Source organism: Marmota flaviventris, chromosome 1 (genome assembly GCF_047511675.1).
Source record: "Marmota flaviventris isolate mMarFla1 chromosome 1, mMarFla1.hap1, whole genome shotgun sequence".
Lineage (NCBI taxonomy): Eukaryota > Metazoa > Chordata > Mammalia > Rodentia > Sciuridae > Marmota > Marmota flaviventris.
The window spans coordinates 7,138,483-7,280,789 of record NC_092498.1 but is presented as its reverse complement, the minus strand read 5'-3'; the positions used below and the strand labels follow the sequence as shown (position 1 = coordinate 7,280,789).

The 142,307-nt window shown below is 46.0% G+C and overlaps 1 protein-coding gene and 18 non-coding genes across 20 annotated transcripts; 1 reads left to right on the top strand and 18 right to left on the bottom strand.

Moving 5' to 3' along the window:
- Positions 1 to 168: 168 nt before the first annotated feature.
- Trnac-gca (transfer RNA cysteine (anticodon GCA)) lies at positions 169 to 240 on the bottom strand. The gene has a single exon. It is a non-coding gene; the product is annotated as a tRNA-Cys (tRNA).
- A 1,567-nt stretch (positions 241 to 1,807) lies between these two features.
- Trnac-gca (transfer RNA cysteine (anticodon GCA)) lies at positions 1,808 to 1,879 on the bottom strand. The gene has a single exon. It is a non-coding gene; the product is annotated as a tRNA-Cys (tRNA).
- Positions 1,880 to 3,242: 1,363 nt separating this feature from the next.
- On the bottom strand, positions 3,243 to 3,314 carry Trnac-gca (transfer RNA cysteine (anticodon GCA)). Its single transcript has one exon. It is a non-coding gene; the product is annotated as a tRNA-Cys (tRNA).
- A 17,248-nt stretch (positions 3,315 to 20,562) lies between these two features.
- Positions 20,563 to 20,634, bottom strand: Trnac-gca (transfer RNA cysteine (anticodon GCA)). The gene has a single exon. It is a non-coding gene; the product is annotated as a tRNA-Cys (tRNA).
- Positions 20,635 to 24,173: 3,539 nt separating this feature from the next.
- On the bottom strand, positions 24,174 to 24,245 carry Trnac-gca (transfer RNA cysteine (anticodon GCA)). The gene has a single exon. It is a non-coding gene; the product is annotated as a tRNA-Cys (tRNA).
- A 9,456-nt stretch (positions 24,246 to 33,701) lies between these two features.
- Trnac-gca (transfer RNA cysteine (anticodon GCA)) lies at positions 33,702 to 33,773 on the bottom strand. The gene has a single exon. It is a non-coding gene; the product is annotated as a tRNA-Cys (tRNA).
- Positions 33,774 to 44,661: 10,888 nt separating this feature from the next.
- Trnac-gca (transfer RNA cysteine (anticodon GCA)) lies at positions 44,662 to 44,745 on the bottom strand. Its single transcript has one exon. It is a non-coding gene; the product is annotated as a tRNA-Cys (tRNA).
- A 1,344-nt stretch (positions 44,746 to 46,089) lies between these two features.
- On the bottom strand, positions 46,090 to 46,161 carry Trnac-gca (transfer RNA cysteine (anticodon GCA)). The gene has a single exon. It is a non-coding gene; the product is annotated as a tRNA-Cys (tRNA).
- A 3,506-nt stretch (positions 46,162 to 49,667) lies between these two features.
- On the bottom strand, positions 49,668 to 49,739 carry Trnac-gca (transfer RNA cysteine (anticodon GCA)). Its single transcript has one exon. It is a non-coding gene; the product is annotated as a tRNA-Cys (tRNA).
- Positions 49,740 to 50,677: 938 nt separating this feature from the next.
- On the bottom strand, positions 50,678 to 50,749 carry Trnac-gca (transfer RNA cysteine (anticodon GCA)). Its single transcript has one exon. It is a non-coding gene; the product is annotated as a tRNA-Cys (tRNA).
- Positions 50,750 to 57,096: 6,347 nt separating this feature from the next.
- Trnac-gca (transfer RNA cysteine (anticodon GCA)) lies at positions 57,097 to 57,168 on the bottom strand. Its single transcript has one exon. It is a non-coding gene; the product is annotated as a tRNA-Cys (tRNA).
- A 4,538-nt stretch (positions 57,169 to 61,706) lies between these two features.
- On the bottom strand, positions 61,707 to 61,778 carry Trnac-gca (transfer RNA cysteine (anticodon GCA)). Its single transcript has one exon. It is a non-coding gene; the product is annotated as a tRNA-Cys (tRNA).
- Positions 61,779 to 63,025: 1,247 nt separating this feature from the next.
- Positions 63,026 to 63,097, bottom strand: Trnac-gca (transfer RNA cysteine (anticodon GCA)). Its single transcript has one exon. It is a non-coding gene; the product is annotated as a tRNA-Cys (tRNA).
- A 4,753-nt stretch (positions 63,098 to 67,850) lies between these two features.
- Trnac-gca (transfer RNA cysteine (anticodon GCA)) lies at positions 67,851 to 67,923 on the bottom strand. Its single transcript has one exon. It is a non-coding gene; the product is annotated as a tRNA-Cys (tRNA).
- Positions 67,924 to 68,839: 916 nt separating this feature from the next.
- Positions 68,840 to 68,911, bottom strand: Trnac-gca (transfer RNA cysteine (anticodon GCA)). The gene has a single exon. It is a non-coding gene; the product is annotated as a tRNA-Cys (tRNA).
- A 5,636-nt stretch (positions 68,912 to 74,547) lies between these two features.
- On the bottom strand, positions 74,548 to 74,619 carry Trnac-gca (transfer RNA cysteine (anticodon GCA)). The gene has a single exon. It is a non-coding gene; the product is annotated as a tRNA-Cys (tRNA).
- Positions 74,620 to 75,546: 927 nt separating this feature from the next.
- Trnac-gca (transfer RNA cysteine (anticodon GCA)) lies at positions 75,547 to 75,618 on the bottom strand. Its single transcript has one exon. It is a non-coding gene; the product is annotated as a tRNA-Cys (tRNA).
- A 910-nt stretch (positions 75,619 to 76,528) lies between these two features.
- Positions 76,529 to 76,600, bottom strand: Trnac-gca (transfer RNA cysteine (anticodon GCA)). Its single transcript has one exon. It is a non-coding gene; the product is annotated as a tRNA-Cys (tRNA).
- Positions 76,601 to 101,306: 24,706 nt separating this feature from the next.
- Positions 101,307 to 122,186, top strand: Krba1 (KRAB-A domain containing 1). 2 transcript variants are annotated; one of them, XM_071611103.1, is made up of 19 exons: positions 101,307 to 101,366; positions 107,778 to 107,904; positions 108,288 to 108,407; positions 109,002 to 109,151; positions 109,772 to 109,927; positions 110,983 to 111,114; positions 111,330 to 111,503; positions 112,498 to 112,653; positions 113,329 to 113,529; positions 114,003 to 114,146; positions 114,520 to 114,693; positions 116,429 to 116,581; positions 117,140 to 117,316; positions 117,906 to 118,115; positions 118,206 to 118,346; positions 118,785 to 118,892; positions 119,377 to 119,487; positions 120,986 to 121,411; positions 121,990 to 122,186. In XM_071611103.1, the coding sequence occupies exons 1-19, from the start codon at positions 101,355 to 101,357 to the stop codon at positions 122,082 to 122,084; spliced, it is 2,967 nt and encodes a 988-aa protein (XP_071467204.1). In that variant the 5' UTR covers positions 101,307 to 101,354; the 3' UTR covers positions 122,085 to 122,186. The 2 variants fall into 2 exon arrangements, with proteins under 2 accessions (XP_071467204.1, XP_071467209.1); XM_071611108.1 differs by lacking the exon at positions 121,990 to 122,186 and having other exon boundaries at positions 120,990 to 121,306.
- The last annotated feature ends 20,121 nt before the right edge of the window (positions 122,187 to 142,307 follow it).

The window sequence follows — 142,307 nt, the reverse complement described above, 5'->3', positions numbered from 1 at the left end:
TTATCCTTATGATATTTGATACTTACACACCTTCTTTCCCTTAATTTGGTCTCACTTCCACATAGGAAAGAAAACATTTCTTGATTTTTCTGAGTCTGGCTTATTTCACTTAACATGATGTTTACTATTTCAGACAATTTGTCACGAATTTTCATTGAGTTCAAAAGGAGGGGGCACCTGGATTTGAACCAGGGACCTCTTGATCTGCAGTCAAATGCTCTACCCCTGAGCTATACCCCCTGTTCTTTATGTATGTCTAATGAGCACTCTAAACCTGGGGTGGCCACACCTTGGATTTTAGCACCATCACATGTATAATTGCTAGTGTTTGACCTTCACATGCATCATATCCCGAAAGTCATTTAAAAATACAAGTGTAAGTTCCAATACCATTTTCCTGCCAATTAGGATTATTGGATGCTAGTAAGAACATTGACAAGGGATTGTTTCCCCAGCCCCATGAAACTTTCATGATTATAAGTTGAACTAATCAGAAAAACATTTGGCTGAGCACAGAGGCCCAGGGATTGGATAGTGCCCTTGCCTGTTCAGAGGCACAGAAATATCCCCAAGCTTCAGGTGAGCACAAGCTATAGCCACAGAGGTGATAAACTGTGGAAAGGGGTGACCATACCTCTTCAATTGCTCAGGAGGCACACTGGAGAATCCAGCACAGTCTCTGGAGAGCGGGGAAGATGACCAAAAACCTTTCTAATAAGGAGACTGCTAAATCAGGGCAGTAGAAGGAGATACTGCAGCTGCACCTGGATTTGAATGAGGTACCTGCAGTCAAATGCTCTCCCCCGAGACATATCCCAAAATCCTTAAAGAAAAGAGCATAATGACATAGTTTATACCCTTGCTCATTATCAGAGGGTGAACATTTAGGTCGCTCTGCCACAGATTTGCATGGCACCATTTTTCTGGCCCCATTCTTCACTTCAGCAAAGACTGGAGACTCCAGAGCAAAGGTGGAAACAGCTGTGGGCATTTGCATCCATGGAACAAGAAAGGAGCTGTGAGGAAGAAAGAGAGGCCACAGGCAAGGACCTCAGAGGAGCTGAAGTCATGACTGAGGGGCAATGTAGGGTCCACAATGGGTACACAAATAGGAGAGCCACAGGGGTTACCTAGGATCATGGCCTAGAGAGAGACGGAGGAGAAGAGGGTCAACATGAGGATAATGAATAGGTTCAGTAAGAGCAAGAAGAAGAGGTAGGAATGAGGAGAGGTGTGAGGAAGGACTTTGCAGGTTCTAAGACCTTGACAGGGAACAGCCATGAGTATGGGTTGGGTTGGGGTTTTGTGTAGGATGAGATTTGACTGTGCATCTGAATACACAAATAGCCAAAAATCAACACAAGACACTAATGGGCAATTAAACCAGATGTTTCCTTTTCTCCCAAGTGAAAGAACAATTAGGTGGTCCAGGTTTGACATGGCATGCCATAAGGTTAAACGCCATAGTCCTTCTCTCCAGTTATTCTAGTGCTCTGCCTTCAAGGTACCACTTGGCATCTCCCACTTTAGAATCACAACACCATCCATGGAACAGAAAAAAAGGGATAAGAGACAAACTTTTCCCTGTAAAATATTGTGCTAAAACGAATGAACAGTGGTGCCTGGGAAACTGCACTCCAATAGACTGTTTAGGTGATTCTAATTCATACATGAGGTTAAGAATAACCATAGTAGAGCCTCAGTGTTAGCTGCTTGTGGTAAAGAGAATGTTTATCTGGTGTGTACAGAAGAAGAGGAGGAAATTCAGGCATCTGTGTAGGAGAGGGCGTCAAAAGGAAGCATGAATAGGGGGCACCTGGATTTGAACCAGTGACCTCTTGATCTGCAGTTAAATGCTCTACCCCTGAGCTACACCCCCTGCCGTCATGTGTGTATAATAAGCCCTTTAAACCTGGATGGCCACACCCAGAAATCCCCACCTAGACATGTGCACTTGCTAGTGCTCTGCTATCATATACTAACTTCCTGCCAGGCCCCACCCCTTCCTGTCTATACACTTGTAGGTGTAATCTGCACCATCTTCCTCCTTAGAACCTAGCTAACTCTGGAGCCTAAAAATGGTGGCTGTCTGCAGAAGGAACCTCCATCACACTGAACTAGAGGAGCCAGAGTACAAGAGCTGGCTGCTCAGCAGACCTTTTGGAGGTGAGGGTGGCACTGGGAAATGGCACTTTGATAGACTGTCCAGGTGATTCTAATTCGTACTTGAGGTTGGGGGTCTGGGATGGCAAGAGCACACCTGGTTTCCCTGTGAGACCTCCATCCTCTGGGAAAGGACCTAGGGATCCCGTGTGCCTCTAGCAGCTCCCTGTAGGATCTGACTCAGAGACAGGTTTGAGCTATTGCTTTAATCTATGCCTGTGTTAGTCAGCTTCTCACTACTGTGACTCTTTTAGTCAGGTGTTTTGGTCACAGTATTTCATCACTGTGACCAAAACACCTGACAGGAAAACATTTTAAGGAGGTAAAGTTTATGTGGTACTCATATTCGCAGAGGTTCATTCCATCCCAGCCAGCTCCATTCTGCAGGTCTTCAGCTGAGGCAGAACGTCATGGCAGATGGTATGGTAGAGGAAAGCAAGTCAGGACATCACTCCAGGAGGCAGAGAGAGATTCCCTCACCACAGACAAAATACATACCCCAAAGGCAAGTCCTCAGTCACCAGCTTCCTCGAGCCACACACCACCTACTACAGTTACCAACTAGTTAAACCCTATCAGGGGATCAAGGCACTGATAATGTTAATGCTCTAATAACCCAATCACTTCTCCTCTATACCTTCTTGCATTTTCTCACACATTATCTTTTTGGGGATACCTCATATGTAAATGATAATGGTGACCAAAATACCTCACAAGAACCCTTTTTAAGGAATAAATGTTGATTTTGGACTCATTAATTCAGAGGGTCAGTTCAAGGCTATCTTATGCCAGTATCTGGGGCCAAAGATGAGGCTGAGTACTATCATGGAGGAAGAGTGTGGCAAAGGAAATCTGCTCAGTTCATGGCAGGCAGGAAGCAGAGACAGTGATTGAGCCACACAGGAACTAAATTTAAACCCCAGTGATATCCCAGTGGCTACTTCCTCCAGGTATACCCCAGCTGCCTCCAATTACCACCCAGTTAGTGCAGGCAAATGGTTCGTTCATCAGACGGATTAATGCACAGTTTCAGTACCAGCTCCTCCCTTTATAAGGGAAGGCCAAAATTAAGCCTGAGTAGGGGGCACCTGGATTTGAACCAGGGACCTCTTGATCTGCAGTCAAATGCTCTACCCCTGAGCTATACCCCCTGCTGCTATGGATGTGAACTAAGCACCTGAAACCTGGATGGCCACACCCTGGATTCTCCACCTGGAGAGGTGCACTTGCTAGGGTTTGCCTTCATATGCTTCCTTCCTGCTGGGCCACGCCCTGACTAAGCAGGTGTAACCAGCATGTTCCTCCTCCTTAAAACCTGGCTGAACATAGGGCATAAAAATGATGGATGTCTGCAGCAGAAACCTCCTTCTCACTGAACTAGAAGAGCCAGACCATAGAGCGGGCTGCTCAGCAGATGCTCTGGAGGTGAGGGTGGGGCCTGGGATGGACAGGAGCAAACATTCTTGATTCCTTCCTGACAACCCCTAACCCAACCCTCTGAGAAGGGGATGGAGGGATCACGCGTGCCTCTAGCAGATCCATGTGGGATTCTGACTCTCTGACAGTTTGGAGGTACTCATTTAATCTGTACCTATGTTAGTTCACTCTTCATCACTGTGACCAAAATACCTGACAAGAACAACTTATGGGAAGATAAAGCTCCCAGTTTCAGAGGTGCAATCTGTGATCATAAGACTGAAGTGTTCTGGGCCTTAGTGGAGGCAGAACATCATGGGAGAAGTTGGTGGTGCAGGAAAGATGCTGGCTTGTGGCAGCCAGAAAGCAGAGACAGCAAGTGAGGCACCAGGGACAAAGTACAAACCCCAGGGCACGTCCCAAATCACCGCATCTTTACTACTCCACAATGCCTAGAGTTACTAGTCTGTTCATTCAAATAATTAATCCATCAAATGGATTAATCCACTGATTGGGTTACACCACTCAGACTCAAATAATTTCATGTCTGGACATTGTCTGATTTAAAACTGGAGATTTAGGGGGACACCTGAAACCAAACCCTGTTAGTGCTCTAGGATACTGTAAAAGTGAAAAACTGACATTAATTAATCATCCCTCCACCAAGAAAACACATCTGATTAGAGACTGAGTCACAGTGGAACCCATATTGATGATGAAGGCTTCTGTTCACCAAACGCTCTGGGCAGGGGATGAACTGCCCCTCTGCTCTCCTCTTCCTCCCCTCTCTCACTCTATTTTCACAATCCTTCAAGGCTCACACAGGGGGCCTAAAGAGAGGATCCATTCCTCTGAGAGGTGAAGAAGTGGGAGTCCAGAGATCCACAGTCCCTGGAGAATGTACAGGAGAGTAGCTGCAAACCTGTGTTCCCTATGAACAGAGGGGTCAGCAGGTGACAGCATCTTGAACCAGCGCTGCCTACTATCAGCATTTACTTTGCCCAGAGTTATCCCCTTGTCCCTATCCAGACCTCCCTGATTAACACTGGGTCACAGGATCTCATATCTCTTTGTTCTAGTGAACTAGAGCGAGGTGACTGACCTCACTCAGACAGACCTCATTCTCACCCTGAGCTGCCCTGTCCTTCCCCAGAGACCTGTCCCAGCACTTCTAGAAGTCTTCCTGCCCAGCACCCTACAGCCTCCTCCTGATCATCAGTACCTGTGGGGGGAGACAGTTTGCAGAATCTCTGTTCAGACCTGGAACCTTGCTGTTTCCTTCTCTCCTGAGTTTTTCTTCACTATTCCCCTCCATTAGGACTCCCCACTTCCTCACACCCCCCTGCATATTGCTGCCCTTAGGGGTTCATCTTGCATCTCCACTCTCTGCTCTCTTCTCCTGCATGTTGCAGTCCTAGGTGGAAAGTGAGACCTTTCCAGAGAGGTCAGGATCCCAGATTGGCCCCACACCACCAGCTCAGCAGCTGAAGAGGCACTACTAGGCATAGCACGTGACTACCCAAGTACCCAAAGTTCAGGGTCCATCTATAATGCAAGATCTGAAAAAAATTCTAAGAATAGGGTCAGATATGAGAATAAGCAAGGACCTGGCCAAGAGACTCATGTGCCACAGTCTGCCTTCTGGATCAGGGTCACATGCAAACCATACTCACCTCTACCCAAGGCCCACGGCCTCATCCAATCTATCTGAGTTTTCCAAATATGCTCAAGATCCATACTGTTTCCCAAAGCCACAGTCTGTCTTTCCTACCATAAATTTGATTTGTGCAATTTAATTGTACATAATGGTAGCATTGGATGTTAAATATTCATACATGCACAAAGTATAACAATATAATTTGACCAATATCATTCTCCAGTATTTCCCCGTTCCATCCTCCTCTTCCTCCCCTGGTAGCTTTCCTGTACTCTACTGATCTCCCTTCAATTTTCTTGACATCCCCCCAACTTTCTTTTCCTTTTCCCTCCATATCTATTACATATGAGAGAAGATACATAATTTTTGATGCAGAGTTTGGTGCATTTTGATTAACAAATGAGACTTGACCATTTGCAAGCTCTGAGGTTTGTTTTTATTTCTTCTCTATGTATTATTTTGTCAAATATTTTCCAAATCCAACTTAGTGGTTATGAATTCTTATAGTTTCTGCTTATCTTGGAATGTTTTAATTTCTTCTTGATTCTAAAGGATAGCTTTGTTGGCTCTAGCAATCTTGGTGGACAGTTATTTTCTTTCAGTATTTTAACACATCATTCCGAGCCCTCCTGGGATTTATAGTTGGTACCAAGAAATCAGAAATAATTCTGATGGGCTTATTTCTAAGTGTAACCTGACATTTTTCTCTTGAGGATTTAAACATTCTGTCATTGTTCTGCATGTTAGTCCTATTTATTATCATTTGTCATGCAGAGATTAATTTCTGATCTTGTTTATTTGAGGTTCTCAATGCCTTCTGTACCTGAACGTCCATATTGGTCTCATGTGTTGGTTATAGCTATTTACTTCCTTTGTTTAATATGGTCTGAATGTTCAAGGCTGTCCACTTTTTCTTCCAGACCTGAGATTATACTCAGACGTCTCTACAGAAACTTCCAAATAAAAACTTTATTAGATTTGTTGTCTTTCATTTCCAAGATCTGTTTGGTTTTTCAAAACCAAAGTGTACTGAATTTCTAATTCATTCAGTGGACTTTTTGTGTTCTCTTGGAATTCATTTATCATTTTTAACATTCTTTTGAATTTTGTATCTCATATTTCAACCACTTCAGTATCCTTGGAGTCAGTTGTTGGTGAATTATGAACACTTGGAGGCAACATATTACCCTCTTATCTTTAAAAAAAATTTACTTGTGACTCTACTTTGTGTAAAACCAGAGAACATCAAAATTGTATTCTATATGTGTACTATGAATGAAATGCATTCTGCTGTCATGTGTAAACTTTTTACTTTTTTAATTTCATATTTCTGAGTTAGGTTTCATGCATATGTTGAGATGGATTTCTCTTCCTCTGTTAAGTGTGGGGCTTTTTTTAATGGCCAACTTTTTTTTGCCCTTGTATTGTTGGATATCAGGCTGATGTGAATTTTTCAATGTATTTCCATGTGGGTTTATAGTATAGTTTCCTTTCTAATTCTTTGGTGATGATTATATACTTTGATAGAATGCATATGTGTCAGAGCGTGAGGATTACACTTTGTCTGCACATCTCCAAAGGATGACATTGTTCTTATAGATATGACAATTTGTGTTTTATAAAGCAGTACCTGGCACCATGTCTTCCTCCTTAAATCAGGCACCTGTTCCAAATGTCCAATCCTGGACTTTTACCATGTTGGAGCCCACCAAACACAAAATTTCTCGCCAATCCTCTGCTTTTTTTTTTAAACCTATCATTAGTTCTACTCAAGCTTCCACCCCAACTCACAGATGGCAATTCTACATCCATAACAACATGACACAAGGATGGCACCACCCACTCTCAGGTGATGGGTCAAGGTGATTGCCCTTCCACTGGCTGTCATCATGCAGTCACCCTTAACATTACTGGATTCAAGCAAGCCACTTCTGATATTTCTTTGATTCCCTGTGACAGGACTAATGGCTAATACCAAGTATCTCCTCCACTCAGGAATGGTTTGATGTCATTGACAACTTATGGCTTCAAGGAACCTTTATGGACATTGCCCCTTCCAAGATAACTGTCTGTAGCCACTGGATGTTAACTGTAGCTACCCTGGTATTCCCAAGCCTGTCCCCCAAACATTCCCTTGCTCTCCCAGGCAGGCCCAACACTGACCCCTTCTCAGCAGGAAGTAGTCAGATGGAATTGCACCATCACCACGCCACTTAGAAAACAAAAAGGAGGAATGTTAGTTGCGGAGCTGGCTGAACAAATGTTAGCTGCAGTGTGGGCTGAATGCTCAACCCTCACCCATTTGGTTCCTTTTTTTTTATTGGTTGTTCAAAACATTACAAAGCTCATGACATATCATCTTTCATACATTTGATTCAAGTGAGTTATGAACTCCCATTATTACCCCAAATACAAATTGCAGAATCACATCAGTTACACATTCACATTTTTACATAATGCCATATTAGTGACTGTTGTATTCTGCTGCCTTTCCTATCCCCTACTATCCCCCCTCCCCTCCCCTCCCATCTTCCCGCTCTACCTCATCTGTTGTTGTTCAGTTCTTTCCCTTGTTTTCCCCCCTTTTCCCCTCACAACCTCTTATATGTGATTTTGTATAACATTGAGGGTTTCCTTCCATTTCCATGCAATTTCCCTTCTCTATCCCTTTCCCTCCCACCACTCGTCTCTGTTTAATGTTAATCTTTTCCTCATGCTCTTCCTCCCTGCTCAGTTCTTAGTTGCTCTCCTTAAATCAAAGAAGACATTTGACATTTGTTTTTTAAGGATTGGCTAGCTTCACTTAGCATAATCTGCTCTAATGCCATCCATTTCCCTGCAAATTCCATGATTTTGTCATTTTTTAGTGCTGCGTAATACTCCGTTGTGTATAAATGCCACATTTTTTTATCCATTCATCTATTGAAGGGCATCTAGGTTGGTTCCACAGTCTAGCTATTGTGAATTGTGCTGCTATGATCATTGATGTGGCAATATCCTTATAGTACACACTTTTAAGGTCTTCAGGGAATAGTCCGAGAAGGGTGATAGCTGGGTCAAATGGTGGTTCCATTCCAAGCTTTCCCAGGAATCTCCATACTGCTTTCCATATTGGCCGCACCAATTTGCAGTCCCACCAGCAATGTACAAGTGTACCCTTTTCCCCACATCCTTGCCAGCACTTATTGTTGTTTGATTTCATAATGGCTGCCAATCTTACTGGAGTGAGATGGTATCTTAGGGTGGTTTTGATTTGCATTTCTCTGACTGCTAGAGATGGTGAGCATTTTTTCATGTACTTGTTGATTGATTGTATGTTCTCCTCTGAGAAGTGTCTGTTCGTGTCCTTGGCCCATTTGTTGATTGGGTTATTTGTTATCCTATTGTTTAATTTTTTGAGTTCTTTGTATATTCTGGATATTAGGGCTCTATCTGAAGTGTGAGGGGTAAAAATTTGTTCCCAGGATGTAGGCTCTCTATTTACCTCTCTTATTGTTTCTCTTGCTGAGAAAAACTTTTTAGTTTAAGTAAGTCCCATTTGTTTATTCTTGTTATTAACTCTTGGGCTATGGGCGTCCTATTAAGGAATTTGGAGCCCGACCCCACAATATGTAGATCGGAGCCAACTTTTTCTTCTATCAGGCACAGAGTCTCTGATTTGATATCAAGCTCTTTGATCCATTTTGAGTTAACTTTTGTGCATGGTGAGAGAAAGGGGTTCAGCTTCATTTTGTTGCATATGGATTTCCAGTTTTCCGAGCACCATTTGTTGAAGATGCTATCATTCCTCCATTGTATGCTTTTAGCCCCTTTATCAAATATAAGAAAGTTGTAATTTTGTGGATTGGTCTCTGTGTCCTCTATTCTGTACCATTGGTCCACCTGCCTGTTTTGGTACCAGTACCATGCTGTTTTTGTTACTATTGCTCTGTAGTACAGTTTGAAATCTGGTATCGCTATACCTCCAGATTCACACTTCCTGCTTAGAATTGCTTTTGCTATTCTGGGTCTTTTGTTTTTCCATATGAATTTCATGATTGCTTTATCTATTTCTACAAGAAATGCCATTGGGATTTTGATTGGCATCGCATTAAACCTGTAGAGAACTTTGGGTAATATTGCCATTTTGATGATGTTAGTTCTGCCTATCCATGAACATGGTACATTTTTCCATCTTCTAAGATCTTCTTCTATCTCTCTCTTTAGGGTTCTGTAGTTTTCATTGTATAAATCTTTCACCTCTTTTGTTAGGTTGATTCCCAAGTATCTTATTTTCTTTGAGGATATTGTGAATGGAGTGGTTTTTCTCATTTCCATTTCAGAAGTTTTGTTGCTGATATACAGGAATGCCTTTGATTTATGCGTGTTGATTTTATATCCTGCCACTTTGCTGAATTCATTTATTAACTCTAGCAGTTTCTTTGTAGACCCTTTTGGGTCTGTTAAATATATTATCATGTCATCCGCAAATAGTGATAATTTAAGTTCTGCTTTTCCTATTTTTATGCCTTTAATTTCTTTTGTCTGTCTAATTGCTCTGGCTAGTATTTCAAGAACTAAATTGAATAAAAGTGGTGATAGAGGGCATCCCTGTCTTGTTCCAGATTTTAGAGGGAATGCCTTCAGTTTTTCTCCATTTAGGATGATGCTAGCCTGAGGTTTAGCATATATAGCTTTTACAATGTTGAGGTAAGTTCCTGTTATCCCTAGTTTTTCTAGTGTTTTGAACATAAAGGGATGCTGTACTTTGTCGAATGCTTTTTCTGCATCTATCGAGATGATCATATGGTTCTTATCTTTAAGTCTATTGATGTGGTGAATAACATTTATTGATTTCCGTATATTGAACCAGCCTTGCATCCCATGGATGAATCCTACTTGATCATGGTGCACAATTTTTTTGATATGCTTTTGTATTTGATTCGCTAGGATTTTATTGAGAATTTTTGCATCTAAGTTCATTAGAGATATTGGTCTGTAGTTTTCTTTCTTTGAAGTGTCTTTGTCTGGTTTCGGGATCAGGGTGATGTTGGCCTCATAGAATGAATTTGGAAGAGCTCCTTCTTTTTCTATTTCTTGAAATAGCTTGAAAAGTATTGGTATTAATTCTTCTTTGAAGGTTTTGTAAAACTCCGCTGTATACCCATCCGGTCCACGGCTTTTCTTGGTTGATAGTCTTTTGGTGGCTTCTTCTATTTCTTCCTTTGTTATTGGTCTGTTTAAATTATGTGTGTCTTCCTGACTCAATCTGGGCAGATCATATGACTTAAGAAATTTATCGATATCTTCACTATCTTCTATTTTATTGGAATATAGGGTTTCAAAATACTTTCTAATTATCTTCTGTATTTCTGTAGTGTCTGCTGTGATATTGCCTTTTTCATCCCATATGTTAGTAATTTGAGTTCTCTCTCTTCTTCTCTTCATTAGCATGGCTAAGGGTCTGTCGATCTTATTTATTTTTTCAAAGAACCAACTTTTAGTTTTATCAATTTTTTCAATGGTTTTTTTTGTTTCAATTTTGTTGATTTCCACTCTGATTTTAATTATTTCTTGTCTTCTACTACATTTGCTGTTGTTTTGCTCTTCCTTTTCTAGGGTTTTAAGATGTAGTGTGAGTTCATTTATTTGTTGGTTTTTTTCTTTTTTTGAGGAATGAACTCCAGGAAATGAATTTCCCTCTTAAAACTGCTTTCATTGTGTCCCATAGATTCCAGTATGTTGTGTCTGTATTGTCGTTTATCTCTAAGAATTTTTTTATTTCCTCCTTTATGTCTTCTGTAACCCATTGATCATTCAGTAACATATTGTTCATTTTCCAGGTGATGCAGGATTTTTCCTTCCTTCTTTTATCATTGATTTCCAGTTTCATTCCATTATGATCAGATATGGTGCATGGTATTATCTCCACACCTTTATATTTACTGAGAGTTGCCCTATGGCATAAATATGGTCTATCTTTGAGAAGGATCCATGTGCTGCTGAGAAGAACGTGTATCCACTTGATGATGGTTGATATATTCTATATATGTCGGTTAAGTCTAGGTTATTGATTGTGCTATTGAGTTCTATAGTTTCTTTATTCAGCTTTTGTCTAGAGGATCTGTCTAATGGCGAGAGCGGTGTGTTGAAGTCACCCATAATTATTGGGTTGTGGTCTATTTGACTCTTGAACTTGAGGAGAATTTGTTTTATGAATGTTGCAGCACCATTGTTTGGTGCATGCAAATTGATAATTGTTATGTCTTGTTGGTGGATGGTTCCTTTTAACAGTATATAGTGTCCTTCTTTATCCCTTTTGATTAACTTAGGTTTGAAGTTGATTTTATTCGATATGAGTATGGTCACTCCTGCTTGCTTCCGAGGACCATGTGAGTGGTATGATTTTTCCCAACCTTTCACCTTCAGCCTGTGTATGTCTTTTCCTAACATATGAGTCTCCTCAAGGCAGCATATTGCTGGATTTTTTTTATTAATCCAGGTTACTAGCCTATGTCTCTTGATTGGTGAATTTAAGCCATTAACATTTAAGGTTACAATTGAAATATGGTTTGTACTTCCAGTCATGTTTATTTATTTATTTATTTTAGTTTGGCTAGTTTTTCCTCTTTGGTTATTTTTCTCCCCCTTTACTGAGATACCTACCACTGTTAGTTTTGGGCGCTATTTTTCAATTCCTCTTCTTGTAGTATTTTGCTCAAAATGATTTGCAGTGCTGGTTTTCTGGCTGCGAATTCTTTTAGCTTTTGTTTATTGTGAAATATTTTAATTTCATTGTCAAATCTGAAGCTTTATTTTGCTGGATACAGTATTCTTGGTTGGAATCCATTATTTTTCAGCGTTTGAAATACGTTGTTCCAGGATCTTCTCGCTTTCAAAGTCTGTGATGAAAAATCAGTCGTTAACCTAATTGGTTTACCCCTGAATGTAATCTACCTCTTTTCTCTCATAGCTTTTAATATTCTCTCCTTGTTCTGTATGTTGGCTATCTTCATAATTATATGTCTTGCAGTTAGTCTATTACGGTTTTGAATGTTTGGGGTCCTGTAGGCTTCCAGGATTTGGCAATCCATTTCATCTTTCATCTCTGGGAAGTTTTCTAGGATTATTTCATTTAATAGGTTGTCCATTCCTTTGGTTTGAACCTCTATACCTTCTTCTATCCCAATGACTCTCAAGTTTGGTTTTTTTAATGACATCCCATATCTCTTGGATAGATTGCTCATGAGATTTAAGCATCCTTTCTGTGTTGACTATATTCTTTCCAAGTTGATAAACTTTGTCTTCATTATCTGATGTTCTGACTTCTACTTGATCTAGTCTATTTGTAATATTCCCGTTAGAGTTTTTAATTTGGTTTATGGTTTCCTGCATTTCTAGGATTACTGTTTGTTTTTTATTTAAATCTCTATCTCCTGGTAAAGCTCATTCTTTGCAGTTTGAATTTGTTTGTTTAATTCATTTTCAAAATATACTTTCATTGCTTGGACTTGCTGTCTCATGTCTTCTCTAATATTCCGTTCCATCTGAGTTAGGTATGCCTTGAGTTCTTTCCCTGTCCATGTTTCTGATGCTTCTAGGTCCTCCTGTAGATTTAAGTTGTCCTGCGTTGTTTGTAATCCTTTTTTCCCTTGTTTTTTCATGTTGTTCACGTTACTTTCCAGCTCTGTTTGACTGCTGTGTAACTGCTTTCTCCTATAAATTTGTTTTGGTTTTGTATATCTCTGTTGTCTCTCCTTTGTGGTGGGAGATTATGCCTAGAAATGTTGGGCTTTATTGTACTTTAAAGCTGATTCATTCAATTCATAAAAGGCTTCCAGGTTCTGTATGCATATAGTGATTTGTTGTTTGTTCTTAGGACTTTATGTTTATGTTAGGTGCTATGATGGTATGAAGGTTAGTATGTCTTGGCTACTTTAGAAGATTGCTCTACTGAAGGGGGATACTAACCGGTGATTGGATCAGGGTGTTGGTAGTAGGTAGGTATTTAGGAGCCCTATAGACAGCCTCGAGACATTCACCTATTTGCATTTAGACAATTACACGTAATGGAAGACGTAATGCTTGGGATGAAAGTTGGGGGGTAGGGGAAGGAAGATGCTCTTAAAAAGAAAGAAGGAGAGAGAGATAGATAGATTAGAGGAGAATGAAAAGAACAATAAACTTGAAACGGGAAAGAAAGAAAGAAGGAAAAGTGGAGAAAGGAACAGAGAAGAAGAAAAAAAATGAAGTCTTAGAGATCCATTTTCTTCTCTTCCAGTAGGCAGAGCTGTGCCCTCCCAGCAGAGCTTCTGCCCTCTACGTGCCGATAGCAATCCCTGTAAGGCAGCTCCTGGGAGCTCTCAATCTTGTCAGTCTAGAGCCGTTTCACTTCTCCAGCCCCTCCCTGCCTTCCTCCTGTCAGCCGGCCAGCCAGGTCCTGTTCAGCAGAAGTGGTTCCCCAAAGATCTAGTTACACTTGCGGCCCCACCGCACATCCCATTTAAGCCCCAGTGCTGTGGTAAACTGGCGGCTAAGACCTTGGGAGTCGCTGCTGGTGATATGGGGGGTTGGGGGTCGGGAATCCCCTCTGCTTCCCTACAGACATGCCCCCAGAGAGATCCCTGAGGTTTCCTGGCTGCTTGTATCTGGATGGGGTGGGAGTCACACACCTGCTAAAGTGGATTCAGCTGGGAAGGAATTCCATCGGCCGAACGCCAGTGACATCACCTCTCTGCTATGGCGGGCCCCAGGCGCCTTGCCAGAGTGTCCAAAGGGAGGGGTGGGACTGGTCCGTCCCCAGTTGGCCTCAGCTCCCGGCTCGCTATTTCATGAAGGCTTGGCTAAAGACCTCTTCCTGCCAAGCTGCATCTCGGAGGCTAGCCACCCAGTCACGGTGGCTGCGGGCGGGCGGCCACGCTGCGGCGTGCAGACAGTAGCTGGCGGGTGTGGACCTCTGCGTCTCGTGGCGGGGATTCACTCGTCTGGGGCAAACTGTCACTTCCAAAAATCCTAGTAACTCCTGGCCGGTCTCTCTTCAGTGGAATTTTGCTAGGAGATTCTCCGCAGGTAGAATCTAAGTGTATCTATGCGTCTCTCTGACCCCATCACTGAGGGGGTACTGAAAGCGCTGCCTCTCCGCCTGCCGCCATGTTGGATCCCCGTCTGGTTCCTTATGGCTTGTTTGCCTCAAATGTGAACACTCAACCCCACTCAAGGCTGAACACTCAACCCCCACCTGTTGGTGCAACAGAAACCCACATCTAGCCCAGGCCCAGTCTGACTGAAGGCAAAAGATGACATCCTTATCAACTACTGTATGATTCAATCATTGTACATCAACACGGCAGGCTACAGACCCAAAGACCTTATTAGATTTTGGCTATAAAAACTCTCCCCCTACCCTCTCTCTTTCTTTCCTCTCTCTCTCTCTCTCTCTCTCTCTCGTTTACTTCTCTTTTTCTCTCTTTCTTCTCTCTTTCCCTGGTCTCTCTCGCTTTCTCTCTTTCTCACTTCTCTCCCTGTTAATCAGACAAGAAAGATCTTGTTTCTGCAAGAAACAAGCAGCTGCAAGAAAGATCTCTTGGTCACTCTGAGAGTCATGATCACTTTCCTTTCAATGTCAAGTTTACAGAGCAACTAAGGAAGATCTTCAGAAAAACACACAGATCACTGACCACAGGAGTCCTCCTTCTGCCAGGTAATGATGGCACCAGAGACAACTGACAGAGCCTTAGGAAGGGTGATGCTGAGGGTGAATGGCAGGGAGAACACTGACCAGAGAAAAGACCAGTGTAGGTTTGCCAATAAAAAATATATATAAATATGTCAGTAGGTGACACCTGGAATTGCACAGGGATCACTTGTGCAGTCAAATGCTCTATCCCTGAGCTGTGACCCCTTGACTGACTGGGTTCCCCTTAGCATGTGTCACCTGTTCCCACGGCCAAGGACTCCGTAGTGCACTGTGAGTGCTATTCCTTCCTCCCTGATGGAAACTGCACATGCACCACAGCCTGACAAGAGACCCCTCTTCAGGCCAGGAGGTCAGCGTCCAGTCCCCAGAGGACTCTTACTTGTCTTTAGGCTCTTTCCTACCCAGTCTGATTGTATGCACATTCTCAATTCCCTCAGTAAATGGAATTATTCCCTCTCTTTTCATTCATAAGTTGAGAAATATGAGAGGGAAGGAGGCTGGGTCCTGGCCACTTCTACAACATATCAGCCACTTCTACAACAAGTACATAAACAAATTTATCCAATGAGACAAATCTAGATTCTTTTTTCTTTCTTTTGTGGTCCTAGGGATTGAACCCTGGCCTTGTGCATGCAAGGCAAGCACTCCACCAACTGAGCTATATTCCCAGCCCTAGACAAATCAAAGTCTTAATGATGTACATTGAATCCAGGTGACCCTCTGTATCAGCTCTCACAGATCTCTGTATCAATCTTTCTTCATAAAAATTCCAGCGTGAAAATTGGAAAAACTGGAAGTACAGCAACAACAAAGACATTCAAATTACTGGAAAAAGGGGGTATATCTTATTTTATAATCTGATGTTACAGCTGGAACACCCTCCTAGATACCTATTTGAATGTTTTCCAGCATATTACTATGATAATACATAAATAACCACTTTAAAACTCAGTGGTGCCACCAATAGCCACCCAGGATTAGGGAAGGTTCCCTGACTGGGCCCTGATTCTGTTACCTGGGACTGACTCCAATTCAGACCTTCTGCATAAGAAATTGCCTGGCTCCACCTTCAGAGAACCAGCACTTTCCATCATTCTCCTTTGTAGTTTATGACAAAGTCAGTGGCAATTATATGAGCAGTCTTCTCAGCTTGCTTCCCATATGTGGAATATTAGAGGCCAAGAGATATTTTTTTTAACACAGTCTCACTGTCTTTTAGTAAAGGTTGCTAATGCTTTGTCTATACATCTCTCAAAAAAAAAAAAACAACACCCTCATGAGTGTATTTTGATATTAGGCATATGTCAAGTATAAATTATTCTAACTAGGAACCCCTTCTTGTGGTTGTACATGATGAGGATTCTTATATGAAAACCTCTGGTAGATTCTTATCAGAACATAGGAAAGTTATGTGAGATTCATTCTACTGTCTTTCCTATTTCTATTGCCTCTCCCTTCCCTCCATTCCCCTTTATCTAACCCACTAAACTTCTATTCTCCCTGCCTTGCTGTGTGTTAGCATCTGCATATCAGAGAGAACATTTGACCTTTGGTTTCTTGGGATTGGCTTATTTCACTTAACATGATATCTCCAGATCCATCCATTTACCAGCAAACGTCATAAAGTCATTCTTTCTTAAGGCTGAGTAATATTCCATTGTGTATATATACCATGTTTTCTTTATCCTTTCATCTGTTGGGGGGGCACCTAGGTTGGTTGCATAGCTTAGTGATTGTTAATTGAGCTACTATAGACATTGATGTGGCTGCGTCACTGTAGTATGCTGATTTTAAGTCCTTTGGGTAGAGACTGAATATTGGGATAGCTGGGTCAAGTGGTGATCTCATTCCACGTTTTCTGAAGAGTCTCCATACTGCTTTCCAGAGGGGTTGCATTAATTTGCAGTCCCACCAGCAATGTATGAGTGTACCTATTTCCCCACATCCTCACCAATGTTTAATGTCACTTGTATTCTTGATAATTGCCCTTCTGACTGGAGTGAGATGAAATCTCAGTGTAGTTTTAATTTGTGTTTCTCTAATCTCTAGAGATGTTGAACATTTTTTCATATGTTTTTCGCCATTTGTATTTCTTTTTCTGTGAAGTGCCTGTTCAGTTCCTTTGCCCATTTATTGATTGGTTTAATGGATTTTTTGGTGTTAAGTTTCTTGAGGTTTTGTTTATCCTGGAGGTTAATACTCTACCTGGGGTGTAGGTGGCAAATTTTTCCCCATTCTGTAGGCTCTCTCTTCATGTTTTGTTTGTTTCCTTTCCTGTGAAGAAGCTTTTTAGTTTGATACCATCCCGTTTTTGATTCTTGATTCTTTGATTCGTTAGGACTCTTGTTTAGGAAGTTGGTTCCTAAGCTGACATGATGGAGAGTTGGGCCTACTTTTTCTTCTAGTAGGTTCAGATCTCTGTTCTAATGCTTAGGTCCTTGATCCACTTTGAGTTAAGTTTTGTGCAGGGTGAGGGTGGGGGGTTCAATTTATTCTGCTACATATGAATTTCCAGTTGTTCCAGCACCATTTATTGAAGAGGCTATCTTTTCTCAAATGTAGGTTTATGGCTCCTTTGTCTAGTAGGAGACAACTGTATTTATGGGGATTTTCCCCTGTGTCTTCTATACTGTACCATTGGTCTTCATGTCTGTTTTGGTGCCAATACCATGCCATTTTTGTTACTACAGCTCTGTAGTATAATTTCAGGTACCTTAAGCAGTATGACATTCTTTGTCCCTTCTGATTCACTTTGGCTTGAAGACCACTTTGTCTGATAGGAGGATAGTTGACAAGATCCAGATAAATAACATGTCTTTTCCCATCCTTTTTTCTTCAGTCTGTGGATGTCTTTGCCTTTGAGGTGAGTCTCTGGTAGACAGCATATTGTTGGTTCTTGTTTTGTAATCCAGTCTGCAAATCTATGTCTTTAGACATAGATTTGATAATGAGTTTAGGCCATTTTCATTTAGTGCTATTATTGAGAAATGATTTCTGGTTTTTGATGTGAATTGGTTTCTCCTGTGATTGACTGTTCTTCTAGGGTAGTTTCTCTCTTTGCTGGTTTTCACTTTTTTTTCTCAATTCTTCTTTATGAAATATTTTATTGAGTATGTTTTGTAGTGCAGGCTTCCTAATTTTGAATATTTTTAACTTTTCTTTGTCATGGAAGATTTTAATTTCATTGCCAGTTCTGAAGCTTAATTTTGCTGGGTACAGTATTCTTGGTTGGAGTCTATTTTCATTCAGAGCTTGATATATATTATTCCAAGACCTCCTAGCTTTGAGGGTCTGGGTTGAGAAATCCACTGAGATCCAGTTTATTTTCCCTCAAAATGTGATCCTGTCAGGTTTTTGGCAATCTTTAAAATTCTCTCCTTATTCTGTATGTTAGGCATCTTCATAATACTGTGGTTTACTATGAGGTGACTCCCCAGGATGCCAGCACCACATCATAGCTGCAAAATGGTTCCTTTGTCATCCTGGAGCAGTAGGAAGAGATGCAGCTTGACATTGTGGAGCACACCTTTTGGTAAGTCTGGCTGTGTGTTTGATCTTGGATCTCTCCGTACCCAGACATGCCACAAACATCCTAAAAATGTGTGTTCCTTTAATTTCCTTATTACTCCAATTTGATTGTGGGGGGACTGGTCTGAGTGGCTCTGTTGGCAGTGGTTGGGGGCAGTGGGGCTGAGGCTCCTTCTTTATGTTGTAATATCCAACCTCCTGAGTCCCTGATCTGCTTTGAGTGTCCAGTATTAATTCCCAGTACAGTCCCTTTTTATTCAACCCACCTTGCTGAGAAGGTTCCTATCTGCTTTCTTGCATTCATACCATGGTGCAGCCAGGAAAGCAACCTCATCTCTTCCACCATCTTGAAACCTCCCTCATTGTGATATAACCATTCATGCATGGAATATATGTGATTATTTCAAAAGGTGATGGGCACTTTTTACACGGATGGTGGGATGTGTCATAATTGCTATGTCTTTTCTGGGAGGTTACTTGCAAGCAGAATACTTTAAAGTGTGCATTTAGTTCATCTTGTAGAGTGTGCAAAGATGTATGTACATGGTTAGCCATTGCAGTGTAGTTTGTAAGAATGAGAAAATGAACCTCTTCTGTGTGGGTGCTCACACTCTGCATGAACAGACTATTTGCATCAACAGTATTTCTGTGGGCTATTAAAATGCCTGGAATGGGATGATTGAGGGCAATTTTTAGCTTCTTCCACTTTAAAAAAAATTTTCATCCTCAAATCTAATTAGGAGACACATTGTAGCTATGGCATCTCTCATGGGTCCATAAAGATATGCAAATAAAATGGTTCTCAAAGATAGTCCTCAAGCAAATGCTGTATTTCTTGAGGTTGTATTGAAAGGGTTGTCATATAACTATTGTGTAGGAGGCAGAGGTATGGACATGTCACACATAGGATACTCCACTTTTCCCATCTAGATTTAGATATTCTGGCATCTTGTTTCCATTGGTTTTTTAAATATTTTGATTTCCAATTTGAACCAACACGTTGAGACAACAATAAAACTAATTTCTGCTTATCCAGGTAGGACTCTGAAGCCAGAATCAAACCAATAAGAAACTCTGTAGAGTTTAACATTGCTTTTTTTCTCTCCTTAGTCCACGGCTGTCATGAATTCATTTCTACATACATTCCCCCGATTTTTGCTGTTAAGAATAAGCATAGTCTGGTGATTACTTTGGCATTGAAGCCTCCACCTGCAAGGTGTGACTCTGAAGTTGGCATGCTGGAATTTTCTCAAGTTATTGATCAAAAGACAGAGGCAATATGGCTGAGATAAGAGGAGAAGCAAAGTAGAACAGGGTCAGCTCAGCGGGAGAGCAGGAGGGCCTCCAGCTGTCAGGGAGGGTTGGCGCTCTTCTGATTAGAAAACCTACAGGTTGTACAAATCCTATGAATTCCCATGACAATTCTTGGGATCTAATTTTCCAGATCAGATCCCTAATTGTCACACCTGGGAAGCTGTGAATTAAATTTACATCATAATTTAGCAGTCTTGCAGAATCAAATACTGCCTGGAGTTCTCTGGAAATTCTTATGGCTGCTAGAAATAGCAATTTGAGTTCTTTATTTTTCCCCACAAATGTCAATTCTACCCCTTTGTGAAAAGTTTTTTTCTATTATTTTTATTAGTGCATTAAAATTATACATAAGTTGGTTTCATTTTGACAAAATCAAACATATGGAATTTGGTTTCAATTCCATTCCCCCTTTTTGCCCTCCCTCCACTCTCCATTATTCTCCTTTCTATATTCTATTGATTTTCTTTTCACTCACTTATTTTTCATTGATGCTTTCTACATATACATAAAGGTGAAATTCTCTGTGTACCAATTATATATACATATAACATGATTTTGTTAAATTCATACCCTATTTCCTCCCATTTCCCATCCATTCTCTCTTCCTCTGTCTCCTTCTTCTACTCCACTGATATTCCCTTTATCCTTATGATATTTGATACTTACACACCTTCTTTCCCTTAATTTCCTCGCACTTCTACATAGGAAAGGAAACATTTCTTGATTTTTCTGAGTCTGGCTTATTTCACTTAACATGATGTTTACTATTTCAGACCATTTGTCACGAATTTTCATTGAGTTCAAAAGGAGGGGGCACCTGGATTTGAACCAGGGACCTCTTGATCTGCAGTCAAATGCTCTACCCCTGAGCTATACCCCCTGCTCTTTATGTGTGTCTAATAAGCACTCTAAAGCTGCCTGGCCACACCCTGGATTTTACCACCATCACATGTGTACTTGCTAGTGTTAGACCTTCAATGCATTGTATCCTAAAAGTCATTTAAAATACAAGAGTAAATTCCAATACCTTTTCCCTGACAATTACAATTATTGGATGATAGGATGAACAGTGGCAAGGGATTGTTTCCCCAGCCCCACTAAACTTTCATGATTCCAAGTTGAACTAATCAGAAAAACATTTGGCTGAGCACAGAAGCTCCGGGACTGGAGAGGGCTTTTGCCTGTTGAGAGGCACAGAAATATCTCCAAGCTTCAGGTGAGCACAAGCTACAGACACAGAGGTGATAAACCATGGAAAAGAGTGACCATACCTCCTCAATATGCTGATGAGGCACACCGGAGAAGCCAGGACAGACTCTGGGCAGAGGGGAAGATGACCAAAGACCTTTCTAATAAGGAGACTGCTAAATAAGGATGGTAGAAGGTGATACTGCAGGGTGCTCCTGGATTTGAACAAGGGACCTGCAGTCAAATACAGACATACTCCTCAATTCTTTAAAAGATTGAAAAGAAAGGAACATAATGACATAATTCATACCCTTGCCCATTAAAAGAGGGTAATAATTGAGATCCCTCTGCCACAGATTTGCATGGAACCATGTGTCTTGCTCCATTCTTTACTCCAACAACAGCTGGAGACTGCAGAACAAAGGTAGAAATAGCACCCGGCATTTGCGTTCATGGAACAAGAAAGGAGCTGTGAGGGAAAAAGAGAGGCCACAGGCAAAGGCATGAGAGGAGCTGGAGTCAGGTGTGAAGGGCAACTCTAGGTCCACATGGGTACACAAACAGGAGAGCCACAGGGTTGCCTAAGATCATGGCCCAGAGAGAGATGGAGGAGAAGAGGGTCAACATGAGGATAATTAATAGGTTGAGTAAGATCAGGAAGATGAGGTAGAAATGAGGAGAGGTGTGAGCAAGAACCTGCAGGTTCTAAGACCTTGAGAGGGAACAGCCATGAGTGAGGTTTGGGTTGGGGTTTTGTGTAGAATAAGACTTGACTGTGCATCTGAACACACAAATGGCCAAAAATCAATACAAGACACTAATGAGCAATTAAACCAGAAGTTTTCTTTTTTCCCACATGAAAGTACAATTAGGTGGTCCAGGTTTGGCATGGCATAGCATAGGGACAAGTGCCATAGTCCTTCACTCCAGGTATTCTAGTGCTCTGCCTTCAAGGTCCCAGTTGGCGTCTCTCACTTTAGGATCACAACACCGTCCACAGAACAGCAAAAGAAGACAAGAGACAAACCTCTCCCTGTAAAATATTGTGCTAAAGTGGATTTAGAGTGGGGCCTGAGAAATGGCACTCTGACAGACTGTTCAGGTGATTCTAATTCATATTGGGGTTAAGAATAACCATAGTAGAGCCTCAGCATTGGCTGCTTGTGGTAGAGAATGTTTATCTGGTGTGTACTGAAGAAGAAGAGGAAATTGAGGCATCTTTGTAGGAGAGGATGTCAAAAGTAAGCATGAGTAGGGGGCACCTGGATTTGAACCAGGGACCTCTTGATCTGCAGTCAAATGCTGAGCTATACCCCCTGTTGCCTTGTGTGTGTAATAAGCACCTTAAACCTGGATGGCCATACCCAGGAGTCCCCACCTGGAGATGTGCACTTGCTAGTGTTCTGCCATCATACACTAACTTCCCCCTAGGCCACGCCCCTTCCTGTCTATATACCTGTAGGTGTAACCAGCACCTTCCTCCTCCTTAGAACCTGGCTGAGGGTGGGGCCTAAAAATGGTGGCTGTCTGCAGCAGGAAACTCCTTCACACTGAACCAGAGGAGCCAGAGTACAAGAGCTGGCTGCTCAGCAGACCCTTTGGAGGTGAGGGTGGCACTGGGAAATGGCACTTTGATAGGCTGTTCAGGTGATTCTAATTCATACTTGGGGTTGGGGTCTGGGATGGGCAAGAGCAAACCTTGGTTTCTCCCTGAGACCTCCACCCTCTGGGAAAGGACCTAGGGATCCCGTGTGCCTCTAGCAGCTCCCTGCAGGATCTGAGTCAGAGACAGGTTTGAGTTATTGCTTTGATCTTTGCCTGTGTTAGTCAGCTTCTCACTACTGTGACTCTTTTAGTCAGTTTCTCATACTGTGACCAAAACACCTGACAAGAAAAATTTTAAGGAGGTAATGTTTGTGTGGCGCTCATGTGTTCAGAGGTTCATCCATCCCAGTCAGCTCCATTCTGCAGGTCTTCAGCTGAGGCAGAACGTCATGGCAGATGGTGTGGTAGAGGAAAGCAAGTCAGGACATCACTCCAGGAAGCATAGAGAGATTCCCTCACCACAGACAAAATATATACCCCAAAGGCAAGTCCCAGGCACCCACCTCCTCTAGCCACACACTACCTACTTCAGTTACCAACTAGTTAAACCCTATCAGGGGATCAAGGCACTGATAATGTTAATGCTCTCATAACCCAATCATTTCACCTTAAACCTTCTTTCATTTTCTCACACATTAACTTTTGGGGGATACCTCATATCTAAATCATAATGGTGACCATAATACCTCACAAGAACCCCATTTAAGGAATAAATGTTGATTTTGGACTCATGAATTCAGAGGGTCAGTTCATGGTTATCTTACTCCAGTATTTTGGGCCAAAAGTGAGGCTGAGTATCATGGAGAAAGAGTGTGCCAAAGGAAATCTACTCAGTTCATGGTAGTGTTAAACAACAATGCAAATAAAAGGCCACTGACTCTATTTTTAAATCAAATAAAAGCAAGCTTGTAATTCTGGCCATACAGGAATGTCTCTCCCAAAACTCATGGGAATAGAAGACAGTACTCTCCAGCTCTCTAGGAGCACAGCTTTATAGCACAGAAAGTTTCAAAAAGGGAGGCGTGTCTTGAGAACTTACAGACAACAGAATTTTGACAAGCATCAAACAAAGGCAGGTAGTAGGTTCATGGTCTAAATGGTTCAGTAATTAGGGAGTGAATTTAGATCCCAACATCAGAATTTATGAGGCACCATTAGGATTTCAGAGAGGGTTGTTATCTGGCCAGGGAAAGCCAGAATTTATGACAGGCCACTAAGGTTTCAGAGAGGGTTGTTATCTGGTCAGGGAAATCCAGGAATAGGTGAGTTCAAGGCATGGGCAGGCATTCCAAGTAAGTTTAAAACATCAAAATATGGCCACGCCAAATAGAAATCCTAATATTTTACAGATAACAGAAATGAATATTTTATAACTTGTGACAAGATGGCTCCTGATCTTAAGAGGGAATTAGGCTGGGTTTATCAGGAGGCAGGAAGCAGAGATAGGAATTGAGCCATCAGGAACTAAATTTAAACCCCAGTGATATCCCAGTGGCTACATCCTCCAGGTATACCCCAGCTGCCTCCAATTACCACCCAGTTAGTCCATGCAAATGGTTCATCCATCAGACGGATTAATGCACAGTTTAGTTCCTTTATAAGGGAAGGCCAAAATTAAGCCTGAGTAGGGGGCACCTGGATTTGAACCAGGGACCTCTTGATCTGCAGTCAAATGCTCTACCCCTGAGCTATACCCCCTGCTACTTTTATGGGGTTCATTATATCTTTGAGTCCTACAGCCACTCGAGACAACCTGTGACGTGTGAGTCACTTCTTCAGGATGGGAGCTCTTGGCAGCTGCCAGGCCTGGGTCAGAGGAAACTCATCACCCTGCTCCCTACAACAGACAGCCTCCCCTCCACAACAGTCCTCAGTCTGTGTCTTCCCAGCTTTGGGGCCCTGTGCAGGTAGCAGCCTGGAGAAGCACTGGCTGCTAGAATGGCCCTCACAGCCAAATACTGCGCCTTCATGGTGGGACCTACCGGAACACACTCCAGTGATACAGGTGTCTGCTCTGACCCACTTCTTCACATTTGGGACTGACCCTCCTCCCAATCCTCAGTAAAGGGCACTTTCTACAAAATAAAAATCTACAACAAATGATAACCCTTCCAACTTCTCCTCCAGTTAATATACACAGAGAATGATGCAGACGTGGAAGTAGATTTAGGAATCTGAATATTGAAGAACCAACACCAAGAGAGCTCAAGAAGCAGGACATGCTCTCAGCAGCTTGGGAGGAGGAGGGTGACACACATGCCCGCAACTTTGACTCTGAAGTCTGACAGCCTGGGTTTTAATTTCAGTAGCTGGACACTTCTCCCTTGTTCCTCATCTGTAATCCTGCAAAATGGTGATAATAACAAAGGAAACTATCAATAACATAAAGAGAGAGCCAACAAAATGGGAGGAAATCTTTACCACATGCACATGAGACAGATATGCACTAATCTCCTGGGAATATAAAGAATTCAAAAATCTTAACACCAAAAACAATGACAACAACAACAAACAAACAAAAACAAATAACCCAATCAATAAATGTATAAGGATTTGAGTAGATATTTCAGAGAAGAATATGTACAATCAGTCAACAAATATATGAAAAAATGTTCAATATCTCTAGTAATTAGAGAAATGCAAATCAAAACTACTCTAAGATTTCATCTCACTCCAGCATAGCAGTTATCCAGAATACAAGCAACAATAAGTGTTGGCGAGGATGTGGGGGAAAAGTTACACTCTTTCAATGCTGGTGAGACTGCAAATTGATGCAACCACTCTGGAAAACAGTATGGAGATTCCTCAGAAAACTTGTAATGCAACCACCATTTGACCCAGCTATCCCACTCCCCAGTCTCTACCTAAAGGTCTTAAAATCAGCATATTACAGTGACAAAGCCACATCAATGTTCTAGCAGCTCAATTCACAATAGCTAAACTGTGGAACCAACCTAGGTCCCTCTCAATAGATGAATGGACAAAGAAACTGTGGTATATACATACATTCAATGGAATATTTCTCAGCCTTAAAGGGTAATAAAATTATGGCATTTGCAGGTAAATGGATAGAGTTTGAGTATATCATGCTATCAAGACCAAATGTTTTCTGTTATAAGTCCAATGCTGATCGGTAATGGGGTGGGGAAAGGGAAAAATGGAGGAACTTTGGGTTGGGCACAGAAGAGTGAGCATAGAGGAGGAGTGGTAGGGAAGGAAAAGATGATGGGATGAGAATTATTACCCTATGTATATGTATGATTGCATGAATTGTTACTCTGCAACATATGCAACAAGAGAAGTGAAAAGTTATGATACATTTGTGTACAAAAAAGAGTGTACACTTTGTTGGGTTGTTTATAGACTACGTGGTTTAATTCATATGAAAGACTGGCACATACTATTTTCCATATTGTTTGCTGAACACATAGGCTCCCAAGGAACCAGCTCCATTCAAGTAAAGAGAAAGAATAAACAATGGAACTCAACCTGCAAGAGACCACATATAAAACTATTTGAATAAATCAGAGTATCTTTCATAAGAGAGAATTAGAAGCTGGATTGAGGAGCAAAGATTACCAAAATGAACAAATAGGTATTTTGAATGAATCAAATGAGATGTTCAAGAAATGAAAATGTAATTGACATGTTTCCTTTTTATTTATTTTAAGGAGGTATAGCATTGTTAGAGTCTGTAAACAAGTCAAAAATAACACCTGGCATTTTGCCAGGGGAATGTTAGAGTTTGTAAACAAGTCTGGATGGTGCCTGGCAAAATGCCAGAGGGAGTGGTTTGAGAAGTAACAAAAGCGAGCCATTAAGTGTGGAGATTCCTTATTGGTTGACTGATGTATCTAGTTTATGCTAATTAGATAAGCTGTGTGGAATGTATAAATACTGCTCCTGTCCTGCAATAAACGGCTCCCACTCCTGCTGTATCAACGTACACAAGTTGTTCGTCACCCCCCGGTTATTTTGCTGCAGCCGTACTCCGACAGATGGTGGCCCGTTACGGGGAGCCCCGGGACACTCGGGGGTAAGTGACGAAAAAAAAGCTGCCTGTCCATAGATAGGACGGGAGCAAATCTGCTTGTCCCTAGGCAGATAGGGCGAGAGGAAAAATGACCATTTCGAGAAAATGGAGAAGATTGATACAGTATGTTTGTGTCTTGTTTTGTCTCAGTGTATTGTATTGTCTTTATGATGAAAATATGGAAGGGGTGAGAAGTAAATTACTAAGGGAAGAAGGCACCCCAGTGGAACCAAAAATAGTTAGGGCGTGTGTTGATAGAAGCCCAGGAACTCTAGTCAGAAAGAAACAGAAAGTTCAGAAGAAGAAAGATTATCAGAGGAGGAAGGATTATCAGGAAAAAAGTTGCAGCAAAAGGCTATTATTAAATACTTTTCGTTACCGGAGGGTGTGTGAAGCGGAGAGGCGGCTGCCGAGTGTGCAAGCCCGTCACAGCGCAGCAAGGATTTTCCAAGAGGCGGCTGCGACTGGCCCTTCCCCGCCTCCCGCCCGGGGAGCGGGACGCCACTGCGCGGACCCCAAATCTAGACCTGACCTGGAGGCACAGTCTCGCAGGCTCTTGCTCCCTGTGCCCAGTAGCAGTTTGAGTCCGGGACACTCCCCAGGGCCATCTGGGGCTGCCCAGGCACTACAGCCAGCAGAAGACGCTACTGGTGTCCCTGATGTTTGGTCATTTTCAATGCCAATAACTAAGTTACAATGGTTCTCCCACACCTGGAAGCTGATGAGTAATGAGCACTATTAATGCTTATTTCAAATGCAAAAAAACCTTGAGATAATGTACTAAATTGTTCAGAAGGTTGTTTTTTTAGTAGAATGCTACAGGATTTTCTTTAGCCATCATTGCCGGAGTTCCTGCCTTCGTCCCAGTGCCGGTGAAAACAGGGGTGGAAGAATTTCCAGTGTTGCTGAAAACCGGATGAAACTTCGGCTGAGAAATGGACGAGACTTCGGAGCTGTTGCTGTTTCTGCTACTACAGCTTAGGCTAGCTGCCTGCAGAACTTACCTGAACTGTGATTTAAGCTAGCTGTCTGCAGAACTTACCTGGACTATGATTTAAGCTAGCTGCCTGCAGGACTTACCTGGACTGTGATTTAAGCTAGCTGCCTGCAGAACTTACCTGGACTGTGATTTACCTGGACTGTGAGTTAATCTATTGAGACACTGCTTTACCTGGACTGAGACAACAAACTGTAATCAATAACAAATTGTAAGTCAGTATCTTTGCTAACAGTGTCATTGCTGGTATAATTTTTCCAAGGGCTTCTTGCATGGAGCCATCAAGTGGCTTGGTATTGTGGCATTTTGTATCCTCCCTTTCTGTTTGTAGCAGGTTATTTATGGTGTTTCTGTAAAAACCACTATGGTCGTTATTTAAATTAAACAAAAGGGGGAAATGTTAGAGTCTGTAAACAAGTCAAAAATAACACCTGGCATTTTGCCAGGGGAATGTTAGAGTTTGTAAACAAGTCTGGATGGTGCCTGGCAAAATGCCAGAGGGAGTGGTTTGAGAAGTAACAAAAGCGAGCCATTAAGTGTGGAGATTCCTTATTGGTTGACTGATGTATCTAGTTTATGCTAATTAGATAAGCTGTGTGGAATGTATAAATACTGCTCCTGTCCTGCAATAAACGGCTCCCACTCCTGCTGTATCAACACACACAAGTTATTCGTCACCTCCTGATTATTCTGCTGCAGCTGGACTGCGGCATAGCATATTCAATAAAGTATGTGAGTTATCATGAAGAGGTTGATGGAGGTTTACATGTTTGCACACGTGTAACCACCTGCGTCAAGGCACAGTTAGTCTCTAGCACTCAGAGGCTCCTGTGGACTCCCTCCTTGTTATTGCCTCCTCCCAAGAACATCAGCGTGGATGAGTTGGCCTGCTGTGCAGCTGCATCTACATGGAATCAGACATGAGATACTCTGAGTCTGGCCCCTTTCACCCATCCTCATGTCAATAAGATCCATCTACATCTGTCCACTGTCGCAATCATTTATTGTTTTCCATTCCTGCTCTGTGTTCCATGGCTGACTGCAGCATGATTTGTCTATCTGTCCCACTGACGACAGACATTCCATGTGTATCCAGTGTGGGCTCCTGAGGGCAATGCTGCTGGATACTCTCTGGGGTCTATATCTAGGAACAGAATTGCTCCATAATAGGGAATTCATGTTTTCAGTATCGACGATGCCAGACGGAGGTCTAAGTGATCACACCAGATTCCACTGCACCAGCAGGGTGAGCGTGGCTGCAGTCACACATCGTCACCAACACGTGGAATCCTCAGTGTCTACCATGGTAACCATCCTGCTGAGATATAGGGTCATCTCAGTGTGGTTTAATTTGTCTCCGTGAATGCAGTGAGGTCCGAACACTGTTTCACACTGTGGTCTGATGCACACTCAGTTTTGGGACATGTCTCTGCTCACTTACCTACTGTGTTTTCTACACTCTTTATTTGCTCTTTGCAAGTTCTTCACATATTTTGTCCATGAACCCTTCTTCAGTAATACATGCAGACTCTCCCACCCCATGAGTTCCCTCTTAGTTCTTTAACTGGTGTCCATTTTGTGACACATGAGAACTGTACATATACACGGGACATGTATGGTGGTGATTTGATGCATTTGAACATTATTTGATGTTAAAATCAGGTTAAACACCCGTCTCCTTAGGCATTTTTCATTTCTTTGTGGTGAAAGCATTCAAAACCTTTCTTCTCATTCTTTTGAAATATCCACCTCACTGTCAGTCTCTGCCTTCACCCCACTTACTTTCCCCAGTGGTGTCTAGTAACGACCTAGAGTTCGTTTTCATTGTGTCACCCTTATCCATCTGTTTCTGTGGCTGCTGTGCTTCTTGTGTCCACCTTCACGGCCTTTCCTTATGTTTTCCTGACTCCCCGGACTTGTTGTTTTGCCTGTCACTCTGAGGTTCGAGACACACTGGGACCTGATTTTCGAGTGTGGAATGAGGCAGAGGCACCTCTCTTTCCTGATGGCCACCCCAGACTTCCACACCATCTGCTGGACAGCTGGCCTTTCCTCCCTGCTCTGCAGGTCATGGTGGCCATCAGCCAAGTCTGTGAGGGGCTCTCCCAAGGATCTGCTCTCACCTGTTGGGCTCTGCCTGTGCTTGCACCAACCACGGGAACCCTTGCTTCCCGGGCTCCGGTCAGTTTGGAAATCTGGCAGGGCATATCCTCCAGCTCCTTCTTCTTGTCTGGCAATATGGGCTACTGCAATTCCGTCCCATCTTCACACCCTGCATGTTGAATTTCTCTCTTGATATTTTGATTAGATTGCTTTGACCTTCTAGATAAAATGTGGGGAAATTGACATGTTTGTCATGTTGAGGTATCCAATCCCTAAACCGTCCATCTTTTCACTGTTTTTGTTCTTCCGATTCTCCACACGATGCTCCATAGTTGTACAGATCATTTTCACATCTTTGATTTGATTCATTCCTAGGAATTTGATATTTTTATGTTTGTCAAATAGAACGTTTCATTTTCGAAAATTTGTGTCCATTACATTGAAATGCAATTACTTTCAACTTTGAATCCAGCCACATTGCTAGACCAGCTAATAAATCTAAAATGTGCTTAGAGATCCTTTTGTGCTCCCATGATCAATTGCATCATTTGCAAATTAAGGAGGTTTCATTCTCCTTTAAAACTGCACATTTTACTTTATGGTTTTTGAGCCCTAACTGATTAAGAAGCTCATTAAGCTCATTAAGAAGAGCAGTGGTGATAATAAACATTTTTGTCTGGTTCCCAGTTTTCAGTAAAAGCTTTCAACATCCCACCAATGGATAGTATTCCATTTCATGTTTTTGGTAGATTCCTTGTCACATGTTATACAGTCGGGGTGCTTTCCCTAGTTGGCTAAAAACTTTCTAAAACTCATAAATGTGTACTGAATCTGATGAATGTTTATCTTCATGTCTTTTAACAAGCAGAGGATTTTTCTCCTTTAATCTGGGGTCTCAGTTTGGATTTCTCTAGAAGTAAATTTGATGCCAAGTAGTGTATTTGGGGGATAAACCCAGGAATCCCCAGTAGAGTGGGTATGTCAGTCAGAGAAAGGAAGGAAGGAAAAATAGCTGGATACAGGAAAGTTGGCATCACAGGCAACTGGAGCATTGTGCCACTTGGAATCTCTGAAAGTGTGTGCCCTGCCTCAGATCACCTTCCCCAAAGGACAAGGATGAGGGATTTATCCACCCACTCCAGCAATAGTGGCTGAGGGCTGCTCCTGGGGATGGGGTTCTACTTCCCTGGGACTTTTGGGGTTTGCCTGTTCTGGCAGCCTTAACAAGCTGTCAGAGTAAGTCAAGGTGGGGACAGTTGGCACTTGGGCCTGTCAGCACAGAGATGACAAAAGCTGATCCATAGAGGGTCAAAGCATTTGCTATAAATAGTATGTTCCAAATTGCATTAACAGAGCTTTCTAATGATAAGCCAACCTTGCATTTGTGGATTAAAATTAATTTGGTATTACATGCTTTTTATGTAACAATAAATTTGATTTATTAAAACATTTATAAATTTTTAAAAAGTATTTCGTTTTAGTTGTAGTTGGACACAATACCTTTATTTTATTTTTATGTGGTGCTGAGGATCGAACCCAGTACCCTGCACGTGCTAGGCAAGCACTCTGCTGCGGATCCACAACCCCAGCCAATATAAATTGTTTTTAATATCATAGTTAATATGCGAGGTTAGTCTGTTGTTTTCTGTTCTTACACAATCTTTGGTATTTTTCATAGCCTGTTTAACTAGCTATATAAAATCTGTTGGGAAGGTACCATTTTATTTAGTTTTATTTTCAGAAGTGTTTGCCTAAGACTTGCATCATTTCTTTCTGAAATGTTCAAACAAATGTTGAAACTACATGTGTGGAGGATTTTTAAAAAAAATTTTTAATGACAAAAAATTTTCAAGAACTTAACGTTTTCAAGAGTTATAGGATTATTTATGATTTCTATTTCTTCTTTATTGATTTTGATAAAACTATGCCAGAGGATGAAGACAAAGATCAAAGAGGTGAGGAAACACGTCTTGGGGGATCCTGGGTACTGCTCAAGATCTCAGCTTTCAAGATGCAGGTTAAAGTTTCTTTCCTCTGGGCCCCCTACAATCCCCAGTCAACCTCTAATGTGCCTCCAGTGTTCCAATTACTCTACTTATATTTACATTATAAATGTAAATAGGACTTATTAAGGATCAGTTGTGAACAATGCATTATGAGATCTATAATCTCATGGATCTCCCTATATTTCAAGAAAACATATTCTTGGGCTTGACTCAGTTGGACACACTCTAACAAATCTGGCAGGAGATACCTACCATGTCCTGCTCTTACAGGGATGTGGGAGGGACCACATAACAGTGGAAACTTTCTGGGCGTATTTTTGGCATATTATTGGTAGTTGGGAGAGTGTGAAGCTTTGCCATCAACTGCTCAGGAAGTGCATGTACTAGGACCTGGATCAGATTAAGTATTGTATTTTCTATTCAGCCAGATCAGTCCTCCTAAACTAACCAAAGTGGATTAGTGAGAAGGGAGAGAGAATTAGGACCATCAATCAAAGGATTTCTCTCTCCTCGTGCATATTGTTTTTCTAAAAAATGTTCCACGCCAACTTGTATTAGGTTTTATTGGCAAAATTGGCTCATAATCTCTTTATAATATTTTTAATTCTATAGAGAATATAATCATGTAAACTTTTACTTTTTTGATGTTGACTGTCAGTGTTTTCTTTTATACTTAATGTTGTCTGAATTATCATTTTTGTTATTTATTTCAAAGAATAACTTCAGCTTTATGGATCCTTTTCATTTTCTACTGCATTAATTGATGATTTCATTAATTAATATCTTCTACCAGCTTCCTGATGCTTTTTTGAATTTATTTTTACCATTGTATTTAAATTTTTTTTTAAATCCATGTTTAATTATTCTTCACTTTTCCATTTACATTATTGTAGGTGGATTAAGGCTGTTTGTTGCCCTCCAGGTATAGCTATTGCTGCAACTGCCAAGTTTCAACATCTAGTATTTTAGTCATAATCATTAGTATAATATTTTCTAATCCCTATTACAATTTTTTTCTTGACACATACTTTGTTTAGAAGTAAAACTTTTTGTTTCTGAATACACTAGAGAATTTCTAAATCTTGTTGGATTTTCTAGTTTTTTGATGTTATTTATTTCTTTAAATTTTATTTTGGTCAGAAAACATAATCTTTGTATTTTTAATATCTTGGAATTCTTAAACTTTGAATGATGAAAGGATAACAGAAGAAACCAGAGGAAAATTAAAAATATTTAGAAGGAAGTGAGAATAGTGATATCAAATTATTTGGGACAGTCTGAAGGCAGTTCTAAGAGGAAAATCCATGGCATTGTGCTTATATATTAAAAGAATAGAATGGTACCAAATAACTAATCTAACATAACATCTCAAGGCCTTAGAAAAATAAGAACAAATCAACACCAAAAACCAGTAGAAGCCGAGAATATTTAAAATCAGAGGCTAAATCAATGAAATTCAGTGAGCACTGACTGTAACTGAGTAACCCTCCTGACATCTGCAGCCTCCTTCAGGTCTTCACCTCCTGGTGGTGCTTGTCCTTATTAGCAGTCTTGCTCCTGTCCCCCAACATAAACCTGAGAATTAGGGACCTGGGAATGCAGAAACACATCTCATCACACAGTGGCCAGCTCTGGGCCAAACCAAGTGCCATTTGTCCTTGACTGAGAACAAGGGATGAAGGTGGAATGTGCAGGTGGAAGAGAAGCAGAGGCACAGGAAGGTGGGAGGGCTCTCCAGGTGGCTTCTGAGACCTACTGTGTGTGCACTGTACTAATGAGGAGGGGGACTCCAAGTCAAGGTGGCCTTCATGGTATTGGATGATGACAGTAGGGTAGTAGGGTTGAGAACGGAGGCCCTATACATAAAAGGGATGTCATTGCAGCCCCCTGATATGCAGCTTTGAAAAGCAGGATTGAAAGTGGTTTCTATCAACCCCAATGGAGATCTCCCAATGTCACTCAGAGCCCACCTAAGAGGTACTGGTTATGGTAGCTACCAAAATAGTACATAAACAAGGGGGCATCTGGATTTGAACCAGGGACCTCTTGATCTGCAGTCAAATGCTCTACCCCTGAGCTATACCCCCTGCTGCTATGCATGTGAAATAAGCACCTGAAACCTGGATGGCCACACCCTGGATTCTCCACCTGGAGAGGTGCACTTGCTAGGGTCTGCCTTCATGAGCTTCCTTCCTGCTGGGCCACGCCCTGACTAGGCAGGTGTAACCAGCATGTTCCTCCTCCCTAAAACCTGGCTGAGCGTAGGGCATAAAAATGATGGATGTCTACAGCAGGAACCTCCTTCTCACTGAACTAGAAGAGCCAGACCATAGAGCAGGCTGCTCAGCAGATGCTCTGGAGGTGAGGGTGGGGCCTGGGATGGACAGGAGCAAACATTCTTGATTCCTTCCTGATAACCCCTAACCCAACCCTCTGAGAAGGGGATGGAGGGATCACGCGTGCCTCTAGCAGATCCATGTGGGATTCTGACTCTCTGACAGTTTGGAGGTAGTCATTTAATCTGTACCTATGTTAGTTTGCTCTTCATCACTGTGACCAAAATACCTGACAAGAACAACTTATGGGAAGATAAGGCTCCCAGTTTCAGAGGTGCAATCTGTGATCATAAAACTGAAATGTTCTGGGCCTTAGTGGAGGCAGAACATCATGGGAGAAGTTGGTGGTGCAGGAAAGATGCTGGTTTGTGGCAGCCAGAAAGCAGAGACAGCAAGTGAGGCACCAGGGACAAAGTACAAACCCCAGGGCACGTCCCAAATCACCACATCCTTTACTACTCCACAATGCCTAGAGTTACTAGTCAGTTCATTCAAATAATTAATCCATCAAATGGATTAATCCACTGATTGGGTTACACCACTCAGAATCAAATAATTTCATGTCTGGACATTTTCTGATTTAAAACTGGAGATTTAGGGGGACACCTGAAAACCAAACCCTGTTAGTGCTCTAGGATACTGTAAAAGTGAAAAACTGACATTAATTAATCATCCCTCCACCAAGAAAACATATCTGATTAGAGACTGAGTCACAGTGGAACCCATATTGATGATGAAGGCTTCTGTTCACCAAACGCTCTGGGCAGGGGATGAACTGCCCCTCTGCTCTCCTCTTCCTCCCCTCTCTCACTCTATTTTCACAATCCTTAAAGGCTCACACAGGGGGCCTAAAGAGAGGATCCATTCCTCTGAGAGGTGAAGAAGTGGGAGTCCAGAGATCCACAGTCCCTGGAGAATGTACAGGAGAGTAGCTGCAAACCTGTGTTCCCTATGAACAGAGGGGTCAGCAGGTGACAGCATCTTGAACCAGCGCTGCCTACTATCAAGCATTTGCTTTGCCCAGAGTTATCCCCTTGTCCCTATCCAGACCTCCCTGATTAACACTGGGTCACAGGATCTCATATCTCTTTGTTCTAGTGAACTAGAGGGAGGTGACTGACCTCACTCAGACAGACCTCATTCTCACCCTGAGCTGGCCCTGTCCTTCCCCAGAGACCTGTCCCAGCACTTCTAGAAGTCTTCCTGCCCAGCACCCTGCAGCCTCCTCCTGCTCCTCAGCACCTGTGGGGGGAAACAGTTCGCAGAATCTCTGTTCAGACCTGGAACCTTGCTGTTTCCTTCTCTCCTGAGTTTTTCTTCACTATTCCCCTCCATTAGGACTCCCCACTTCCTCACACCCCCCTGCATATTGCTGCCCTTAGGGGTTCATCTTGCATCTCCACTCTCTGCTCTCTTCTCCTGCATGTTCCTGTCCTAGATGGAAGGGAGACATCTTTCCAGAGAGTTCAAGATCCCAGATTGGCCCCACACCACCAGCTCAGCAGAAGAGGCACTACTAGGCATAGCACGTGACTACCCAAGTACCCAAAGTTCAGGGTCCATCTCTAATGCAAGATCTGAAAAAATTCTTAGAACAGGGTCAGATATGAGAATATGCAAGGACCTGGCCAAGAGACTCATGTGCCACAGTTGGCCTTCTGGATCAGGGTCACATGCAAACCATACTCACCTCTACCCAAGGCCCACGGCCTCATCCAATCTATTTGAGTTTTCCTAATATGCTCAAGATCCATACTGTTTCCCAAAGCCACAGTCTGTCTTTCCTATCATATATTTGATTTGTGTAATTTAATTGTATATAATGGTAGCATTGGATGTTAAATATTCATACATGCACAAAATATAACAATACAATTTGACCAATATCTTTCTCTAGTATTTCCCCGTTCCATCCTCCTCTTCCTCCCCTGGTAGCTTTCCTGTACTCTACTGATCTCCCTTCAATTTTCTTGACATCCCCCCAACTTTCTTTTCCTTTTCCCTCTGTATCTATCACATATGAGAGAAGATACATAATTTGTGATGCAGAGTTTGGTGCATTTTGATTAACAAATGAGACTTGACCATTTGCAAGCTCTGACATTTGTTTTTGATTTCTTCTCTCTGTAGTATTTTATCAAATATTTTCCATAGTGCCAACTTAGTGGTTATGAATTCTTATAGTTTCTGCTTATCTTGGAAGGTTTTAATTTCTTCTTGATTCTAAAGGATACCTTTGTTGGCTCTAGCAATCTTGGTGGACAGTTATTTTCTTTCAGTGTTTGCAACACATCATTTCAAGCCCTCCTGGGATTTATAGTTGGTACCAAGAAATCAGAAATAATTCTGATGGCCTATCTCTAAGTGTAACCTGACATTTTTCTCTTGAGCATTTTAAAATTCTATCCTTGTTCTGCATATTAGGTATTTTTGTTATCATTTGTCATGCAGAGATTAATTTCTGATCTTGTCTATTTGAGGTTCTCAATGCCTCCTGTACCTGAGAATCCATATCAATCTCATGTATTGGTTATGGCTATTTACTTCCTTTGTTTAATATGGTCTGAATGTTCAAGACTGGCCACTTTGTCTTCCAGCTCTGAGATTCTACTCTATTACAGGGACTTCCAAATAAACACTTTATTAGATTTGTTGTCTTTCATTTCCAAGAACTGTTTGATTTTTCAAAACCAAACTGTACTGAATTTCTAATTCATTCAGTGGACTTTTTGTGTTCTCTTGGAATTCATTTATCATTTTTAACATTCTTTTGAATTTTGTATCTCATTTCAACCACTTCAGTATCCTTGGAGTCAGTTGTTGGTGAATTATGAACATTTGGAGGCAACATGATACCTTTTTAGCTTTTAAAAGAATTTATTTGTGACTCTACTTTGTGTACAACTAGAGAAAATCAAAATTGTGTTCTATATGTGTACTATGAATGAAATGAATTCTGCTATCATTTGTAACCTTTTTACTTTTTTAATTTCATATTTCATGTTTCTGAGTTAGGTTTCATACATATGTTGAGATGGATTTCTTCCTCTGTTATGTGTGGGGCTTTTTTTGATGGCCAACTTTTTCTTGCCCTTGTATTGTAGGATATCAGGCTGATGTTAATTTTTCAATGTATTTCCATGTGGGTTTGTAGTATAGTTTCCTTGCTAGTTCTTTGGTGATGATTATATACTTTGATAGAATGCATATGTGTCAGAGCTTGAGTATTACACTTTGTACATCTCCAAAGAATGATTTTGTTCTTACAGATATGACAATTTGTGTTTTATAAAGCAGTACCTGGTACTATGTCTCCCACCTTAAAACAGGCACCTGTTTTAAAATTTCCAGTCCTGGACTTCCACCACATTGGGGCCCATCAAACTCAAGATTTCTCACCAACCTTCTGCTTTTTTTTTTCCCTATCATTAATTCTTCTCAAGCTTCCATCCCAACTCACAGATGGCAATTCTACATCCAAGCAACATGACACCAGGATGGCACCACCCACTCTCAGGTGATGGGTCAAGGTGATTGCCCTTCCACTGACTGCCATCATGCAGTCACCTTTAACATTACTGGATTCAAGCAATCCACTTCTGATATTTCTTTGAGTCCCTGTGACAGGACTAATGGCTAATACCAAGGATCTCCTCCACTCAGGAATGGTTTGATGTCATTGACAAGTTATGGCTTCAAGGAACCTTTATGGACATTGCCCCTTCCAGGATAACTGTCTGTAGCCACTGGATGTTATCTCTAGCTACCCTGGTATTCCCAAGCCTGTCCCCCAAACATTCCCCCGCTCTCCCAGACAGGCCCCACACCGACCCCTTCTCAGCAGGGAATAGTCAGATGGAATTGCACCATCCCCACACCACTTAGAAAAACAAAAAGGGAGGAATGTTAGTTGCTGAACAAATGTTAGCTGCAGGGTGGGCTGAATGCTCGACCCTCACCCGTCTGGTTCCTTATCGCTTGTTTGCCTCAGATGTGAACACTTAACCCCACTCAAGGCTGAACCCTCGACCCCCACCTGTTGGTGCAATGGAAACCCACATCCAGCCCCTGCCCAGTCTGATTGAAGGAAGAAGATCACACCCTTAGCAACTACTGTATGATACAATCATTGGACGCCAACATGGCAGCCTGCAGACCCAAAGACCCCATTAGATTTTTGATTATAAAAACTCTCCCCTCTCCCCTCTTTCTTACTTTCTTCTCTCTTTCCTCTCTTACTCTCTCTCCCTCTCTGTCTCTTTCTCTTTCTCATTTTGTTCTCCTTCACTCTCTCTCCCTCTTTTTCTCTCTTTCTCCTCTCTTTCCATGGTCTCTCTCACTTTCTCTCTTTCTCAATTCCTTCCCTGTTAATCAGACACTTCTGCAAGGAAGATATGTTGGTCACTCTGAGTGTCGTGGTCACTTTCCTTTCAATGCCAACTTTACAGAGAAACTAAGGAAGACCTTCAGAAAAACAAACAGATCACTGACCACAGGAGTCCTCCTTCTGCCAGGTAATTGATGGCCCCAGAGACAACGGACACAAGATTTAGAAGGGTGGTGCTGAGGGTTAATAGCATGGAGAACACTGACCAGAGAAAAGACCAGTGTAGGTGTGCCAATAAAAAATATATAAATATATCAGTAGGTGACACCTGGAATTGCACAGGGACCTCTTTGTCTGCAGTCTAATGCACTATCCCTGAGCTATGACCCCTTGATTGACTGGGTTCCCCTTAGCATGTGTCACCTGTTCCCACACCCAAAGACTCCTTGGTGCTATGTCAGTGCTATTCCTTCCTCCCTGATGGAAACTGCATGTGCACCACAGCCTGACGAGAGACCCTGCTCAGGCCAAGAGGTCACCTTTCAGTCCCCAGAGGACTCTTGCTTGTCTGCAGGCTCTTTCCTACAAAGTTTGACTGTATGCACATTCTCAATTCCCTCAGTAAATGGAATTCTTCCCTCTCTTTTCACTCAGAAGTTGAGAAATATGAAAGGGAGGGAGGCTGGGTCCTGGCCACTTCTACAACATATCAGCCACTTCTGCAACAAGTACATAAACAAATTTATCCAATGAGACAAATCTGGATTCTTTTTTCTTTCTTTTGTGGTCCTAGGGATTGAACCCAGGCCTTTTGCATGCAAGGCAAGCATCTTACCAACTGAAATGTATCCCTAGCCCAAGACAAATCAAAGTCTTAATTTATGTACATTGATTCCAGGTGACCCTCTGTATCAGATTTCACAGATCTCTGATACAGAGATCTGTGACTTAAAAGATAACATTTTTGTTCATTGCAAATCCCATACACAATGCAAATACAAAACCAAACTTTCTTCAATAAAAATTCCAACATCAAGATTGGAAAAACTGGAAGTACAGCAACAACAGAGAAATTCAAATTACTGGGAAAAGGGGCCATGTCATACTTTATTATCTGATGTTACAGCTGGAACACCCTTCTAGATACCAATTTCAATATTTTCCTGCATATTACCATGATAATACATAAATAACCTCTTCAAAACTCAGTGGTGCCAACAATAACCACCCATGATTAGGGAAGGTTCCCTGATTAGGTCCTGATTCTATTACCTGGGACTGACTCCAGTTCAGACCTTCTGCATAAGAACTTGCCTGGCTCCACTTTCAGAAAACCCCGCCCGCCTTTCCATTATTCTCCTTTGTAGTTTATGATGAAGTCAGTTGCAAATATGTGCCTTGGTGAATGAGCAGTCTTCTCAGCTTGCTTCCCATATGTGGAATATTAGAGGCCAAGAGATCTTTTTACTTAATACACAGTCTCAGTGTCTTTTAGTAAAGGTTGCTAATGCTTTGTCTATACAGCTCTCAAAACACACACACACACACACACACTCATGAGTGTATTTTGACATTAGGCATACATGAAGTATAAATTATTCTAATTAGGATCCCATTTTTGTGGTTTTACATGATGAGGATTCTTATATGAAAAATTCTGGTGGATTCTTATATGAACATAGGAAAGTTATGTTAGATTCATTCTACTGTCTTTCCTATTTCTATTGCCTCTCCCTTCCCTCCATTCCCCTTTGTCTAACCCACTAAACTTCTATTCTCCCTGCCTTGCCTTGTGTTAGCATCTGCATATCAGAGAGAACATTTGACCTTTGGTTTCTTGGGATTGGCTTATTTCACTTAACATGATATCTTCAGATCCATCCATTTACCAGCAAAAGTCATAAAGTCATTCTTTCTTAAAGCTGAGTAATATTCCATTGTGTACATATGTCACGTTTTCTTTATTCATTCATCTGTTGAGGGGCACCTAGGTTGGTTGCATAACTTAGTGATTGTGAATTGAGCTATTATAAAGATTCATGTGAGTTACTATAAACAGTCACTGTTGTATGCTGATTTTAAGTCCTGTGGATATAAACCAGAGATGGGAATAGCTGGGTCAAGTGGTGATCTCGTTCCACATTTTCTGAGGTGTCTCCATACTGCTTTCCTGAGGTGTTGCATTAATTTGCAGTCCCACCAACAATGTATAAGTGTACCTATTTCCCACATCCTCATCAACTGAATTTTTTTATTGTCACTTGTATTCTTGATAATTGCCCTTCTGACTGGAGTGAGATGAAATCTCAGTGTAGTTTTAATTTGCATTTCTCTAATTGCTAGAAATTTGACCATTTTTTCATATATTTTTTGCCATTTGTATTTCTTCTTCTGTGAAGTGCCTGTTCAGTTCCTTTGCCCATTTATTGATTGGTTTAATGGATTATTTGGTGTTAAGTTTCTTGAGTTTTTTATATATCCTGGAGATTAATTCTCTACCTGAGGTGTAGGTGGCAAAGATTTTCCCCATCCTGTAGCTCTCTCTTCAAGTTCTTGCTTGTTTGCTTTCCTATGAAGAAGCTTTTTAGTTTGATACCATCTCATTTATTGATTTGTGATTTTACTTCTTGTGCTTTAGGACTCTTGTTTAGGAAGTTGGTTTCTAAGCTGACATGATGGAGAGTTGGGCCTACTTTTTTCTTCTAGTAGGTACAGGATCTCTGTTCTAATGCCTAGGTCCTTGATCCACTTTGAGTTAAGTTTTGTGCAGGGTGATAGAGGGGGGTTTCATTTCATTCTGCTACATATGGATTTCCAGTTGTCCCAGCACCATTTGTTGAAGAGGCTATCTTTTCTCCAATGTAGGTTTATGGCTCCTTTGTCTAGTATGAGCTAACTGTATTTATGTGGTTTGTCTCCGTGTCTTCTATTCTGTACCATTGGTCTTCATGTCTGTTTTGGTGCCAAAACCATGCCATTTTTGTTACTACAGCTCTGTAGTATAATTTCAAGTACCTTTTAGGCAGTATGAATGTCCTTCTTATTCACGTTGGCTTGAAGACCACTTTTGTCTGATAGGAGGATAGAAACCCCTACTTGTTTACAAGATACAGATGAATGATATGTCTTTTCCCATCCTTCTACCTTCAGTCTGTGGATGCCTTTGCCTTTGAGGTGAGTCTCTGGTAGGCAGCATATTGTTGGCTCTTGTTCTGTAATCTAGTCTGCAAATCTATGTCTTTAGATCAATGAATTTAGGCCATTTTCATTTAGTGCTATTATTGAGAAATGATTTTTATTCCCATCATTTCTGATTTTCAATTTGAACTGATTTCTCCTGTGATTGACTGTTCTTCTATGGCAGTTTCCTCTCTTTGCTGGTTTTCACTTTTATTTCTCATTTCTTCTTTATGAAATATTTTATTGAGTATGTTTTGTAGTACAGGCTTCCTAGTTGTGAATTTTTTTAACTTCTCTTTGTCATGGTAGGTTTTAATTTCATTGTCAGGTTTGAAGCTTAATTTTGCTGGGTATAGTATTCTTGGTTGGAATCCATTTTCTTAAGAAAATGGTATATACTATTCCAGCTTTGAGGGTCTGGGTTGAGAAATCAGCTGAGATCCAGTTTCTTTTTCCTCTAAATGTGACCTGTCAGGTTTTTGGGGCAGCCTTTAAATTTCTCCCCTTATTCTGTATGTTAGGCATTTTCATAATAATGTGGCTTGGTGTGGGTCTTTGTAATTTTGTGTATTTAGGGTCCTGTATTTGATTTACCATTTCATTCTTTAGGTTTGGAAAACATTCTGATATTATTTCATTGAAAAAACTGTATTACTTTGGTTTGTATCTCCTGTCCCTGCCCTTAAGAACTCTCAGCTGGCCATTGTGTCTCCCCCAACATGTCCTGTGAGCCACCAGGCTCATGGGGAAGGAGAGCAAGTTGGGTTTTTGATGACCTCTATTGCCCTGTGTAAACCCTTATCTGTGTTTGATTTTCACCTGGTCACTTAGGCACTCTCTGTGTCATGCAGTGTGCATTTGCCAGCCCTGTATTTTGAGCCCATATGTGGTTTGCCAGGAGTTGGATCCCCTGGCTGCCAGCCCCACACCAGGGCTACAGAATGGTTTCTTTGTCCTCCTCAAGCATAAAGGGAGAGATGCAGCTTCTTTCCTGCACAAGGACATTGTACAGCACACTGTTTTGTCTTCGATCTAAGATCTAAGATCCACATGCCACAAACCTCCTAAAAATGTGTGTTCCTTTAATTTCCTTATTCCTCCACTTTGCCTGTGGGTGGACTGTTGTGAATGGCACTGCTGGCAGCGGTTGGGAGCAATGAGGCTGGGATTTCTTATTTATTTATTTTGTAATATCCAACCTCCTGAGTCCCTGATCTGCTTTGAATGTCCAGTATTAATTCCCAGTACAGTCCCTTTTTATTCAACCCACCATATTGAGAATATGCCTATCTGCTTTCTTGCTTTCATACCATGGTGCAGCCAGGAAAGCAACCTCATCTCTTCCACCGTCTTGAAACCTCCCTCATGGTGACATAACCATTCATGCATGGAATATATGTGACTATTTCAAAAGGTGATGGGCACTTTGTACAAGGATGGTGGGATGTGTTGTAATTGATATGTCTTTTCTGGAAGGTTACTTGCAAGCAGAGACTTTAAAGTGTGCATTTGGTTTATCTTGTGCAAGTGTGCAAAGCTGTATGCACATGGTGAGCCATTGCAGTAGTTGTTTCTAAGAATGAGAAAATGAACCAATAGTACCTACTCAGTGTGGGTGCTCAGAACTCCACATGGACTGTATGCATCAATAGTATTTCTGTGGGCTATTAAGATGCCTGGAATGGGGTGATCAAGGGCAATTTTAGCCTTTTCCACTCTCTAAGAAAGTTTCATTCTCAAATCTAATTAGGGAACACATTTTAGCTATGGCATCTCTCATGGGCCCATAAAGATATGCAAATAAGATGGTTCTCAATGATAATCCTCCAACAAATATGCCTATCTGCTTTTGGGTTCTTTTTGAATTGAAGGGGTTGTCATCTAACCATTTTGTAGGAGGCAGGGGTGTGGACATGTCACACACAGTGTACTTCACTTTTCCCATCTAGATTTAGTTTTCAAGGATATCCTGACATCTCAGTTCTATCATTTTTTGAAATATTTTGACTTTCAGTTTGAACTAACAAGTTGAGCCAACCATAAAACTAATTTCTGCTTCTCAGGTCGGACACTGAACCCAGAATCAAAACAATAAGAAACTCAGTGGAGTTTAACATTACTTTCTTCTCTCCTTGGTCCACGGCTGTCATGAATTCATTTCTATATACATTCCTCTGATTTTCTGCTATGAATAAGCATAGTTTGGTCATTATTTTGGCATTGAAACCTCCACCTACATGGTGTGACTCTGGAGTTGGCAACCTGGAATTTTCTCAAGTTCTTGATTAAAAGAAAGAGGCAGTAGGGCTGAGATAAGAGGAGAAGCAAAGGAGGAATAGGATCAGCTCAGCGGGAGAGCAGGAGGGCCTCCAGCTGTCAGGGAGGGTTGGAGCTCTTCTGATTAGGAAACCTGCAGGTTCTACAAATCCTATGAATCTCCATGACAATCCTTGGGATCTCACTTTCCAGATCAGATCCCAAAGTTGTCACACCAGGGAAGCTGTGAATTAAATTTACATCATAATTTAGCAGTCTTGCAGAATCAAATACTGCCTGGGGTTTTCTGGAAATTCTTATGGCTACTAGAAATAAGCAATTTGGGTTCTTTTTTTTCTTTCCCCACAAATGTCAACTCTACCCTTCTTTAGTAAAAAGTTTTTTCTATTATTTTTCATTAGTGCATTAAAGTTGTACATAAGTTGTGTTCATTTTGAGAAAATCAAACATGTATGAAACTTGGTTACAATTTCATCTCCCCTTCTTACCCTCCCTTATACTCCTGTCTCCACTCTATTGATCTTTTTTTCACTCACTTATTTTTCATTGATGCTTTCTACATACATAAAGGCAAAATTCTCTGTGGTACCATTTATATATACATATAACATGATTTTGTTAATTCATTCCCTGTATCCTCCTATTTCCCATCCATTCTCTCTCCCTCTGTTTCCTTCATCTACTCCACTGATCTTCCCTTTATTCTCATAATATTTGATATTTACACACCTTCTTTCCACATAGGAAAGGAAACATTCCTTGATTTTTTTGAGTCTGGCTTATTTTACTTAACATGATGTTCTGTATTTCAGTCCATTTACCAGCAATTTTAATTGAATTCTTCATTGTGTTTGTTGAGGGCAAAAGGAGGGGGCACTGGATTTGAACCAGGGACCTCTTGATCTGCAGTCAAATGCTCTACCCCTGAGCTATACTCTCCTGCTGCCTTGCATGTGTAATAAGCACCTCAAACCTGGATGGCCACACCCAGGATTCCTCACCTGGACAAGTGCACTTGCTGGTGTCAGCCATCCTACACTTCCTTCCCCCTAGGCCACGCCCCTTCCTGTTTACACACCTGTAGGTGTAACCAGCACCTTCCTCCTCCTTAGAACCTGGCTGATGGTGGGGCCTAAAAATGGTGGCTGTCTGCAGCAGGAACCTCCTTTACACTGAACCAGAGGAGCCAGAGTACAAGAGCTGGCTGCTCAGCAGACCCTTTGGAGGTGAGGGTGGCACTGGGAAATGGCACTTTGATAGACTGTCCAGGTGATTCTAATTCGTACTTGAGGTTGGGGTCTGGGATGGGCAAGAGCAAACATTGGTTTCCCCCTGAGACCTCCATCCTCTGGGAAGGGACCTAGGGATCCCATGTGCCTCTAGCAGCTCCCTGCAGGATCTGAGTCAGAGACAAGATTGATCTATTGCTTTGATCTGTGCTTGTGTTAGTCACCTTCTCACTACTGTGACTTTTTTAGTCAGTTTTTCATCACTGAGACCAAAACACCTGACAAGAAAAATTTTAAGGAGGTAATGTTTGTGTGGAGCTCTTGGTTTCAGAGGTTCATTCCATTCCAGTCAGCTCCATTCTGCAGGTCTCCAGGTGAGGCAGAACATCATGGCAGAGGGTGTGGTGGAGAAAAGCAGGTCAGGACATCACTCCAGGAAGCAGAGAGAGAATCCCCTCACCATGGACAAAATACATACTCCAAAGGCAAGTCCCCAGTCACCCACCTCCTCTCACCACGCACCACCTACTACAGTTACCAACCAGTTAAACCCTATCAGGGGATCAATGCACTGATAATGTTAAGGTTCTCATAACGCAATCATTTCACCTGTAAACCTCCTTGTGTTTTCTCACACATTATCTTTTTGGGGACACCTCATATGTAAATCATAATGGTGACCAAAATACCTCAAAAGAACCCCTTTTAAAAAATAAAAGTTGATTTTAGACTCATAAATTCAGAGGGTCAGTCAATGGTTATCTGACTCCTGTATTTTGGGCCACAGATGAGGCTGAGTATCACAGAGAAAGAGTGTGCCAAAGGAAATCTACTCAGTTCATGGCAGGCAGGAAGCAGAGACAGTGATTGAGCCACCAGGAACTAAATATAACCCCATTGATATCCCAGTGGCTACTTCCTCCAGGTATACCCCAGCTGCCTCCAATTACCACCCAGTGAGTGCAGCCAAATGGTTCATCCATCAGATGGATTAATGCACAGTTTAGGTACCAGCTTATCCCTTAATAAGGGAAGGCCAAAATTAAGCCTGAGTAGGGGGCACCTGGATTTGAACCAGGGACCTCTTGATCTGCAGTCAAATGCTCTACCCCTGAGCTATACCCCCTGCTGCTTTTATGGGGTTCATTATGTCTTTGAGTCCTACAGCCACTGGAGACAACATGTGACGTGTGAGTCACTTCTTCAGGATGGGAGCTCTTGGCAGCTGCCAGGCCTGGGTCAGAGGAAACTCATCACCCTGCTCCCTACAACAGACAGCCTCCCCTCCACAACAGTCCTCAGCCTGTGTCTTCCCAGCTTTGGGGCCCTGTGTAGGTAGCAGCCTGGAGAAGCACTAGATGCTAGAATGGCCCTCACAGCCAAATACTGCGCCTTCATGGTGGGACCTACCAGAACACACTCCAGTGATACAGGTGTCTGCTCTGACCCACTTCTTCACATTTGGACTGACCTTCCTCCCAATGCTTAGTTCAGGGCACTTTCTCCAAAACTAAAATCTACAACAAATGATAACTCTTCCAACTTCTCCTCCAATTAATACACACTGAGAATGATGCAGACGTGGAAGTAGATTTAGGAATCTGAATAGAAGAACCAACACCAAGAGAGCTCAAGGAGCAGGACATGCTCTCAGCAGCTTGGCAGGAGCAGGGTGACACAGATGCCTGCAGCTTTGACCCTGAAGGCTGACAGCCTGGGTTTTAGTTTTCAGGGCAGGACACTCTCCCTGTGCCTCATTTTGAACCTGTAAAATGGAGATAATAAGAGTGCACACTTGTTGGGTTGTTTGTAGACTACATGGCTTAATCCATGTAGAATACTTCAAACAGCACGTACTAAGTTCTTCCTACTGTTTGCTGAACACATAGGCTCACAAGGAACCAGCTCCATTCACTGAGTAAAGAGAACCAATTATCAATGGAATTCAACCTGCAAAGTCCCCAAATATGAAACTATTTGAATAAATCAGAGTATCTTTCATAAGAAAGAATTCTAATCTGAATAGAGGAGCAAAGATTACCAAAATGAACATATAGATATTATGAATGAATCAAATGAGATGCTCAAGAAATGAAAATGTAATTGACATGTTTCCTTTTTATTTATTTTAAGGAGATATAGCATATTTAATAAAGTATGTGAGTTATCATGGAGAGGTTGATGGAGGTTTACATGCATGCACACGTGTGACCACCTGAGTCAAGGCACAGTTAGTCTCTAGCACTCAGAGACTCCTGTGGACTCCCTCCTTATTATTGCCTCCTGCCAAGAACATCAGCGTGGATGAGTTGGCCTGCTGTGCAGCTGCATCTACATGGAATCAGACACCAGATACTCTGAGTCTGGCCCCTTTCACCCATCCTCATGTCAATAAGATCCATCCACATCTGTCCACTGTCACAATCATTTGTTGTTTTCCATTCCTGCTCTGTGTTCCATGGCTGACTGCAACATGATTTGTCTGTCTGTCCCACTGACAACAGACATTCCATGTGTATCCAGTGTGAGCTCCTAAGGGCAATGCTGCTGGATGTTCCTGCATGTGCATGGACACTCTCTGGGGTCTATATCTAGGAACAGAACTGCTCCATACTAGGAATTCATGTTTTCAGTATCGAAGATGCCAGACAGGGGTCTGAGTGGTCACACCAGATTCCACTGCACCAGCAGGGTGAGTGTGGCTGCGGTCACACATCCTCACCAACACATGGAATCCTCAGTGTCCACCATGGTAACCATCCTGCTGAGATGTAGGGCCATCTCACTCTGGGTAGACCAGGAACACATGGTTTGCTCTGGGGAGGAGGAGACAGGTTGTTTTCTTCTCTGAGACTTGGTAGACAAGAGTTAAAGATAGGAGAGCGTGAGGATGCTGAGGGCCTCATATCACATGGCCTTGGTCTTCCCAGCTAAGCAGGAAATGAGGTCTCCCAAAGAGAGCAAAGGAGCAGGGTGTTGCTCACAACTTGTAACAAAGACAAACTATGAACCTGACTCCTTGGAAATGGAGAAGAGGTGAATTGGGAAAGAAGAAAAGTTTGCTCACTAACAGAGGGTGCAGGTCAAGGTCACACTGCCACAGATTTGCAGGGCACCTTTTGTCGGGCTCTATAGTACTTCATCAAAGACTGGCTACCCCAGAGCAAAGGTGGAAATGGCCACTGGCATTTGCATCCATAGAAGGAGGGGTTACTATTCTCACTTCACATAAAGTGGATTCCAAGCCAAAATTAATCAGAAGAAACAAAGAAGGTCATTTCATAATGCTTAAGGGAATCAAATAACAAGAGATAATGATCATAAATATTTATGCCCCCAAACAATGGAATATCTCTGTACAGCAAACAAACCCTTCTCAACATTAAGAATCAAAGAGATTCTATTGTCCTGTAAACTAAAAAGAAAAAACACTTAAAAATGAAACAAGTAGACCACAATACATAATACTGGGAGACAGTAACACACCTCCCTCATGCCTGGATAGATCATTCAAACACAAACTAAATAAAGTTGCTACAGAACTAAAAACAATAATTTGGACTTAACAGACATCAATGACTGAATTCGCTTTCTTCTCAGCACCACCCAGGACATTTTCTAAAACAGACCATATTTCAGTCACAAAGCAAATCTTAACAAATACAAAAAAAAAAAAAAAAAAAAAAAAAACAGAGATAATACCTTGAATTCTATCAGGTCATAATGGAATAAAATTAGAAATCAACAATAAGTTAAAAAATAGAAACTACTCTAAGACCTGGTTACTAAATAATACACTTTCAAATGATGAATGGAAAACAGAACAAATCAGAGGATAAATTTAAAAATTCTTAGAGGAAAATGAGAATAGTGATACAACATATCAAAACCTTTGACACAGTATGGAGGCAGTTCTCAAAGGAAAGTTCACAGGATTGAGCTCATACTTTAAAAGAATAGAAAGATACCAAATAAATAATCTAACATCACATTGCAAGGCCTTAGAAATTTAAGAATGAGACAACACCAAACCCAGTAAAAAACAGTTTTCTGAAATCATTGAAATTCAGTGAGCACTGACTGTAACTGGATGGGAACCCTCCTGACATCTGCAGCCTCCTTCAGGACTTCACCTCCTCATTTGCTGGTCCTTGTTAGCACAGTCTCAGCCCCGTCCCCCACCATAGACTGCCAGTTAGGGACCTGGGAATGCAGAAACACATCTCATCACCCAGTGGCCAGCTCTGGACAAACCAGTGCCATTTCTCCTTGACTGTGAGCATGGGATGAAGGTGGGGTGTGTAGGGATGAAAGAGAAGGAGAAGCACAGGGAGGTGGGAAGGGCGCTCCAGGTGGCTTCTGAGACCTACTGTATGTGCATTGCACTCATGAGGTGGGGGACTCCAAATCAAGGTGACCTTGGGGCTCTTGGGTGATGATAGTAGGGTAGTAGGCTTGAGGACACAGGCCCTATAAATAAACGGAGTATCATTGTGACCCCAGGTCCTGCAGCTCTGAGAAGCAGGATCTAAGGTAGTTTCTATAAACCCTAAGCAATGGAGATCTTCAGGTGTCACTCATGACCCACCAAAGAGGTACTGGTTATGATAGCTACTAAGTAGTACATAAAAGAGGGGGCACCTGGATTTGAACCAGGGACCTCTTGATCTGCAGTCAAATGCTCTACCCCTGAGCTATACCCCCACTTAAGTGGAACTTCTCATTATTTCCTCTTTATCCAGGGCAGTGCACCCAGGTTATATGTGATTTATAATACAGTTTTCTTTGCATGTTCTAGCAAGTTGACAGCTTTCTCCACTGAAGTCTGTTCTCCTCTCTTGCATCTCCTACCTTAACTAGCCCCTCTCAGCTCCTCTCCCACCTCAGCCTGAGCTGGTGGATCCACCTGTGCACCAGGAAAGCACACCTGACCCCAGCATTCCTCTAAGTCCATACACAGTGATCAGACAAGAGCTGCTGGGCCTGGTCTTCAATGAATCTCACACTCAGCCCAGGGAGAGCCTCCACCATACTTCAAGGTCTCAAGGAGGGGGCTCATTATTTCACTCCATTATTCATTCCCTTAACACAGGATCATGGAGCTTGTTAGGTGCTAGATCCTGTCATCCATGTTGAGTTCAGAGACCTCAACATGGTTGACAGGATTTTGTTCCTCAAAAAATCTTGGTTCAAACAGAAGAAAAACTCAGGAACAAAATGTTTCCACAGAGATCTCAGAGAGAAAAGAGCCCCTGCTCAGGCTTCAGGGGGACCTTCCTGGAGAGGTCAAAAGGAGGATTTGCCTAAGGAAAAGCTGGATTCCTCAACCCCACACAACTCAGAAGGCTGGATGTCCATGCAATGAGGGAGCCTCATGGTCATTGCCTTGGAGGACAGCCTGTGACAGAGCATGACCAGCCATGACCTGGAGTAACCTCATAGCCTGCCCTAAAGCAGTATCCTTCTGGAGAGGAGGACACGGGTATGATCTGAGCAGAATCCATAGCGCAAGGGTTGTTCATGCCTGTGACACTGCAGTGGGATAAGAGCTTATATAGATGATATGGGTCATTATTATGTGACTCCTTGTCAATTACTACTTCAGAAAATAGTATCACTGACATCTAAAAGAGATTCTAGCAAGGAGGCACCTGGATTTGAACCAGGGACCTCTTGATCTGCAGTCAAATGCTATACCCCTGAGCTATACCCCCTCCTGTCATGTGTATGTAATAAGCACCTTAAATCTGGATGGCCACACCCTGGATTCTCAACCTGGAGAGGTGCACTTGCTAGTGTCTGCCTTCATAGGCTTCCTTCCTGTTAGGCCATGCCCCTTCCTGTATACATAACTGTAGGTATAACCAGTACCCTTCCTCCTTAGAACCTGGATGGGAGCAGGGCATAACAATCTTGGATGTCTGCAGCTAAAACTTTCTTCACACTCAATTTGAGCAGCCAGATCATAAGAGCTGCCTGCTCAACAGACACTGGAGAGGTCAGGGTGGGGTCTGCGATGCACAAGAGCAAACATTTTTGGTTTCTTCCTGAGAACCCCTAACCCGACCCTCTGAGAAGTGGACCTAGGGATCTTGTGTGCAATACATCTTGACAAATATCATTCTCCAGTATTTCCCCTTTCCATCATCTTCTTCTTCCTATAGTTGGTGCCAAGAAATAAAAAAATAATTCTGATGGGCTTGCCTCTAAGTGTAACCTGACATTTGTCTCCTGAGGATTTTAAAATTCTACCCTTATTTACCAGGAAGAAGTAAAGATACTCCCAACTTTATTTTCCTTTTTCCTCTGTATCTATCACATATAAGAGAAAGTATACAATCTTTGATACAGAGTTTGGTGTATTTTTCTTAACAAATGAGATTAGTTCATTTGCAAGCTGTGAGGTTTGTTATTGATATTTTCTGTATGTAGTATTCATTAAATATTTTCTATAGTGCCAACTTAGTGGTCATGAGTTCTTGTAGTTTCTGCTTATCTTGGAAGGTTTTAATTTCTTCTTTATTCTAAAGGATACCTTTGTTGGCTCTAGCAATCTTGGTGAACAGTCATTTTCTTTCAGTACCTGCAACACATCACTCCAAGCCCTCCTGGGTTTTATAGTTGGTACCAAGAAATAAAAAAATAATTCTGATGGGCTTGCCTCTAAGTGTAACCTGACATTTGTCTCCTGAGGATTTTAAAATTCTACCCTTATTCTGCATGTTAGTCATATTTATTATCATTTGTCATGCAGAGATTAATTTCTGATCTTGTCTATCTGAGGTTCTGAATGCCTCCTGTACCTGAAAATCCATATCAGTCTCATGTGTTGGTTATGGCATTTACTTCCTTTCTGTAATATGGTCTGAACGATCAAGGCTGGCCACTTTGTATTCTGGTCTGAGATTCTACCGTATTACAGAGACTTCCAACTAAACACTTTATTAGATTTATAGTCTCTCATTTCTAAGATCAGTTTGGTTTTTCAGGATCTCTTATTTGTTTATTGAATTTCTCATTTTTATCTTGTACTGAATTCCTTAATTTATTCAGTTGTTTCTGTGTATTCCCTTGGAATTCATTTATCATTTTTAACATTCTTTTGAGTTTTTTATCCCCTATTTAATCCACTTTGGTATCCTTGAATTCAGTTGTTGGTGAATTATGAACATTTGGAGGCAATATGTGACCTTGTTACTTCATATTTTTTGTATTCCTGTGTTGGATTTTATGATCTGTTGAGATGGATTTTTCTTCCACTCTTATGTGTGGGCCTTTTGATGGCACAACCTTCTCTTGCCATAGTGTTCTGGGATATCGGGCTGATGTGAATTTTTTAATGTATTTCCAAATGGATTTTGTAATATAGTTTCTCTGCTATTTCTTTGGTGATGATTAGTGTATTTTGATAGAATGTGTATTGTGTCAGAGTTGGGGGATTACACTTTCTCTGTACATCTCAAAAGAATGAAGTTGTTCTTATAGGTATGACAATCTGTGTTTTATAAAGCTGTGTATGTGAGATCCACCGTCTGTGATTGCTCCTCTTCACTTAATACCTTTGTTCATGCTAAAGAGAAATGGGAGTGATCTAGATTGACACACATCATAGGTGTGGTGTCCACAGCCTTTGAGTTAATTCTCTTTGTTTTTGCTTTTAGAATAGATGTCCATGAATGGGACCTGTGGGGCCCCATATTCAATCCTACTTGGGCCTGGACATTAGTGTGTGGGTTTTGTCTCTTTTACTCTGAAGTTCTACACCCAAGGATCCAGGAAGTCTTATAAGGTCCCCTCCTTTCTAAAGAACTAATCACCATATAGACTGGCCTTGCTCAAGCTGTCAACTTCCCCATTCTTCCCCATTGGCCTATCCCACAACTTCTAGAAACCTCCCTGCCAGCTCCCTGCACTTGTGACCTCCTGACTGTGGGGACGTCAGTGTGGAGACTGCCTTTTTGAGCAGCTGCCTCACCCTCTCCTGCCCTCTGAGTCCATCTCCTCCTCCCCCTCCTCCCCCCCGTGTGCCGTGCTGTTCCTAGGGATTGCCCTTCACCTTCACTCTCTGCCCTTCTCTCTTCTCAGCTTCTAGCCCTGGTCTTTGAATGGTGACCCCTTCCCAGAGACACCAGGACTCCCTTTGGCCCCAACCCAACAGCCCAGCTCAGCTGGTAGGGGAGGACCTGACACAGGACTGGTCATTTGACAGTTCAGGCCTGCAGGATACACTGAAGTGGACTGGCCTCTCCTCTCTGTGGACCTTTCCCCTAGAGGCTCCACCATGAGACCAAAGACCACGGGGGACCAAGGATGCAGAGTAAGAGCCGCCATCTCAAGGGGCACAGCATATGGAGTTGGAGAGCTACGGGGGGCGGGGGCAGTCAGGGAGGCTGAAGCAAAGATCATGAGGACAGTGACACAATGTTTTCTGCTCTGGCCAGGAAGATACTTGAGCACTATGAATGTATGTAAAGAGGTGACCTCCTCAGGGGCAGGAGAAAGCCAGGGAGTGGAACAAAGTGACCCGGTCCCTTCTGGAACCTCCTTGTGGGAAGATTCAGCATTGGGACCTGGGGGAGGAAAGCACACTGTTTTCTAAACCATGTCCAGTGAGCAAAGGAAGTGCGCACAGGGGGCCTGTGCCTGCGAATCCCCTCCTAACACCCCGCCTGGCCTCAGGAGCCTGTTTCGGTGCCCAGCTTTCCTGCAGGAGGGCCAGGCCTCCCTATGGCCTCCAGCACCCCCGCAGGGCTCTGCCTCCACAGCTGGTCTCCTTCTCCTCACCCACAGCTCCTCCAACCTGCCACACCTCCCCACAGTGGTCCCCCTCCACCACCTGCCACTGTCTGTGCCTGCAGCCCCTCCTCCGACCCTCACTCAGGGGCTAAAAGCACCTGCTGCACATGGCAAGGTGTCCCTCCATAGTGAACCTTACAGAGCACCTAGGGGTACTGAGTCAGCACCTCAAGATATCACAGAACAAAGAGTTTGATCTGGTTCATCATTTTCCTCCTTGGTCCTCTCCTGAGAGGACACTGGATGCACCTCAGGGATTAAAAGTCTGACAAAGTAGGGGGCACCTGGATTTGAACCAGGGACCTCTTGATCTGCCATCAAATGCTCTACCCCTGATCTACATCCCTACTTATGTGCAACCTCTCATTAGCACCTTTTCAGTCATGGCGCCACATCCAGGCTACCTACATATTTATCATCTACTGTTTTCTCTGCTAACTCTCTGGAGGTTGGGAACCAAGTCCTAAGGTGCCATCATTCAAACTGTAAGCTACATAAACCTTTTTTTCTTAATATATTATCCAGTCTCAGGTACTTTGTTTTAGCAACAAAAATGAACTAATACTAGAACTAACAAGATAGTTGGCAAGACCGCTCAATAGAAAATCAGCCTAGAGCAATGAAATCATTCCTCATGTATCAATAGTAATCAACTAAGTAAGGAATTAATGAAAAATTCTATTCATAAAAAAACCAAAAACCATATGATAACAAGAAATAAAGTAATACATGTATATTATTGTTCTTTATGAACAAAAAATAAAATATTAATGAATTGCATAAAGGAAACCTGAATTAATGGAGATGATACTATATTCATGAAAGAGGATCTCAATATTATAAAAATGTTAATCTCCAATTTCATTATTTTTGTCCATGTAATTTCAGCAAAGACTAAAATGGTTTTGCAAGTTTTAGCAGAACTTGAAGAAACAGTATAAAATCAAGAACAGAATAAATTTAAGAACAGCCATGCACTTTCAGATATCAAAATGAATGGGTAGAACTTGTGCTACCAGCTGTGAGACTAATCAAGGGAAGGAAACTAACCTAGTGGGCATAGGAAGAGACAGATGAGTGGGTGGGACAGCAGGTGTGGCCATGCATAGGTGGGAGCCTGAGGATGAAAGGGCGACTGTGTCTGCTCCATCTGGACCCACAGTCCAGTTGGTGCTTGAGTCCCAGCATAGCTCAGAAGAGCACCCCCTTCTACTCCAAGGTTTTCCTGGTGGGACGATGAATATGTGGGAGAATGACATCATGAAAGCAGAATTACAGTGGGCGCTGGGGCACATGCCTATGATACTCCCTACTTGGGAGGCTGAGGCAGGAAGGTTGCAAGTTCAAGGACAGCCTGAGCAACTTAGTAAGACCCTGTCTCAAAATTCAAAAATAATGAAAAGGTCCACCGCTGTATCTCAGTGGTAGAGCTACATGAGCCTAGCATGTCCCAGGTCCTGGGATCAACCACAGTTGGTGAAAAAAAAACACCTGGAATTACAAATTCATGGTGGAAGTACAAATTATTCCACAAATGGTACTGATATAACTAATTTTTCATATGAAAAATGAGAATCCTCACTCTACTAAAAGTCAGACTCCAGATGACTTAAAGACCTAAATGTGAGCCCAGCTGACGAGGGAGATTCTGTAGTCTTAGGGATTGGGAATGATTTGAATTTTCCAAATCTCTCATAAATGCACACTGCCATCCCAAAGCCCCGCTCTGCCTTAATCGCAGGCTGATTTCACTCCAGGAGATCTGGGGAGCTCTCAGCACCCCAGGTGTGGCATCACGGCAGCCATAGGATGCGCCCTTACTCCGTTTTTATCTCTTTCACTAATTCAGTGACAAGAGGTCAGAGAGTCTCCTGATACAGTCAGAGTCCAGCTTTATAGGCACACAAGGGCCAGGACACACAGGGTGACCTCTGAACTTACCATTTGCTTTCCTTGAGCAGGTGGGATCAGCCATCCACCTGAAGCCACTCTTGCTGCTCTCTGGTCCCTGGGGGACTGTGGGAAAGTCTCACCCAACTTTTCTCCTGTAGAATCTGGCCTTCTACCTTTCCTTCCCCCAGAACCACCTACATTTTCATCACCGTCAGGTCAACAAGGCCTAGTTACCAGTGCTCCATCCCTTCACTTGCCTGAGGGTCTTTTGCCTGTACCCATTCCTGGTTCTAGTCAGGGCACTCTGATTAGAGAGGAGCCCACCTCAGGCTGGCAGAGACCCAGGGGACGGTGGTTGGCAGGGTGGAAGGGAGCTCCTGGCCCGACAGGGGGAAGTCTGAAGACCCAGGCTCATGTACTGGGCAGGACCCAGGGAAGCCAGGCCAGGGCCTCAGCCAGCCTGGTTAGAGAGCCACGCCCACCTCCAGAATGAACCCTGGCCACAGCACCTCTCCCCACTTGTAGTACCTGGGCTTTGTCACCTCCAGGATGAGCCCCACATCTAGCCTCCCTCTCTGTGTAGTTGATCAGCACTCATGGACTTACCTGGGTATACAGTTGGCCAAGCTAAAGGCATTAGCAATTGTACTGGGTGATTTCCTGTGTCTGCTGGGGTGGGCTGTAGTGGGCAGATGTTCAACCAATCACCTATGGGATGCTGCCGTGAAGGCATTTTTGGATGTGATTGACACCTAAATCAGGAGACTCTGAGCCAACCCCACTGCCACTCCAAGTGTAGGGGCCTTATGGAACAAGTTGAACCTAAAGACGAAAACATGAGGCTGCTGAGAAAGAGGGATTTGTCAAACCCCTGATTGGAGGGTTTTACTATAAGGATAGATTGACCCACCACTGTCTGGTGACCTGGCTGGAGTAGGATCTCAGCTGACTCTGGTGCCTGTACTGGGAGCTGAAGACACATGCCAAAATTACTTCATCCAGCCAATTCCAGAGGGCTGTGTGGATGTGGATCCTTGGAGTGTGTTATAAAGCAGGGTGAGCAGAAGTGTAAATAATTCTGAACTATGCCCTCAGACTGTCTTTAGAGCAGAGCTGCCCCATCTGCTCCTCCTGGGTCTCCAGGTTGTGAGGCCGCCATGCAGAAATCAGCATTATGCACTCCACAATTGTTTGGGTCACTTCTTAAAATAGTCTCTGTCCCAGGACCCATGAGCACTGACTCACCTTTGAAGGTGTCAGGAAGCGTGGTAGTGAACACCTAGGTGCCTCCCCTCTCTCCATATTCACAGCTGAATCTGTGTGGTAGAAAAAAAGCTGTAAACAGAACACTGTGTTCATTGAGTGCAAAAGGAGGGGGCACCTGGATTTGAACCAGGGACCTCTTGATCTGCAGTCAAATGCTCTACCCCTGAGCTATACCCCCTCTTCTTTACGTTTGTCTAATAAGCACTCTAAACCTGGGTAGCCACACCCTGGATTTTACCACCTTCACATGTGTACTTACTGGTATTAGACCTTCACGTGCATCATATCCTGGAACATCATCTACAAGTTCCAATACCATTCTCCTGCCAAGTAGAATTACTGGAAGTTAGGATAGACATTAGCAAGGGATAGTGAGAGTCCTCTAGGGACTGGAAGGTGACCTCCTGCCCCGAAGTGGGGTCTCTTGTCAGGCTGTGGTGCACGTGCATTTTCTATCAGGGAGAAAGGAATAGCACTCACAGTGTACCATGGAGTCCTTGGGTGTGGGAACAGGTGACACATGCTAAGGGGAACCCAGTCAGTCAAGGGGGCACAGCTCAGGGTTAGAGCATTTGACTGCAGACTGCCCCCTCCCCCATTAAAATTTTATGATTCCCCATTGAACTAATCAGAAAGACGGGAAAGGTCTCTGTTTTTAGTAAGGTCAGCTTGTAATTCTGATGCAAGTTCAGTTTGGATAACTGTGATTCAGCAATATGTGGCTCCATAATGTCAACTTTACAGAGCAACTAAGGAAGATCTTCAGAAAAACACAGAGGTCATCGGCAACAAGAGCTTAGTAATTGATGGCACCAGAGACAACTGACACAAGCCTTAGGAAGGGTGGTGCTGAGGGTGAATGGCAAGGAGAACCCTGACCAGAGAAAAGACCAGTGTAGGTTTGCAAAAAAAAAAAAAGAAGAAGAAGAAAGAAAGAAGGAAAGAGAGAAAGAAAGAAAGAAACAAAGAAAGAAAGAAAGAGAAAAGATATTACTAGCAGGGGACACCTGGATTTGCACCAGGGACCCTTGGTTTGCAGTCAAATGCTCTATGGTATTGGAATGATGATGATGTTCCAGTCCCAAGGACTCCCTGGTGCACTGAGAGTGTTATTCCTTCCTCCCTGATGGAAACTGCACGTGCACCACAGCCTGACGAGAGACCCTGCTTCAGGCCAGAGATCACCTTCCAGTCCCTAGAGGACTCTCACTTGTCTTCAGGCTCTTTCCTACCCAGTCTGATTTATGCACATTCTCAATTCTTTCAGTAAATGAATTGCCTCTCCTCTCACTCAGAAGTTCAGATATATTGGAGGAAGAAAGGCAGGGTCATGGCTGTACCACTACTTCCACAACACTGCCACAGGACATGCCGAGTTTGTCCAGTGAGAGAAAGTCTATAATCTAATGATCTACATTAAATCCAGATGAGGTTTCTCTGTATCAGAGATCTATGAACTTAAAAAACAATATTTTTGTCCTTTGCAAACCCCAAATATAGTGGAAAAAGTAGTCTTTCTTCAATAAAAATTCCAGCACAAAAATTGGGAAAAGTGAAAGTGCAGCAACCTCACAGAAATACAAATTCCTGGGAAAAGTGGTCATACCATTTTTTAATCTGATGTTACAACTTGAACTCCCTTCTAGATACCAGTTTTGGTATTTTCCAGCACATTCCCAATCATAATACATAAATAACCACTTCAAAACTCAGTGATGGCAACAATACCCATCAGGGATTAGGGCAGGTTCCCTGATTAGGTCCTGATTCTGTTACCTGGGAGTGGTTCCAATTCAGATGTTCTGCATAACAGCTTGCCTGGCTCCACCTTCAGAGAACCGCCCCCCCCTTTTCATCATTCTCCTTTGTAGTTTCTGAAGAAGTCAATGGAAAATAAGTGCCTTGATGACTAAGCAGTCTTCTCAGCTTGCTTCCCGTGTATAGAATGTTAGAAGTCAAGAGATCTTTTCATTCCCATACAGTCTCAGTGTCTTTTAGTTCAGGTTGCTAATGCTCTTGTCAATATAGCTTTCTTTAAAAAAAAAACAAAAAAACCCTCATGGGTTTCCTATGTATTTGATTCCATTTTCCAAAAACCATGATCACAAATTATTTTACCATTGCTTTCCTAACTCAATTATAAGTATTTGGACATATTACATTTCTGTGATTTTCCAAGGAACACTTTGGTCAAACTGAGAACACATACTCAACACCACCTTAATGATTTTCGTGGTCTAAAGAAAGGGCGTTCAGGCCACAGTTGATCTGGTCTGTTTCTGGGCTCATGCTTTACTGGAAGGCTCTGGAGTTTCTCATTTTTCCTCAATTGGTTCTTCCTGTGTGGCTCCTTCCCATGAGCAGCATGTTGATAGCTGTGGTCAGTGGGGCACTGAAGGGATGATTCAGGAGAGAGGGCCTCTGCTCCTGGTACCCCAGTGTGCTTTGCTTTCCTGCTTCCTGCTGCTGGGTGGTCCATGGCGCACTCACACAAGGCTGCTGCATTTCCCAGGCACACACCCAGGGAATGAAGTCCTTGCTGGCCTCGAAGTCCCAGGGAGACCCACGATCACCACCCCTGCCCACCAGCCTCCCCTCCCCTTCCAGATGCTTGGTTCTCATGCTTTTCAGGGGACATTGCAGTTGAGGCCTCACTTGCAAGTGGCTCATTGTGTCCCCGAGGGCTGTGTCCTAATTACCTGATGGCTGTGACCATGTGTGGCTGGGGCACCCAGGATGTGTGCCACAAACACACTGTCCCCATTCTGGCTGAACCCAGCTTCAGAGGGGTCCTCTTTCCAAGTATATCTTTGACTGGGCCCCACAAGCCAGTGAATATTTAGCAGTTTATTTTTGATCCTTGATTCTTACCCTACTTTCTCTATTTTTTTCTAGTAAATATCCCCACTAGAAATCACTGTGTGATTTCTGTCTCTCTTGATTGTTGGGACCGAGACATTTGACTGAGCACAGAGCACAGGGAGTGGAGAGTGTTCTCGCCTCTGGGAACATACAGAAATATCTCCAAGCTCAAGGTGAGTACAAGCTATAGCCACAGAGGTGATAAACTTAATATACAGAGAAGGGACACCTGAGAAGTCAGCACAGTCTGGGAGAGTGGGGAGGATGACCAAAGGCCTTTCTAGTAAGGAGAGTGTTACATGAGGAAGGTAGCCATTTCCACCTCTGCTCTGGGGTCCTCAGTCTTTGTCCCAACAGGGGACACCTGGATTTTGTCCCAACAGGGGACACCTGAATTTGAACCAGGAACCTCTTGATGTGCAGTCAAATGCTCTACCCTTGAGATATATCCCCCATTCTGAAAAATATGATGCACTTGATACCCTTGACATAAATTGACACATGCTGATTGGAGGAGCCCAGCCAGCTCTGTCTCTCTGACCTCTGCACTCTCCTGTCACCAACTGCCCTTCCACGAGGAAGCTTTCCTTGGTCCTTCTCATATGTGGAACCCAATCCATGTGATGGAGCATTATCCCAGGGAAAGCAGAGAGGGTAGACCAGGAACACAGGGCGTGCTCTGGGGAGGAGGAGACAGATTATTTTCTCCTCATAGAAAGGCAGGAAGAGGTGAAGTCAGAACAACATGAAGATGCTGAAGGCCTCACATGGCTCTTGTCTTCCCAGCAAAGAAGGAACAAAGGTCTCCTAAAGAGAGCAAAGGAGCAGAGTGATGTTCACAACTTGGAGCAAAGACAAACTATGAACTTGGCACTGTGGGAAATGGAGATGAGGTGAAATAGAAAGGAATAAAAGATTTCTCATGAACAGAGGATGCTAGTTGAGGTCACTCTGCCACAGACTGTCAGGGCACCCTTGGTCTGTTTCTGTGCTCTACTCCAGCAAAGGTGGGGACCCCAGAGCAAAGGTGGAAATGGCTACTGGCAATTGAATCCATGGAAGAAGGGAGCTTTGAGGAAGGGAAAGAGGCCACAGGCAAAGGCCTCATAGGAGCTGGAGTCATGACTGAGGGGCAACTCTAGGGTCCACATGGGTACACAAACAGGAGAGCCACAGGGTTGCCTAGGATCATGGCCCAGAGAGAGAGATGGAGGAGAAGAGGGTCAACATGAGGATAATGAATAGGTTCAGTAAGAGCAAGAAGAAGAGGTAGAAATGAGGAGAGGTGTGAGGAAGGACTTTGCAAGTTCTAAGACCTTGAGAGGGGACAGCCATGAGTGTGGGTTGGGTTGGGGTTTTGTGTAGGATTAGACTTGACTGTGCATCTGAACACACAAATAGCCAAAAATCCAAACCAGACATTAACAAGCAATTGAACCAGAAGTCTCTTTTTCTCCACATGAAAGTACCGTTAGGTGGGTTTGGCATGGCATAGCATAGGGACAAGTGCCATAGTCCTTCTCTCCAGGTATTCTAGTGCTCTGCCTTCAAGGTCCCAGTTGGTGTCTCCCACTTTAGGATCACAACACTGTCCACAGAACAGCAAAAGAAGACAAGAGACAAACCTCTCCCTGTAAAATATTGTGCTAAAGTGGATTTAGAGTGGGGCCTGAGAAATGGCACTCTGATAGACTGTTCAGGTGATTCTAATTCATACTTGGGGTTAAGAATAACCATAGTAGAGCCTCAGTGTTGGCTGTTTGTGGTAAAGAGAATGTTTATCTGGTGTGTACTGAAGAAGAGGAGGAAATGGAGGCATCTGTGTAGGAGAGGATGTCAAAAGTAAGCATGAGTAGGGGGCACCTGGATTTGAACCAGGGACCTCTTGATCTGCAGTCAAATGCTCTACCCCTGAGCTATACCCCCTGCTGCTATGTATGTGTAATAAGCACTTTAAACCTGGATGGCCACTCCTAGGATCTGGAGATGTGCACTTGCTAGTGTTCTGCCATCATACACTTCCTTCTTGCTAGGCCACACCCCTTCCTGTCTATACACCTGTAGGTGTAACCAGCACCTTCCTCCTCCTTAGAACCTGGCTGAGTGTGGGGCCTAGAAATGGTGGATGTCTGCAGCAGGAACCTCCTTCACACTGAACTAGAGGAGCCAGAGTACAAGAGCTGGCTGCTCAGCAGACGCTTTGGAGGTGAAGGTGGGGGCTGGGATGGGCAAGAGCAAACCTTGGTTTCCCGCTGAGATCTCCTAACTTCCACCCTCTGGGAAGGGACCTAGGGATCCTGTGAGCCTCTAGCAGCTCCCTGCAGCATCTGACTATTGCTTTGATCTTTGCCTCAGTCAGCTTCTCACTACTGTGACTCTTTTAGTCAGTTTTTCATCACTGAGATCAAAACACCTGACAGGAAAAATTTTAAAGAGGTAAAGTTTGTGTGGCTCTCCTGGTTTCGGAGGTTCATTCCATCCCAGCCAGCTCTATTCTGCAGGTCTCCGGGTGAGGCAGAACATCCTGGCAGAGGGTGTAGTAGAGGATAGCAGGTCAGGACATCACTCCAGAAAGCAGAGATTCCCCTCACCATGGATAAAATATATACTCCAAAGGCAAGTCCCCAGTCACCAGGCTCCTCCACCCACCTACCACCTGCTAAACCCTATCAGGGGATCAAGGCACTGATAAGGTGAAGACTCTCATAACCCAATCATTTTACCTGTAAACTTTCTTGAATTTTCTCACACATTAGTTTTTGGGGGACACCTCCTATCTAAATCATAATGGTGACCAAAATATCTAACCAGAACCGCTTAGAGGAAGAAAAGTTCATTTGGAGTCATGAATTCAGATGGTCAGTCCTTGATTATTGGATTCCAGTTTTCTGGGCCAAAGATGAGGCAGAACATTATGGAGGAAGAGTGTGGCAAAGGAAATCTGCTCAGTTCATGGCAGGCAGGAAGCAGAGACAGTGACTGAGCCTCCAGGAACTAAATATAACCCCAGTGATGTCCCCAGTGGCCTACTTCTTCCAGTTAAGCCCCCAGCTGTCTGCAGCTATCCCCTCCCCACTTAGTCCATTGAAAGTGCTTTATCTATCAAATGAATTAATGCACAGTTTAGGTCCCAGCTGATTTCTTTAGATGGGCAGGCCAAAATTAAGGTAAGTAGGGGGCACCTGGATTTGAACCAGGGACCTCTTGATCTGCAGTCAAATGCTCTACCCCTGAGCTATACCCCCTGATGCTTTTATGGGGCTTCATTATGTCTTTAAGTCCTACAGCCACTTGAGACAACCTGTGACCTGTAAGTCACTATTTCAGAATGGGAGCTCTTGGCAGCTGCCAGGCCTGGGTCTGAGGAAACTCATCACCTTGCCCTACAAGACAGCCTCCCCTTCTCAGAGGCACTCATCTTGTGTCCTCCCAGCCTCAGGCAGAAGCATTGGCTGCTAGCATGGCCCTCATAGCCAAATCCTGGGCCTTCGTGGCAGGTCTCCAACAAAACAAACTCCAGTGGTTGAGGTCTATTCTGACACTCTTGGTGACTGACCAACCTGTCTTCTGTCCCAATATTCAGTTCAGGGAACTTTCTCAAAAGCAGAATCTGCAACAAAATACAACCCTTCCAGCTTCTTCTTCTTTAGCTAATATACACTGAGAATGATGCAGAATGATACCCTCCAATAATTACAAGTAAATTTAGGAATCTTTAAATATTGGAGGACTAAAAACAATACAGGACCAGGACATGCTCCCAGCAGCTTGGTGGGAACAGGTGACACAGATGCCAACAGTTTGGCTCTAAACCCAGACAGCCTGGGTCCCTGTCCCAGGAACAGGTCACTTCCCCTCCTTGTGCCTCAGCTGAAATCTGTAAATTGGGGGAGAATAAGAGCACACACTTGATGGGTAGTTGTGTAGACAAGATGACTTAATCCATAGACAGCACTTCAAACAGCACTGTCACATACTAAGTTCTACATACTGTTTGCTGAACAAATAGAGTCACAAGGAATTAGCTCCACTCACTGAGTGGAGAAAGAATAAACATTAGAACTCAACCTGCAAAGACCCCACATATGGAACTATTAGAATAAATCATTAGAAGGAATAGAAACTGAATTAGGAACAAAAACTATGAACAAATACATATTTTGAGTTAATTGGATGAGACATTCAAGACATGAAAATTTAATTAGCATGTTTTCATTTTTATTTAGTTTTATTGAAATACAGCTTATTCAGTACTATGTGTAAGTCTTTATGTATAGCTTGATGGATTTTTACATATATGCCTACACATGTAACCACCTGAATTAAATCAAGACACAGGAGAAGCTCAGAGCGTCCTTTGGACTCCTATTATTTCCTCTCCCCAGAACCTAACCACTCACCTTCCCCGTGGATGAGTTGGCCTGCTCTGGAGCTGCATCTACATGGAATCAGACACTATATATTCTTTTGAGTCTGGCTTCTTTCACCTTCTCGTGTCAATAAGATCCATTCGCATTTGTCCACTATTAAAATGACTTGTTATTTTTAATTCCTGCTTCCTGTCCCATAGTCTGACTCTACCAGGATTTATTTATCTATCTTACTATCAATAGACATTTCATTTATTTCTAGAGTGAGGTTGTTTTAGTCAGCTTTTTTCACTGTGAACAAAAGATCCAAAAAGAACAATTTAGAGAAGAAATATTTTATTTGGGAACATGGTTTCGGAGGTTCTGTCCATGGTTGGCCAACTCCGTTGTTCGGGCAGAGATGTGGCAGAATATCATGGTGGAAAGGCGTGGCAGAGAAGAGCAGACCAAGACATGGCAGCCAGGAAGCAGAGAGAGAGAGACAGGCTTACAAACCCTCACACACCTGTCTTTTACACTCAGAACACACTGACATTGTCACTTTGTTGCTTTGCATCGTCTGTTCCTTCCGGCATATGGTCCGCCCCTTACCTTCAAGACCCTGCTGACCCCTGCCATCTCTGCAGAGCTGTCGTGAGACCACACCCAGAGAGCCTGGCTCCATTCAGGCTCTTCTCTGTCACAGCTGAGGTGGCTCTGTGTTGCACATCACTCTTCCTCCCTAGACTGAAGTCTCCTAAACAAGGACAAGAGACAATGTGTCAAGGTTAGATTTGGCTCTTCTCTGTATCACTGCCGCCAAAGCCAGGCCTTGCTCAGGACAATAAAAATTTAAGGAATTAATTGAGGGGCTTGTCTGCTGACTGCACAGGTCAACAGCCCTCCAGGGTTTTGTTTTCTCACAGGTAGAGAAGAGAAGGGGAGGCTGCAGAGAGAGGGCCCCAGAGGCCATGAGGAAGGATTGCAGCAGGAAGATAGATAGGTCTCCGGTGGGACAGGGTAGCCTTCTGCCTACTGGTCAGCCCTGCCTGCTCAGGATGGTGAAGTCACAGTGTGGTTTCAACACTGGAGAGGCACTCGCTGGAAGGAAATGTTGACTTACCTGTTGGCTGACAGGGTATGTAATAGCTGGAGCATTAGGGAGACTAAGGCTGGTTCATATCTCCATGCCCACCACTCAACTTGTATTATTCATTAAACTGTTGTGAGCCCTGACCCCAGGTGGATGGGAAAGAGGAATGGAAATCACAAACCTTCTGGACCAAAGACAGGCTTTGGTTCTCACTCCTTGTCTGACTTGGGAGTTCATGGCATTCACAGGACTAGGCCTGCTTCTCTAGGGGCTCATCTCTCTCCCAGCGGGGCAGCAGATCTGTTTTATTTCCACAAACTAATGCACTATAAATGCCTGCAGTAGACAAGGAAGGACTTAGGCTTTGAAATGGGGAAAAAGGAAGATAAAAAAGCAAAAACTAGGAACACTAGGGGGGCACTGCAGGGTGACTGGGTATCCTGTGGGGTCCACAGGAAGGAAACTTCCACCTGCATCCTGGTAGCTGAGACCCTGAGCAGGCACACAGTTGCCCCAAGCCACCTCCCCTCACCTCTTACACCTCACCCTCTGCCTGTCCCCACCATGCTGTGCCCTATGAGTTCTAAGTGACAGTGAACCATTCTGTCTTCCACACAACAGCTGCCCTTGCACCTTGAACCTCCTCTGAAGTTGTTGCTGCCTGAATTGTCCTGGCCACTTGCAAACAGAGAAGACCCCCAGGGAGGGTTGTGCTATGTGTCCTTAATCTTCAGAACACAGGGAATTCCACTTTCTCCATCAACATGAGAGCCCAGGGCTCTGCATGGGGCTCTGGGAACATGCAAGGTTCAGCCGTAACCTCACTACCACCAATCAGGATTCCATTTCCCTGCTATCGAAAGGGAGTTGGAAAGGTTGGTCTTCATCCACTGACCATTAGGTCCATGGGCAGAAATGGCTGTTGGCTTAAACTATGAGTTTTGCACAGATTTAGGGCTTTTATTACATAATTTGTGCTCTGTAGGAGTATTTCCTAATGTAGTGTGGATCTTAAATGTCTCCTGAAGGCCCATGTGTTCAAGCCTTGGTCCCTGGGGTGGTGTGATTGGGAGATGTTGGAGCCTTTATATGTGGACCTAGTGGGAGGTCCTCAGGTCACGGGGTGTTCTTGAGGGAATAGTGGCATCCTGGCCCCTCCCCACTCTCTTTTGCTTTCTGGTCCTGAGGTGAGCGGCACTGCTCTACTGCTCACTCCTGCCGTGATGGGCTCCCTCAGCACAGGCCCAAAGCAGCAGGGACAACAGACCCAGACGTGGAGCCTCCAAGCTAATCTCTCCTCCTTTTCAGTTGGCGATCTCAGGAATGTGTTTTACTAACAGGATTCTGACTCACACACTTGCACAGAGCTATAGGATGAGAAATTGCGGTAGTGTGAGAAGAACCATGAACTCCCTTCCTGTTGGAAGCCATCCTGGGCCTAGCACCTCTGCCCTGAGATATAGAGGGACACGCATCCTCCAACAATGGTGGCTTTGTTTTATGATCTTCTCCAAGGACTTGGGTCCTGGAGTCCGGTGTCTGCAATAAGATAAGACCAGAACCTGAGTCTCTAGCAGACTCTCCAAAATAGTTCAGGATAGGAGCCACCCCTGTCTGTCTGTCTGTCTCTCTCTCTCTCTCTCTCTGTCACACACACACACACACACACACACACACACAGCATACTATTACCAGAGGAAGGAAACTTCAAGCTGCATCCTGGAAGCTGAGACCCTGAGCAGGCACACAGTTCCCCCAAGCCATCGTACTGATTCATAAACTGAGCTCTTAATCAGCTCCCATTTTACTGGTTCACAAACTGAGACTCTGGATGTTGGTCAGCTTATCAGAGGTGATCAGACTCATTCACCCCAGTGACCATCCTGGAGGTTCTGCTTGGAATCAAAATCAGACACCCCAAGGAAACTTTGAAGGTCTTCCTATTGCTGCCAGATGTGGGCAAGGTGCAACTCGTCCTCAGAACCCTGAGTACAGCACACTGCTTGCACCTGCTCAGTAGATGACATTCAGTGATCAGTGACTGTAACTGAGTAACCCTCCTGATATCCACAGCCTCCTTCAGGTCTTCACCTCCTGGTTGTGCTTGTCCTTGTTAGCACAGTCTTGCCCTCGCCCCCCAACCTAAGCCTGACAATTAGGGATCTGGGAATGCAGAAACATGTCTCATCACCCAGTGGCCAGCTCTGGGCTAAACCAAGTGCCATTTCTCCTTGACTGTGACCATAGGATGAAGGTGGGGTGTGCAGGGGTGAAAGAGAGGCACAGGGAGGTGGGAAGGGCACTCTAGGTGGCTTCTGAGACCTACTGTGTGTGCACTGTACTCATGAAGTTGGGGACTCCAAGTCAAGTTGGCCTTTGGGCTCTTGGGTGATGATATTGGGGTTGAAGAGGAAGGCCCTAGATATAAAGTAAACATCAATGTGACCTGAAATTGTGCAATCTGAGAGGGAGGTCTTATGATGGAGGTCTCCCAGTGTCACATGGGGCCCACCTAAGAGGTACTGGTAAGTGAGCTACCAAAGTAGTGCATAAACAAGGGGGCACCTGGATTTGAACCGGGGACCTCTTGATCTGCAGTCAAATGCTCTACCCCTGAGCTATACCACCCCTTGTGTAGAGCCTCTCATTAGCACCTTTTCATCCTCAGCCCCACACCCAGGCCACTCTGCATGTCCCAGCAAACTGCCAGCTTTCTCCACTGAAGTCTGCCCTCCCTTCTTTCATCTCCAACCTTAACTGGTCCCACCCCACCTCAGACTGCTGAGAGCACCTGGAATGGACTCCAGTGCTTCTCTAACACACAGTCATCAGACAAGAGCCAGTGACACGGGGTCTTTAGTGGACCTCACACAGCCCAGGGAGAACCTCCCAAACAAACCCTCATGGAGTTTGATAAGTGCCTGATCTGTCATCCATGTTGAGGTCACAGAAACAGGGAAGACATTGTCCTTGTTCCTCAAAAAGTCTTAGTAAAAATAGGAGAAAAACCCAGGAACAAAATATTTCCACTGATGTGGCAGGACCCACCCCCTGGGGGTCAGCAGGGGCTTCTCACAGAGGTGACAAAGAAGAGTTGCCTGAGGAAGAAGCTGGGCTTCTCAACCCCGCAGACCTCTTATAAGGCTGGATGTCCATGCAACGAGGGAGCCTCCTGGTCATTGCCTTGGAGGACAGTCTGTGACACAGCATGACCAGCCATGCCCTGGAGGAGCCTCTCAGCCTGCCCTCTGCTGTCTTCTTCTGGAGAGGAGGACACAGATGTGGCCAGAGCAGAACCCAGAGCACAGGTGAACACACTGTGGTTGTGTGCCCAAAAACCCCACATGTGATTGGAGATGGAGTCATAATGGAGTCCACATTGATGAGGAAGGGCTTCTGTTCACCAAACGCTCTGGGCCAGGGGATGATGCCTGGGACACCACTAGGGGTTAAGAGCTAAGATGGATGACATGGTCACTATGTGACACCTTGTTCTTCAGGGCTTTAGAAGTTTTCCTCTCTGGCATGTAAAAGAGTCTCCAGCAAGGGGGCACCTGGATTTGAACCAGGGACCTCTTGATCTGCAGTCAAATGCTCTACCCCTGAGCTATACCCCCTGCTGCCTAGGAGTGTGCAATAAGCACCCTAAACATGAAAGGCCACACCCTGGATTCTCCTCCTGGAGATGTGCACTTGATAGTGTCACCTACTTCCTTCATCCTACACTTCCTTCCTGCTAGGCCACGCCCCTTCCTGTGTCCACACCTGCCTTTCACCTCTACTTAAGACCAGCACCTTCCCCTCTCTAGTCCCCAGGTGAGGCGGTGGCATTAATGTCATGGATGTCTACAGCTGGAAACTCCTTCAGACTCAACTAGAAGAGCCAGACTCAAGGAGCCGGCTGCTCAGCAGACCCTGTGGAGGTGAGGGTGGAGCAGGGTTGGGCAAAAGCAAAATTTCATGCTTCTCCCTGAGAACTACCACATGAGATCCTCTGGGAACAGAAACTAGGGACAATGTGTTTCTCTAACAAGCTTACTGAGCAATTCTTTATTTTTTATTTTTTATTTTTTATTGTATGGAAGATTGAACCCAGAGGTACTTAATCACTGAGCCACATCCTCAGCCTTTTTAGATATTTTAATTAGAGACAGGGTCTCACCGAGTTGCTTAGGGCCTCACTAAATTGCTGAGGCTGGCTTTGAACTCAGGATCCTCCTGCCTCAGCCCCTCAAACCGGTGGGATTACAGACATGTGACACTGCCCCTGGCTGCTTCCTGAACAATCTGACTCACAGTTTGGAGATATTAATTTAAACTGCGTCCTTCCATGCTCTAGACGGGGGGAAATGACAGTAATTCATTATGCCAAAAAAACCACACCGATTGGAGACGGAGTCACAGTGGAGTCCACATTGATGATGAGGAGCTTCTGTTCACCAAATGCTCTGGGCCAGGGGATAAACTGCCCCTCTGTCTCTCCTCTTCCTCTCCTCTCTCTCTCCATTTTCTCAATCCTTCAAGGTTCACACAGAAGGAGCCTGAAGAGAGGATCCAGCCCACTGAAAGGTGAAGAAGTGGGAGTCCAGATATCCACAGTCCCTGGAGCATGAACAGGACAGCAGCTGCAAACATGTGGTCCTTATGAACGAAGGGGTCAGTAGGTGACAGCGTCTTGAACCAAGGGCTGCCTGCTGTGCAGACAATTGCTTTGCCCTGAGTTATCCCTTGTCCCTGTTCAGACCTCCCTGATTAACACTGTGCCACAGTCAGTGATCCAGGATGGACTCTCATACCTCTTCATTCCAGTGAACAAGAGGGAGGTGACCGACCTCAGACAGACCTCATTCTCACCTGAGCTGGCCTTGTCCTTCCCCATAGACCTATCCCAGAACTTCTAGAAGTCTTCCTGCCCAGCACCCTGCAGCCTCCTCCTCCTCAGTACCTGTGGGGGTCAACAGTTTGCAGAATCTCCTTTCAGACCTGGAACCTTGCTCTTTCCTTCTCTCTGGAGTTTTTCTTTACTTCCCCTCCATTAGGACTCCCCACCTCCTCACACCCCCTGCACATTGCTGCCCTTAGGGGTTCGTCTTGCATTTCCACTCTTTGCTCTCTTCTCCTGTCATGTTCCAGTCCTGGGTTGGAAAGAGACATCTTTCCAGAGAGGTCAGGACCCCAAGCTCCACACCACCAGCTCAGCACAGATGGAGAGACAGGACCAGGCACAGCACCTATGGACTCAGGCACCTTGGGATGCTCAGGCCTCTGGGATGCACTGAAGAGGGGTCAAGGATCTCCTCCTGTGCACCTTTTCCTGGGAGCTACAATTATGGGGCAAAGAGCACTTTGGAGTGCAAAAATGTAAGGAAAGACCAGTGTCCTAAGGGAACAGCATGCAGAGGCTGAGCACAGTTCCAAGGATGTTGAGGGGCTGAGGCCCAGAACCCTTTGTTAATGAATAAGATGACCGGGACAATGACCAAGTGTTTTGTTTTCCCCTTGGGACAGTATTTGATTAGTGACAAGATACAATTCTAATGTATACTAAATCCTTTATAGAACTACAGTCCCTTTGAAATCTTTCAACAGCAATGATAACACTAATACAAAACCAAGCTCAGAAGACGTCATTGGTAAAGTCTTCCAATTACTATTTAATGAATGACATCAAGTTTATGCAAACGCCTTCAGAGAATGGAAAAAGGGGAATACTTCCTAATTCACTCTATGAGTCAGCATAACCTTGATTCTGAATTCTGAGATATCAAATGTGTGTGTGTGTGTGTGTGTGTGTGTGTACTTGCACCTGAGTTAGATATTTTCAGGAAGCCAGCTGGGCATTATTAGAAAGATAAGATGCCATGTACAAGCAGGTAGAATTTGTCAACTACTAAGCATGCCCCCAGTCCAGTGTTGCACACAACCAATCTGGGGAATGTGAAGCTGAGCTTTTATCATCCGGCACCAACACTCCTGACACAAGCATCCCAGTGAAGGTGGCTGTGCCAATTTGGCAGCTTGAGTTTCAAGTCTGAGGAGGTCTCCTGACATCGTCCAAGCTTCACAGGACCCTCACACTCTGAATACGGCTGGGCTTAGGATCTGTCTTAAATTTCCCATTCTCTGTCCTTTGCTCTTCTCATTTTATAATTCTGATGAGACGATTCATGCGAGAGGTGGGGAAACTGAGCCCAGCCAGACTTGCAATTTGGCGAGGTTGCCTTGTTTTGGGCCATCACAGTCCCTCTCCAGAAAGAGCTGAGCCTTTCCTGCAGTCCTGGGGAAGCCTGCGGGTTCCCTCTGCCTGGAGGATTCCACTGTGTGCACAGTGCTGTTGGGCTGGGCTGGGCCCCCAGACTGCCCTGTAACAACAGCTGCCCCTGGAAGTTTTGTGCTTTGGTAGAAACTTTATTCCAAGAAGGAATGTCCCTTAAATGTGGAGCCAGGGCTGCTACTGACCTTCAGAATGGATGCCAGCCATGTACATCCATTAATGCCTAGAAGACAAGTAAGTAGTCCTGAATCCATGCGATCAACAACTCAGCTACTCCCTACTCCCAGATCCTCAACCCTGAAGAGGCCACTGGATTTCTACCATCTTCAGTCCCAACCACGGCAGAAAAAATGGTTGTCCATTCACCCCACTTAGGTTTGGGACCTGCCACCCGCTGCAATTGTTCTATCAGCCTCTCCATGCATTGTTCCAGAAACACAAACAGTTCTTTCTACCGAAACAGGAAGACCATCCTTGCCTGGGTTTCAGGAAGCTCATAACACCAAGGACAATGTTGGAGAAGGCAGCTCCTGAAGCATTTGTGATCCAAGGGACTTACAACCAGGCTCTAGGGCCTGTAAGGGGCTGGCAGAGAATGTCAAAGCTCTGTCAACTTGGAACGAATTGCAAACTGTCTGTGGTCCTAGCCCCACTCACTCTGTACATGAGGTGTGAGTCAGGGACACCTGGTGGACCGGAAGTTCCAGGGGAACAAAGGAGCCTTTGACTTGGCTTCTGACCCACAAGCAGGGCCGTTTCATCACTAGGCTGTCAGCACATGGACAGATGTTCATGTGGCTGAGTGCACACTGAGGAGACAAGAAGCCAGCAGAAGAGAATCGCCCACCCAAAAGAGGTGGCACAGGCCACAGCAGGACTGAAGGCCTGGTGGAGGGCAGTGACATGGGGCTGGGGGAGGGGGGGAATGAAGGGTTATGAAAAATAACATTCCTGTAAGACAGCCCCCAGGAAAAATGGAAAGACAGACAGTGTGGTTCGGGAGGAGGGAGAGAAATTAGCCAAACATTAAACCTTTCCCAGTTAATCCTTTTCCTGGGTCCTAAAGGGAGGAGGCGATACTGAAAAGTTGGGCCCTGGATTTTTACCCTTTCCCATTGCCGATGAGTCAAAGGAGAAAAGCAAGTAGTGAAACCCTAGGTAACAATGGGTCCCAGAAGAAGGAGAAAATCAATGGGGCAGATCTGAGTGTTCACCCCTCAGGATCTGAGTTCCTATCTTTCCTGGTAACAATGATTTCAAACTTTTTACAACTGCCTTACTGAGTTAAAATTTTAACCTGCACAACTAGTTCCCCGACTGTCCAATTGGCACATCCGCAGTTTCCAATGATCAATTCACCCTCATTGTAAACTATAAAACTCAGACTCCTTCTGTAACCTGGGGGCCATTTTCATACCCAGAAAATGAGCCCTCCCATGCTTGATTGACTGGCTCCATGGCAGAATAAAGAAAAGCTTGCTGATCCGTTTGAGGTCTGCTTCTGTCCCTGTTATTTGTGTTTTCATAATGGTACCAAAACCATGTTGGTTATTTTTGCTTACAGGGAAAAACTCACCCTCTTCTCTCCCCTTGCAGGAAGATTCAGCATTAGGGGACCCGGGAGAGGGAAAGGGCACCATTTTCTGACACCATGTTCAGTAAACAAAAATAAGTGCAGACAGGGAGCATCAGGGCCTGTGCTCCTCAGTCAAGGGCTTACTCAAAACACCCAGTGTTGCCTAATGAGCCTGTTTCCGTGCTGAGTTTTCCTGCTGGAGGGACAGGCCTCCCTATGGCCTCCCCACCCCCACAGTGCTCTGTCTCCAGATCTGGTCACCTTCTCCTCACCCACAGCTCATCCAGCCTGCCACACCTCCCCACCGTCGCTCACCTCCACCCACCTCCATCCACCTGGCCCCTTCTGTGCCTCCAGCCCCGTCTCCTCTGTCCTTCACTCAAGGGCTGGAGGCACCAGCTGCACATCATTGCCGCTCACCCCTGGAATGTCCTTTACAACTATATCATGTTTCAAGTGCCAACATAATTTTCTGCCATTTAGAATCATTTGATATTAGGATGAACATAAGCAGTCGAATGTGCCCCCCAAACGTACAGTTCCCAGATTCCTCCTAAGTGCTACTAATCAGCATTACTAGGCACAATCTGGGTTTACATAAAGTCAGCCAGTAATTCTGATGCAAAGTCAGGCTGGGTAACCCTGAGGCAGTGTGTCCCTCTATCATGTCAACTTTAAAAGTAACTAAGATCTTCAGAAAGACACAGCAGAAGCCCGACTTGTGCCAGACAAGTGACGTTGCCAGATAACATTGGCACAAGAGCTAAGAGGGTGGTGATGAGGGTGACTTCCAAGCAGAAGACTGAATCAAGAAAGGACCATTGCAGGTTTGGAAATGGAAGAAACTCCCAGCAGGAGGCACCAGGATTTGAAAGGGGACCTCTTGATCTGCAGTCAAATGCTGTCCTCCTGAGTTAAGCCCCCAGGCACACCTGGGGTTACTCCTTAGCTTATATTTCTGTGTTCCCACACCCAAGAAGTCCATAGCACACTAAAAATTTCACTCAGTCAACTTGGAAACTGCAGGTGCACCGCAAACTGCCTAAAGACCCCTCTCCTTTGGGCCATGGATTCAACTTTCATTACCCTCAGGACAGTCACTTGTGTCATAGGCTCTTCTATCCATACTAATTACACTAATTGACCTAATGTGGTAACCTGTACTAATGAGGTGGGGGTCCCCAAGTCAAGGTGGCCTTGGGGCTCTTGAATGATGACAGTGGATTTGAGGAGGTAAACCCTATACATAAAATGGGTATCAGTGTGGCCCCATATCATGGGGCTCTGAAAAGTGGGATCTAAGGTGGTTTCTATAAACCCCAAGAATTAGAGATCTCCCAATATCACTCAGAGTCCACCTAAGAGGTACTGGTTAAGTTATCTATCAAAATAGTATAAAAACAAGGGGGCACCTGGATTTGAACCAGGGACCTCTTGATCTGCAGTCAAATGCTCTACCCCTGAGCTATACCCCCACTTAAGCAGAGCCTCTCATTAGCACCTTTTCATCCAGGACACCACACCCAGGCCACCTGTGATTTATAATGCAGTTTTCTCTGCATGTTCTAGTAACTGACAGTTTTCTCCACCGAAGTCTGCCCTCCTCTCTTTCATCTGTGGCCTTGACTAGTCCCTCTCAGCTCCTCTCCCACCTCAGACACAGGTGGAACCACCTTTGCACCTGGAAAGCACACCTGACCCCAGCATTTCCCTAAGTCCACACACAGTGACCAGACAAGAGCTGCTGGGCCTGGTCTTCAATGAACCTCACACACGGCCCAGGGAGAGCCTCCGCCATACTCCAAGGCCTCAAAGAGGGGGCTTGTTATTTCACTCCATCACTCATTCCCTCAACACACAATCATGGAGCTTGTGAGGTACTAGACACTGACATCCACGTTGAGGTCACAGAGACAGGGTACTTGTCCCTAGAGAGCCATAGTAAAAAAAGGAGACAAACCCAGGAACAAAATGTTTCTACTGAGGTCTCAGGGAGAAAAGAGGCCTTGTTCATGCATCAGGTGGGGCTTCCTAAAGAGCTGACAAGAGGATTTGCCTAAGTAAAAGCTGGACTCCTCAACCCCACAGACCTCAGAAGGTTGGGTGTCCATGCAGTGCGGGAGCCTTATGGTCATTGCTTTGGAGGACAGCCTGTGCCACAGAATGACCAGCCATGACCTGGAGGAAGCTTACAGCCTTCCCTACTACTGTGTCCTTTTGGAGAGGAGGACACAGATATGGCCTAAGTAGAATACAGAGAACAAGTGGTAAGTACTTAAGTTCATGCCTGTCACACTGCAGGGGGATAAGAGCTTATATAGATGACATGGGTCATTATGTGACTCCTTGTCCTTTACTACTTCAGAAAATATTATCTTTGGCATCTAAAAGAGATCCTAGCAAGGGGGCACCTGGATTTGAACCAGGGACCTCTTGATCTGCAGTCAAATGCTCTACCCCTGAGCTATACCCCCACTGTGTCTGGCCTCTCATAAGCACCTTTTCATCTACGGCACCACACCCAGGCTACCTGTGATTTATGATCCACTGTTTCTCTGCATGTTCTAGTAATAGGCCATCTTTCTCCATGTAGTCTGCCCTCCTTTCTTTCATCTCCTACTTAACTAGTCCCCATCAGTGCCCATCACCTCAGCGTGTTCTGGGGCACCAGCTTTTGCATATGGACAGGACAGCTGACCCCAACGATTCCCTAAATCCACACACAGTGACCAGACAAGAGCTGCTGGTCCTGGGTCTTTAATGAACTTCACACAGTTCAGGAAGAGCCTCCTCCATTCCCCAAGGCCTCAGGAGGGAGTTCATTATGTCACTCCATCACTCATTCAATCAACAAATGATCATGGAATTTGGAAGGTGCTAAACCTGTCATTCATGTTGAGGGTACAGAGATAGGGGAGATATTGTCCTTGATATTCAGTGTCTTAGCCCAAATATTTCCATAAGATTTCCACAGAAGGGGCAGGAGCCTAAGCAGAGACCTGAGAGAGCAGTGACCCCCCCCCAGCAGGGGGTCAGCAGGGGGTTCCTAGAGGTGACAAAGAAGATTTGCCAGAGGAAGAAGTTGGGCTCTTCAACCCCACAGACTGAAAGCTGATGTTTAGCCAATGAGAGGGCCTGATGGTCCTTGCTTTGGAGGACAGCCTGTGCCACAGCATGACCAGCCATGACCTGGGAACCAGCCCTCTGCTGTGTCCTTCTAGAGAGGAGGACATAGATGTGGCCTGAGCAGAACCCAGAGCACAAGATGAACACACTGAGGTTCATGCCTGGGACTGCACTAGGGGTCAAGGGCCAATATGGATGCCATGGCCATTATGTGACTCCTTGTTATTTTCTCTCTGGCATGTAAAAGAGACTCTAGCAAGGGGGCACCTGGATTTGAACCAGGGACCTCTTGATCTGCAGTCAAATGCTCTACCCCTGAGCTATACCCCCTGCTCCTATGTTTGTGTAATAAGCACCTTAAACCTGGATGGCCACTCCCAGGATTCTCCACCTGGAGAGGTGTGCTTGCTAGTGCTTGCTATCATAAGCTTCCTTCCTGCTAGGCCATGCCCCTTCCTGCCTACACAACTGTAGGTGTAACCAACACCCTTCCTCCTCCCTAGAATCTAGATGGAAGTAGAGCATAAAAATGATTATTGTCTGCAGCAGGAGCCTCCTTCATACTGAACTGGAGAAGCCAGAGTACAAAAACTGGCTACTCAACAGATCCTTTGGAGGTGAAGATGGTAGCTGGGATGGGCAAGAGCAAATGCAGCATTCTGTTCTGTCTCAGTGGTGGGTCACCTTCTCATCCACTGCTTCATCCAACCCACACCTTCCCACAGATAACTGATGTCACCAGAGAAAACTGACACCAGACTTAAGAAGGGTTGTGCTGAGAGTAAGTAATATGTAGAATGCTGACCAAAGACCAGTGTAGCTTCGCCAATAAAAGAAAGTACCAGCAGGGGCACCTGGATTTGAACCAGGGACCTGTTGATCTGGGTCAAATGCTCTACCCCTCCGCTTTATCCTCTGTTCCAATAAAACAGTACCATTGATCACTGACATTGTTTACATAAGTTGACCCACCAGACACAAGGCAGGCTTGCTGGTTGGGGTTGGGGAGGTGAGAGGGATAAGTGGGTGTCGCCCTGGGGGTTTTCAGGGCTGGGAAACAGTCTGCCTGGTATTGTAATGATGGATGTGGGCCATTATGCATTTGAGGATGTGGGGAGAAAGGCACACTCATACACTGCTAGTGGGACTGCAAATTGGTGCAGCCAATATGGAAAGCAGTATGGAGAGTCCTTGGAAAACTGGAAATGGAGCCACCATTTGACCCAGCTATCCCACTGTTTGGTCTATAGCCAAAGGACTTAAAAACAGCATACTACAGGGACACAGCCACATCAATGTTTATAGCAGCTCAATTAACAATAGCTAAACTGTGGAACCAACCTTGATACCCTTCAGTAGATGAATGGATAAAGAAAATGTGGTATATATACAGTATGGAATATTATTCAGCATTAAAAGAGAATAAAATCATGGCATTTGCAGGTAAATGAATGGAACTGGAGAATATAATGCTAAGTGAAGTTAGCCAATCCCAAATAAAAAATGCCAAATATTTTCTCTGATATAAGGAGGCTGATTCATAATGGGGTTAGGGCAGAGTGGGGGGGATTATATGAACTCTAGACAGGGCAATGGGGTGGAAGGGAAAGGAAGGGGGCATGGGGTAGGAAAGATGGTGGAATGATATGGACATAATTACCCTAAATACATGTATAAAGACAGAAATGGTGTGACTCTACTTGTCTACAACCAGAGATATGAAAAATTGTGCTTTATATGTGTAATATGAATTGTAATACATATATAACATTACAGGTTATATGTTATATATAACAAATTAGAATAAATTTTAAAAAGTTAAATGTATATTTCTCACTGTTTTAAGTTATATAATTCTTTCCTTAACTACTGATAGCATTAAAAACAAATAACTTGTAATTGAAAAAAATATAACCCATAGTATTAAGCACTGGTAAACATAACCCTCAGGCTGTATAAAGCCTTGAACTGTGTCATTTAAAAATTTTAAAATTGGTAATGCTTTGATAAGAAATTGAATAATAAAGTTGTCTTTACTGGCATTATATGTATTTAGAAAATAAAATATTTTCTAAGGGTGGAAGAAAACAACTTACAGCCTAGAACTCTGAACCCAGGAAAATTAATATTCAAGTATAAGGCAAAAGGAAAACACTTCCAGACACACAAAGCCTAAGAGTATTTGTTAGAGCAGAGCCTCTCGAAAGGAAAGCAAGGCCCTCCCTACAGGGAGGCATATCCCTTGCCGCCCCTGCAGCCTGGCCTCTCTCCTGGGCTGGAGGCCAGGACTTCATGTCTTCACTTGGAAATCTAAGGGCATCTCAAAACTACATGAGCAAAGAAGATCATTCATTCTTGCTCCCCACCAACCTGGTCTCCCCACCTGTGGTGCTCACCTAAGCAAAGGGCTCGATATTCCCAGTGACTTGTCCACTCATTTCTCTCCTTGACATCCAAATCCAACACCAAATCTGGTTGTCTTCATTCTTGGATGTGTGTGAATCTGAGTGCTTCTCAGCTGCCCTGCTATACCCTGGGACCCAGAAGCTCGCCTCATCAGAGACACCATCACACTCCCCTGCAGCTCTCCAGCCTCCATTCCTGCCCCTAGGTCCATTTTCCCAGAATCTTTTTCCGGACACAAGTCCCACTCACTCCTCAGCCCACTGAGACTCTGTTCAGGCACAGCTCAACTGCAAGAGCTTCCAGACGCTCAGCCTCTTTGCCCCCATCTCTTCTATCCCCAGCACCATTTTCACTGTCCTTATGGTCCGTGTTCTGTCTGCACTTAGTCGTTCAGGTTGATTATCCTCTCCCACACCGCGACGGAAGCATGTGAAGGCACCCACTTCATATGTGCCTGGTGCTGCATGACTGGATGAATAAACACTAAACAAAGAGACGGATGCCTGTAAACAAATTTAAACTGATGCGAAATGTGGCAATAATAATTAGTAGTAGTTTCTTTGTGTTTAAAAATGTGACTGACAATGAAGAGGTTTAATATACTAGGTAACAAGAGAAGAAACGTGAAAGATGAGAATTCTGAGAGAAATTAGATCCAGAAGAGAGAAAATACATTATTAGACAAATTTAAGTATACATGTTAAAAAGTACTAAGTATCCACTAAAAACGTAATGCAGACCTTTCAAAGGAGTGGCGGGCTAGGCGTGCACTCAGTCTGTTTTGCATTGGTTTAATAGAAGACCACAGAATGGGTAATTTATAAAGAAAGGACATTTATTCTCCCAAGGCTGGTGGGTGGAAGCCCAATACCAAGATGCCAGCATCTGGTGAGGGTCTTTGTGCCACATCATCCCACCCAGAAGGCGGAAGGGCATGGGAGTGCCAGAGAGAAAGGGACAGAAAGTGGGAAGAACCTGTCCTTTCATCAAGAGCCCCCTCCAGAGAATGCTAGCCCTGTCCTTGGTGATGGCACTAATCAGTCCTAATCATTACTGAGTCCTTGTGACTCATCTTCAAGGTCCCACCTTTCAACACAGCTGTGTTGGGGATGACATGCTCACTGCGTGAACCTTGGGGGACACATTGGAACCACAGCAGGATGGAAGGGGATTAAAAAAGCATCTAATTCACCCAAAGGGAAATAAGAGGAGAAAAATAGAACAGAAGAAAATGGGAAAAGTAATACTTAGAGGAATAAGGTTCCATATATATATATATATATATATATATATATATATATATATATATAATCTATATAAATATAAGGTATATTTAGTTCACAGTTTTGGAAACTCATGCAAGTCCAAACAGCATAGTGTAGGCTGTGGTGAGAGCCTTGGCTTCGTCACCTCGCATCCAATGACAATAGTATAACATGAGGAAAGGAACAGTCACATCACCAGATAGGAAGTCAGAGAGTGGACTGGAGCAGGCCCAGGTTTACAACAACACCCTTGGGCAAACTACCAAGGGCTTGAAGGAGAACTACCTTAACCCCTCTGAGGACACGCCCCCAATGACATAAGGTCCTCCCACTAGGCCCCACCTCTTAAAGGTTCCATCAGCTCCCACAGCGCCACACTGGAGGCCCACAGACCCCTGAGGAGCACATGACATCTAAACCACAGCGGCTGGGGTGATCAACTGCCCCCTTTTGTTTCTCTGCACCCAGGCTGATTTTGGCGCTGGCACACAGGTGCTCCCTGAGCGAGGTGGGTCTGCCTCAGCCTGCTTCTGTGAGACTGAAGAGAGAGGAGGGGGAGCACCGAGGGGGCTGAAGTGGGGAGCGGTGAGAGCGGAAGCAGTGGCCGAGCAGAGGTGTTGAGCAAGGCCTGTGGGGGAGAGGGGAAGGGAGCTGCTGGGTGACAACACGGGGATGGGGGCATCGAGGGAGCTCCTCCAGGACACCCTTTAATTCTCTCATTGCTCCGTCCCTGCCTTCAGCACAAGGCCTGGTGCATAACAGACATCTGAATGAAAGAGGAGAACTACCCAGCAACTCAACCATTCCTGTAGGTGCCCCTGTTCTCCTAAGCACCGTGGGTTTTACTTTTCTTTCTCAGAGATCAACTTCTCTTCCACTTCCCGGAGATCATGTCCTGTAGATTCCTTTGCCCTAAAAAGAGTGGAAGGATTCCAGCCCTGCTTCTGGCATATGGACCCTGGAGTCCAGCCTGGGTAGTGAGTGGCAGCCTGGCTCTGGGTAGTTACTCCCTTTATTTTGGTAAGAGACAGCTTCATCCATTCTCCAAGTCTCCATCAACTGTAAGCGTAAATAGCCATCCCCACTGGGACCCTCAGTAACAGGTCAATGGCCAGCATCTCATTGGGGGCTTCTTCTTCCTGCCCAGGAGGATGTAAGCTACCCTAAAACTTAAAGTCTCAAATAATTAGTGAATAACAAAACACAAATATTCAGAAAAGTGAAGCCCCTGATAGATCTATCCACATGGGCACCAGAACTAGACAAGAGAAAAGATGGCTCCAGTGGTTTATTTAAGGGGATCCATCAAAGGCAAGGATAAGGTTTCAAGGGTGGAGTCTTGCTTTGTGATGTCTTACAGTCAGCAGGTTGATTGACATCTTGGCAGGTCACACCCATCTCAGGTGCTGTGTGGGCCAGGGCAGTGCAGGATAGAGATTCACAATGTCCCCTGGGCAACTGACCAGAGAAAATATCCACTGGTCATTCCCAGACACCAGATGTTTCTATCCACTGGGATTCCGTGTATGGTGACCCATATGCAATCCAGGGTTGGCTTGTGACACCTCACCAAGCCAGGGGAGGTTGGGTTTAGATGCAAAAGGAAGGGAGTTCTGGTAGGGAAAGAGACCAGCCATCTAATTGAAAGGTGAGTCTGTTGTATAGGACTGTGGTCACAAACCACCGCCAATTGGGTGACTAAACACATGGGAATTTTTTCTTTCATGGATCTGCAAGCTAGAAGTTTGAAATCAGAGCATTAAAAGGGACGCACTCCCCAGAATGGTCTAAGGCAAAATCTTTCCTTGCCACATCCAGCTCCTAGTGGCTGCCAGCAGTTCTTGTCTCTCTTCATGCTTAATGTCATGAATCTTCATATGTTTTTCCCATTAAAGTAATGAATGGCCTGAATCTGCAATATTTCAGCTACTTTTTGAAGCACTATTTTGGCAAATTTCTTCTTGCTTTAAAATACAGTGCTGATACTGAAAGTGGCTCTCTGTGCTTAGGACCTCCTCAAAACCTGGAATTGAGGACATTTGGGGGGATTTTGCAGAGTCAAAAAGAGAAAGTGAAAAATATTCTCTTATAAGTCTAAAATTATGGACAGTCTAGCATTGGTTGAAAAAATAATCACAGAGAAAAGTAAAGGTTAAACTATAAATAATTGTATTATGTTATTAAAGGCCACAAACATATTAAACTTCCATCTCATGCTGTAGATGTGTCCTCCAGTTTCTACCTCTATTCTCACATGCACATGGCCTTCTTCCCTGTGGGTGTGTCTCTGTGTCACTCCTCTTCCTATAAGGACACTCTTTGTATTGGATCAGGGCCCACCCTAATCCAGTATGACTCACCTTAACTTGATTACATCTGCAAAGACCTATATTCTAAGTCGGTCATGTTCACTGACTGGAAGGTCCTGGAATAGAACTTTAGAATACCTTCAGTGTGGACACCATTCCACCCACCTGGAAGACATGCAGAAGCAGCAGTGAGTTACTAGAATCTTGAATGTGCTGCCAAAAGTTAAAAGGTGCCAATTAGGGGATGTTAATAAGCAAGGGGTTGTAGTTCATGGTAGCTTTTGGCTGCTGATCAAGAATTCTTAGTTCAAAGTCACATCCACTTTGATTACTTTCTAATTTTCTTTACAAAAGGATGGCTAAGAAAGTAAATTCAACTCAGAAGGATAAAAAATCTGCTCAGAGATCATCAGGCAGGAAGAAAGTTAAAACTATAAAGTTATTAGTGAAAACTATTTCTCTTGGAGACCCACTGAAGCTCCAAAATGTCAAAACACGTCCCTTCTTTGAGAAACTACTATTTTATTTGCTGAGAAACTTTGTTCTCTAAAATCACAGCTATCAAAATCTCTAAAATTTTATCAGTAAGAATATATGATGTATCAAAGTGCATTCTATTGTCGTGTATAACTAATTAAAACAAATTTTTAAAATTAAAAAAAAAAGGATGAAACATTCCACCTTTTTCTTCAAATAGCTTAAAACAACTCAAATTTATCCTCTTATTGGTCTGAAAGCCTGAAATCCAAAATCAGTTCCACTGGGTCATAATCAGGGTGTGAACAGCTCCCTCCAGAGGCTCCAGGGGAGAGAAGCATTCATCCTCCTGTTTGGAGTATCCAAGTCATGTTGGAGCAGAGTTAGAGCCTCAATTTCCAATGACATGCAAAAGTTCAGACAAGGAGTTTCTGGACGCAGCTTTCCATAGGGATTTTAAGTCAGTAGTGACCAGGGAAACAGAATCTGGCCCACTGTGCCACCCACACCTGGACTTCCCTTCACCACAGCTTGCTTTGCTTGGAGTCTGTCAACAGTCCTATCTGTTCCTTTGTCTGGTGAAGCCCCTGGGGTTCCTCCGTGTGCACCCTCACAGCAGAGAGATGATAAGCCTGACTCTGTCCACACGCGAATCAGTTACGGGGATCTTAGCTGATAGGGCTACCACAGAGAGGCTGCCTCACCCTCTCTTCTGCCGCGGGTCAACTGACGGGAACGTTTCTGCACAACAGGAAGAGCAAGGAGACCAAGCTGCAAGTGAGTCCCAACTACTGTTCTTCCAGCAAGGCCTCTGAGAACTGTGCCCCACTCTGCCTTCTGCTGGGGCTTAGATTTTTGTGATTCTCTTTGTCTTTCTTTCAAACACAAGCCCTCCCTCTAACCATTGCCCCTTCTTCTTTCTTTCTTCACAAAGGCATGGATTATACCAGAGACAAACAACCCACAGGCCAAACCTGCCTGCTTTCTGCTTTGGTAAATAAAGTTTTATTGAAACACAGCCACACACACTTAGTGATGTCTCTGGCTTCTTTCCCAAAACTTGTGCAGAGCTGAGCAGCTGCAACAGAGACCATCTGGGTGGTAAAGCTGGAAATATGTACTCTCCAGCCCTTTGCAGAGAAAGTGTGCTGACTCTACCTAGAACTCTGTTCTGTCAATCCCGTTCATTTCTCAGTTCCCAGAAGGCTGTCTTCCACCCTGTGCCTCTCAATCAAAACAGCCCTCCAAGTCCAAAAGTAGGTACCAACACTTAGAACCAGGTCTGGAATGACATGTGCATTGTGTAAGTGTTATGTTTGTTTTTGTTTTAATTATCATTAGTGTCCCCTTTGTCTTCCCCTCCCTTTGCTTTGCTTTCAGGACCTGTCCCTTCCCTGACCTCTTCCTGCCTGCACACTGGTCTTTCTTCTGTCTAAGACTTTGTTCTTTTCATGCCACAGATTAATGTCACTCTGTGGGCTAACCTACATTCCCAGTGTCGGTTCCTCTAGGCTCATGGAAGCCAAGTTTGTCTCCCTCTGGGCCTGTTGCACAGACACCCTGAGAAGTCACACCATCTGCTCCTTCCTTCTCCCCCTCCCCTCCTCTGTTTAGGTGACTGGCCCTGTCAACTCTCCAGATCCCCAAGCCAGACACCTGAGAGTGAGCCCCGCCCACCCTCAGCTCTGTATCTCCTCAGTCTCCTGCAGATGGTGGTCCACACCTTCCTAGTTCCTTCCAGCTCTTCCCTCTGGAATGCTGCCCTCTCTCCCACCAGCACTTTCTGAGCCTCAGATTCTGGTACCCTGATGCTTCCTAAAATGAGGAACCACTGGTCCAGGGCAGTTTTGAGGAAACTGACCATGTCCTTGGTTTAAAACCTAGACCTTAACAGAGCTGGCTCACAGGGGCTGAAGTTACAAATCCTTACCGGCCACTTGATGCAGTACCCAGTACTTCCTGCAGGGGCGCAAAGGCAGCAGATCTGGGTCTGTGGCTGGCTTTCTCCAAGGAGGTCTACGGATTGATTGCAAGATGCTTCTAACCCAGGGGGCGGCTGCCTGCTAATCAAGCTCCCAAGATGATTCCCAAGGACATGAAATCTGAAGACTACCTCCAGAGGTGGAAGCCTGTACCAGTTCCAATTCCTGAGGCCCCATCAGCTTTTCCTGAGTACTTGAGCTCTGTGGGACATACCTACTCTTCCAAGTCCAAATTCTAGTGCCCCCACGGCCTTGGGAGTGTATCAATCTATGGCTCCAGGTATGAATCCTTTGAACCTATAGAAGATAGGGACAAGAGGAAGATAAGAGAGTCATGGTTTTAGTAACAGGGTCCTGAACCCAGAGTCAGAAGGAGTGGACTCAGCTCCTGCATCTGTCAGTAGGGAGCCAGGTGCTCGAGAAGAACATTGATCTTGAATCTCTGTTGTCAGATGCACACCGCTAAGGGCATACACTAGAGGCTCTGAAGGCCCTTCTAGCTATAAGTGATTGCATCAGTCCTGTTCCAGAAAGGCCAAGGAGCTGCTATAAGTGTCATCAAAATGACCGAGCCGGGTGCCAACTTCAAAGATCAGCAGAGCCTTTATTCAGCAGTGGAGTCATGCCTCCGGTGGACCCAATTTCCTGATGGAAAATGAGCCACTGACCAAGGGGGAGTCTGGCTTATACATGCTACACTGAAAGGTGACTTAATTATTGACAGAGCACGTCAGTTTGGGCACTCAGGAAACAGGTTTGTAAGAATTTGAAATTTGTTTTTACTTGGAGAAGAATGGAGGGTCTGGGTTCAGCATTCATGCTTATCTCTTTCCCTTCAGGCTCTTTCCCTTGTACTGTCACTGGGAAAGGATTTATTTGGGGAAGGATCAATGCTTTGGCTTCCTCCCAGCGACTGCCATGCTAGGCTGGATGGATACCTTCTTCCCAGCGATGGTCTTGTCATGGATGACGTTTGCTTCCTTCCCAGGGATTGTCCTGTCACTAGGTTCTTCCTCACTGCCTCTTCCCAGGCCACGCTATTTTGGGGTTTGTCATTTTCCATGTCTTACAATAGGGAGAGGCGCGGCTGTTGAGAGGCAGGCTTGGCAGCTTCCAGGAGGCCCAGCTTGCATGAACATCTGTGGCAATGTTTTATAGGAATGTTTGGGCACAGCTTCACAGGTGAAGGCCCATATAAACCTCAGGGAGCATGGCTCAAGTAGAGCATTTGACTGCATATTAAGAGATCCCTGGTTCAGATCCAGCTGTCCCTGCTGTTCCAGTTTTTGCTCACTAGAGCTGGTGTTGAAGATCAGCTCCCTGCTCTAATCCTAATTTCAAGATACTGAACCTCCCCAAATCCAGGGTAAAGTTAGGGGTAATTAAAACCTTCAGCACCACAGACCCAAAACAACAAGTTCTTTCAATTCTGATTTTCAATTTCACTTACCAAAGGTTTTGTTTTCAAAGTTGGTTTAGTTTCACCTTTTGTATTTGTTTTCATGACCCTAAAACAGTAGTATGGTGGTAGACAGTTAACACCGGACTCTCCGGGGGTATGTGATTTGTAGTGTTTTTTAAATTTCATCTCATAAGTAATCCCACCATGACCAATTTCAAGCTCCAAATATGAGATCACTCAACATCAAGGTGGAAAGATATGCTGACAAGTGATCTCTGCTGCCGGGCAGCTGCAGCACACCACTGTCCCTAACCCATCTTCCCTGTATAGGCATATACTCTGACCCTGCCGTCTTCACGGTACTTCCTTATGTCAGAGCAGCGGCTCCCCTCCATCCATAAATCCATAAAATCATTCATTCGTTCAAGACATATTTGATTCCTATCCAGGGTCAGACATAGGAAAGCAAAACTGAAGGGTAATAGTGTTTGGTGAGCAAAACAATTCACTCAAGAAATGATCCCGAGATGATAAGGAGAACCGAACAAAAGAAGTAAGGGCTCTATTTGTAAATGAAAGGATTTTTGTTACTAGACTAGATAGTCTCAAACTCCTGTCTCCCAACATCCAGAATGCAATGTAAGATATGCAAATATCTATTCTTTGCTGAGTTCTCTAAAAGGAAAGGAAATCTTGCAGTTGGGGATGAGGGATGAAGTAAAGCCCTGAGTGGTGGGTTGGAGCCAATCCTGGGCATGCCTAGGATTGTGGTGGGATAATCTAGTGCTTGAGTTTTTGTAGCCATGTGGGTGAAGGAGATATGGCCTTAGACTTGGAGCTCCCTCCTCTCACATAAAGTCAGACTCTTAGCCAAACTGTTAGTAAAAGGGTGGGGAAATCCACCCACCATGAAAAGAAGACAAGAAGTTCTCTTCCTAGGGGCCAAGGGCATTCCTCTGAGAAATCATAATCACAGATCTACCTTCACATAAATTAGAGTTTTGAGTTAACACTACCTGAGTTCAGAAGCTCCCCAACCTGATAATGTAAAAAGTGATCAGGCTACCCTCACACTGAATACCCAAGAAGCAAACACACACTCTGAAGGTCATGCCTTCAGTCCCTACACAGGATTCTCACAATCAAATTGAGTGTAAAAAGGGCTTACAATGCCAGTCCCTTTATCCATATGTTCTATATGTGCAGATTCAACCAACTGTGACCTGAAAATATTCTCCCTAAATTGTGTCTGCAGTAAACATGCCATTAAACATGACTTTTTCCTTGCCATTAACCCCTAAACAATACACTGTTAACAACTAATCACATAAAAGTCATATTGCATTAGAGATCATAAGTAATCTAGAGATGATTTAAAGTATGCAAGAGGTTCTATGAGTAGGTTCTATGCAAATACTATAACATTTAAATAAGGAACTTGAGCATCCTTGGACTTGGGCATCTTCAGGTTGTCCTGGTGATGCTGGTAGAGGGTCCAATTGGGGTCCAGGTTCTTGGTGTCTCAAAGAATAGAGCAAGACACACAGGAGAAGCAGCCATAGCACAGATTTACAGAAAACTTACTGAAAGCACACCCCCAAAAGTGGAGTGGGCCCAGAAGGAGAAAATAGCTCAAGACCATGTCTACACAGTGGAGCCCATGTTTTGTTGGATACCAGTTCTTCCCCTTCTCCCCTGGGAGGATTCGGGGTTGATGGACACCTTGATTGACAGCTGACCCTGCCATAATTTATTTTCTACTACACATGCCTCAGTTTCATTCCCCATCTCCCTCACTCCCACAAATGCACAGACAAGGAGCAAACTGCAATGCTAATGGTAGGTTAACTAGCAACAGGTTTACTTAAGGTCAGTCCCCAGGGCCAGTCTGCATGCCCAAGATCCGGGACTTTCCCTTCAGGGTCTTGAATTCCCCTAGTGGTTGTCTTGCTTCCTCCTTTTAACCACAAGATGGCCCAGTTTCCCCTCGTAGGAAGTATCAGGTGGAGAATTAAGTGGAACTGAGGCCCTGGATGAGGCCTTCTCCCTTCCTCCTTTTCTATCCCTTCCCCATCCCTATCTCTTACCTGATGCTGGAACCAACCCCCTGAAGATTTAGAGGGGTGTCTATAATTAAATATAAAGGAGCCAGTCTAGGATAAGTGAAAACCATCATATAAAATCATGTCCCAGAATAACATTATCAGACACTATAAAGTAAGTATAGGGTATTGATTTAATATTCAAGCAGCCATCTTCAATGATAACCATCATCTTATAAGTTTCACTTTCCTGTACTTCCTCTTACCTGAACTCCCCCCATCCCCATCCAATCCCAGAAGGACACGGCCCCTTGACTCTGGAAAGCCCCTTGGTGCCATTGACCTAAGCCAATCCCATGCTATTCCCACCCACCTAGCTCTGACACAAGACCCCCAGCCTCTCCCATAGCGCCACAGCTACACCGCCAAACCCCTACCCCACAAAAGCTGAACCCCCCGAACATCTTGGGGCCTCTCTCCATCTACGGAGAGATGGCCTTTATTTGTCAACTCTGACCAATAAACTCTTGTGTGTGTCTCTGTCTGGTCTCCGTCTTTCATTTCTCACTGGCTCTTCTCCAGGTTCCTCTCTTTCCTTTCAGTAAGAATGGTTAAAATTATTGAGGACAGAGGAAATGAAAGCATGATGCGATTTTAAAAAATATATATAAAGCATATTCATCTTACATCTAAGGTGAAAAATATAATTACTAAAATTGATTATTTGACTAATAGATTGTTTAAACAGAGTAGACAAAGCTGAAGAGAGATTTAGAAGTGACATAGAATTATAAATCCTAAAAAGTGCCTAAGAATGTAACAGTAGTACCTCAGATTTAGGATGCACAAGTAAGATAAATAAAAGATTCACACCTAGGCATACTGCTGTGAAACTTCACATACCATAAACAAAAGGATCTTAAGACCAGCCACAGAGAACAGACAAATCATGAAAAGGAATAATTAGACTTTTCAACAGCAAGAGTGAAAGTCAAAAGATAATAGAATAAAGTATTAAAAGTAGGGAAGAAAATAACTGCAACCTAGAATTCTCTGCTTATACCATTAGGCAGAGAGAGAAGTAAGATATTTGCATAAAACAGAAAGCATTTCTAACTTACCCTTGTGGAAAGAACTTTCAACTTATACCTCAGGAAGCTGAACTCTGGACCCAGAAGGGAGGAAAAAAATGAGAAAAAGTGAGCAGAGAAAACATTGGTAAATTTAAACAGCATAGATTCTATAAACAAACAGTGACTTTAAATAGGGAGGAACTTAAAATATAATGAGAAAGAACATCTCACACAAGATGGAATGAGTGTGGTGTGATTAAACTAGTATACCAGAAGCCTGTTATCTGGAAGGAGAGTGGAAATAGGAATTAATATTAGATTATATAAAACCAAATATGTGTATGAAGTTGTAAACAGTAAATCCCAAAAGAACAGAAAAGTAGGCCTTGCTTTCAACAAGTAGAAAGAAAAGAATAAATAAAGCAAATTGATCCAATATGGAGAAAAGTGGAGGAAAAAAGTCTGAAAAAAATCAGAATACATAGAAGCACAAAATAAGATGGTAGAAATGAATGAAACATTATCACTATAAATGCAAGCAGACTGCCAGTTAAAATAAAGATTGTCATATTGAATTTAACAACAACAAAACCTAGCTACATGCTCTTATATGACACATACCTAAAACATAAATTTACAAGAAGTTTGAAAGTAAGAGGATAGGAAAAGATATATCAAGTAAATGTGAGCCAAAATGAAGTTTAATGGAGTGCTATGGTTTAGATGTGGAGTGTCCCCCAAAAGCTCATGTACTGAAGACTTGATCCCCAATGCAGCAATGTCCAGAGGTGGGGCTTTGGGGAAGTGACTGGATCACCAGGCCGGTAACCTCATTAGTAAAAAAATCCATTTGATGGACTAATGATTTGAATGGACTCACAGGAGGTGGTGTAAAGGCATGTGGGGCATGGTTGGAGGAAGTAAATCACTAAGGGCTTGCCCTTGGGGACTGACCTCTAAACCCCTCCCCGCTCTCCTCCCTTTCTCTCTCTGCCCTGAGCTGAGCAGCTTCCCTCTGGGAGGCCCTTTCTCCAGGAAGCTCTGACTCATCTCAGGCCCACAGGAGTGGAGCCAGCGGAACTGCATGGCGACCTCGGAAGTAGTAAGCCAAAGCTGTCCTTCTTTGCATTGTTCTTGTCAGGTATTAAAAGCTGATTAATGCATGTAGATATATTAATATTAGACAAAACAGATTAAAGACAAAAAATATTATTAAGGGTATTGTTACTTCCTAAAATAAAATTAACAACTCTACAGGAAAATACTACAGTTCTAAACTTGAATGCCCATGGCCTCCAAATACATAAAGCAAAAATTGTCACAAATACAGGAGAAATTGACAAATGCATAATCTTTTTTTTTTTTTTAGTCATATACATTTTTTTACTTTTATTTATTTTTATTTTTTTTTATTGGTTGTTCAAAACATTACAAAGCTCGTGATATATCATCTTTCATACATTTCACTCAAGTGGGTTATGAACTCCCATTTTTACCCCAAATACAAATTGCAGAATCACATCGGTTACACACTCATATTTTTACATAATGGCATATTAGTGACTATTGTATTCTGCTACCTTTCCTATCCCCTACTTTCCCACCTCCCCTCCCCTCCCATCTTCCCTCTCTACCTCATCTGCTGTTGTTCAATTCTCTCCCTTGTTTCCCCCCCCCCTTTCCCCTCACAACCTCTTATATGTAATTGTGTGTAACATTGAGGGTCTCCTACCATTTCCATATGATTTCCCTTCTCTCTCCCTTTCTCTCCCCCCACTCGTCTCTATTTAATGTTAATCTTTTCCTCATGCTCTTCCTCCCTGTTCTGTTCTTAGTTGCTCTCTTTATATCAAAGAAGACATTTGGCATTTGTTTTTTAAGGATTGGCTAGCTTCACTTAGCATAATCTGGCCTAATGCCATCCATTTGCCTGCAAATTCCATGATTTTGTCATTTTTTAGTGCTACGTAATACTCCATTGTGTATAAATGCCACATTTTTTTTATCAATTCATCTATTTAAGGGCATCTAGGTTGGTTCCACAGTCTAGCTATTTTGAATTGTGCCGCTATGATCATTGATGTGGCAGTATCCCTATAGTATGCTCTTTTAAGATCCTCAGGGAATAGTCCGAGAAGGGCGATAGCTGGGTCAAATGGTGGATCCATTCCCAGCTTTCCCAGGGATCTCCATACTGCTTTCCAAATTGGCCTCACCAATTTACAGTCCCACCAGCAGTGTACAAGTGTACCCTTTTCCGCCAACACTTATTGTTGTTTGACTTCATAATGGCTGCCAATCTTACTGGAGTGAGATGGTATCTTAGGGTGGTTTTGATTTGCATTTCTCTGACTGCTAGAGATGGTGAGCATTTTTTCATGTACTTGTTGATTGATTGTATGTCCTCCTCTGAGAAGTGTCTGTTCAGGTCCTTGGCCCATTTGTTGATTGGGTTATTTGTTTTCTTATTGTTTAATTTTTTGAGTTCTTTGTATATTCTGGATATTAGGGCTCTATCTGAAGTGTGAGGGGTAAAAATTTGTTCCCAGGATGTAGGATCTCTATTTACCTCTCTTATTGTTTCTCTTGCTGAGAAAAAAACTTTTTAGTTTAAGTAAGTCCCATTTGTTTATTCTTGTTATTAACTCTTGGGCTATGGGCGTCCTATTAAGGAATTTGGAGCCCGACCCCACAGTATGTAGATCGTAGCCAACTTTTTCTTCTATCAGACGCAGTGTCTCTGATTTGATATCTAGCTCCTTGATCCATTTTGAGTTAACTTTTGTGCATGGCGAGAGAAAAAGATTCAGTTTCATTTTGTTGCATATGGATTTCCAATTTTCCCAGCACCATTTGTTGAAGATGCTATCCTTCCTCCATTGCATGCTTTTAGCCCCTTTATCAAATATAAGAAAGTTGTAATTTTGTGGATTGGTCTCTGTGTCCTCTATTCTGTACCATTGGTCCACCTGCCTGTTTTGGTACCAGTACCATGCTGTTTTTGTTGCTATTGCTCTGTAGTACAGTTTGAAATCTGGTATCGCTATACCTCCAGATTCACACTTCCTGCTTAGAATTGCTTTTGCTATTCTGGGTCTTTTGTTTTTCCATATGAATTTCATGATTGCTTTATCTATTTCTACAAGATATGCCGTTGGAATTTTGATTGGCATCGCATTAAACCTGTAGAGAACTTTGGGTAATATCGCCATTTTGATGATGTTAGTTCTGCCTATCCATGAACAGGGTACATTTTTCCATCTTCTAAGATCTTCTTATATCTCTCTCTTTAGGTTTCTGTAGTTTTCATTGTATAAATCTTTCACCTCTTTTGTTAGGTTGATTCCCAAGTATCTTATTTTCTTTGAGGATATTGTGAATGGAGTGGTTTTCCTCATTTCCATTTCAGAAGTTTTGTTGCTGATATACAGGAATGCCTTTGATTTATGCATGTTGATTTTATATCCTGCCACTTTGCTGAATTCATTTATTAACTCTAGCAGTTTCTTTGTAGACCCTTTGGGGTCTGTTAAATATATTATCATGTCATCCGCAAATAGTGATAATTTAAGTTCTTCTTTTCCTATTTTTATGCCTTTAATTTCTTTTGTCTGTCTAATTGCTCTGGCTAGTATTTCAAGAACTAAATTGAACAGAAGTGGTGATAGATGGCATCCCTGTCTTGTTCCAGATTTTAGAGGGAATGCCTTCAGTTTTTCTCCATTTAGGATGATGCTAGCCTGAGGTTTAGCATATATAGCTTTTACAATGTTGAGGTAAGTTCCTGTTATCCCTAGTTTTTCTAGTGTTTTGAACATAAAGGGATGCTGTACTTTGTCGAATGCTTTTTCTGCATCTATCAAGATGATCATATGGTTCTTATCTTTAAGTCTATTGATGTGGTGAATAGCATTTATTGATTTCCGTATATTGAACCAGGCTTGCATCCCAGGGATGAATGCTACTTGATCATGGTGCACAATTTTTTTGATATGCTTTTGTATTTGATTCGCCAGGATTTTATTGAGAATTTTTGCATCCAAGTTCATTAGAGATATTGGTCTGTAGTTTTCTTTCTTTGAAGTGTCTTTGTCTGGTTTCAGGATCAGGGTGATGTTGGCCTCATAGAATGAATTTGGAAGAGCTCCTTCTTTTTCTATTTCTTGAAATAGCTTGAAAAGTATTGGTATTAATTCTTCTTTGAAGGTTTTATAAAACTCCGCTGTATACCAATCGGGTCCAGGGCTTTTCTTGGTTGGTAGTCTTTTGATGGCTTCTTCTATTTCTTCCTTTGTTATTGGTCTGTTTAAATTGTGTGTGTCTTCCTGACTCAATCTGGGCAGATCGTATGATTTAAGATATTTATCGATATCTTCACTATCTTCTATTTTATTGGAATATAGGGTTTCAAAATACTTTCTAATTTCTTCTGTATTTCTGTAGTGTCTGTTGTGATATTGCCTTTTTCATCCTGTATGTTAGTAATTTGAGTTCTCTCTCTTCTTCTCTTCATTAGCATGGCTAAGGGCCTGTAGATCTTATTTATTTTTTCAAAGAACCAACTTTTAGTTTTATCAATTTTTTCAATGGTTTTTTTTTTTTTTTTGTTTCGATTTCATTGATTTCTGCTCTGATTTTAATTATTGCTTTTCTTCTACTATATTTGCTGTTGTTTTGCTCTTCCTTTTCTAGGTTTTTGAGGTGTAGTGTGAGTTCATTTATTTGTTGGTTGTTTCTTTTTTTGAGGAAAGAACTCCAGGAAATGAATTTCCCTCTTAAAACTCTTTCATTGTGTCCCATAGATTCCGGTATGTTGTGTCTGTATTGTCAATTGTCTCTAAGAATTTTTTTATCTCCTCCTTTATGTCTTCTGTGACCCATTGATCATTCAGTAACATATTGTTCATTTTCCATGTGATGTAGGATTTTTCCTTCCTTCTTTTATCATTGATTTCCAGTTTCATTCCTTTATGATCAGATATGGTGCATGGTATTATCTCCACACCTTTATATTTACTAAGAGTTGCCCTATGGCATAATATATGGTCTATCTTTGAGTAGGATCCATGTGCTGCTGAGAAGAACGTGTATCCACTTGATGATGGTTGATATATTCTCTATATGTCGGTTAAGTCTAGGTTATTGATTGTGCTATTGAGTTCTATAGTTTCTTTATTCAGCTTTTGTCTAGAGGATCTGTCTAATGGCAAGAGCGGTGTGTTGAAGTCACCCATAATTATTGTGTTGTAGTCTATTTGACTCTTGAACTTGAGGAGAGTTTGTTTTATGAACGTTGCAGCACCATTGCTTGGTGCATACAAATTGATAATTGCTATGTCTTATTGGTGGATGGTTCCTTTTAACAGTATATAGTGTCCTTCTTTATCCCTTTTGATTAACTTAGGTTTGAAGTTGATTTTGTTCAATATGAGTATGGCCACTCCTGCTTGCTTCCGAGGGCCATGTGAGTGGTATGATTTTTCCCAACCTTTTACCTTCAGCCTGTGTATGTCTTTTCCTATCATATGAGTCTCCTGAAGGCAGCATATTGTTGGATTTGTTTTTTTGATCCAGGTTACTAGCCTGTGTCTCTTGATTGGTGAATTTAGGCCATTAACATTTAAGGTTACAATTGAAATATGGTTTGTACTTCCAGTCATGTTTATTTATTTATTTATTTTAGTTTGGCTAGTTTTTACTTTTTGGTTATTTTCCTCCCCCTTTACTGAAATACCTCCCGCTGTTAGTTTTGGGCGGTATTTTTCAATTCCTCTTCTTGTAGTATTTTGCTCAAAATGATTTGCAGTGCTGGTTTTCTGGCTGCGAATTCTTTTAGCTTTTGTTTATCGTGAAAGATTTTAATTTCATTGTCAAATCTGAAGCTTAATTTTGCTGGATACAGTATTCTTGGTTGGAATCCATTATTTTTCAGCATTTGAAATACATTGTTCCAGGATCTTCTCAGTTTCAAAGTCTGTGATGAAAAATTAGTTGTTAACCTAATTGGTTAACCCCTGAATGTAATCTGCCTCCTTTCTCTCGTAGCTTTTAATATTCTCTCCTTGTTCTGTATGTTGGCTATCTTCATAATTATATGTCTTGGAGTTGGTCTATTACAGTTTTGAATGTTTGGGGTCCTGTAGGCTTCCAGGATTTGGCAATCCATTCCATCTTTCATCTCTGGGAAGTTTTCTAGAATTATTTCATTTAATAGGTTGTCCATTCCTTTGGTTTGAACCTCTATGCCTTCTTCTATCCCGATGACTCTCAAATTTGGTTTTTTTATTACATCCCATATCTCTTGAATAGATTGCTCGTGAGATTTAAGCATCTTTTCTGTGTTGACTATATTCTTTTCAAGTAGATAAACTTTGTCTTCATTATCTGATGTTCTGACTTCTACTTGATCTAGTCTATTTGTAATATTCTCGTTTGAGTTTTTAATTTGGTTTATAGTTTCCTGCATTTCTAGGATTACTGTTTGATTTTTTTTTTAAGATCTCTATCTCCTGGTAAAGCTCGTTCTTTGCCATTTGAATTTGTTTGCTTAATTCGTTTTCAAAATATACTTTCATTGCTTGGACTTGCTGTCTCATGTCTTCTCTAATATTCCTTTCCATCTGAGTTAGGTATACCTTGAGTTCTTTCCCTATCCATGTTTCTGATGCTTCTAGGTCCTCCTGTAGATTTAAGTTGTCCTGCATTGTTTGTAATCCCTTTTTCCCTTGTTTTTTCATGTTGTTCACCTTACTTTCCAGCTCTATTTGATTGCTGTGTTTCTGCTCTCTCCTATAGATTTGTTTTGATTTTGTATATCTCTGTTGTCTCTCCTTTGTGTTGGTAGACTATGCCTGCTAAAGTGGATTCCGCTGGGAAGGAATTCCGACCGCCAAGCTCCAGTGACGTCACCTCTCTGCTATGGCTGGTCCCAGGCTCCTTGCTGGGGTGTTCGAAGGGGGGGGGTGGGACTGGACTGTCTCTGGTTGGTTTCAGCTCCCGGTTGGCTACTTCATGAAGGCCTGGCTATAGACCTCTTCCTAGAGTCTCTGTGCCATACCTTCTGGGCCGCACCTTGGGGTCTAGCCGCGCGGTCGCCGGCGGGCGGGCGGTCTCTAGCCGCCCAATCGTGCGGGCAGCGGGCAGGCAGTCGGTCGCCGGCAGGTGGGCGGTCTCTAGCCGCCCAGTCGCGTGGGCGGTTGCCAGCCAGCGGGCGGTCTACAGCTCAGTGCGCTGGCAGCCGGCGGGTGATCGGTCGCCGGCGGGCGGGCGGACTCCAGCCGCCCAGTCACGCGGGCAGCGGGTGGGCTGTCGCCGGTGGGGGTGCGGTCTCTAGCCACCCAGTCGCGAGGGCCTGGCCTCTAGTCCCCTGGTTTCTCCTGCTACTCCTGGCTTCTCCTTCTAGTCCAGTCTTCCCCTGAGTGATGCCTCTGGGCAGTTCAAACTGTACTCTGGGCCTGCAGTTTGCTGGGTATGGAGGGTGGCTATTGGGAACCCGGGCACTCTATTGTTTTGATTTTTTCCGCTTGCCCCTCCCCCAGCGCTTGCAAGACAGGTTTCATTTTCGCCGCTGATGGGAGGGGGAGTTGGAGGTCAGGTGTCTCTCCCTTTCCCCCGTCTTTATGCAGGCTCGTTCTGATAATCCCTCCCCCGGAAAGGCTAGGAGAGATTTTATGCGAATTCCCCGCTGTATGGGAGATGGGCTGAGTAACACACACCTGTTTTATTGTTGCAATCTGTCAGAGACTGGCGGTGGTTACGTCAGCTCTCCAAGATGGTGGCCGCTGGCTTCCTTGTTGGAGTTTCCATTGTGGGGGATAGAAGTGGACCGCTTCCTTCCCCGTCTGAAATCCCAAACTCAGCCTGGGGCTCAGTGAGGGCACAGCCGGCAGGATTCCACAGAATCCATAGCAACGTTTCTCTCTGCTTGCTGGTCGCTTCTCGGCGGTGACCCACTGTCTGTAGCCGCGGGGCGGGCAGTGCGGATCAGTCAGCCTGGATCTCCGGTGGTACAGTTGGCTCGTGTTTGAGACTCAATTACCGGACCTCGGTGCTGGAAATCCTTCCTTTAGGTTTCGGTGTACCCCAATTTTGCTGTAAATTCCTAACAAGATAGTTTTTTGTCGTTCTAACTCGTTATTCACCTGCGCAGTGACACGGTACACGGGGTGTGATGCACTCTATTCGTGGCCATCTTGGAGTCTTACCGTATAATCTTGATATAAGGTTTTAACATCTCTTTCTCAACAATTAACGGTTTAAAAAGGCCAAAAAAAGAAAATAATAAGATGGGACTGGGAATGTGGCAGTGGTACAGTGCTTTCCTGGCATGCATGGGGCCCTGGGTTTGATCCCCAGCACCACCACCAGAAAAACAGAAAAAAAAAAAAGCTATATAAGAAAGCACAAATAGCAGCTGTTTTAGTCAGCTTTTTCACTCTTGTGTCCAAAAGACCTGACAAGAACAATTATAAAGAGGAGTAGTTTCTTTGGGCTCATGGTTTCAGAGGTCTCCTCTCATCGACGGCCAACTCCATTCCTTGGAGCCTGAGGTGAGACAGAATATCATGGAAGAAGTATGTGGCAGAAGAAAACAGCTCAGGACTTGGCACCAAGGGAGGAGAGTGTGCTGTGCTCAACAAGGACAAAATATATACCCGAAAGGCATGCCCCCAGCCACATCCCACCTGTAGTTACTACCCAGTTAATCCATTCAAGTGGATCAATGCATCGATCAGGTCAAAGATATCATAATCCAATCATTTCACCTCCAAATTTCTTGCATAATCTCACACATGAGCTTTTGGAGGATGCCTCATACCTAAACCATGACAGCAACCATTTCACATGGAGCGGTGGACAGCACAACTGCCACTAGAGAGGCCAGATGATTCATCTGGGGTAAAGAGCTAACTAGTCTGCTAAAGCCCATTCATAGAATGACCAGATAGCCAAAATCCAAACATGCTGAAAGCTAAACCACTGAATATCAACTTGCTGAACAACCAATTTGAATTATTGAGATTTTTCCAAAAATGTGTTTCATCTCCACTCCTGACCTTGCCTGTGTCCAAACTGCGAAAGTTGTCAGAATCAAACTGGAGTCACCCATGTCAAACCCTAACAGATTGGAGCCACCTGCGTGTAACCCTAGCAGAAACAGAGAAACCATGAGAGGGAAGGTTTCCTCGCACAGATTTACCTGATGACAAGAACCATCAAAAGACTGACAAAACCACAATTTTACACAAAGGCCACAGCATCCTTGCAGAAAAAATACATCTGTAGGATGCCTACCCTGCAAGAGCCAGTTCAAAGTTGACTGGCACCATCCTTGTGGCCACAGATTGTTTCAGAAGAGCTATGTAACCTTGCCTATCTTACCCTTTTGGAAACCTTGTCCTTCTTTTGCCTCCACTATGGCAAGTATATCTTGGATTGCAACCCCTGTCATCCTGACTAAAATCTTTGGAAAGCTGTTCACTATACCATTCATTGTAGGTTGATTAAAGCCACCAAAGAAACCCCATTTAGGCAAGTTTTCTGCAATCATTTTGTATTGCAGACACAAGAACTGGCACAGATGCACATACAGTCAAACGTGCAACCAAAGCTTTAGGGGAGAGGATCGGGGAGGTTTCTTTATAATTTGGCCATCAGCAGATTTGATGCTGATAAACTGCTTTTAGTGACTAATGGCCCAGAGTCTACAAATGGGGGTGCTTGAGTCAAGAGGGGCCAAACGTTGTACTTTAAAAAAAGAAAAGTGTGTCTTTCTTAGATGGAGATACTCCTTTGAAAGCTTTTAAGGTGAAAGAATTTTAAAGTTTAGGGGTCTGCAGACCAGTGATAGTGTCCATGGCCTTAGGCCTAGGACCTAACCTGAGTTGCCAGGTCCTGTAGGGATTTGGAGAGGAGACATTGAGTTTTAATTTTGACTTTTCAGCCTGGTTAAACTTCCAAATCTTCTTCAATAGGCTAAACAATGCTGGACCTGTGCCAAAGGTGCTTCCGGGTATGAAGGAGGGGTACTGCCCCAGTGTGCTCTGGGTAGTGATGGAGAGTGGCCAAGCCAAGGGGTGTCAGTATCATATCCTGTTTCCTGGATTTCTGGGAGGTAACCAGTCACAAAAACAGTGGGGCCTATGGTAACCCAGCGCTGCTAGAGACCCATACCTGGATAACTGGGATAGAAATTCACTTTCCTGGCTGAATGTTCTCTCTGATATGTGGATGCTATATAAAATAAGGGGGAGGGAGGACAATAGAAGTTCACTGGATTAGACAAAGGGGAATGAAGAAAGGGAAGGGGTGGGAATAGGAGAGACAGTAGAATGAATCGGACTTTGCTCTCCTATGTTCATAGATGAATACACGACTGAGTGTAACTCACATCATGTACAACCACAAAAATGGTAAGTTATATTCCATGTATGTATAATATGTCAAAATACATTCTGCTGTCATGTATAACTAAAAAGAACAAATAATAAAAATAAATTAATAAATTTCCTCTCAAGTATTCTGAGTGAATGATATGGAAATGACAACCCCAAAACAGTGGCCCGGAAGAGGGAGGGAGGAAGAAGTCGAAACACTGATAATCTTGATCCTTTCCCAGTGACAGAACAATCTCTGGGAAGGAAGCAAACATCATCCAGTGATAAGACAATCCCTAGGAAGGAGATATCCAACAAACCTAAAAGTGACAGTCTCTGGAAAGAAGCCAAAACATTGATCCTTCCCTGCCACAAAATCCTTTCCCAGTGACAGTATAATAGACCCCGGAGGGAAAGAGATAAGATGTAAACATTTGAAATTTGTTTTTACAGGGCAAGTATGGAGGGTCCAGAGTTAGCATTCAGTGCTTGTCTATTAAAGTCTTCAGTGCTTGTCCGTTAAAGTTTTCAATGGTTAAGCCATCTCCCAGTGTGTAACCTATGTGAACCCAGACTTCTGTAATCAGAGGCCGTTCTCTACCCAGAAAGTGAGCCATCTGATGCCTGACTCCACTGCTGAACAAAAAGCAGAGCTGATCCTGAAGTCTGGTCCCGGCCCGGTTATTTGTACTTTCCTTATGGTGCCGAAAGGGTTTTGGTTATTTTTGCTTATACTGAGTATTCCCGGAGAGGAGGGGCCCTGGGCGGCAGGCATCTGGACTGGGTCCCAGATTTAGAGAAGGTCTGCACTTCGGGGGACCTCTGTTTCCGCTGTCCCTCCAAGATTCGGTCTGGAAGAGCAGGTTTCCCCCGCCCAGCCCACCTTCTCTGGGTTCTTCTAACTGGCTCTCCTCTTCAGAGAGGAAAACGCGGCTCGGCGGGCTCAGCCTGTGGCCTCCCCGCAGAGGGCCCAGCGTCTGAATTCCGGGGTAACACAGCAGGAAGCGGATAATGGTGAGGCCCAAGCTTAGTTCACTCATTGCGTGTTTACTTAAAATCCCACATAACAGAACAGACCAGCAAATAGTCACATGAAATGCAATGGCACGCAGGGGTCAGTAGTGCGGTGAGTGAAGGGGCTGGGAACAGATCCTGAAGACGCGCCAGGATCTGGCGGCCGCTCCGGCCATCCTTGCTGGGCCCCGTGCCCTTGGGCCTGCAGCCCTCGGGCTCCCCAACTCAGGGTCGAGTTTACGTGACAGCGGCCTCTGGGAGACACGGGTCACTTCTCGTCGGAGCATCCCCACCTGGCTCCTGGACAGGATGCTCTCGGTGTCGGGTGCCTGCATGAATGAACAGAGACAGAAGGATGCTTTCACGCGGGCGCGTGCAGCTGCAAGCTGGACAGAGCCGGTCCGCCCGCCAGCTGTCTGGCAGCCCTGGGGAGCAGGTGATGGGCAGCGACCAGGCCCCGGCCCGCCCCGGCCCCGCGGGGCCTTCTGGGAAGCGTAGTCCGCGCCTGCGCCGGCCGGAAGCGGGACCACCCTCCCGGGATGCGCGGCGCGGGGGCGGGCTCGGCCAGGCGCGGGGCGGGCCCGGGCGCGCCCACTCCGCCGCTCCCCCGCGGCCCGCGCTCGCGGCCCCGCCTCCTGCCGCGCGCAGCCGGGCCGCCCGGGCCGACGGTGGCTGCCTCCGCCTGTGGCCCCCGGAAGCTGGGCCGGCCGCGGGGCGGCCGCGCGGCTGAGTGCTGGGATGGCGCGCCAGGTAAGGCGAGCCGGGGCGGGCGCGCGGGCCGATGGACGCGGCGGCGGGTCTGCTGTGCGCCGCGCGGCCGGGGGCGGCCAGGGGCGGCCGGGCGGGGAAGAGCCGGGACCCAGCCAGGCCAGCCCGCTGCTGAGGACTTCGTGCGCTGAAGTCCAGGTCCAACTCCGACCCCTACCCTCTTCCGGGACCCACGGAACCGAGTCCCAGCCTCCTGGGGAAACTCCTTCTTTGGACTTAAGCATCGCCCTCCCTCTCTGCGTGTTTCCTTTTTGCTACAAGGTATCCTGAGAGTGGTGGGCATGGAGGCCTAGGGGGAACTACTAAATCCGATACTTTTATTTTTGACAAGATCCTGGCTCCAGGGAGTGGGGAGGTGGAAGTGGAGAAATAGAAGATAAAACAGATTCCAAGTTTTATGTCGGTAAAATGCCTAGTGGTATATCCAAGAGCTGGAGGGAGCCCCTGGGCACCTTTGAGACTGAGTTTGTGGGCAGTGAAAATGCCAGTGGGGAGTTGCAGGGTTTCCTGGACAGGAGCTGGCAATGCAATTGTGGTGGCCTCTGAACTTTGGCCACCTTTAGGCAACTATGTTGGGATAGTGGTGAGGACCGTGTGTGGCCAGGTAGAGCAGGTACTGACCCAGGATCTTAGCATGGCAAGTGCCTAATAAGCATCTTGGGAGAAGGGAGAAGCCAGGAAGCCAGATGGTACAGGCTAGGGCAGTCTCCTTTGTAGCTCTGGCTGACAGGGCAGTCCAAGGACACCCTTGCTCAGATATGCCCACAAACCCCATCCTAGGGCCTCCTCGTACAGTAGTTTTCTGTTCTGCAAAGTCAGGGGGTTGGAGCACTGGTTTTTTAAATCTAATGTGCAGGGAAGTATGCATTCTCATGCTATGTGACTACTTGGAGAAGGTGGCCTGGATTGGCCTTGGGGAATGCAAGGTCACAGTGAGAGACAGGGCCTGTAGTCTTCATATCCAGTGTGACTCCCAGGAGCCCAGGACCTTGTAAGCACAGTGAGGGCAGTGTGGTACAGGGTCTGATCTGCTAGTCTGAGTCACCTGGAGAATGGGTCTAGACTAGCAAGGACTGTGAGAGGTGGACAAATCCTCAGGACACTGAAGCTGCAGTTTTGCATGGGGCTAGTCATGCAGTAGAAAGCGTGTTTTAAGAGAGAGCTACAGTAGGCCTGGATCAGCCCCAAAAGCTTTGCTGTGTTGGTTGGGAGAGGAGAGCAAGGTTGAGCACAAAGAGGACAGTGGCTTTCCTTCCCTGAAGATGAGTGTTTGCACACTTACTTGTACACACACACACACACACACACGCGCCTCACTCTTCTTCCACCCAGAACCCTGAGAAGCCTTTGACAGGAGCACCTACCCAGGCCACAGTCAGTTCCCATTCGCACTTTATACCTCCATCACCCAGGAGTCCATCTTGAAGCTGAGGTGGGGAGACCTCTGGAAAGCATTGCTCACAGATGTCTAAAGAAGCCAGATATATTTAGCCTGGCGATAAAGAGTTCCTGGGAGGTTAGGAGTAGTGTGTGGTAGAGCCAGAGGTGGCAGGCTGTGCCCTGCAGGTGAATATTAGCAGGCAGATCTGGCTGCAGATCAGTCAGCATTTATTTTAGGTATTTTTCTTATATCAATTGATTTTTGTCTCCACATCATCCCTATGAGGTAGGATGTTGTGATCCCAGTGTTATAGATGAGTTTGCTAAGGCTCAAATGGATTTAGTAGTTTGGCTAAAATCCCATAACTAATCTGATGTTGTTCATTGCAACCCTAGGTTATGGTTCCCAGGAGAATCAACTTTAAGTTATCAATTCAACTGTGAGTTATCAAACTCACAGAAGACAGATGAATCAGGATGCTGTGATTTAAGGGTGTCTCCCAAATTTCATGTGTTGACAGGTGCAAATTTGGGGAGGTGATTGGGTCTGAGGGCTCTGTCCCTGTGAATGAATTACTCTATTCATGGATTAGTGGTTATCAGGGAGCGGCCTTGTATAAAAGAGAGAGGGAGAGAAAGAGAGAATGCCAGCCCCCTCGCCATATTATGCCCTGCATTAGGTTATGATGCAGCAAGAAGCCCTCAGCAGATGCCCTCAAGTATGGAGTTTCGAGGCTCTAGACCTATAAAAAATAAACGTCTTTTCTTTGCAAATTGCTCAGTCTCAGATATTCTATTACAGAAACAGAAGTGGACTAAGACACAGATTAAGCCAATTGCTTCAATGAAAAATAGAACTGACAATCAAACTGGAAATAAATGGTGGCCAATTAAGTCTTCGGCCACCTGTCTTGTTTGTTTTGTGCTGCTATACCAGAACACCTGACAGGGCAATTTATAAAGAACAAAGATTTATTTCACAGTTTTGGGAGATCACAAGTCTAAGATCAAGGGGCCGGGATCTGGCTCTTGTGGAAGGGGGAAGGGCAAGAGAGAAAGAGCAAGGGGCTGAACTCAGCCTTTTACCAGGAAACGATCTCAAGGTCATTAACCCACTCCCACAACAGTGGCATCAGTCTGTTCTTGGCCTGATGACATCATAAAGTTTCCACCTCTCAACACTCGAGTTAGGGGTGAGGTGTCCAACACATGGACTCGGGGGTCACACTCACACCATAGCACCACCTGCAGTGGAATCTGCACGGGAAGCCTGGTCCTGACACAGAGCTGCTTGGGGAGCATGCAGGTCCGCTCCAGTGCAGAGCTGGAGTGGCCAAAGTGTCCACTGCCATTCAGGAAGAGCTCTGCAATGCAGGCAGAGCATGCGTGCTGCCTGGTCAAGGCCAGGGACACTCAGACCCTTGGGTTTGTGAGACAGTGCCACTCTGTTGGCACGCCTTCTCTTCAGGCAGCATGCATTGCTGTTGACCCGTCTCCACCTATTTTGTGCTCCTCCAGTCCCCCGAAAGGTCCACATGCAACACCTGAACACTCCTGGCACTGTTGGGTGACAACGTTGCTGTGCCACTGCTCTGATTATTCCTTCAGGTGGTTAACTGTTCCCACTTTCTTTAACTTCAGCAGTGAGACAGTTGGACTGCAAATAGGGGCTTCCAGCCTTCTTGACTCTGTGACCCCTCTTTTTAACTTCCCCAGTCCCCACATGGTGGTATTCTCAGTGCATTAGGTTGTAGTTTTTTCACATATTTTAAATTAAATCCATATTACTTTTAAAGGACATGCATGATGGCCATCACAGCATCTGTACCTTTAAACTTAGTAATCAAGGAATACAGGTAAAATGTGCCTGCTCAGTCCATAGGTGGCATTTATGTCCATTTGGACCCTAGGCCTATTGTGACAAGTCTGAAGCTCCCAGCAGCCTTCATTAGTTGGATACTGACTTGCTTTGATGACCTTTTGGCCCTGTCCCACTCTGCAATCCCCCATGGTTCCCAAGCCCTGGCTGGGTAGGTCTCTAGGAGGAAGAGGGAGAGCAGAGAGGCCCAGCAGATGGAGGGGAGGACTGAGGAGTGATGGGCCCAACACAGTGGGGCATGAGGTGGCCAAGCATAATGGAGCCCTGTGCTGGGGTCCCCAGGAGCATCCAGGGCTCAGGAATCCCTAGGAGGACAAGCAGGTCGACAGGCTCACACCTGATTCATTACAATGGGAGGACACAGCAGGCTCAGCAGTAGCAGAGGCACAGGAGTGAGGTCAGTGGAAACTGGCGGATGGTTTCCCAGGGGCCTCCTCCAGACGCACCTGACACCGGATGCACTTCATTCTTCCTGAATGGCATTGTGACAAGCCGTGCGTTAAGTTGTGCATCTAGGCAGTCACTAGAGAGACTGTCTAGCTGGGTTTGTGGATGGTGCCCACAGCACCAGGGGGTGTGACTGCATGGTGCTAGCTGTCAGCTGTCAGGGTGACAGGCAGGGGAGTACAGTGAGTGAGTGACAAGGCTGCCAGTTAGTAGCTGTGACGGTTTTTAAAATCACTGAGTAGATGAAAAAAGACAGAAGCTGTTTTCTTTGCTTTACAAGTGTCTTCATTTTCTTTATAATTTCTTTCTTACAAATCATAATTCGCCTTCATTTCTGAACCAGAAGGACACTTCTCAGAACTTACATTTTGCTTAATTTATACAAAGTTCATTTTTGCCTCAACTTTAAATTCTTTCCTGTCCATTTTCTGGGTGTCATGGTTGTTTTAAAATCTACTGAATGACAAATTTTAAAGAAACTAAGACAGAAGGGTTGCTTTTGCCTTAAAAAGCCACAGGGTAGCTGAAGATGAGCGTGGAAGGTGTAGAAATCGGATGAGTACTAGGTGTGTAAGAACTCCATTTCCAGAGCTGTCCAGGGTTCTGGGGTTTCTTCTGGGTACTTCTCTAAGAAAGGCACAGTGTCTAATAGACTCCCATCCCCAAGGAAGAGAGGGTGAAACAGAGGTCTGGGGTAGGGAGCGTGGCGAGGTGAGGACAGCTGGACTACAGCCTGGAGTGTCACTGGACAGGGGTCCAAGGAGGTCTCTCCAAGGGGACAGTGGGATCTTAACTTAGCCCCAGCAGGTTCTTCACTGTGTTGCTAAAAAGAACAGGACTGTCAGAAGCCAGGCACAGGGAGAGGTGTGGACGCCTCTCACCTGGGACTGGGGCTCGCCCAGGGTTGAGCTCTCTGAGTCAGGATTTTTCTGGGAAGAGAAGTGCAGATTCCCAGGCAAGCTTCCTAGAAAATCAAATCCCATGTCAATCATTTGATATATGGGTTCAGAATGATTCTTCTTGGTTAAGCATTCTAGCCATAAATCAGTTGTGGGCTAATCGTGTGGGTCTTTGAATCTAGTGATGTTTACATTGATGATGTTTCTGTTCTGGTTGACCTGATGCAAACATGCGCTGGAGGTTTTGTTCACCTGACTAAAGAGATAGTTTGACTGGTTCTGCTCGTACACCTGGGCCGCTGTCTAGTAAGGGTCTCTTTATCTGTCTCCTGGAGAGTCTACCTATGCAGAAGGGCTTCGTGGGCATCACCTCATGGAGTCAGTGCCTGTGTACTGCAGGGTCCCCATGGGGATGCGCTGTGTGAACGTCAGTCCTCAGAGGACAAGCAGGACGTGGAAAGTGAGGCAGGCTGTGCCTGGCAGAGCTGGGAGCTGGACTCAGCCTGGCAGCAGAGGGTCTGTGGAAGAGCTGTGCCCATAAGATTGGAATCTGAAGGTCAAGGACTTAAACACAAGTCAGAGGGGTCACAGGCTACTAGAGTGGCCTAGGGAGGGGGTCAAACTTTGTTTGATTCCTGAGTGTTGTAGCATCCCTACTAAAAAAAAAAAAAAATACTTTTTCTTCTTAATTATATAGATGTGCATCCCTATCCCTAATAAAAAATCCTGAAATCTAAAATGCTCCCAAATCCAAAACTTATGAGCATCATGCTGCATGTGGAGAATCCCACACCTGAGCTCGTGTACCAGGTCACAGTCAAAAGGCAGGCACATTAAAAAATTCCTTCAGGCCATGTGTATAAAATGCGTAGGAAACATAAATGAATTTCAGGTTTATATTTGGGTCCTGTCCCAAGTCTGTCTCATTATGTAGAAGCAAGTATTCCCAAACTGGAAATCCAAAAGACTTCTGGTCCCACGTGTTTGAGATAAGGGATCCTCACCCTTGATAACTAATTGGTTTTATCAGCCAACTCTTTTTTATTTTAATCCTCAGCACTAGGATCTCAGGCCTTCACATTCTCAGGGAAGTGTGCTTATTAACTCAGAGAATCTCACAAGGTGAAGTCCAGGCTGGCCAGAGTTCTCATCCCAGGGTTGACTTTTGTGAGGCCTAGGGACTGGGCGACATGAGACTGTTGTAGTTTCCTGGGCTGCTGTGACAGAGCCACAGACCCAGGTCTTAAAGCAACAGAGCTTCATTCCTTCTGAGTCTGGAAGCCTGGAACTGAGATATCCATAGCTGCACTCCCTCTGCAGGTTTGAGAGCAGGCTCTTTTCTTGCCTCTCCCAGATCCTAGGGACCCAGGCTTTCCTTGGCTTGTGGCTGTCACTCCAGTATCTTTTCCATCTTCATATGGCCTCCTCCCCTCAGGGTCTGTCTCTGTGTCTCTTTTCTTTTTATACAGACACAAGTCACCTGGTTTAAAGGATCACGGTACTTGTGTGACTTCTCTTAACTAGTTACACCTGCAGTGACTCTATTTCCAAGTGAAGTTACATGCACCGATTTGGAGATTAGAGCTTCAACAAGTCCTGCTGGGGACCCAGCTGACTGCCAGCACCGTCTCTAGCCAATTCTTGTTGCTTCTGGTATCAGGTCCCACCCACCCACTGCTCCCGCTCCATCCCCGTGTTCTCCCAGAGACGTGTGCAGGGCACTGAGCTGAGGGGGCAGCTGGGCTGGCCCTGCTGGCAGGACTGCCAACATTGCCCAACCACCCGCAGGTGCCCATCAGCTTCATGGACTTGGCCGTGCGGTTCTCCGAGGAGGAATGGAGGCTGTTGGAGGAGCGGCAGCGGGAGTTCTACCGAGACGTGATGCGGGAGAACTACGAGACGCTGGTCTCCGTGGGTATGCCTCCACTGGCCTCCCTGGGGTGCAGGCGGCGAGTGCCAACTGAGAATGGAATTGGGGAGGCTGGAGTCCAGGAGGCCCCAGGACTGTAGGACCCCGGGCCCCCCAGGCCTTAGTCTTCTCATCTACGAAAGGAACAGTTTTAGGGGCCTCCTGAAAGCTGGGTGCTGGGCCGGGCCTCCCTTCTGTTCCCGCTGGGTACCATTTGGTGAGGTCTGCAGTGACTGCTAGGTTCTGCTGCTCTGGTTCTTTGAGTGTGGGTGGCCCCACCAACATGCAGAGATACTTGCACAGTGTGTGGGGTGCCTGGGCCACAACTCGATTCTGGGACGGAGAGACCATTCTGTTTCCAGGGTGACTGTCCTTGCTTTTCTCCCCAGGGACAGATGAGCTGCTTCCCCTTTCTGCTTTTCTGTCACCTACGGAGCCTGGAGCAGCTATGGGAGGAGGGAGTCACGGTGATGAGGGGCAGGAGCCTCCTGTAAAGGGAAGCCCCCCGGGTAAGTCCTCTGGGCAGACTCTGGGCTCCCCCTCTTACTCATGGTCCTCAGGTGACACTGTGACCTCAACATGCTTAATTTAGCCCTCCCTACTGCAGCCCTCCCTGGCTTTGACCTGTCACTGCTCTGGACTAGGAGCATGTTACATATGGTCCATTCCACCGAGCAGTGCCAGAAGAACCTGGGGTCACCCTGGAGAGCACACCCACCTTAGGCCTGCTCCTGCCTCCAGCGGAACCCTTATCCCTGCCGTCCCTGCAGAGCCAGCCTGCGGCTCCTCTGATGGTAGACTTGCTCCACAGGGCCCAGATTGAGCAAGGCCGGGAGTTTAGGGGATTCCAGGAAAGGCAGAGGGCTAGCTGGTGGGGACAGCCCTGCTTGACATTCCCTTAAGAAAGGAGACAGGTGTAGGAGACCCCTGTGTCCCTAAGCACACTGCTCCCCCCTGATCCTGGCTGCTCCTTAGGCACATCTCTTGATCTGAGCCCACGGGACATCAGGCTCTCCCGGCTGCTCCTCCTGTGGTCGGGAGGGCTGCCTGAGGGACAGGTGCTGAGCAGACAGGGGCGCGGGGATCACTGTGGCCCTCCACAGGAAGACAGCCTCGGCACAGCCTGCACCTCACCGCCCTGGTGCAGTTGGTGAAGGGGATCCCAGAGTTCTTGTTCCGGGAAGTCAAGGGCACTGAGGACAGCCCTGAGAGCAGGGGAACCAGCCTGGACGGGGAAAGAGCGAGCCCTGAGGGTAAGTCAGCCAGCCAGGCCGGTCTCTGTGGCGCTCACAGCTCCTCCACAAGGTGAAGTCCAAGTCCACACCCTGGGCCCAGTGTGCCGCCCAGCTCCTCTCCACTCCTGCAGGGAGGCAGTCGCCAGTGGCTGTGTGCCAGCCCCTGGCTGTGTGCCTGGCCTCTGAGCTCCTGGGTGCGGTGAGTGCAGAGTAGCTTGGGCTTCTCACCTTGGCCCCAACCTGTGCCTTGGGCCCTGCGTGGTAGGTGAGCTGTGTTTATTGATGTCCTGCAGATGAGGGAGGCTGAGCCTTCTGAGTGGCCAGTGAGGCCCAGGTCACTTCCCAGTCAGTGCTCTTTCCACCTCTCCAGGCATCTGTCCTCCCCCTGGTCCCTGCTCACTCACCTCAGGCCCCACCTCCCCACTCAGCTGGTGACAGATGAGAATGGAGTGAGCAGAGGCTGGAGGAGTGCAGCCTCGTCAGTGCGTGACCAGGGCTGTAATGTGGGGGTCAGCTTAGTGACAGCGGTGCCTAGGTCCCTGGTGTCCTGGCCATTGTTAGTGGAGCATGGCAAGGAAGGACCCCGGTGGTGACAGTGGCAGGAGCACCTTGGCATTAGTGTCTTCTCCCCCCAACAGTGACCATGGAAGTGGAGTCTTGCCCTCCCCCAGGTCTGCTCAGCTGCCTTCCGGACAGCCCTGTGAGCCAGCCCAGCCTGGCCACTACACCGACCAGCAGTTCGTCCTCCAGTGGCCCGCCTGGAGATGGGGGGCCCGGAAGACCCCTCCTCATCAGTGAGTCTAATCCAGCAACGATGGGGACCATCAACACTTCAAGGTCCTCAACCCTGGAGTCAGGGAACTTGAACCCTCACCCTCTTTGTTTTCTCTGGGATTCAGTCTCCTCTGCTGCTGAGTGGGGGCGAAGGTCCCAGAGAGCAGGGCAGCATACTTTGCTTCTGGTCAGGAGACCAAATGGGAGGGGCGCAATGCCTGGTCCCCTGGAGGCCTCTCATCCACCCCTTATTGCTGAGGACCATGTGCATGTACACAGGCAGTTTCTGCCACAGGGCCCAGCAGGTAACTCACCTGTGTGCACCTCTTCTGACTCTCAGACCGTCTAATAGCAAAGCCTAACCTCAGAGAAGGCCACAGTAGCCCTAGAATTTCTCTGGGGTCTCATTGTACCTTTAAAAATTCTTGCAAATTTTGCATTTGTCTAAATATCTTTTTATTAGAATATTTTGAAGTAATATGGAATAAGATTGGCATTCCCAGGGCTGGGGTTGAGGCTCAGTAGTAAAGCATTCGCCTAGCATGTGCAGGGTCCTGGGTTTGATCCTCAGCACCACATAAAAATAAATAAAATAAAAGAAAGAAAATAAAGGTATGGTGTCCAAATACAACTAAAAAATAAATATTAAAAAAAAAAAAAAAAAAAAGATTGGCATTCCCCAAAACACAGCCTGCTTAGCCTCTGATTTCAGGTGTCATCCACCCACATGCCCTGACATTCCATGTGCCCTGATTTGAAAAGCACAAGTGTGAGAGTGGGGTCAGTGTGTTGAAGCTGCAGACATTACTTGCTGAGCCGTGTTCAGAGGCTGAGGTCGGGAGGAAGTGTCCGGGCGTGTTCAGAGTGAACCGTCTTGGTATTTACAGTTGAACTAGAAGGAAACAGGGAAAGGTCCCCAGCCCTCCTGGAACAGGTCCTCCAAAGCTAGCTTCTGGGACTTGTCTGCCCCCCAGGGAGTTGAGGAACTAGAGGCGTCTCTCCTCGTGGTGACTGGATCTGGGTGATCCCAAAGTGGAGCCCAGGCTAGAAAGGCCTTCCTTGTCTTCTGCAACAGAAACTGGGGACAAACCATGGCCAACAGGAAGGGGAGGCCCAGGAACGCCTGCTGAGGAGCTGAGCCCTCCCACCTGCAGCTCTGGCCAGAGGAAGAACCACCAAATCCAGGAGAGAGGGACCTCAAGGACTGGTGAGACTGGCTTTCCTGGGGATGAGATCAGGCCTGCCCTGGAGCTGAGTGGGCTACAGGGGAATAGTCAGTTTAGTCTTGTAGCAGCCTCAGTGGGCAGGCCTCGTCTGTTCACATGGGTGATTCTCAGCTGCCCAGAGATCCCAGTGACTGTAGAAGGTCTTATGTTGCCCTGTCAGGACTACAGTGACCTCAGTGACCTTGTCTGTGTGCAGGAATCTCTCCTGGGAATAGCCCCTTGCAAGGCCTCATCAACTGTCTGAAAGAAATCCTTGTGCCTGGGCCCCAGAATGCTGAGGCAGCACCAAACTTACTACCTGCTGTCCCTCTCCTGGGTGCATCAAGGTTGACCACGGTGAAGCCGGGGCCAGCAAGCCCACCCTGGCCAGGTGAGTCCTTGGGCATCTGATGCCCTCAGGCCAAGGGCTCCAAAGTGCCTGGAAAGCCATTCTGTAGCTATTTCTCTGTTCCACACTGTCTCCCTTGAGGATCATTACTAACCTGGCTGCTCCTGTATTCCCAATGTCATGTGACTGAAACCAGGTGGTTGTGTGTGTGTGTGTTTGTGTGTGGTGCTGGGGATTAGAACCCAAGACCTTGTGCATGAAAGGCAAGCATTCTACCAACTGAGCCATATCCCCAGCCCCAGGTGACTCTTAAAGAAGCATTAGGATAGGAAAAAAAACTCAGAAGCACGCATGCTGCCCTGGTTGCTCTTTGTTCTTCACTTTTCCTAACCTGGGACTCAGGAGAAGAGCCACAGCGCTCAAGTGTTACTTCCTGTTGACACTTGGTGAGGTGCTCAGAGTGGCCCCAGTCTGGACAGCCAGTGGGGCAGGAGCTCTGGTCTGGAGTGACACTTTATTATGTCTTTTATTTTTTCTCTTTAAATACTGCCTGCATGTTATTTTATTTTTTGTTAAGTTTTATTTTTATTTTTTAATTTTTTGGTTCTTTTTAGTTATACATGACAATACAATCTGTTTTAAAGGCTGCTGCAGCTTTGGTCCTTGGTTCACTCCACGGGGTCCGGGTGGGGTTAACTTCAACAGTGTGCCTCTTACACGCACTGTGTGTGTCACAGCCCCTTCAAAGTAGGCTGCGCTTGGGACCAGGGCACTGTCCAGTGCCCCGCCTCCTTCACTCTGCCTCTGAGTGCCTCTCCGTTCTCACCCGTCCTGTTCTGGGAGGGATGGTTGATAGGCATTTTTAAATTGGGCACCAAAATAACAGTGACTTAAACAAGACTAAATGAGGCATGGGAAGACCTGACTCACATCTGCAGATTTCTGGCCCTGTATCTTCACTGCACACTAGATGGATCCTGTCTGGTGCGAGGACTGGACTCTGGGCTCTGGTGGACATGTGTGCCTTTTTCCTTAGTGAAGACTGAGTCACCTTCGGGGGATCCTCCTCTCCAGGGTCTGCTGAACTGTCTGAAGGAGATCCCAGAGGCCCAGGACAGGTGTCCCAACCCCTCAGGAGCAGGGGACCTGCTGCTACAAGAGGATCCAGGGACCTTGAATAAGAATTCCGAAGGTAAAGGCCACCTGCTGAGCTGGGGAGGGAAGGGGCTGCCACAAGCAGGGCAGTGGGTGACCTTCCGCAACAAAGCACACAGGCCTCAGTCAGAGGGCCTGATACTGAGCACCATCACTCTGCAAATGGAGCAAGGCACAGAGGAGGTGCCTAATCATTCTTGATCATTTCCCAGACTGGCTTTCATAGAACGAAGTAAAAGTTCAGAAGGAAGGAAGGGATGGTGGGGCAGGAAGCCAAAACATAGAAGCTGGAGTTGTAGCCCAATAGACCTTCAAGCCATAATTGTGATTTGGGGTTCCTGGCAGTAGGTGGTGTGACTGGGATTTGGGCTGGCCTCAGATTGTCTGGTCTGGTAGTAGGACTGGGGCTTGGGGTACCCATCAGGTGTGTTTAGACTGGGTGGTTTGTCTGGCCAAGGAGAAAGATCTGATTTGGTGCTAACTGGACAGAGCTGACTTAATCCTTCTTTAGAAAGCTTCAGAGCAACCCAAAGGGACTTTGATGGAAGTAGGAATGTGACTTTGGTCTGTGCTGGCGATTAAGAAGTGACTGTACCCAGGCACAGTGACTGTTGTGGATGTAGAGGGGCCATAGAAGCCCCACCTCACCTCACAAAACCTGGGGTGAGTCCAGTCCTAAAACCTGGGCTGCCTGGTGACCTCCTTCACACAGGGTCCAGACACCTCCAGACCCCTCCTTCCTGCCCTGGTACTGAAGCTGGCAGCTCATTCACTGTGGTCAAGGTAGAGGACAGCTGGTCCCAGAGCCACTTGGAGCCTGTGTCCTGCCAGCTTGGTAGGCAGGGTCATAGCCTCTCTGCTACCAGAGACACCAAAGGGATCGGAACACACTGCTGGGGCCCCACAGCTCAAGGTAAGGCCTGGGATTGTCTTACCTTGTCTCCATGGGACTGCGCTCAGAGAAGCTCCCAAAGCCCAGGAAACCTGCCTGTCCCTTGGGCAGGGAACTTGTCCCTGGGTTTCCTTCCCAAACAGTGACCTCAGTCCATGTCCTCAACCCAGGCCTTGCCCCAGCAGCCCTCTGGCTCAGTAAGGACCTTCATTGTGCCCTGAGGTCCTGCCTGAGGAAGATGGCCACTGCAGGCAGGTGGTTTTCCCTATCTCTGTCCTCAAGGCCAGGGACACCTTCATTCCCTCCGGAGAAGCAGAGAGAGGATCGAAGTACCCTCCAGGAGGGTCTGCTGCCCGGCAGGTCCCAGAGCTGGTGTAAGACTCATCAGCCCTGTAAGAGGCAGGCCAGGGGCAGCCAGCCAGGGACCAAGCCAGGGCCCGACAGGCAGGGCAAGGACCTGTGAGGGACGATGACAGTGTTCTCTCCTTTCCCAGCCAGCAGGGCCTCAAGCTCACCACTGGCAGCTCTGGAGGCCTGTCTGAAAGGCATTCCCCCAGGTGGGTCATCACCACTCCGGACACTGGCCACCTCTGTGTCCCAGCGGTCAGAGCTGCAGTCTCAAGGATCACACAGTGAAGGTAGACTGTGTAGTGGGCCTGGGGTAGCCTGTCACCATGCACACGGTGGAGAGAGACACCGAGGCCTCTGTTAGCTGTCCTCTCCAGCTTTCTGAAGCATGTGCCTTCTTCCCACTGCCCTCTTCCGGGCCCGGCTCCAGGCAGCTCTCCAGCGTTGGTAGCACAGTTACAAGTCTTCTTGCCCTCTTCTTCTTGGAGAACTTTTTTTTAGTTAGGAGATGAAATGTGGGGTTTGGGGATTTGCATCTGTGCCATGGGAAACCCTGGAGAGAGATACCTCAAGGCAGGGTCTTCTGGTGCCATCTACTCCATGGCCCAGGGGCCTCTTCTCCAGCAGGCTCTGCTGTGACCTGAAAAATGCTGTTTCCCGCAGAGGCCACCAAGGAGCCACCTCTGCCTCTGGGCCTGCAGGGCTATGTGAGAGAGAGTCTGGCTCAACCCTCAGGCTCCCGAGGCACCCCCACCAGCTTTTCCTCAGCCTGCAGCACCGATGGGGACCTGGATTTTGGGAGTCCTGGGGGGAGCCAGGGACAGCAGCCTGGAAAAGGTGAGCTACCAACCCTCTGGGACAAGATGTCATACAAGGCCCCTGCCCATCAAGGTCTCTGGCCCAGTCAGGTCATCAGCCCTGTGCCAGAGCAGAGATGGGGACATTGAGGCAGGAATGGACTTGTCTTGGACAGGGTGGGAGCAGGGGTCCATTTTAGTGACTTGGTCCAGAAAGACAGGTAGTATATTCAATTTTCCTATTGAGTTAAACTCTTCATTGTCCCAGCCACAAAGATATGTGAGACTGGCCTCCAGCTTAGGGGAAAGTATAGTATGCTTTGAAAAACCAGCTTCAGAGGTGTGCTTGGGGACCTGTGCCTCCCTGGGTCTCTCTGGGAGACTCATTCCTGGGGACTTGGGGCATTGGGGTCTTCCAGTGCTTCTGAGCATCCCTTTAGCCTCTTCCCCACCTGAATAATCCAAGTACTCTTGGCCTGTCCGTGTCCCATGGGTGCACACCGGGTACCTGCTTGTATCTGTGTCCTGGCTCCATCTCTAGTTAATAGAAAGGCCTAGAACTACAGCCTGGACTCTGGCTGGGCCATGCAGGCCTTCTTCTCAGTGCCTGAGTTCCCCGGAGGAAGCCCTTGGGTGTGGGGCTTTTTGCCTGAAACGCAGCTGACTTGGCTTAATTTTTAGTTACTAATGGGTAATGAAATCAAATGTTTTTGTTCAAAAGCTACAGAAAGTTATATGGGAAAAGTAAAGTCTCTCTCTTTCCCCGCCCCACAGTCCCCATTGCGCCTCCCACAACCACCACTGAATCTGACCACCCTCCAGAGACACCTGCCATGACCAGCTTCTGTCTCCTCATGTGGACAGTGGCATTCCAGGAAGGTCCCCACCTTGCTTTTCATCTAAACATCTGCCATTGGCATGTTTCTGCATTCTGTCCTGCTAACCCTTGGCCACCAAAACCACTTCATCTTGTGTCAGGGCAGAGTGTCCTGGGGTGCACTTCTTTCTCATGTGTCCTCTGCAGATAGACATGGGTTCTAAGTAACCCAAATGGAGGGGCCTTCAAGCTGCCCTTCAGGAACTTCTGGCGCAGCCCCCAGAACCAGCAAACACCCTCTGGTAGCTCATATTCTGCCCTCCACATGCATGTGGCTTTTGGTTCTAAACTGCACCTGGGCCCAGAATTATCAGCACATGTCCCTCAGGGAGGAATGTGGACAGTTGTCTGCTTGCCTGGAAAGGGGTCTTCCCTCTAGAATTCCAGCTCAGCTCCTTCCCATTGCTGGCACAACTCCATCACTAGGATACAATTTTTACAATGTATTTGTTTTCTCAAGTGGCCTGTGGCCTGCCATATGCAGAGGACAGGAAGCCTGCGGGGTTGCCTTCTTTTGAGTAATAAAGGAAGCCTTACTCACAGTCCTTAGGGCCACCTGGTGTGTTGCCATCCCTCACCATGGTGGCAGCTGGGTGCACTGAGAGAGCCTAGAACCACACCTGTGGCCAGGCTCCCCATTACTTCCTTCCTCCACCCTGGGTAGGCTTCTGTGAAGGTGGCCAAGGAGACAGGTCAGGCTTCTTACTTATAAGGCAGCCTGGACAGGGCCACCCCAAGCCAGGGCTGATAGATATTTGGGGCCAGGTCTCCATCCAGGGCCCTGAACTACCACAACACGTCCAAAGCTGTGTGCCTCTTCTGATGGCCCCTAGCCCTGGACGCTGCAGAAGAGGCAAGGCTCCAGTCACCCAAGAGGGCCAATGTTGGATCTTCACAGGATGCCTGCCAGGAAGCTCCCCACTTCAGGGGCTGGAGAACTGTCTCAAAGAGCTGCCGGTACCCAGGCAGCAGCCTGCCCGGGCTTGCTTCTCAGCAGCAGACAGGGAGCCCAGGAGAGTGGAACCTAAGAATTGGATGGCGTACAAGGAAGGTAACTCAGTGGTGGCCCTGGTACCTGAGAGTGGGGCTGGACAGCTTCTGTACCTTTGGCCTGGGTATGGCTGCCCCCAACTGTCTTGGGCCAGATCCACTTGAGCCAAGAAGATACTCTGGAAACAGCCAGGACAGAGGCTTGTTCTGAGGCCAGAAAGCCAGGTGGTCTGTTGAGCACACATACAGTCTCACTATCGAATGAGTGTGGGCAGAGTCCAGGACACGGACACCCTGGCCGCTATCCACTACTGCACCACACAGGCCTGAGCAGGAACCCTGTCCGCTGAGCATCTTCATCCTGCAAGCGAGCCCCACGTGGCATCTGAGGGCTCCCAGGAGTCCTTAGAGCTGGGTCCCTGAATAAAGAGATGCTGGAGGATCTGAACAGGCTCTCGTGGGCACCACTTCCCCACCCCATCTGAGACAGGCGGAGTGGGTGATCCCTTAAATTTGTGTGCCTGAGAGCCCCACAGTGGGCGGAATTCTCTGTCTATGCTTCTGTGGTAGCACAAGGCCCCACAGGGCTCACAGCCATTTTGGCTTCTCATTAAAACAGGACTGAGGGGTGAGGCCTCTGAGTCATCCTGCCTCAGACAGGGTGGAGAAGTGCCTGCCGGGAGCCTGCATCTGACCAGCCCACAGGCATTCACCTCCAGCTGCATCCGCACCTGCCACCAAGGGTTCAAAGAACAGGGGACCATCAGGCCGGAGCCATGGAAATGGCTGCAAGATGGTAAGCTGCCTCCAGTGTTACTGGCATGTTTTTCCTCCTTCCTTCTCTCTCATCCCTTCCCCAGAAGATGGAAGCAAGAGCCAGGCAGAAACTGAAATTGGTAAAAGAAAAAGATAAAGTGACCTAGTGCTGAGATCAGGGTGGGAAGACCATTGTTCTGTGCAGCCATCTGGTGGGCAAGAGCCCCCTTCCACCTGCTCTGTCCAGATAGATCCTTCTGGCAGCCTCCTGCAGGTCTTCAGGGGCAGGAGGATGGCTCAGCAGGTCCTGTGGCTTTTCTTACCCTCCTGCCCTTGCCAGCTGCTGGTCTCTGTGGTGCAGGGTAGAGGGACACAGACTGTGAGAGGCTGCAGGACTCATAGACCCAGGGCTTGGCAAGAACCTGACCACAGTGGCTTCTAGGGACTTGACACTTGTGGAAAGTTCCCCAACTGGCCTTCCGGAGCAGCCAGGGACATGGCCAGGCTTTGACTTCTCCATATGAGCTGGGGACTGAACCATGAGGGACCTGGTCGTGAACCTGGTCATCAGGGCAAACTCCTAGCTGCCATCAGGTGATAGCCAGGTGGCTCTCTTGTCATCTGCATAGGGGCAGCCCCCAGGCCCTCCCCACTGCACTGTCTAGAGACCTCTCTGAGGGGGATCTTGCCTGTGAGGCCCTTGCGCTTCGCCTGCTTGGTGGGCCCTGGCCCTGGCCCTGGCCCTGGCCCCAGCCCCAGCCCTGGCGCCAGCTCAAGCCTCAGCAGCTCTGATGAAGATGCACGGATGGAACCCGAGCCCTGGCGGCCACCCCTTCAGGGTGAGTCTGCTGGGGCACGGGGCAGGGGTGACCATGAGCTGCTCTCCAGGATACTGGTCAGTGCTCTGATGCCAGCTTTGTTTGTGACAGAGATAGAGCACCTTCGCAGCTGCAAGCATCCAGTTCCTCTGTCCCCTGGCCCTGGCAGGTCCCCCAGAGGCAACAGTGGCAGCAGCCCTCGTGATGGGCCTGAAAGAAGAGAGCTTGAGGACCGCAGTGGCCTTGGTGCAAGTGAGCCTGAGTCCCTGCATGCATCCACGTGTCCCCACAGGGCCCGGGGTCCAGACTGAGTTCTCCAAGCCCCCTTGTTACTCTGCCTGGGGACAGAAAGTCCTCTACGTTTGTGCCTGTAAGGGAAGCGGAGGCGGGAGAAGTTGGGGCCCTTGAGCAGGGTACCCAGAGCAGGGCTTGCGCGTGACTGGAGGCAGGATTCTTGGCAAGCCACTCGATGACACATGCTTAATACTATATGTGCACAATAGGTATGAGTGTGTTTATAAGATGATAACATTGTCGTCGTGTAACTTTTTGAAAACTTGGCAGTCAACAAAAGAAACATCAAAAGCAAAAATTCTTGGAGGTTGTCCTGTCAAGAAAGTTAGAAATGCCACCTGCTGCCCCCAGCCACCACTCTACCACCCAGGTTTGTGACCCAGTGTTTGCTCCCAGTAGGAAAAGCAGAAGGGACAGGAGACAAGCCCCGGTCACCCAGGAGAGAAGAGGCTGCAGAGAGTGCCTGCCTACCCATCCCTCTCAGCAGTGCCGCAGGAGGAGGAGGTAGGGCCAGGGAGTTAGTCAGGGGCCAGAGCTACTCCGTCCACAGGCCTCGGCCTCTGCCTTGCGCCCCTGCACACCACATTCCTCATTGCCCCATGGCCCTGCAGAAGATGTCAGGAGGACTTCTTGTGGTCCAGGGGATGCCCCCAGCACATCCTTGGGGTATCTTGCTGGGGGCAGGACCTACCTAATGGATCCCTGAGCATAAGGCGGGAGCTGCAGAGGACACTGAGACACTCCAGCACAGCCCTCCTGCTGGGAACAGGGCAGGGGCTGCACACCAGGGCCTTTACTCATGTGCCCATTTCACCAGAGCCAGGGTCCCTGACGGGCCCAGTGTCCATCTTGTATCTCATTTAATCCTTGTTTAAAAGTGGAAAGCTCGATTTTTTTTTTTCCCCCACATTTCAACATCCTCATGTCAGAGTGGCTCTGGCAAAATTACATGTGTCCCTGTCCCAAGTGCCCTGTGCTCTTTCCACAGAGGCAGCGGGGCATCCCTGGCCTGTCCCTCAGCTGGAAAAAAGGCCCGGTTCCGGGGAAGGTGAAGAACCCAGAAGCCAAGAGCCTGGATGTGGAAGGCACAGTGTTGCAGGTGAGCTTGGTGGCTTCCCGGTCCCCTCTGCACTGGCCAGGACGCCAGCCTCCAGTTCCAAGAAGAAAACACCCTCCCAAGTTTGTTGTGCAGGTTGTGGGCAGGGAAGGTCTGACCTATGAGCCACTCCTGGTGCCCATTTCGCTTCAGTGTCTCGTTACAGGAACTGAGGGGGTTTCCCAAGACCTCGTGCAGTGAAGAAATTGTCCTGAATCAAAATTGGGGGTTTGAGGGGACTTCAGAGAATAGATGAGGAAACAGTGACCAGCACTGTTGAGTGACCTGGCCAGGGTCATCCCAAAATCTTTGGTTCCAAGTCACACTTCTGAGGAGCCACAGTGAGACAGGCAGGAGGTCAAGTCACCTGTTCCCTGGGTCACGTTGGGGCAGCCTCATACCAGGGACTTGGGAGTGTGGCCTGGAGTGGGGGTGCACTCTGGGCTGGCCCCTGCCCTCCCTCAGGGCAGGGCCACGTCCTTACTTCAACTGAAGAATTAGACCAGACAGGGCTTGGGGCCTTGGGGCCTTGGACCACTCAAGCCATCACTCTGCTCCACCTGCAGCTCTGGGGTGCTGACAAGAGAAGGGCAGAGCCTTGGCTGGGGCGCAAGAACAGGGGTAGCAGTTCCGTCCACCCAGTCGGCCAAGTGCCTTAAGAAATGGCAGGGTCTGGCCTCGGGCTGCCTGCAAGGCTTACCTTGGGAGAGCCCAGCTCCAGGGGAATTGGGGGTAAAGGATTAGATGAGTTTTCTTTTGTGGAGGGATACTAGGGGATTAAACTCAGGGGTGCTTTACCACTGAGTAATACCCCCAGGCCTTTTTTATATTCTATTTAGAGACAAGGTTAGCCTTGCTAAGTTGCTGAGGTTGGCTTTGAACTTGAGATCCCCTGTCTCAGCCTCCTGAGCTACTGGGGATTACAGGTGTACACACTGCACCTGCTAGATTATTTTTTAATATAATTTAAGACATCAAAATCTCTCAATCTATAACTTTTGAGTGAGGGGGGCATTTGTATCCAAGGGCACTGGGTATTGAGTGACCCCATTGGAAATATCCTAATGGTTCTCAGCTGGACTCCTGGCCCATCTCCTGGGTGCTCACCCTCAACCCTAGCCTTGTTCCATTGGGGCCTTCTCTGGGCCCTTCTCACTGACCCCCCAGGGCAGGGATAGGTGGAACATTTGGCCCTAGTGGTGGCAGAGGAACGCACCAATTTTTTTTTCCCCCAGAAGTTGAAAGACCACTGTCCTGAGAAAGCTGGTCACCATGGAATCTGTGTCTGGCTGGTCCTACCCATCAGGGTGGGGAATGGCAGAAGATGGCAGTTTGGCTGTAATGAGGCATAGCACCTGTGTTCTCTAGCCCGAGGCAACTTCCTTCACTCTAGAAGCCAGGCTTAGAGCAGGCATGACACTGAACACTAGTGCAAGGGAACTGGGGGTCAAAAGCTCCTTACAGCACAGAAACTCTAACCTTGTCCTCACTCTGGTTTTAGCCAGGACCCAAAGGAGGCAGCTCCCCAGGGACCCACCTGAGCCACCCAGCAAGTGTCCCCTTCCGGCAGCTGTCTCACCGTTGTGGCCAGCTGCCTCCCCGCAGCCACCATGCCCCTGTGGGAGGGCCCTGCAACAGGAGCTGCACAGTCTTGGTGCTGCGCTCACAGAGAAGCTGGACCAGCTGGCCACAGCCCTGGCAGGACTGGCTCAGGAAGTAGCCACAATGAGGACCCAAGTGGATCGGCTGGGGAGGCGCCACCAGGGTCCTGGGCCAAAGCGCCAGGCTTCCTGGCCCTGGTCACTCCCCCGGGGGCCTCGCTGGGCCAATGGACTGGGTCACAGACACGTGCCCTATTGGAGGCAAAAGGGCCCTGCCAGACCTAAACCAAAGATCCTGCGGGTCCAAGCAGAAGGCTGCCGGACAGGTGACCCCCTGGGACTCCCCAGAGGGAGGGTCCACCTGGTGCCCCCTGATGCTCCCCCAGCAGAACCTTCCAGACCCAGACCCAGCCCATCCCAGCAGCCCCCCTCCATGGCACCCAACTGCCACACTGTGCTGACTGGGCACCCCCTTCTCGGACATCCTGGGTGCCAAGGCCCTCTCCCCACTTTTGTGCCTGCTGCCTTACCCCCCTGATGACTCTTGCAACAAGTGCAGACTTGGAGCCACTGCCTGCAGGGGCAGCACCAGTCAGGGTCCGAACCAGGCAGGGATCTTTGCAGCCTGCTGGGAGAGCCCTCCTGGGGACCCTCTGGGGTGGTGAACACAGGAGCCCACGGTGAGGCCCCTCAGCAGCTCAGCTGTCTGAGGGTGCAGGGCAGCCTGGGTGCCCCTTGCCAGCCCCAGGCTGCCCTCTACCAGGATGGGCCTTCCTCCCCTGCTCTGCTGGCGTCCCCTTGCCAGACGCCCGCCCTTTGCCCTGGTTGTGCCAGCTCAGTGGCGTCTGCTCAGGAGGCTGCTGTGGGGTGCACTCCTCACTATGCCTCTGGTGTCTTGGCTCAGGTTCAGTCAGATGCTGCTCCCTCCTGTCCTCACGAGGACCATCCACACTCAGGTGGTGGTGTGTGCGCGCACAGAGCCGTGTATCGGGACCATGAGGCCCTTTCCCTGACCACCGCCCCTCCTGATCTTGGAGCCCAGCAGAGGGCTGGGCCCTTGCTTTCCTGGAGTAAATGCTGGCACATGTGGTTTTGAGAGAACTCTGCCCTGCGATCTAAGCTGGATGACCAGTGTGGGTTCTAAAGGATGTTAGCTGCTGAGGAAGGGCCCTTGGCTCCTATAGGAAGGCACTTGGTGGGGGCCCACACTGGGGCATGGTTGGCTGGACTGGGCCCCCAGTACAGTGGGGACAATGCAGCTCAGCGTCCCACATAATGCACCTCTGGAAACGCCAAGGCACCTTAGCAGTGCTGCTCCTCAGGGTTGGTTCTTTCTGCTGGCCACGAGGGCAGGTCTGTACCGGCCTCTGTGCACAGGCACAGAGAGGTGCCGTCTTTGTATGTGCAGTGTCTCGTGCATCTCTGTCTCCGGGTACCTGCTTTGTGTCAGGGTGCCAGCTGTGTTGGGGAGGCCTGCCCTCGGAGCTCATTTCACCCTGATCACTTCTATAAAGACCCTCTCTTTAAGTTAGGCCTGAGGTCCTGAGCACAGGCTGGGACACCGGCCCATGACACACAAGGGAATGGGGTCAGTCTTGGGTTTGTCTTGGACACCAGTGGCATGACCACTGTCACTAAGCAGGCTCCTGCCCTGCTGGGTGGGACAGACCAGCTGTGGCCCCGTCGTGGACACTGGACAGTGCTCCAGTGCTGCCCGCCTCATCTCCAGAGCTGGGGCTCCACCCACATCCTCATTTAATCTGAAGAACGTCCAGGAACTGTGCCAATGCACACAGGGCCCTGGGGACCCTGGGTGCCCCTGCTGAAGCCCAAGGCCACGAGGGACCTCTGTCCACAATGACCACGCAAGCTGCTTTGCCCAGTGTGTCCCTAAGGCGTGGGCCACTGGAGACAGCTGTGACCTGATGCCCCTCCAGGTCCTGCGTGGGGCTCACCCCTCCTTGCTGCTGGCTGCCAGTGGTGTCTCAGCAGAGCAGCCCGGGGCCGAGACCACCAAAAGGGGCATTTAAGGTACTTACAGGACCAGAGCAAGTGCCGAGGTGATGGCGAGGAAGTCGGCACGCATCGGATTGTGTAGGCAGGGTGTTGGCTGGAAGAGTGGCCTCTCCGCTGTGCTGACAGGACGGGAAAGTCCTCAGCTCCTGTTCCAGAGTAGCACTGGGCACTTTTCAGCACCAGCAGGCAGGGGTAGGACGCAGACTGGCTGGAGAGGTGTCCCACGTGGGTGGCCCTTGCCTGGAGGGAGGGAATTCTGTCCATCTGCTGAAACACGCCCTCCTCTCTTCTCTCCCTTCTAAGCAGGGGCAGTGGGAAGGGTCCCACTTTGAGTGGGACATCAAGGTGGTTTTTGTCCCCTGGGCTTTACAGACAGCACATGAGCCCTATGCCACAGGGGCAAAGGGACAGTTTGGCACATGAAATACTTGCTCAGGGTTGCAGCTGCCATTGGTAGATCTGGGAAGAGTTAGCATTCTCATTGCTGCCCGGCACTTGGCCCCTCCTCCTCGGTGCACCACCTCCTCCTGCCTGAGTCTGCCCCTGACAGGAGAGTCAGGACTGACCCAGCCCAGGTTGTCCAGGGCTCACCAGACTACTGTGGTCACCATGGGATGTGAATGGTTAAATGGTAGGAAGTTCCCTGATGGGCAGCTGTGTTCATCTTGCAGGAAGCAGGTCTCTAGCGTCTTCCATGATTGCTAGCTGAAGAGCCTTCTAGAGTCTGATTTGATGAGAGGCTATATACAATATAGGTATTTGGTGCTGTGTCCAGCTGCTGTGCAGGGGCTCTTTTGGAGAAGAAATGTAGCCACTTTGAGGAAAACAGGACCTTTCTGAGGGGCCTGGAGGTGGGGACAACGAAGGCTCCAGGTCTGCATGCCACCATCCTGGGAAGCAGCTCCCAGCTGGCCTGAGTGCAGGTCCTCCCTCCCTCCCCACCCAGCTCATGAGGGGCCCTCCGCCTACTCCATCTCCCCCTGCCAGCCCAGGCCCTCATGAGGCAGGAAAGTGGGAAGGTCCCACTCAGATGTGAGTAGGTTTCCCATGTCCCCACCTAAGCCACCCCTAAGTGTCCAGTGGAATTGGGGGAGAGAGTACAGGGACCACAGTTCACTGCCTGTCAACAGCATGCAGTTCACTGCTCCCTCCTAAAGGGGCCTCAAGCACTGGTCGCCAGATTGCTCTTGGGTTTGTTAATACCTTTTTAGATATTGATGAAGCTTTATTTTATTCATTTATTTATATGCGGTGCTGAGAATCGAACCCAGGGCCTTACACATGATAGGCAAGTGCTCTACCCCTGAGCCACAAACCTAGCCCCGCCAGATTGCTCTTGACCTCACATCTCCATGTGTTAAATGTGCCTCCTATCAACCATCTACATGTGGATTTTATCTCATAATCCATCTTAAATGTTATTCTGGGACCCCTTAACCCATTTAAATGTAACAATTACAGATAATACTTAGGATTGAATGTAGCATCGTAGTGTGTGCCCTGTATTTACCCCACATGTTCAAGGGTTTTATTTTTGATGTTGTCATTTATTTGGGATTTTCTCTTCTCCTTCCCCTCATTCTTTTCCTCTTTCCTGTCAAGTTTGGATTGACAGTGTTGCTGTGGGTCGGCGGTGGGGGCAGTTCTCATTCATTCCATTTTTCCCTGCGCTACCTTAAAGGACTAATAGTAGAAAGCTCCAAATTGACCATCATCTGGGATATTTTACCATACTTTCTTCAAAGGTTGATAAGACAGATCAGGAAGGAAATACAAGATCTGAACAAGCCAAATAACAGAATCCGCCTGATCAGGGGACACAGAACACTGCACTGTAGGACTACTGAATACACGTTCTTTGCAAGCAGATGCCAAACATTTAAAAAAAAAAAACAGACCAAGCAGTTTACACAAGTGTAAAAGTATTGAGATTATATGAGTATGTTCTCTGACTGACCATGCCTTATCTTTTAAGCTGGAATCAAGCAGCAAAATGTAACCAGAAATTCTGTATATTCAAAAAATCGGAATTATACTGCTAAAATGACACGTCAATGAAGACATCATAATGGAAGCTAGAAGCATCTAGAACTGTAAGCAAATGCCATGTATCCAAACTTGTAGCATAAAGCTGAGTACTTGGGCACAGGTGAGCTCGTGATGGCTGGGAACTCAGGAGCTGCCAACTGAACAGCAGAGCAAGTCCACGCCGAAGTGAATGAGGAGAAAGAGACAGCAGAAAGTAATGGAATAGCATACTGCAAAAGATGGAGTCAGCACCACCAAAATGTCATTACCACAACCAATAACACTGATTGGGCTGTGGTGAAATTTGTCTATGGGAAGAGAGAGCACAGCCAGGCTCCATGGCGCATGTCTGTAATCCCAGCACCTGAGGAGGCTGATGCAGGAGGGTGGCAAGTTCGAGATCAGCCTCAGCAACTTAGAAAATAAAGCACAAATCTGCTTCAGGAATGAAAAGGGTGCATGACTTCAGGTACCACAGACAAGAGGAAGATAAGATGATACAAGCAACTTTTTGCCAAAAATCTGGAAATTTAGTTAGAATATTAAGCTCCCACAAGAATACACCTTTAAAAAGCATAAAAATTGTTATATTAATGTGGTAACATGGAATATTTTGATACATCCATACTTTAGGTAATGTGAAACATATCTGTGCCTTCAAATAGTTACCATTTCTTTCTTTTTGTTTTTTAGTTGTAGTTGAACACAATACCTTTACTTTATTTCTATGTGGTGCTGAGGATCGAACCCAGGGCCCCATACATGCTAGATGAGTGCTCTACTGCTGAGCCACAACCCCAGCCCTCAAATAGTTACCATTTCTTTACGGTGAAAACTTTAATTTACTCTTACCTCTTGCTTAGTTTTCAGAATGAAAAGTGTGTGGCCCACTTAGACTTGATGAGATATTCAGGCAATCTGCATTACTATTCTTTAAAAAAGTTATCCCTTATATTTCCTCCTTTGCCCTCACGGCCTCTTTTTGACCGCTTTCTCCCAGCACACACACATTTGAATAAAGTTCCTGATGAGGAAACAGGCAAAAAAAAAAAAAAAAAAAAGACACCTTTAAACAGAAGCAATGAGAGAGAAAACCAGAGCAGTTCTATACCAATGAAAAAAATTGCTTCCATCATGAAACATCTTTCCGTAAAAGAAGCCGCAGGCCCAGAGGTGGCGTGGGGACTTTCTACCTCCCATTTGCAGGGAAATTATGTCAACAATACACAATCCTCTCCAGAGGAACAGAGAAACATGGGCTCTTTAGCTGGTTTATGAGACAAGCATAACCTTGAAACTGACTTCAGAAGCATAATCCAGAGAAGAAAATCACTGGCCAGTCTCAGAACATGTACACAGAAGCAGAAATCCTAAATAAAATATTCCCAAATCACCCATCCACATATAAGAATAATAAAACACCATAGCCAGGCATGGTGGCACACTCCTATAGAATCCCAGCTCCTCGGGAGACTGAGGCAGGAGGATTGCAAATTCAAGGCCAGCCTGGTAACTTGTTGACCCTGTCTCAAAATAAAAAGGGCTGGGGACGTACCTCAGTGATAGTGCATCCCTGGGTTCAATCCCCAGGACCAAGAAGAAAGAAAAGAAGAAGACATCATGGCCATGTTTGATTTTTGAAATTCAAGAATGATTTTTGACAATTGAAAATCACCAATAGTAACTGGCATTCCTACTGAAGGAAGAAAATTGTGATCATCTCGATGGCTATAGAAAGACCATGTGATCAAAGCCCACACCTGTACGTATTCTAAGTAAGTTAGGATGAAAAGGGAAATTTCTTTCTTTGGTAAAAATTGCAAACAAACAAAAAAAGCTTAATACTTAACGGTGGCATATTTAAGTGTATCCTCAGCCTGGGAACAAGAGAGGAGTCCCCTCAGACACTATTATCAGTCTTATACTATATATTCTAGCCAGGTCAGGCAGGAAGAAAACAAAGGTTTGAGGATTAGAAAACAAGGAACAGGAATCACCACTCCCAGGTAGAATGACTGTGCACAGAATCAGTCATATTGCTGAAATTAAAAAAACATTAATGAGCTTATAAGGTAACTGATAAAAAGCCACACCAAAAATAATTTGTATTTGCATATACCAACAGCAGTTATGAAATCAAAATTATTTAAAATTTTTCATTTGTAGCAGAGGGAAAAAAAATCAAGAATCTAAGAATAAACCCACTAAAGATTCATGTGGAGAAAACTTGAACACTCCCGAGGGTTTCCTTCATTCCTTACTCCTCATAACAACTCAGGTAGCCTCAGTTTACAGGTGATGAAGCTGAAGCACAGAAATGTTAGAGACATGCTCCAAGTCGCACAGCTCTGTGTGAGTGTGTGTGTGTGTGTGTGTGTGTGTGTGTGTGTAAACACTGAAGTAATCAACAGAAGAAAGGCACAATCCCCCAGTATGTTTTCAAGTCTCGGGAGGTTCTAACAGGCAGCAGGGGCTGAGAGCTGATCTTGGGGGCAAACGCAGAACAATCCCCCTCTGTGGTCAGGGTTCCCGTGGCCTTTCCGCTCCCCTCCCTGCTTGTCACGGGGAGTTCCCTGGCCCAGCCAGACAGGCTTATGGCACTTCTTCGGAGGCAGAAGTTCACCGTGATGGCAGGTGGGTTGGGGAGAGGGACCACAGAGCCCTGTAATAGGCAGGGGGCAGCTGCAGGGGCGGGGCATGTGCATGGCACTGGAGTCCCCCAGGTTCTGGGGTCAGTGTCCCCAGCTGAGAATCCTCCTACTGGCCTTTGCCCCTCCCTCTCCCAACCCAACAATGAAATTTATCTCTCTGGATCCCAGCCCCTTGGAAATTCTCAACTAGGGAGCTGATTAAATTAGTCCATTCTATTGCCTCCCCCCTCCCCCACCGCAGGAAATATTTGCATTTTACCAGAAACTTTCAATGGACTCTCAGGCTGCTGTGAGCAGAAAAGGAGGCTATTTTTGGTCTGAGATGTCTTTGCTTGTCCGTCAGAGCACACAGAGACGCTTTCTGTATTAGATCTAGGGCAGAGCGGCAGGAATTCCTGTTCAGAGGAGAATGCTGGTGCAAGAAGAGGGGCTTCAGTTCCAGTGCCTCAGAGCCATCTGCAGGGAAGGGGAAGCAATTACAAACCAAAGCTAAACTAGCAGGTGAAAAAGAGGCTGAAGGAAAGCTGAGAAGCCACAAAGTCCACCCTTCCTGTCCCTAAACACAGGACCACTGTAAAGATCCTGCGGTTGTGTCTCTGCAGCTGCCCTGTGTGTCACTGGACAGGGATGACCATATGCCTTCTTATTGCCAGGTCTGTCTTCCTGACTCACAGCCAGATCCTCACCACCTGCTCTAGCTTGAGGGGCGGGGGGGGGGGGGGGGGGGTCCTGCATGTCCCCCCACTGGCTGTGGAGTCAAGCCTATGCCTCACCCTAGCTCTGGCACCTCCCAGGGGCTGCCTCAGCTCTGAGTCCAGAAACCACTTGACTTACTGCAATCTCCCACAGAGAGAGTACTGTGGCTGTGTACTTCAGCCAGCCCAGACTGCTCCCTATTTCTTATGCATACCTGAGCCCACACATTCTTCCTTACTGTTCTCCCTGCCAGAAGTACCCTCCCTCAAATTCTCAGTTGTATTTGTCAAAGCCCAACTCAGTTCCTACCTCCACCTCACAGTCAGAACTGATAGCACTAATAATGATGATGGCTAATGTTTCTTAAGCACATACTACATCCAGGGATTTTACAGTAAGGACTTTAAAGACAGCGAATCCTCACAGCAATCCTATGAAGTTTGTTATCCCCATTTCACAAGTTCAAAACCCAAGCATCTTAACAGTTCTGTAGCTTGTCCCAAATCACTCAGCCAAGAGGTGCCGCACAGGTGAAAATCCAGGTGGGACTCCAGGTGCACTGTTCACTGCTACTCACTACTGCCCCCTTCTGTTGGTTTAGCCCAAGTGTTCTATGTTGCTTGTACATTTATGATTCTAATTACTGGAACTGGCACTCTTTATTTATCATCTTTTTACTGCTCGACATTTGGCTTGTGGTGAACATATTTGTGTCCAAGGCTTTCTTCTTGTTTTAAAATCCCCAGAGATAGAATCACCAAGTATGTACCATTTCGCGATCCAGATAGGGAAAGTCAAATTACTTTCCAAAAGGGTTTCTCCATTAGTCGGATATATCTGTATTAATTTTACAAATTCCATCATGTAGTGAAATTAATCATTTTTTCTTTAAAATCTACAGAAAATGTGAGAGGATAGTATAATGAATATCACATATGCTTAATCTATAACTCACCAATTGTTCATATTTGGCCAGAGTTCCATTCATATTCTCTGTCTCTCTCTCTCTCTCCCCCATCCCTACCCCTCTATATAAGAAGAATTCTTTCTTATTTGCTGAACCATTTGTAGGTAAATTTCAGACATCATGACATCCCCAAATCCTTTATCACGTATACCCCAAGAAAACATTGTATATAATAATAATAATAACTACATATTACAACCCCAAGAGACTTGATATTAAATAATATTATTGAATAATGTATAAACTATATTCAAATTTTCCCAATTCTGCCAATAATGATTTTATAATTTCTTTTTGTCCAAGTTCCAACTAAGGACCATGCGCTGCATTGCCACAGCTCTTCCATTTTTAATATCTAGAACCACCCCTTTCCCTTTTTTCTGTTATGATGTTGACATTTCTTAATAGATCCGAGCAGTTGTCTTGTACAATGTCCCATCATCTTGATTTATCTCGTTGTTTCTTCATGATTAGATTCAGGTAAAACATTTTTAGGAAGTGTACTTCATAGGTGTTGTTGACTACTTCCTATTCTACTCATCCCAGTATAGATGATGATAAATGCAGTTGCTCGGTTACAATGTGTGTCCGTCAGCTTTTCATCACTGTGACAAAAATACCTGACACAAACAACTTGGAGGAAGAAAGGTTTATTTTGGTTCATGGTTTTGGAGGTTTCAGTCTGTGGTTGGTGGGTTCCTTTCCTCTGAGCCTGAGGTGAGGCAGAACACACATCATGGTGGCCGGGCATGGCAGCAGAAAAGCTGCTCAGGACATTCCGTCTGTATTTACTAGACTCTATCTTCTGTAAAAAGGAACTCTAACCACTGCTACTCCTTTTAGTACATCATAAACTCATGGCTTCTTTTTTACTGTATTTATTTTTGAAGCTCAAATTGTCCAAAATTTGGCCAGTTGGGTGCCAAGCTGCTGTGTGCATCCTGCCTCTCCTTGAAAACAAAAAAGAATCTTATTTTTGGCACAACAAGAAGCCAGGTTCCCCTTGTGCTTTCCCTGCCCCGGGCGTAGAAGGGAGCACTTCCTTTAAGGCTTGTTCCGCTTCAGTGAAAATGCTATTGAGAAACTCAAATGAAGCACTGGCAGCGCCACTCGACTCCTGTGTCACTGCAGCCAAGTACACAGATACTGGCATCCTCTGTTCTGTCTCAGCCATTCTTCTTTCACTGCCTGAACTCAGAGTCTTATTGATTTTATTTATTGAGTCCCAAATGGCAGCACCAAGTTCCCAGGGTGCAGCCCTTATTATCCACAAGGTCTCTTTAAGCCATTCTTTGACATTATTCTTTGCTAAGGAAAATGGACATGTTTGAAAGCTTATGTGAAAGACAGGAAAACCTGTTTTTAGAAAACTTTGACAATCTTTATTCATTGGTGTCATTGAAACTTATGTCACCCTGAACTTAAATGTCACCTTTTCAGTAAGACCATCCCTGTCCTCCCAAGTAAAATCGCAATGGGGCTCCACAGCCCTCCCGGCCCGGCACCTCCACCTGACTTCTCTCCACAGCACTGGCTAATAAGATACTGCTTTCTTCACTTGTTCTTCCTGTGCCAGCGGGGATATGTGGTCCCTTTGTCATTACGACTCCCCCAGAGGTTACAGCAGTGCAACCACGTGGCAGGTGCTTGACAAACATTTTGAATAAATTGAATGAATCAATGAATCAGTGGCTCTGGAGGCTAAGACAGGAGGATCACGAGTTCAAAAGGGTGCACTAGCCAAACCAATAAATCCTTTCATCTATTAAAAAAAAAAAAATAAAGAGTATCATGGTGCCACCGCAGAGCCCAGAAGCAACCACTGTTAGGGGCTCTAGCAGAGGCCACTAGGAGAGCCAATGATCCATTGATCATTCCTGGCAGGGAGAGGGTGGTTAACTAGAGCCTGTGACCTCTGACGAAGACAAGTTCATCGAGGCCTCCAAGAGCCCCAGAAAGGAAACTAATTTGAGGACTTGCCACAGTGGGCTTCATTTTGGGGGGCTGAGCATTCGACTGTGTTCCGGGAGCGCTTCCAGTCAAATCTGAATCTCCTGAGACTGATCTCCCCAGAACTCACGTTTCTGCCTCACACTTCTGTCCATCGGCTACGATGCTAGGTGTCCTCAGTCCCCACACACTGGGAGCCTGAGGCCAAAGGAAGGACAGGGTGAGGGACTCACCCAGAAGGGGACTGACACAGGCAGCAGCTCCAGGTTCCAGTGAGAACATCACCTGATGGATGCGGTGGAAGGGATTAGAAGTAGGTGAAACTAAAATCCCACCCACATTAAGACTGTGTAAACCTCCAGGTCTTATGTGAGATGAATCTGTATCTTGAAAACATCTTACTATTTGCATGTGGCTCAAATGAGATCAACAAGAATGGAACTGCAAAATGTGAAAGTTTTGTGCCGGTACCTGTGAGTTTTTGGAGGGCGACCCCCCCTGACCTGCCTGCTCTACCCTCTGCTCCCTTTCCTGCAGGTGAGAGTTGGTGCCCACCCTTCTTTCATTACTTCATGGGTCTCTGCTGAACCATGCACCTCAGAGTGCTGCGGGGCCTCCAGGTGCAGGAAAGACAGGAAGGTGCCTGCCCAGAACTGCAATTCCTGGCTTGCCAAGGGCTCTTCCTCCAACCCTGGCAAGGACACCTGGCAGAAAAGCCCATCAAAAACTACATGCTGTGACCCCAGTGGCTCTGGAGGCTGAGACAGGAGGATAACGAGTTCCAAGCCCAACTCAGCCACAAAATAAGGCTGGGAATGTGGGTCAGTGGTTGAGTGCCCCTGAGTTCAATCCTCAGTGACCAAAACAAACAACTACAACAGAAAAGCACACTGTGTCCTCCCTGACCCTGGGGAAGGGCTGAGGAAAACTACACAGAGGCCAGTGAGCAGCCTTCAGCCAAGGCCCAGGGAAGGAGAAGGTGTTCCCACCACAGGGGCAGAGTGGCCGTGGTCCAGGCCAGCCATGGCCTGTCTCCTGGCCCTCACTGGACCAACTTGTTGTAGGCTGTTTGGTGCCACTTAGGAGACACACTGTCTTCTTGGCCCCCACCTGCCCTGATGCCTTCCCCAGTCAGGTATGTTCTAGCCATTGTGCCTAAAACCAGTGGTGGGGACTGGTGGGTGGGGGGACAAGCAGGGAACCTCAAGAACCACCTCTGAACACTCCTAAGTTCAGGCCGGTCATCCACTATTAATCCGTGCTTTGTGAGGGAGGACGGGTGGCCCCACTCCCCTAGGAAGGAGAAGAACCAGGTTCAGAGGGAGAGGTTGTCTCAGATTCTTCTGCTGAGGGATGTTTGAAAGGCCTGCTGTCACCTGCTTGTGCCCCAAATTCATACAGTTCACATGGCATCCCAATTCCCAAGGTGACCGTATTGGAGTGAGGAAGTGATTTGAGTTAGATGTGGCCATGAGGTAGGACCCTCCTGAAAGGATTTGTGCCCTTATAAGAAGAGACACCAGAGTGCGCTCCCCCTCCTCTCTCTCTCCCCCTCTTCCCCCCCCCTCTCTATCACACACACACACACACACACACACACACACACACACACACACACCTGTTAGACTAGCAAGAAGATGGCCCATCTGTAAGCCAAGAAGCAGACTCTCACCAGGAATCAAATTGCCCATCACCTTGATCTTGGACTTCAAGTCTCCAGAACTGTGAGAAAATTAATTTCTGTCATTTAAGCCACCCTGTCCATAGAACTTTGTCTTGGAACCCAAGCACACTAAGACAAGGCCTCAATCTAAATGTGCTAGGTATGAGCATGGCCTGAATCCCGGGGGGCAGCAGAACTGGCAGGCCATGAGTGGTGTGTGCAGAGCTGACCACGTTCCAGGCCCTGTTCTGAGCCGCCCACTCACGTAGGTGTGACGACAGCTCTCCCAGGAACCCCTGGGTAGGGGCACCGGTTCCCTCGGGAACTCGGCTTCTCAGCTGAGGTACAGCCCTCTGCCCGGGGCTAGAGGACTAGCGCATGCTGCAACCAGGATGTAAACTGAGGCACAAGCTGTCCAGCTTTTCCGAATCTCATGTCCCCTTCTGTGAGCCCGGCGGTGTGAACCCAAGGGTGCTGCTGTTTCATGAGCCAACCCACAGAAGGCTGCTCGTGGGGGCTGACTGGCTGGGAGCTCCAGATGGGCAGGGACTGTTATTTAGAAGGACGCTCCCTCGTCCCCCCATGGAAACTAGGAAAAGTAAGTTTTAGACCAAATCAATGAATCCCCCCTACCGTTATCTTGAAGGTCCTTCGGTCTAGGTGCCTCAAGCCCAGCTGCAACGTGGGCCAGGGAAAACGCAGGGTCCTGAAGGCTCAGGGCTGAGCTTCCTGAGGGCTCCCAGCTTCCAGGCTTCCTCTCAGCTGACCTTTCCCATCCAAGCTGACCCCCATTTCCACGCCTTGCCAGCCCACGCCAGGCCTGTCCCCCCAGGAAGCCGACTTGCCTCTCAGGCTTGGGCCTCCAAGGTGCTGCATGTACTTGGCTAAAAGTTCCCCAGACTTGATTACACTTGAGGCAAACCCAATTAAAAGCAGGCCTCCTTTGGGAGGCAGTCTGTCCTCACCGCCCTGTGAACAGGGACACAGGCCTAAGGAGAGTGTCGCGCAACGGCGGCACCACCACCACTCAGAGGCCTTATGGACCAACCCTTGCTCTATGTGACCTTCCTCTACAAGCTTCTCGGGAGCGACGTCCCCCCAGCCTACGTGACTCCCCAAACTCTGGAGTCCCTCTCAATTCTCTTCCTTATTCCTTAGCCCCATGCTTCCTCTTCCTGGGTCTTTCTGCCTTTGCTGTGACCTCTGTTGATACAACGATCCCAGGAAGGAGAGGAGAATGTTCTGGAACACTCCTGGAGGAGGCTTTTCCTCTGCTCCGTTTAATGATATTGAAGGACATGCCCATAAGCTAGTGGTTAAGACAGACAAATAGACCTGACACCAACACGCACGAGCGAACCCTCCGCTGGTTAGGCCCACCCGCCTTCTCAGCGGGCCTAGCTGCGGACACCTGCCCTCTCCACTTAGCCCCGCACACTCACCCACACACTCACCCACACACAAACACACACACGCATACCCTCACTGACACAAACCCACCCTCACACACTCCTCACACCCACACACTCACATGCACACTCAGGTGACGCGCTCAGGTCCTGTGCTCCTGTCCTGTCTGCAGCCCCTTCGTTGCTCTGGGGCACACAGGAGTGCGAGAGGAGGGGGCCGCCCCGCTGTGCTCCGCCTGTCCCAGCTTCGTCCCCTGCCCCACTCCCCTCCGTCACACCGGACTCCTGAAACACAGGCCCAGCCCCCGGGGATCTCCATTTGATATTTAGGAATGATGAGTTTAGGACTCTGACATTTATTTCAAAAAGGTCGACCTACCATGGAGGACAGACTCTCAGGAGCACCCATGGCCGCCCTTGGTCTTCACTCCTGCATAAGCCCCTCTCTGGAGGGTGAGCAGCTCTGTGACTTGGCTTTGAACCAAGAAGGTGGCAAAGGTGCCAGGAGGCCAGGCCGTCATCTGGCCACATGAGTAAGGCTCTGTCCTGCTAGCAGGGCTCTGTGCCAGCTGACACGGTAAGCGCCATGTGGGGAAACCCACCGCAAAAAGCCTCGGGTGACCTCTGGGTCTGAGGGGCCTCCGTCCCACAGCCCTGAGGAAATGAATTCTGCCCACTCAAGTGAGCCTAGGGCCGATTTTCCCCAGTCAGGCCTCCAGCGGAGGCACAGCTTGGCTGACACCTGGCCGGCAGCCTCAGGACCCTGGCAGAGGCCCCCTGAGCCATATCTGTACTCCCAACCCACAGGAACCGTCGACACTAAGCACGTCTTGCCTTAAATCAATACACTACAATTGTTAGACAGCAATCAATGGCAAAGCCACCTATGTGACCAGCTGCGTCTTCTTTCAATGTTTGTCTTCATTCTGATGGTAAAACAAATGCCTCATCCTAGGATGAGGAAGGGGGACATATAAAGGAGAAATGAAAATCGGCCACATCCCCGCTGGGTTTGCGGTGTGCCGGGTGCTGGACAGTGTGCTTTCCTGAGCGTGTCCCCGCAGCACCCTGGCAAGGGCTGGAGTCCTGTCTGGATCCCAGGACAGACAGAAGGGGCGGACACAGGATGAACCAACGTCTGCTCAAGTTGACAGCCAGAGGGTCCAAGCCACTGTGTCAGAGGTCCTCGGCTTTTTTCACATTTGAGACACTTTCAGACACATTTTGGCAGCAAGCTCCAAGGGATTTTAAGATTTGAAACAATGTTACTCAAGTCTGGAAAAATAAAAAACAACCACCATTACATTTTAACAATGTCTCAGAGAGTCAATGAAAGCACCCGACTGTGGCACTGATTACCGGGTGGACTTTCTTTATGTATCACTGTTTAGGAAGAATGACTTTTGGCCAAATCCACATTATATTTAAGCCTCTTGAAGCAAACTCCATGCATTTTTTCCAGTACCATTCCTTTGACCTTGACTTGACTTTGCCATATCATTTCCCTTTCTCTTGCAGTAAATGGTCCTTTACTCAACTTGGTGTAGCATGACCTATATTGATAAGGACCCATTAGCTCATACCAACTGAGCACTTAGCATATGCCAGGCACATTAGGCATGTTTAATGAGAAACTACATTGGAAAGATTTAGCATAGTCCTGCCCTTGATTGGATTAGTAAAATAAGATTTTTCCTTTATTTTTTTATCTATTCTTTTTAGATATACATGACAGTAGAGTCTATTTTGACATATCATACATACATGGAGTGCAACTTCCCATTCTTGTGGTTGTACATGATGTGGAGTTTTACTGGTCATGTATTTATATATGAACATAGGAAAGTTATGTCCAGTTCATCATTCTGTCTTTGCTATTCCCATCTCCCCTCCTTTCCCTTCATTCCCCTTTGTCCAATCCAATGAATTTCTATTCTCTCCTCTTCTTATTGTGAGTCAGCATCCACACATCAGAGAGAACATTCAGTCTTGGGTTTTGGGGATTGGCTTATTTCACTTAGCATGATAGTCTCTAGTTCCATCCATTTACTGGCAAATGCCATGATTTCATTCTTCTTCGTGGATGAGTAATATTCCATTGTGTATATATAACACAGTAAAATAAGATTTAATTTTTTTTTCAATTAACTTTAGTGAATATCTATGTCCAGCAAGTGACAGGCCCTAAGCTATATTATTTCATCATTGTGCATCATTTAATTTCATCCTAGAACCAACCAATAAAGTACTATTTTGTCCTCATTTGGCAGAGGAGGAAACTAAGCTGAGATAGGTACATCAACTGGTCAGCCTACCAAGAAGGGGTGACAGGCTGCCTTGCCCTGAGCATCCACTCTTATCCATAGGGCCAGACTCTAGCCACAACACCCATTTGTTTGTGGGTTGGTCTCAGATGTTCTTGCAGTATCTGAGTTGGTGCAGTTTGCAACTTTGTGTAAGAATAAGCAGATCTGGAGCCTAAAGGGTAGTAAAGACATCTATTGTCGACCCAGTGACTTTTTACCAGGAGGATTTTTTGTGTCACTGTGTCACATTGTTTCTCAGCACTGTATTCTGGATTTTATTGGGCAGAGCGTCACAGTGGAGCTCCTGGGCTAGTTCCTGTGCATGTGGTCAGCTGGAACCTCAGGTGACACTTAACAGCTTGGGGCCAACTGAGGGGCAGATTCAGGACATTTTCAGCCTCCTTGGGTCTCTGTCACTGTTACTCTCTCCAACATCAATGAGGGACATGTAACAGGACCCCAGAGAACCTACATTCTTGGCTTCAGATGAATCCACCTCCCGTTCCTCACCCAGATTCAACTCTTGACCCCCCTGGACCTTTCTTCAGCAGGAAAGCTGATGGAAACCTGGGGAGCCATGCGGGGGAGTAAGAGGTGCATGGACCCCGAGTCTCCCTGTCCTTGAGCATATAGTGAAGACACCTTCCACCAGGAGAAAATATCGAGGGGAAATTGAGTCATATCCATGCAGGATGAAGGGAGTCCTCTTGGACACAGTCCTGCAAGGGCACATGACTTTAAACAGGCTGCAATCCAGGGAGCCTGTCCTTCTCCTCCACCTCTTGCTCGATGCTGTTGGAGCCCAGCCCATCAGAACCCATCTTTCCGGGTCCAAGGGAAGCCTGTGTGCCTCCAGCGAGCTTCGCCCCATTTGCGTGGAAACGTCTCCGGTGATCCAGGCAGAGCAGCCTCCCCGCAGCCTTTGGCCCTGGGGTCTCAGTCGCCACTTCTTCCTCTGTAGCATCATCCTGGTTTGATGGGGAACATTTATTATGGAGAGTGAATTTGGAGGAAAAACTTGTCGGGCCTGCGGCTGCCAATTTCTTTTCTTCTAGTGGTGAGGAATGAGGTGAGGCTCAGCCAATGGGCAACACCAAAAAGGAGACCACGTGGGTGTTGGCAAGGTGGCGTGGTGAGTGACTGACAGCAGCTGGGGACTTCCAGGGTGAGGCCTGCACCTCACAGGAATCCTGTTGAGCAGGGGCTCTTGTGCATCTCTGTTGCTCTCTCACTTGCAGCATTTTGAACAAAGACAGGGCAGCCTTGTCCTCTGGGAATCAGTGGCCAGGAGGGGCTGGTTTTCATCATGAATCTGTGCTTTTTCCTCCAATGAAAATCACGAAAATGGAGTCTCAGGCCACAGTTACAGCCACCACAGATGGGTAGAGCTCTGGGCTCCAGCCTCTTCTGACCCACAGGGACGAGCCAGGGTCCAGGAGAGTGACTTGTTCAGTGGGGAACCAGGCCAGTTGGATCCTCTGGGGGTAGGAGAGGACTAGTAGGTTCTAGGAGGTGAAGGAGTTCTGAGCAAAGAGCTGGGGGCTTAATTCATGTTTCTAATACTACCTCCGTGGCAGAGAATGGAGCTATGTTAGACAGGTACCAGGGGAAAGAGAAGCAATAGAATGGATGGATAGGAGGATGAGGGATGGATGGATGGATGGGTGGGAGGATGATAGATAGATGATAGGGAAATAATTATGGGGATTGACTCATGCAGTTCTGGAGGCCAAGGAGCCTCAGATCCGCCATCTGTAAGCTGGAGACCCAGGAGGGCTGGTGCTGAGACTCAGTCTGAGTCTAAAGGACCAGCAGAGCTGATGGTCCCAGTCTGAGGTCACATACTGAGAACAGCAGGGAGTGGTGGGCAGTTCTGGCATAAATCCCAGAGTCTGAGCCTGACAGCCAACAGCACTAATGTTTGAAGGCAGGAGAAGATGATGTCCCATCTCAAGAACAAGAGCACGTCTGGGGCTGTGGCTCAGCGGTAGAGTGCTCGCCTAGTGTGTGTAAGGCCCTGGGTTCGATCCTCAGCACCCACAGAAAAATATACAAATAAAACAAAGGTATTGTGTGCAACTACAACTAAAAATAAGTAAATATTTAAAAAAGAATAAAGAGCAAATTCCCCAGTCCTCCGCCTTTGTGTTCTCTTCAGCCCTCCGTGGATCGGATGATGCCCGCCCACATGGGTGAGGTAGAGACCTCTACTCAGTCTACTGATTCCAATGCCAATCTCTCCTAGCAACCCCACTGCACACCCCAAGTAACACTTGCTGGCTATCTGAGCATCCCTGAGACCAGGCAGGTTAGCACCTAAGATCAACCATCACAGAAGTTTACTCAGGTAGCCAGGACAAACATGAAAGGGCATTAACTCAATGAATTCCTTGGGACGGCTGGCTTTAGGAAGCAGGGCAGAATTAGGCGGTAAGAGTTTTATCAGGTGGTTCCTGTGAGAGATTTTTAAGAAGTGGGGGGCGCTGTCTCAAGCCTGATGTGCCTGGGACCCCTCTGATGGGAAAGCTGGGGTGGGGGAGCAGGACCTGGCAGGTGGAGGCTCGAACCTCAACATACAATCTCAGCAGCCCAACTGGGAGCTCTGGAGCAGAGACAGCCGATCAGGAAAGTCCTGTTCTGGGTAGAAATAGCCACCCTCGCACTCTGTCGTGCTCAGTCATTGATTGGGGACTTCTCAGAAGGACCATGGGCTGGGATGATGAGCTGAGGTGAATTCTGAGGACAGAGAGGACTGAAGATCAGTAGTTCACTGTTTTCCTCACTGATGAATGGCTTGGGTTTGGAAGGGAATCCGGGGTGCATTTCCACGGTTCGCAAAGACAGATGGAGATGCAATTTGGCCTCAGGAATATCAAGAATCTATGGTTCATCTGATACCAAGATCCTCCATCTCTCATCCTGCTTCTCTGAGGTCAGCTCCATCCCCCTCACTGAAAACCAACCTCGTGCATAAAATAAATATGGCCTATGAAAGCTTCCATGGTTTACTTTTATGTTTTCTGCTACCCAAGACTCACATATTCTCTGGTCCAAAGTTCCAAATCCTGGGGAAGGGTCTAGTGGAGCCAGCTAGGTTTGGGTTCCCCCTGCTGGACCATTCAGCAGGTGCCAGGGACAGGACCACTCAGGAGCATGGCAGCTCTGTCGTAGCCACATTAGTGAAGCAGGAAGAAAAAAAGAGGCCCTTTTTCCAGAATAATGATTTTTTAAAAATAGTTTTCTACTCCAAATAGTCTACACATCTTGCCTCCACTTCCTCGCTTCAATTAACCCTTCAAACACGTGCACTGTAAGCTTGCCCCCACCCCTCTGCTGAAGCAACCTTCTAAAGGGCCACCAGTTCCTCCGTAACTAATGAATCGGGTTGTCCTCTAGAATGTTCAATAGGAGAGCTGTTCATATAAGATAGGGTCTGGCTGTACCGCCCCGGAGTAGATATTTGAGTCTGTCTGACCAGCCTGAGGGCCAATGACCACCTGTTTCTCCTATAAATGGGGGATGGGGTGAGGGAGATGCCATCCAAGGTAAAACTATGTGACCCCATCCCCGGATCATAGCTGAGAAAACTAGGGATAAACTCGACCTTTCTTAGCCAATCAGGTATTCTCTTCTGGGAATCTGAACTGAGGAAATCAATCAGTTGTGGAATGACTATACCAGTACCCAGTGTGGAAGCTGTGGGGGCCACTGTCACCGCGCTGTGTGAATTTTTTAAGACTCAGGAGAGCCGGTCCACAGAGGAGGAATCCACAGATGTACCCTGAGAAGCTGGGTCAGAAAACAGCCTGCCCATGAGACACAAATTACAAACTGAACCCCCAGTGCAGGGTGCCACCCGAGGGAGGTGATCAGATAGGAGGGTCTGTCCTTATGGGTGGATCAAGGTCATTTTTGTGGGTTGGATTATTATTGCAAGCTCAGGTTTGTTATAAAAGCAAACTGGGCCCCTTCTCTGTCTCCCTCTGCGTACTCCCCTGCCCTTCTGCCTTCCGTCAGCACAGGATGGCACAGCAGGAAAACCCTCATCAATGCCGCAATCTTGGATTCCCAGCCTCCAGAACCATGATCAAAGACATTTCTGCTTATTGTCGATTACCCAGTCTCAGGTATTCTGTTACAGTAATACAAAATAAAGCAGTTGTTTGGGGTACACCTGCCGAGTAGCTGAAGGGGGGTTATCCAGACTGTGTGTTGCCCTCACTGGGATACAGTGAAGCCTCACACGGATCCACACAGGGAGAAAGAGCCTTAGAAGGACTCAGAAAAGCACCTCGTGAGAGAAAGAGTCAATATTCCAACAGCTCCCACCACACAGAGTATCTCTGTGCCAGATGACAGCATGGGTTGAAAGAGGTTTTCTTCTCCTTCCCCTCACCCCATCCTTGGGGTGTTCACTGGGGCCCAGGCGTGGGGAGTAGGAGCAAAAAACCAAATAGACACTGTGGAGACCTGGACCTCTTTCCCATCAGTCAGCACCATGTAGAGATCAGCCCAGTGGGACCGGGGAGAAGCTTCCAAGCAGACGAGGCATTAAAGTTTTGGTTTAGATCAGGCTGGACTTTGTGGTCACTGAAAAGGAGACTGTTCAAGCACAAAGTTTAGGGTCCACCTAACACGCAGTCCAGAGTGGGAGCAGGAGATTGTTGACAAAGATGGCCAAGACTCCCCCTCCCCTGGACGCTCACTACTTGATCATCGAAGACTCTCTTCCCACCTCTTGAACCTAGGTGGGGCGTGTGACTAGATTTGATGGAAAGAAGATGGCAGAAATGTCGATGTGTAAGATCTGGAGCCAAGGACTCTCGAGCCCTCTTGGAATAGGGAGCTGTCATGTTGAGGTGCCCAGGCCAGCCTCCCTGAGGGAGAGAGAGGGGCCCAGCCCAGGGCTACCTCCAGCCACCAGGAATCAGAGTGGGGCCATCTCGGCCACTCGGGTCTAGTCAAGCCACAAAAGCTAAAGATTACTGCAACTGCATGAAGGACCCAGGCAAAAAGGCTATCAGCCGAGCCTGGCCCCCACTGCAAACCCAGAGAACCAAAGAAAGGCTTGTTGTTTAAGTCACTCAGATTAAAACTGATGGTTGCACAACCGAGAACTGGTGTGGTAGGAAAGACAGAGCTGCAGAATGAGTTTTAAATGATGATGGGCAAAAAACCTAAAGTCGCCTCCTGCTTGCCACAGCCAAGTGTATTAATCAACCAACCAGTTACACTGGCACAAGGTGCTGGATCCCTGTAGTGTATCAGGTAGGTCCGAGATTTTCCCGCCAGTAGTTGAAGGGGGTCATCCATGCCTAGGCACCTACTTGATTTAAAATAGATGATTCATGTTCCTGGAACTCTCCCTGCCCCCTCTCAGCAGCATCACCCTTTGGACACTACCCACAGAGCCCTGGAAAGCTTTCTGCAACCCTCCTGGTGGCAGCTGGCACTGCCCCCCAGGAGGCTGCTGCCACTCAGGGCTGAGGAGAAGCCAAGACCTTGACTGGCAGTAGAGACGGGGGTGAGGGGCCCA

Excerpts from the sequence above, each read along its gene's own strand:
- Krba1 (XM_071611103.1), top strand. Across the intron at positions 107,905-108,287 it reads CGAGACGCTGGTCTCCGTGG|GGACAGATGAGCTGCTTCCC; the intron begins GTATGCCTCCAC and ends TTTTCTCCCCAG. Across the intron at positions 114,147-114,519 it reads TCAAGGATCACACAGTGAAG|AGGCCACCAAGGAGCCACCT; the intron begins GTAGACTGTGTA and ends TGTTTCCCGCAG.